This window comes from Eschscholzia californica, unplaced genomic scaffold (genome assembly GCF_041429995.1).
Source record: "Eschscholzia californica isolate CP2 unplaced genomic scaffold, dmEscCali1.0.p SCAF_1, whole genome shotgun sequence".
Classification (NCBI taxonomy): Eukaryota; Viridiplantae; Streptophyta; class Magnoliopsida; order Ranunculales; family Papaveraceae; genus Eschscholzia; species Eschscholzia californica.
The window spans coordinates 8,045,484-8,186,944 of NW_028238198.1; the positions used below are offsets into that span (position 1 = coordinate 8,045,484).

The 141,461-nt window shown below is 35.9% G+C and overlaps 13 protein-coding genes across 18 annotated transcripts; 8 read left to right on the plus strand and 5 right to left on the minus strand.

Moving 5' to 3' along the window:
- The first annotated feature begins 3,801 nt into the window (after window positions 1-3,801).
- On the plus strand, window positions 3,802-5,421 carry LOC147563793 (uncharacterized). Its single transcript, XM_086640649.1, has 2 exons — window positions 3,802-4,194; window positions 4,347-5,421. Exons 1-2 carry the CDS (start codon window positions 3,858-3,860, stop codon window positions 5,135-5,137), a joined length of 1,128 nt encoding a protein of 375 aa, XP_086496775.1. The 5' UTR covers window positions 3,802-3,857; the 3' UTR covers window positions 5,138-5,421.
- A 1,550-nt stretch (window positions 5,422-6,971) lies between these two features.
- Window positions 6,972-11,775, minus strand: LOC147563794 (uncharacterized). Its single transcript, XM_086640670.1, has 3 exons — window positions 10,912-11,775; window positions 8,272-10,866; window positions 6,972-8,071 (listed from the first exon to the last, which is right to left on the minus strand). The coding sequence occupies exons 2-3, from the start codon at window positions 8,621-8,623 to the stop codon at window positions 7,281-7,283; spliced, it is 1,143 nt and encodes a 380-aa protein (XP_086496796.1). The 5' UTR covers window positions 8,624-10,866; window positions 10,912-11,775; the 3' UTR covers window positions 6,972-7,280.
- On the minus strand, window positions 11,038-14,734 carry ANT1 (aromatic and neutral transporter 1). Its single transcript, XM_086640661.1, has 3 exons — window positions 14,281-14,734; window positions 13,536-14,189; window positions 11,038-11,795 (listed from the first exon to the last, which is right to left on the minus strand). Exons 1-3 carry the CDS (start codon window positions 14,515-14,517, stop codon window positions 11,364-11,366), a joined length of 1,323 nt encoding a protein of 440 aa, XP_086496787.1. The 5' UTR covers window positions 14,518-14,734; the 3' UTR covers window positions 11,038-11,363.
- A 2,143-nt stretch (window positions 14,735-16,877) lies between these two features.
- LOC147563796 (amino acid transporter ANT1-like) lies at window positions 16,878-28,390 on the minus strand. Of its 3 annotated transcripts, XM_086640698.1 has the most exons (5): window positions 28,235-28,390; window positions 20,247-20,322; window positions 19,494-20,144; window positions 18,099-18,183; window positions 16,878-17,183 (listed from the first exon to the last, which is right to left on the minus strand). In XM_086640698.1, exons 1-5 carry the CDS (start codon window positions 28,237-28,239, stop codon window positions 17,179-17,181), a joined length of 822 nt encoding a protein of 273 aa, XP_086496824.1. In that variant the 5' UTR covers window positions 28,240-28,390; the 3' UTR covers window positions 16,878-17,178. The 3 variants fall into 3 exon arrangements, with proteins under 3 accessions (XP_086496824.1, XP_086496819.1, XP_086496808.1); XM_086640693.1 differs by lacking the exon at window positions 16,878-17,183 and having other exon boundaries at window positions 17,537-18,183; XM_086640682.1 differs by lacking the exons at window positions 16,878-17,183; window positions 28,235-28,390 and having other exon boundaries at window positions 17,537-18,183; window positions 20,247-22,735.
- Window positions 28,391-32,284: 3,894 nt separating this feature from the next.
- Window positions 32,285-40,901, minus strand: IYO (RPAP1-like, carboxy-terminal protein). The gene is made up of 10 exons (XM_086640699.1): window positions 40,587-40,901; window positions 39,462-40,341; window positions 38,319-38,446; window positions 37,377-37,564; window positions 36,888-36,993; window positions 36,465-36,722; window positions 35,982-36,176; window positions 33,586-35,883; window positions 33,233-33,442; window positions 32,285-32,694 (listed from the first exon to the last, which is right to left on the minus strand). The coding sequence occupies exons 1-10, from the start codon at window positions 40,734-40,736 to the stop codon at window positions 32,500-32,502; spliced, it is 4,608 nt and encodes a 1,535-aa protein (XP_086496825.1). The 5' UTR covers window positions 40,737-40,901; the 3' UTR covers window positions 32,285-32,499.
- A 960-nt stretch (window positions 40,902-41,861) lies between these two features.
- Window positions 41,862-47,203, plus strand: LOC147563798 (Nucleotidylyl transferase superfamily protein). The gene is made up of 12 exons (XM_086640709.1): window positions 41,862-42,917; window positions 42,999-43,118; window positions 43,300-43,485; window positions 43,593-43,644; window positions 43,740-43,805; window positions 44,339-44,425; window positions 44,510-44,602; window positions 45,533-45,613; window positions 45,728-45,799; window positions 45,941-46,009; window positions 46,094-46,204; window positions 46,786-47,203. The coding sequence occupies exons 1-12, from the start codon at window positions 42,682-42,684 to the stop codon at window positions 46,834-46,836; spliced, it is 1,224 nt and encodes a 407-aa protein (XP_086496835.1). The 5' UTR covers window positions 41,862-42,681; the 3' UTR covers window positions 46,837-47,203.
- Window positions 47,204-50,520: 3,317 nt separating this feature from the next.
- Window positions 50,521-64,844, minus strand: LOC147563799 (uncharacterized). The gene is made up of 19 exons (XM_086640721.1): window positions 64,785-64,844; window positions 62,131-62,572; window positions 60,727-60,955; window positions 60,017-60,155; window positions 58,854-59,005; window positions 57,839-57,922; window positions 57,658-57,720; window positions 56,884-57,015; window positions 56,588-56,794; window positions 56,159-56,278; window positions 55,671-55,720; window positions 53,839-54,001; window positions 53,539-53,676; window positions 52,718-52,840; window positions 52,527-52,625; window positions 52,273-52,362; window positions 52,053-52,134; window positions 51,069-51,199; window positions 50,521-50,922 (listed from the first exon to the last, which is right to left on the minus strand). The coding sequence occupies exons 3-19, from the start codon at window positions 60,859-60,861 to the stop codon at window positions 50,773-50,775; spliced, it is 2,058 nt and encodes a 685-aa protein (XP_086496847.1). The 5' UTR covers window positions 60,862-60,955; window positions 62,131-62,572; window positions 64,785-64,844; the 3' UTR covers window positions 50,521-50,772.
- Window positions 64,845-68,223: 3,379 nt separating this feature from the next.
- Window positions 68,224-79,976, plus strand: LOC147563800 (uncharacterized). The gene is made up of 4 exons (XM_086640731.1): window positions 68,224-68,539; window positions 73,091-74,063; window positions 74,138-74,836; window positions 79,445-79,976. Exons 2-4 carry the CDS (start codon window positions 73,113-73,115, stop codon window positions 79,853-79,855), a joined length of 2,061 nt encoding a protein of 686 aa, XP_086496857.1. The 5' UTR covers window positions 68,224-68,539; window positions 73,091-73,112; the 3' UTR covers window positions 79,856-79,976.
- Window positions 79,977-82,798: 2,822 nt separating this feature from the next.
- On the plus strand, window positions 82,799-88,559 carry LOC147563801 (transcription regulator). The gene is made up of 11 exons (XM_086640743.1): window positions 82,799-83,076; window positions 83,555-83,621; window positions 84,424-84,494; window positions 84,598-84,647; window positions 85,274-85,347; window positions 85,433-85,495; window positions 85,858-85,945; window positions 87,452-87,514; window positions 87,589-87,668; window positions 87,752-87,823; window positions 88,183-88,559. Exons 2-11 carry the CDS (start codon window positions 83,590-83,592, stop codon window positions 88,262-88,264), a joined length of 675 nt encoding a protein of 224 aa, XP_086496869.1. The 5' UTR covers window positions 82,799-83,076; window positions 83,555-83,589; the 3' UTR covers window positions 88,265-88,559.
- A 2,726-nt stretch (window positions 88,560-91,285) lies between these two features.
- Window positions 91,286-91,762, plus strand: LOC147563802 (ferredoxin-thioredoxin reductase, variable chain-like). The gene has a single exon (XM_086658994.1). The coding sequence runs from the start codon at window positions 91,286-91,288 to the stop codon at window positions 91,760-91,762; it is 477 nt and encodes a 158-aa protein (XP_086515120.1).
- Window positions 91,763-97,844: 6,082 nt separating this feature from the next.
- Window positions 97,845-100,752, plus strand: LOC147563803 (uncharacterized protein At1g65710-like). The gene is made up of 2 exons (XM_086640757.1): window positions 97,845-99,476; window positions 99,642-100,752. Exons 1-2 carry the CDS (start codon window positions 98,259-98,261, stop codon window positions 100,572-100,574), a joined length of 2,151 nt encoding a protein of 716 aa, XP_086496883.1. The 5' UTR covers window positions 97,845-98,258; the 3' UTR covers window positions 100,575-100,752.
- A 7,867-nt stretch (window positions 100,753-108,619) lies between these two features.
- On the plus strand, window positions 108,620-118,424 carry LOC147563804 (katanin p80 WD40 repeat-containing subunit B1 homolog KTN80.4-like). 3 transcript variants are annotated; one of them, XM_086640797.1, is made up of 19 exons: window positions 108,620-108,982; window positions 109,189-109,357; window positions 109,553-109,683; window positions 109,937-110,054; window positions 110,181-110,407; window positions 110,596-110,698; window positions 113,042-113,112; window positions 113,335-113,409; window positions 113,498-113,641; window positions 113,763-113,997; window positions 114,091-114,573; window positions 115,123-115,182; window positions 115,265-115,386; window positions 116,150-116,275; window positions 116,904-116,978; window positions 117,064-117,176; window positions 117,451-117,567; window positions 117,688-117,756; window positions 117,846-118,424. In XM_086640797.1, the coding sequence occupies exons 2-19, from the start codon at window positions 109,330-109,332 to the stop codon at window positions 117,907-117,909; spliced, it is 2,361 nt and encodes a 786-aa protein (XP_086496923.1). In that variant the 5' UTR covers window positions 108,620-108,982; window positions 109,189-109,329; the 3' UTR covers window positions 117,910-118,424. The 3 variants fall into 3 exon arrangements, with proteins under 3 accessions (XP_086496923.1, XP_086496909.1, XP_086496916.1); XM_086640783.1 differs by having other exon boundaries at window positions 108,643-108,982; window positions 109,158-109,357; XM_086640790.1 differs by having other exon boundaries at window positions 108,653-108,982; window positions 109,161-109,357.
- Window positions 118,425-120,602: 2,178 nt separating this feature from the next.
- LOC147563805 (uncharacterized) lies at window positions 120,603-128,689 on the plus strand. Of its 2 annotated transcripts, none has more exons than XM_086640769.1 (13): window positions 120,603-121,016; window positions 121,120-121,152; window positions 121,262-121,396; window positions 121,537-121,620; window positions 121,829-121,947; window positions 122,161-122,262; window positions 122,868-122,984; window positions 123,078-123,143; window positions 123,751-123,817; window positions 124,575-124,628; window positions 126,151-126,240; window positions 127,188-127,220; window positions 127,325-128,689. In XM_086640769.1, the coding sequence occupies exons 1-13, from the start codon at window positions 120,909-120,911 to the stop codon at window positions 127,439-127,441; spliced, it is 1,125 nt and encodes a 374-aa protein (XP_086496895.1). In that variant the 5' UTR covers window positions 120,603-120,908; the 3' UTR covers window positions 127,442-128,689. The 2 variants fall into 2 exon arrangements, with proteins under 2 accessions (XP_086496895.1, XP_086496903.1); XM_086640777.1 differs by having other exon boundaries at window positions 120,631-121,016; window positions 121,120-121,156.
- The last annotated feature ends 12,772 nt before the right edge of the window (window positions 128,690-141,461 follow it).

Here is a 141,461-nt window from a genome sequence, read left to right on the forward strand (position 1 = left end):
GTTATTTACAGTTGTTTACAGTTATTTTGATCGTTCTTCGTATTAGTTTAGTTTATTCTTAAAATCCGCTGCGTTCTACATCAGGAATTGAACCCAGATAGCCTGAGGATCCGATTTAAGCCTCCAGACCAATTTGGTAAGAAGAGTTGTGTTATCGAGATGCGGGATGTGGATACCAAGGTCTCCCGATTTTTTAGGAAGACAAATATATGACCATGCTTTGGTACATATACCTTGAGACTTTCCCCACCAGAAGGACTTTTGCAAAGTCGCTATACGCTTACTTACACCTTTGGGTAAGGCGAATTGCATCTGGTATCGGGGAACGGCCGCAACTATTGTTGATATAACAACTGTGCGACCAACTTGAGAGAGGAAAGAGTGATGCCATTTAGATAACTTGGCTTGGATCTGCTCTAGGATATCATTGAACACCCTCGTTTTGTTAGCACCAATGAATAGTTGGGCACCCAAGTATTTTTCCGAAGTGGAAGCAAATTTAACTTTGAGGGTGCGCATGATGAGGCGCTTAAACTTGGGGTGGGAATTTTTAGAGTAGAAGATATTGGATTTAGCATAATTAATCATCTGACCCGAAGCGGAGCAAAAGGTACTTAGAATCTCTTTAAGATTTATGCAAAAAGAATCTCTTTAAGATTATGGATATTATCGATTGAGTTTTTGCCAAATACAATGCGATCATCAGCGAAGAGAAGGTGAGATATAGTAAGGTTAGGGTTACAGGTGGGAAATCCCAAGAATTGACCATTACTGGGGTTAGAGGTGAGGAGGCGGGTCAGACCTTCCATGGCAAGCGTAAACAGGAAAGGAGATAGAGGGTCTCCTTGTCTGATTCTTCTTGAGGGATTGAATTTAGGACCAGGACACCCATTCACGAGAACCGACATGGAGGAAGTGGAAATGCAGTTGAATCTTGAGCCAATGTTCAGCGAAACCGAGCTTTCTCATAATTTCAATTAAAAAGTTTCATTCGATTCTATCAAAAGTTTTGGATATGTCAAGTTTTAGGCCGAAGTAGCCAGTACTCCCTTTCATTTTTTTAAAGGAGTGGATAAGTTCTTGACCCATGATGATGTTATCAAAGATTTGTCTGCTTGGGACATAAGCCGCTTGGAAGGGAGAGATGATGGGGTTAAGAGTGAATTTCAAGCGTTCAGCAAGAATCTTTGTGATTATTTTATAAGTGGTATTTAGGAGGCTGATTGGACGATAATCTGCGGGAGTTTGAGGAATGGCCGTTTTAGGAATAAGACAGATATGAGTGTGGTCGGTGTCCCGGGGAAGGGTAGCCGTCTGAAAAAAATTCTGCACTAGATTGTAGATATCCTGGCTGACCGTGTCCCAGTTGGATTGGAAGAAGAACGGAGGATACCCATCCGGTCCCGGAGCTGCGACTTTTTTGAGCCACTGGATCGCGAGATCAATCTCGGCTTTGTCCGGGATGGCAGTCAGTTCCTCATTCTGGGAGGAAGAAATGATGGGGTTGAAGAGGTTAATGATAGTCGGTTCGGAAATAGGGTTAGAAGTGTTGTTGATATTGAAGAGGTGGGAGGTGAAGGTATTGTGAACCATTGTTATCTTTGATCGCTAGGATTTGATTGGTCCTTTGACGCTGAGTAGTCTGCGAGTGAAAGAATTTAGTATTCTTATCTCCCAAAGAGATAAAATTATTACGAGACTTTTCTTTTCATAAGCTTTCTTAAAGTCTATAAAGATCTTCAAGTCTAGCATTGAGGAGGGTGTTATCGTTATTGTTTTTGGATCCTAGGCCCCATCCCAGGCGAATATATTTGACTGGGAAAACTATTTGTCCAAATGAAAGGAATTCTAGATGAGATATCTAATTGTTTTTTGTTTTGTAAGTTACACATAGAAAGAGAGATTTTAGGGGTTCTTTTGTGATTTTTGTGGAGATGGAAACAAAATTAGCAAAAGTTTGTATATTGAACATTGAAACACAGCGGGTTTGAGGATTAAAGAAAACAGGAAATTGCATTTTTTTTTTTTTGTCAAAAAGACAAGTTATCTTTTTGTCCTTTTGGGCCCCATATATTGTTTGGAAATAGGCTTGAAGGACAATTCTAAAAGCACTCCCATTTCTAATGGCGAAATTGCCCTTAGAGTCTTAGCTTGCGAAGCTTTGCAAACTAGTTTGCACTGCTTTGCAATCTGATTTACAGAGCTTTGCAAACTGGTTTGCAGAGCTTTGCAATCCCGTTTGCATTGCTTTACAATCTGGTTTGCCTTGCAATGACTTTGCACACACTTTGCAATCTGGTTTGCAGAGCTTTGCAAACTAGTTTGCACTACTTTGCAATGTGATTTGTCTTGCAAAGCTTTACAAACTGGTTTGCAATCTGGTTTGTAAACTGGTTTGCAATAAGGCCAGTTTCGTCTTTCCCTATATTAGATTATTTACAAAAATGTCATATGGAGCTGAAGCCTATAAAAAGTTGATAAATCTTTTTTAACCAAAACTCAATTTTTTTAGGGAGTTTTGACCAAATTTCCCTAAAGAAAAAGGGCATAACAAATTAGTCAATAAACATTAGGGTGCATTTTTTTCTTTTAATCAAAACATTGACTTGATCAAACATTGTCCCCTAATCTCCATCTTCTCTCTCTCTCTCTCTCTCTCTCTCTCTCTCTCTCTCTCTCTCTCTCTCTCTCTCTCTCTCTCTCTCTCTCTCACTTGCTATCACTATCGTTCTCTCCCACTATCTTACAATATTTCTCTCTCACTGACTATCTCTCCGTCGTTCCCACTCTAGATCTCTCTCACTTTCATTGTAGATCACTCTCATCTCTCTCATTGTAGACACATCTCCTTGAAGATTAGTTTCTCTTTCTCTCTCTGCCGCAGTTTTTATCTCTCTTTCTCACAATTTCTATATCTCTCCCTCTCTCTCTCTCTTGCGGTCTTTCTAGATATCTCTATGAAGTTCACAAGGTTTTGTGCCCACGAAATCTTCGGGGCAAAACCCTCTTCGAGGTCTGGTTCCGGCGAAGGGAACACTTTCCTTCGCCGGGACAATGTATATGCATTTGTATGAGATTATTCTTTATGCCCCAACGCCGCGACTTAAAACAATACCAACCAAATGACGAGTCGAGGACGGCTAAACTAGGCTTATCGGGCAAACAGAGTGACCCAACTTCTTTGTACTGAGTCGGGCCAAAATTGTTACACTGATTAGATTGGGATCTAGCTTGGGTAATTTAGTGCAATCGACACACCACCACATTTTAAAGAGATAAACATATTAAAAAAAAATCAAAGATTTACTGATCGACACTTTTGTCAGTTTTTGGGAATTTATATAGCTTTTACCTTCTCAAAAAAAAATCAATTTCTCATTGACTTGGAAGATGCTCTCTCAATCAACATTAAAATGATCAAAATCAACAAAATATAGTAAAGATTTTTATCATCAACTTGCACTAAGAGAATCCTCATTAAATGGCAAAGTTAAGCTCTCTCACGTGCTCTTTGTACTTGTGAGAGTCGGTGATTAATGATATAACTTTAGAAGATTCCTTCATATCAAAGAAGTTTCCATTTTCAACCTAAAAATGGAAGATAACCCATAAACAAATTGTTAATTAATTATCTATTTAGTTGACTAAATCAATTAATTATGGTCAGAGTTGCTGAAATTTTCACATGAAGATATAATATCCTGACATCTTAATTACACTAATTAGTACACTTGTCATTAATTAATCGTTACTCGATCGATCCATTAAGACTATAAATAGTAGTAGTATAGTGTAGTGAAAATGCAGTTCAGTCTTAGACTCTAATTAGGAATTAGGAGTTGATAGTATTCATTAGCATGGCAACAATGAATATCAACACACTCATTTTCTCTTTGTTGTTCATTTGTTCTTCCATGTTGATGGTCCATGCTGACCCTTATGACACTCCCACCACCGCATCACCACCACCACCTTACATTTACGCATCACCACCACCACCATCTGGGCCACTAGCACCACCACCATCTGAGGTTGCCGGAAAAGAGTTTCCTCCCCAATCCTTCTACTGCAGTGGTAAATGCAGTGGAATGATTACTTGCCCAAAGGAATGTCCAGCTTTCAAGCCAGCCAACCCTACAGCTAAAGCTTGCACAGTTAACTGCAACTCTCCCAAATGTGAAGCTACCTGCACAGGTAAGTCGTGTAAATTATGTTTTTTCTTTTACGATTAGCAAAGATTTGTGCTGACTGGGACAAACGCACTATCAACTGATTTGTAATTATTTTTCATAACGGCCGGGATTATTCTTTTTAGTTACTTATATTTGATTATTATGTCATGGCAGACCGAAAGCCTAACTGTGACGGACCAGGATCTGCTTGTGGTGACCCAAGATTCGTTGGAGGAGACGGCATTGTTTTCTACTTCCATGGTAAGACCAACCAACACTTCACCTTGGTCTCTGACTCCAGCCTTCAAATCAATGCTCGTTTCATTGGTCGCCGACCTGAGGGCCGAACGCGTGACAACACATGGATCCAAGCTTTGGGTCTCATGTTTGCTGGTTCTCACACATTCAGTTTGGAAGCCAAGAAGGTTGCTGACTGGAACAACAATGAAGATCAAATCCTCTTCACTTATGACAACCAACCCATCTCCATTGATGAAGGTCATCTCTCTTCTTGGTCTGCACCAAACAGTCCTCTCCTAGTTGAGAGAACTGCAAGAACCAACAGTGTTACAGTGACATTACCCGGTGTCGTTGAGATCTCTGCGACTGTTGTTCCTATCACCAAAGAAGATGACAAGATCCACAACTACCAAATCCCATATGGGGAAGATTGTTTTGCTCACTTAGAGGTCCAATTCAGGTTTTTGGATCTTTCTGAAAGAGTTGAAGGAGTCTTGGGGCAGACATACCGACCCGAGTTCCAGAGTCCAGTGAAGAGAGGAGTAGCAATGCCAATCATGGGTGGTGAACACAAATACATGACTTCATCTCTGCTTTCAGCTGACTGCAACTACTGTACTTTCTCATCATCAGTAGCAGCCAAACCTCTACGATTGAACCCAAGTAGCACCATGGACTGTACCAGCAAGATGAGCAATGGACGTGGGGTTGTCTGCCGTCGTTAGACCAATCAAAAATGCATAATTGGTTAGTCAATGCTTATAGAGTTAAACTAATTGCTCTATCGGGTAGTCGACTATATGAAGTATTATTAATGGAATAAGAATAGAGTCAAGATTGATCTTTAGGAAAGAAGCAACATCAATTTAGTATTATAGGTGGTTTAATTTTGGAATAGATATAAAAGTATCAAGTTGTTGTTTTTGTTTTGTTTTTTCAGTTTTGCTTGGATTATCAAAACCTTATGTACCAGTTAAGATATGGAAATAAAATTGAACTTTTATTGAAACAGTACTATATTCTTCACATTTCATTATCATCTTCATTATCATAGGAAATGAGATAGAACATGTCTCTTTTACTGCCAAAGTTTGGGAAACTATCTATTCAAACTTTAATCTTCTTAACAATATCACTTCAAGTTCAATCTATCACCTTGTAAAGGAGTGGAAGCAACATAATACGGTCGATATGGTTCGGAGCAATAATAAGGTATTGGAGATAAATTTGGAGAAAGAAAAGTCGTACAATGTCGTTAGTTCTGTTAAGAGTCTCATTTATTAGTGAGCCACTTTTCAACATTGGTCTAAAAGCACAAGAGTCACAATCAACCTTCACAATGTCGTTATTTCTGTTAAGGTAAGGATCGTGCTTTGGTACCATCTGGCCAAAGGTACTTCAGTCCTCGAGCCAGGTATTGTAGGCTACAAACTCTTTAGGATACCACACTTCTTGGTAGGCTCAAGCTGGGAAAAATAAAGAGATTTGCACCTATTCCGTGATGGATTCTCAATTAAGACATTATGGGAAGAGAGTCCAAAAAAAGGAAATTTGGCTAAAACTCCCTAAAATATTCGGACTTCGGTTAAAAAGGATTATCCAATTTTTTTTGTCTTCAGCTCCCCGAATTTTTTTTTTAATTTGCAACACCTTACGACAACTTTGCAACGCCTTTCTACAGCTTTGCATCACCTTGCGACAGCTTTGCAGTGCCTTGCGACAACTTTAAATGCTTTGCAATAGCTTTGGAGCGCCTTGCAACACCTTACAACAGCTTTGCAAAGCCTTGCAACACCTTACAACAGCTTTGCAAAGCCTTGCAACACCTTTGCAATGCCTTGCAACGCCTTGCAACATGAAACACCTTCGTAATGCTTTGCAACGCATTGCAACACCTTTGCAATGCCTTGCAACGCCATACAACACTTTTGCAATGTTTTGCAACCCCTTGCGACACCTTTGTAAAAAGTATTGGATTTTTAACTAAACAAAATAAAAATATTTGGATTTTTAACCAAAAACAATTTAACTTGTCTTTTTAAAATTGGGTCTTCGGGCCAATTTCCTGTTTTGTTAATTATCTTCTCAGGAAGGAAAACTAATTAAATGTTATTTATCCTCAAAAGAGAGACAAAACCATTCATCCCTTTGGTGGTCTATTGGACAAAGATTTGTTATATTCTCTGGCTCTAATACTAGTTTTGGGTGTCTAGGGCCTTTCTCACCCAAAAAATTAGCTCAAGAAGTGAAGCTTTCGTTCACACTTATGAACTGACCGCCTTACCTGTCCCTTCCACAACCAATGTGGGTCTACCCCAACATCATTTGCTCTCGTAGTTAAGTACAAGTATTGCTCTGATTGGTATTTTGGAGTTGTTTTAATTATTTCCCGATCCAACGTTTTGCATTTTTGTTCAGTTTTAAAGTGCAAACATGCCACCAATTTATAGTTAATCTACATAAATTTGGGAAAACTTGTTTTAGTTGTGGGGGTTTGAAATATTGAATCACCCATAGACACATAAGATTTGGGTCAAAGTTTTGTTGAGGAAAAATGTATTTTATGATGATTGAATGGGAATAATTGTATCCATGAAAGTTCACTAATTATTTCCTTAACGGATACACATAATTTAAGCAAAACCAAGGAAGTAAACAAGAAACTTGACTAAATAAATCAAAAGCTAGACTTATTGTAGTACTTTTAACTATTCCAAAACCTACTACAAATTAAGTTCGAATAATACGCTGTTTAGCCGATTCATCGTACACCCTACATATTAACTACTCTTATATTTTAGTCCTTATGGATAATCTCTTCGTATTAGACGATCTTCGTCTATTGGTTTACTTATAAATTTGATTGGTCTAACGACGGCAGACAACTCCACGTCCATTGCTCATCTTGCTGGTACAGTCCATGGTGCTACTTGGGTTCAATCGTAGAGGCTTGGCAGCTACTAATGATGAGAAAGTGCAGTAGTTGCAGTCAGCTGAGAGCAGAGATGAAGTCATGTATTTGTCTTCACCACCCATGATTGGCATTGCTACTCCTCTCTTCACTGGACTCTGGAACTCGGGTCGGTATGTCTGGCCCAAAACTCCTTCAACTCTCTCGGAAAGATCCAAGAACCTGAATTGGACCTCTAAGTGAGCAAAACAATCTTCCCCATATGGGATTTGGTAGTTGTGGATCTTGTCATCTTCTTTGGTAATAGGAACAACAGTTGCAGAGATCTCAACTATACCGGGTAATGTCACTGTGATACTGTTGGTTCTTGCAGTTCTCTCAACTAGGAGAGGGCTGTTTGGTGCAGACCAAGAAGAGAGATGACCTTCATCAATGGAGATGGGTTGGTTGTCATATGTGAAGAGGATTTGGTCTTCATTGTTGTTCCAGTCAGCAACCTTCTTGGCTTCCAAACTGAATGTGTGAGAACCAGCAAACATGAGACCCAAAGCTTGGATCCATGTGTTGTCACGCTTTCGGCCCTCGGGTCGGCGACCAATGAAACGAGCATTGATTTGAAGGCTGGAGTCAGAGACCAAGGTGAAGTGTTGGTTGGTCTTACCATGGAAGTAGAAAACAATGCCGTCTCCTCCAACGAATCTTGGGTCACCACAAGCAGATCCTGGTCCGTCACAGTTAGGCTTTCGGTCTGCCATGACATAATAATCAAATATTAGTAACTAAAAAGAATAATCCCGGCCGTTATGAAAAATAAATACAAATCAGTCGATAGTGCGTTTGTCCCAGTCAGCACAAATAAATACAAATCAGTCGATAGTGCGTTTGTCCCAGTCAGCACAAATCTTTGCTAATCGTGAAAGAAAAAACATACTAATTTACAAGACTTACCTGTGCAGGTAGCTTCACATTTGGGAGAGTTGCAGTTAATTGTGCAAGCTTTAGCTGTAGGGTTGGCTGGCTTGAAAGCTGGACATTCCTTTGGGCAAGTAATCATTCCACTGCATTTACCACTGCAGTAGAAGGATTGGGGAGGAAACTCTTTTCCTGCAACTGCAGAAGGAGGAGGTGCTGCTGGTGTTACCGGTGTCACCGGTGGTGGTGGGGAGGGGGTAGTAGGTGTTACTGGTACAGGGGTGGTGGGAGTGTCATAAGGGTCAGCATGGATACTTGGAACCATCAACATGGAAGAAGAGATGAACAAGATGGATAAAATGATGGTGTTAGTACTCATGGCTCCCATTCTTCTAACACTAGCTAGCTAATACTACAACTATGGGTGGATATGAAACTTACCTAACACTTCCTCTATTTATAACCCTAATCTTACAATTAGATTATCAAGATTAGGAGTTAGGACTTCATGTCATTCTTAATTGATGTATTATAATATGATACATTCATGTAAAAGTGCTTGTCTCCATGAATTTAAAACGGTTTTAGTCAACTAATCAAGTAGTTAATTGTTATATTAGTTTGGAAGTAGTGTAGTATATTTTTAGTGTTAAGTTTCATTGGGAGATGAGATGACTTTTTATTCATAAAAACTCATTTGGGGAAGCTTCCTCCTTCAAGTTCATACAACAACTAGGACTTAATATAATACTAAGAAATTCACTATTTGTCCAAATTCCAAAATATATTAGCAGTCATTTTTACTAATTGAATGTTGGCACATCGTAGAAAAAGTGCCACAAAAATTTTCGTAATGGAGAGGATTTCTCAAATGAGAACGAGAAATTGGTGTTAGTTGACTACAAGATGTAGAATCCAAACTCTCAGTGGTATCTCTTAATGACCCATAGAGGAGGAGGCCAAAAGCAATAACACAAAACAGTAAAGCTTCGTGAAGTCTTCGTTGAAGTCTAGAGACAACGAATATACTTTCTCCTTCTCATAATAGGTTGACAAATTCATTTGATGCTAACTAAGCATGTGTGTAAATAAGTTGGATCCTTGTTTTGTAGAGCCCATTATAAAAAGTTTTTTAGTATCAAAATCTCAAGTAAATGGATCAAAACACAAGCTAATCAAACCTAAAATTACATTTTAAGCTTCAAAAATACTTGTATTCTACTCAATTCCAATATAGATTACAAAATCATCTTTTGGGCAACAATTGGAATTGAAGTTGAGTAGATTTGATTCAAAATATTGTCTTGATTGTGTTTTACATTTTGGTTGTTGATTACACTAATTTTAGAAACCTAAGAAGTCTCACCAATTTTATGTTAATGGGTAGCAATTTTCCTTAGTGGTTTGTGTTATTTTTCTTCTCCATATGGAATTTTTTTACTAATATTTTCAAGGGGAAATCTAGGGAAGTTTTCTTTCTTAGGCAGATGATGAAGTCAAAATCAAAATATAGGTCAAGATACAAATTTATGTTTCAGAGTCCGACTATTTACACAGTAAAGCGACCGTCGTGACAGGTAAAGAATTAAAACAACAAAGTATAATAATATAGTGAAAAGTGGAAAATCTTCGAAATTCGAAGGTGAAATTGATGATTGACCCATAAACAGCGCCACCCATTACGCAAAATCGAAAATTGTTTTATATTTTTATAAGCTCATAAATAGATTATTGGAAAGAGGGTTTGTAGTCTCAACATTGGAAATGGAAACTATGACACTTAAAATTGAATATCAAAGTACAAGTTGAGAAAGAAAAAGAACACATCTCCATATAGTACAGCTGCTCCCTTTTTACTCTCTCATTCACATATTTTTCCATTCATTCAGAGAAACACAAAGCACAAGAATCAGATCTCAAGAAACTTATTTTTTTTCTTTCAGACTAGTACTGTTATCCTCAATTCATCTTAAAAAAAGTTTCTCTAGTAAGACTCACTGAACCTGATCGAATCTCGCTTCCACAGTTTGCACGATTTTGGGTGCAATTCCACATTTACGTGGGCGACAGAGACGCCCATCTGAACAAAAGGTTTGCCTTTGTGTGCAATTCCACATTTACGTGAGCAACGGAGACGCCCATCTAAACAGAAGGTTTGTCTGTGTACAGACTCGATGTGCACTATACATAACAGGAACACATTTCTGATCGAATGAATATACAAAATAAATCTGGTTTATTATTCAATCGAGAGTATTATGTGAAATTTTCGTTTTCTTCCTCTTGCTCTCTTCCTATCCCATAGGTAACAACTGGCCCATTAGCCAAGTTTTACCTAAACCCTATTAGGCTATATGTATCAAGCATTCTAGCTTAGAAAGCTGGAAGGACTTGCCATCTTGATTAAATATTTCAGTAGTAAAAAATTATAGCAATTGCTGTTGACTTAACCGTCTTAGATAAGTATAATATTGTGTACTTTGTTATTGATTTTAAAATGTCGAAAATAGTTTCAGAATCTAGCATACAAAATCCCATGTCAATGCGTTCTTCCGAAACAAAAGTAGCCTCGTTTAATGTCGAAAAACTTTAAGTTGACAAATCAAATATGTAATTGAATTCGACAATGGACTTGCCAAACTTCAAGCAAATATGTGATTGAATTCGACAACGTACTTGCCAAACTATCTTGTAAGTTTACACAGGTTTGCACGAGTAAAGTTCACATATGTTTGCTTAGATTTGCATGAGTTTTCTTAGCGTTTATACAGAAAGCCAAAGCCATGAGAATATTGACATATCTTTTTAACCAAACTTAACATGAAATTAGCAGTTCTCTGAAATAAGGCCTAACCTCTTCCATTTGTGTTTTCACAAAGTATTCCAAATTTTACATCCCGAAGTTACTAAATGATCATCGAGTAACCAGTTCAGAATCATTGAACAACATACCTTTAGTTACATATATGGATTGATCTTGATCCCGTGTATTTCTTTGTCAACATGCTATGCTCCGAGGGTGACTTTGTGATGCAAATCTGCCATCAAACTTGTCAAGCGCTAGCTAGCTTAGTTCGTAAAGTCTGTTGTTAAGAACATTAACCGAATTCATACGTTGTTAATCAAGATTAAACGTTTTCCGGACCACCACCAACTACTGTTGTATAAGTACCATAACCGGCAAAAGCTATTCCAAAGATGAAAATGAAGATATCTAATGCTTTTTGCCAGATAGGTAAAGAAGATCCCATGAATATTAGGTGAAACAGGACTGGCAAGACGAAGGAGAGCAATGCACAGACAGTGCTTCCGACTAGAGAGACAAATACTCCAAAACCAGGAACACATAATGCTAAAATGGCCATTCCAACCACTTCAATGCCCCTAAACAAGTATAGTGCATACCTTTCTCTCTTTAAGGTTCTTTCTCTTTCTTCGTTCGTGGAAGAATGACAGAGTTTCTGAAACCACTCACTTTCTTGCAGCTTTACCTCAGCGATTTCGTGGATGGGGTGTACCATTATTGGAAATGTGAAAGCCAGTCCTAGGCAAAGTCCTATCTGTTAAATCATCACCACAAAAACATATTATAAGTACAATTCTCTATATACTGTTGTATCTAATCCAAATTGTGCTAATCCACATCAATGCAAACAATACAAACTGCATTAATAACTATGGATGATTAAGGTTACTGGCCAAAATGAATATATCATCATTTCCTAAACATCATGCAGCAACCTTTCAACCCAATAATGTACAATGGAAACTGTCACCTCCAAAACAAAAGCATCAAGTGTTACCATTTGACCTGATCGCACTTCACACTGCGGTCTAGTAAGACTCTTTTAGTGGGAAATTAGTTTTCATTAAAAAAAATGAGAAATATGACTTCCACAATCCAGGGTGACAGTATCGCTTGGAAAGTGGCCGTTCATCAGTTATGTTATTCTTCACATATCTTTTGTACTGCAAGTTGCAAGCACAAGCTGGTGGTTAACGAAATCAAGGTAAGAAATCCATGTGTTCCTAAAGTTTGAGATGTTAACAGAGGTCTCTACTGTACACTCATGAGCTGCACCTTATCCTCGTGTGATCATAAAGATGGATGTATGTCAGTCAAAAGATTGTGTTGTTTGGGCACTCAATAAGCTAATATCTTTATTCTCTCTCATCTCCGTTATGCGCATATGTAAGATACAATGTCCGTAGGTCTAACCAAATATATAATACAACAAAGTATTAGAATGAGACTTGGTGGTTGAGACTTAACCATCTAAAAATCTACACAAAAGCATCAGCGATTAAGATGCACACGCATAACAATATATTGTGGTATTATTAAGTCGAATCTAAAAAAGCTTTATATGAGAAGATAGGATGAACTTGCGTGTTGCGTCGAAAGAATTATACTTTGTTGTCAGAATGGTGGATGTGGTCTATGGTCCTACTTGCCCCAAAGTGGTCTTAGGTCTATCTCACCTCGAAATCTAGCCCAAATGTGCCATTTTCCCTCACACTTAAAAAGTGATCACCACCCTCCCACACCCAGCGTGGCAGTAACACCAACATTATTTTCCTTCACACATTAAACATGGAAGACTGTCCTCCCCTCTACAATGGACTTGAAAGACTTCGGAAAACATGGCTCTGATACCGTGTGGGTGTGGTCCATACTCCATACGCCTTACTTGCCCCAAAGTGGCCTTAGGCCTATCTCACCTCGAAAGCTAGCTCAGATGTGAGGCTTTCCCTCACACTTGTAAAGTGAGCACTACCCCTTCCACAACCAATGTGGGACTAACACCAACAAGAATATGATTCTACATTTCTACTCTTTCCAAACTCAACTCACAATCAGAACTAAAAAGAGAAGAACAATAAAGAAATCAATTTTCACATAAAACTCTAAGAACCTCTCAATACTTCAGACATAGTCATGAAGCACAATACTGAGATCATCGCCATAGAGATGCTCAAAAGTGATAAGTTGTACTGTTGAAGCTAAGCTAACACTCAACTATTTTTTATTAACTATAGTCCCACATATGTGCTTGAAGCTCTTCACATTGTCATTTATACATGGGCAGAGACGTAGTTATAAAGGAAGCTGTCATACCCAATAAGATAAACTTATTGAGGAGTTTTTCATCTTTAAATAGGATTAATATGGCAACCTCTTTTCGATATAAAATAATAAATATAGCTTGAGATAATATTATATTATTCTGAGGAGATATATCATAATAGTTATTGAACTCTTCTATAAATTATAATATAAACTTGAGAATAAAGCATACCTTGACAGCAGTGGCAGACCAGTTATTAGGGAGATTAAGAGTAACAATATCTTTAGTTTGATCACCATAAGCCAAGTACCCACACAATCCAAAACAGACATAAACCAAAATTATCCCCATAAAAGCTTGCCCTAATATCCACTTAAACCTTCCTTTATCTCTCATTGATCCTTCTAGAGCCAATGTCATTCCAAATCCTTCAAAACAAAACACAGCTATTCCACCAGCAAATGCTAACCCTCTAATTCCCTCAATCCCCTCTGTTACAGCTTTTCTCTTAGAAAATCCATCAAACAGTTGAAGATCTTCTTTAATAACAATTCCCATTGCCAGAACATTACAAATATCAGCAAATACACTAAATGGTGCTAAAGTTGAGAGAGATTGAATCCATGATAATGATATCTCAATTGGAATTAACAGAATTACGAACCATGATGGATCAATTTCATAGGATTTGAATACAGAAGAAAGATTTTGACCTATGAATATAAGATAAGCAACAGCTCCACCACATTGTGAGATTAGAATTAGGGTTTCAGTGAGATATCTACCTGAATTTCCAAATGCTTGGTAACCTAAATCTCCATATGTTTTAACTGATTCTCTCTCTGATGATTTTTCATCATCTTTTAATCTGTCTCTACATTGAACCTGCAAATACATTCAAGAATTGATAAGTTTGTTGAGAAGAAGAGAGAAAGTTATACAGAGAGAGAGTAAAAAAGTTGGTTAGAGAACTTACGAGGAGGTTCATGCAATAGAAAGTGGAGATTCCGGCAATAATGACACAAATGGAACCAGAAAACCAACCGGAGAATCTAAAAGCGAAAGGAAGACCTAAAACGCCAGTTCCGACGACAGAAACGATTATATTACCGATAGTTTGAATTGAAGAAGAAGTTCCTCTTCCTGTGTGAGAATTATTAGGTTCAAGTAGGGGAACCACCGCCTCTGATGAAGTCAGTAGTTCTTTCGCCATTTCATCAAGTGAAAGAAAGCAAGAGCAGAGGAGATGATTGAACTTTCTCTCTCTAGTTTATCTCTCTAAAAATCTTAGAGAGAGAGAGGAGATGAATGTGGATGAAGAAAAGGGAGAGATTCAGCAGGCAGGCAGGCAGGTATGGGGGAAGGAAGAAAGTGGAAAGAAAGAGAATAAAAGCGCCAACTGAATTTCAGAAAGGAAAATGGTGGTGTACGGTGGAGGTGGAGCCAACGAGGTCTATTTGTACACGTCAGATTTTGTCACCGATTTCGTTAACAAGGGTAAATATGGTACTTTTTTTCCTTACTTTGGATTGGATAGAATTTTCGAGATTCTACAGTTTGGTAAGTTTGCTGATCAAATGATTAAGGTCGCGGCTTTAGGGAATAAAGAAAATTCTCCGGGGAATAAATTCTCGAGGGAACTGGGGAATAAATTTTATGGGGAATACAGAATACATTTTTTTGAAAGTTCTCCTCAATCTCATCCGTTCTCTCTGCCACTTCATCTTCTCGCCACCTCATCATCTTCTCCGGCGAAGATCGCCGGACCGCCAAAAATTAGAAGTCCCTTAGCAATAAAAAGAAACATAAATAAGAAAATTTTCTTATTTATGTTTTAAGAAAAGTCTTAAAACTAGTCCCTTATTTGACTAGTTTTAAGAAAAGTCTTTATTCTCCGGAGAATTTTCTTTATTCCCCAAAGTCGCGGCCATGATTAATTGGCCGTGGTAGATATTACTCCTAATCGGGATAGGAAATTTTATAAGCAATGTCTCCAAATTTGTTATAGGTAATGTATTTTTCACTTATGACTTGGTCAATGTAATATGACCATATTTATTTAAAGGCAAGCCTACAATAATCAAGTTTTGGGGATTATCTTCACCCAAGTTATCTTTTTCCAAAATAAGAAACTAAATCAAGTACTAGATGTCAAACCTGAATCCCTAAATCCTAGCTTCATCTCACCAGAAATATCAAATTCACCGGTTACCAGCGACCTCCGAAACGCACCAAAATGGTTTATGTCTAAAATTCTTTTCTAAAGCGGTATGTGAGCATTCCCTAATACTTCAATTCGTGTTTGAAGGAGTAAGTTTCGGCATTGATGAAAAAAATTGACGTCGACCTCAAAATCGGTCTGGTTCGACCGAGTTCGTGTGTATAGCACGGTGTGACCCGACCGATTTCGACATACTTGCTTTCTGTTATTGAAATCGGTGAGGTTGTACCGATTTGCACTGCCTCCACCGGTGTGGCCACACCGATTATCACTGCCTCTACCGGTACGAGCCCACCGATTCAACAACAGGAACTTAATTTTTGTTAACATCTTTAAATCGACGATTGCCTCAACTCCCGACTAAAATGGCCGATAAAAACGCTTCGATTAAGCTCCAAACAACCCCACGCAGAGAAATTTAGTTTTGGATCAAGATTTTATAGAAATTCGATCTTCCAAATTCTAGGGTTTATGGACCATATAAAATGGGAGAGAGATGGAGAGGAGAGTTGTAGTGAAAGCATGTTAAGTATGGCCGATTTTGAGAGAGAGATTTGAAGAAGAAGAAGAAGAAATCGACGAACAACGTAGAACAATCTTCTCTGAATTTGGGGAGGGGTTAATTCAAAAGACTTTGGCTTAACGATGGACCTAACAACATCGTCTTTAGGTCAAACCCTGGTTGAGGCATTGCCTCCTACTCATAGATTGCCTCTAACCAAATTCCGGCTTGCCTTTAGCGAGATTATCTATAACAAGTTTGGGCATTGCCTATAAAATCTCCCAATCAGGATTGCAATACCAAAGCCAAAGATTTTACTTGGGCTTCTATTTGTTTTAAAAAAAATGTTTTTATTAACGGACTGATATTTGGTCTTTACATTGATTCGCGTGTTGTAGACTAGACATGGTTAAAGTCTAACACTTTTATCCATCAAGAGAAAAATTTATGTGTTTTTTTTAAAGGAAATTAGTGTATTCGAAATGAAGAACTATGTTCGGTTCTACTTTTTTAACCCCTTTTTCTGTGCATATATGATGACCGGGTAAGTTTAAATTATCCTTTCGCTTTAAGCAGATATGGGAGTTAAAAAATAACTTGTGTTGCCAATCTAGCAATAGTGCATCCACTTCGGAAATTTTGAAATCATAGGATCATGGCGATAGAAGCATGTTTCGGTATCCAAACTAGTTTTTTTTTTTTTTGTTGAAGGGGATGTCCAAACTAGTTGATGTATGATTATCTATTTCTTTATTAAAAAGATTACATAAGTATAATTGTAAGAATATAAGAATAAGGTGTAAACTGATTGTAATAAAGAGTTAAGTTTAAATATCATTAGGATTGGTTAATAGTTCCAATTACAATTAATCCCTCATTAACTAACTCTATAAATAGAGAGAAGTCTGTAATTCTTTGACTGACAATTCAGTACATCAAACCTTCTCTCTTTCATTTCTTACATGGTATCAGATTAGGTTTGATCAAAAGACCTAAAACTCCATCTAAAGTCGTCGATTAAAATCATGGAATCTCCATTTTCTTCGTCGTTTCTTTCATCTTCTCGGGCGTTCTCATCTACTTCAACTTCTTTTCTTCTAATTTCAAATATATCGTACTTTGTTGCGAAGAGACTCGATGAATCCAACTTTCTAATCTGAAAAGATCAGATTGATATTGTTCTCATTTAGCACTGATTTATACGGCTATGTTGATGGATCGATATAGACACCGGAAAATGTGTGTTGGTGTTCTTTGTGTACATCCTTAGCGAGTTTTTTTGTGTACACAAAGAGAACCTTTGAACCTCCCACCAAAGTAGAACTAGAAGTGCCATTGCTTAAATAGTTATTGATGACCCTAGTATTTAGTATCTCATAGTATGGTGCATCTTTTTTTTCCTGTTGAAATTGGTATGGTGCATCTTGAAAAGACGAATATAAAAATCCAAAACAAACCAGTTACATATCCCAAGATGACAGAGGAAAAGAATAAAAACAAAAGACAAAATTTTTTTTATTTTTTTTGAATAATTTGATTAAATTGAAATGAGGAAAAGTTACATATGGAGCTCTAGGGCTATGCCAAGAGGATCAAAAAACAACAGAAAAGTAGTCTTTCTGTGGTGAAGAAACTTACGTGTTACCACTTACCACCACCACCCGTCTAAAGTGGGTTTCACGAGTGTTCATTTGTTGTAACTAATGGCTAAGAGTTGATCAAGATTAAACATTTTCCGGACCACCACCGAAGACGGTAGTGTAAGTACCATAACCGGCAAAAGCTATTCCAAAGATGAAAATGAAGATATCTAATGCTTTTTGCCAGAGAGGTAAAGAAGATCCCATGAATATTAGGTGAAACAAGACTGGCAAGACGAAGGAGAGCAATGCACAGACAGTGGTTCCGACTAAGGAGACAAATACTCCAAAACCAGGAACACATAATGCTAAAATGGCCATTCCCACTATCTCAATACCCCTGAACAAGTATAATATGCATCTTTCTCTCCTTATGGCTCTTTCTCTTTCTTCGTCGTTCGACGAATAACAGAGTTTCTGAAACCACTTACTTTCTTGGAGCTTTCCCTCGGTGATTTCGTAGATAGGGTGCACCATTGTTGGAAACGTGAAAGCCATTCCTACGCAAAGTCCGATCTGTTAAGTCATCACCACCAAAGAAAGAATTCTTGTCATTTCCGATATTTACATCATCATGTAACCTTAAAACTCGATAACGTAAATTAGAAAGTTGTACTTCCATAACGTGTTATCATTCAACTAGGTCAAAGTTCCCACTCAAGTTCAGTCTTTTTTTTTTGACAAATCGACTTTGATCTACGTTAGTCGTTACAAGGCCAATCATGAAGATGTGATAAGCACAATAGCTGCCTAAGTTCAACTATTAATGAAAGAGACCTAAAATTCAACAACATGAAAGAAGCCTAAAGCCCGACAAATTTGTTACATTATTTATACCTTTAATAACCCAAGTTCAATAAATTATGGATTCCACCCGCATTGAGAATCGAACCTGGGCTCCAGGATTTTTGGAATTTATGTCAACACTTTCAACCTCTTGGGCAAGCAAGTATTGACCAGGTTCAGTCTTATTCTCTTAGTGGGATTTCTCTTTGTAAGAATTGCTAGAAGAAAAAAATGAATATTGGAGAATAGGGATTTGCTAAAGTTACTCAGAATTTCTTACTTAGAGGATGACATGTTTCCTCATCTCGATAAAAGAGCGGTCCACATTGTAAACAAACTTTGAAAAAAAATTGTACTTTGGTGAAAAATGAGTCATTATGTCATCTTCTAAGTAATTGTAACATCTCCCGTTAGAACAGTAGTAACATAAATTAGAAGTCTAGCTGGCTGCATGAAGGTAATTATGAAAACAAAAAAATAATAGTTAAAGTTAGCTGACGCTTTTAAAAACAAAATCAATTTTGAATTCATAAAAAACAAGAAATCAAAAATGAAATTGGTCACAAACTAGGGAGCCAAAAAAAAAAGTTACCCTAAATGGGCAAAAAATATAAATATAGTTAGACAAAATACGAAGTTTAAAAGGTTATTATGTTTCATACAATGCGTTTATGTGTCACAGCTGATAACTTTTATCAATGCAAAAGTGTATGACCTATGGTCAACAACTGATAACCCAATTAGTCATTGCATCTAGTTCGCAATGCAGAGGTCTCAAATTCGATCTCATAGAAGTGAAAATCTAGAAATATTGAACTTGGGTATAAACAAAGTAGTTTATGTGGGTTTTAAGCCATTTAATTTCGTCGGACTTTAGGCCAGTAGTAATTCTACTTTGACTTTAGAGATGATTGATTCAACAAAAGGCCCCTAAAAATGACCAGCTTCCTTTCGAATATTTTTATCGGCCGATTTTAACCGTTAATTTTTCTTTGTATTTTTTTACCCTTCCTTTAAAAGCATGATAATAAAGCACATACCTTGACAACAGTGGCAGACCAGTTATTAGGGAGATTAAGAGTAACAATATCTTTAGTTTGATCACCATAAGCCAAATACCCACACAATCCAAAACAAACATAAACCAAAATTATCCCCATAAAAGCTTGCCCTAATATCCACTTAAACCTTCCTTTATCTCTCATTGATCCTTCCAAAGCCAATGTCATTCCAAATCCTTCAAAACAAAAAACAGCAATTCCACCAGCAAATGCTAACCCTCTAATTCCCTCAACCCCCTCTGTTATAGCCTTTCTTTTGGAAAATCCATCAAATAATTGAAGATCTTCTTTAATTACAATTCCCATTGCCAAAACATTACAAATATCAGCAAATACACTAAATGGTGATAAAGTTGAGAGAGATTGAATCCATGATAATGATATTTGTATTGGAATTAGTAGAATTATGAACCATGATGGATCAATTTCATAGGATTTGAATACAGAAGAAAGATTTTGACCTATGAATATAAGGAAAGCAACAGCTCCACCACACTGTGAGATTAGAATTAGGGTTTCTGTGAGAAATCTACCTGAATTTCCAAATGCTTGGTAACCTAAATCTCCATATGTTTTAACTGATTCTCTCTCTGTTTTCTCTTCTTCTTTTAATATATTTCTGCATTCTACCTGTAAAAACATTCAAGAATTGATAAATTTGTTGAAAAGAAATCATTTTAGAGAGAGAAAGTAATTAAGAAAGATAGAGAGAGAGAGAGAGAGAGAACTGACGAGGAGGTTCATGCAGTAGAAAGTGGAGATCCCAGCAATGATGACACAAATTGAACCAGAGAACCAACCGGCGAACCTGAAAGCGAAAGGAAGACCTAAGGCCCCGGTTCCCACGAGTGAAACGATTATATTACCAATAGTTTGAATTGAAGAAGAAGTTCCTGTTTCTGTTCCTGTGGGAAAATTATTAGCTTCAAGTAGAGGAACCCTCTCTGATAAACTCTCTTCTTTCCCCATTACAGTACAAACCCTAAAGCAGAGTAGATACTTTCTTTCTCTCTCTCTCTTGTTGATAAATCTTTTAGAGAGAGAGAGAGAGAAGAGAGATGAATGTGGAAGAAGAAAAGGCAGAGAGATTCAGATATGGGAAGAAGGAAAAGAGAAGAAAATTTGGCGCTGCTTTTGGACAGAGGAAATGGTTGTGACTTTATAAGGAGGGAAATGTTTAGGGGCTACTACATATTTTAGAACTCCCTTATATTTCATCCTTTTGCAAAAACAACCCCTTTTTTTTATCTACACTATAATTTGCTCCCCCAAGAGGCCAAGACCATATCTTCTTTAGTCAAACTTATATGCTATATTTTCTTTCTTTTTTTATCCTTTCTACCTAAAGTATTACTCTCACCATGTCCTCTTTTCTATTTCCTTTTACATTAAACCAGTTGTAGGTAACAATCCAACCACAGTTGATCGGTGACTGGTTTAATAAAATAAATAAAACTTTTGTTACTCTTTCTTCCTCACCGACCACATCCTCTCTCTCTCTCTCACACACAATGCAACCAAAGCTTCCACTAGAGCTTTAGTTAGAGACAGTTGAAGATAGCGGTGGCGACGATGGTGGTAGATGTCAGAGGAGAGAGAGAGAGAGGAAAAAAAATGAAAAAGAATCGGATACAAGTTGTGTAGTGTTCGATTTAATAGTCAAGAGTGTATGAGTGGTGTAAAGAAAGTGTATGTGAGGTGTAAATGTAATTTTGGTTGTATTGTGTTTAGGCTTAAGTGAAGTCGGCTACACTATATCATGACTCCATAACTGCCTAACCACCTCTAACAGAATTCCTAACAAACTCTAACAACCTTTATCTCTCTCTCTATATAAGTTGTAACTCTTGTTTAATCAATACAAGCTTTATTAGTTCGAATATGGTATCAGAGCGCTAGAAGCTCCCACGAGCAAAACCGATCCTTCTCTTTCCTCTTTCCTCTTTCTTCTTCTTCTACTTTCTCTCTCTAGGTTTCCGATTACAATCTTCATCCTCTTCTCTCTTCTGCAACTTTCTCTCACTACAAATCAAGCAAACTTAGTTCCAAATCATGGAAAATCCTAAAATCAATTCAGTTCCAGTGAATTCAATGGCAAATGCGATACCTATTAAGCTCCAAGGAGATAATTACATTGCTTGGAAATCTCTATTTCTTCCTATATTTAAAAAGTATAAGGTTCTTGATATAATCGAAGGTACAAGAGCTTGTCCTTCTCAATTCAATGATGATGATGACCAATCATCCACAACAGTGAATCAGGCATATCTTGATTGGATCGAAGAGGATCAATCTCTTCTAATTTGGTTAAATTCAACACTTTCTGATTCTATTATACCATATGTTGTTGGTATAAATTCTTCTCGAGATTTATGGCTAACTCTTGAAGAAAATTTTGCTGCATCTTCTACCACTCATATTCTTCAATTACAAAACAAACTAAGAGATATAACGAAAGGTACTTAATCTGTTCAAGAATATTTTGGTCAAATAAAGAAGATCACTGATAGCTTAGCAGCAGCTGGTTCGCCTTGTTCTAAAAATGAGGTCATTATCACCATGTTAAGAGGTCTTCCATCAGAATATGATGCTTTTTCTGCAGCTATAAGAGTTCGTCATCCTCCAGTAACCATTAATGAACTTCATAACCTTCTGGTTAGTGAAGAGATTACTGTTTCTGATAAGATTAAACAAGTTTCTTCAACTGTTATTCAAGCATTTCTTGCTCCTTCTTATCGAAATACCTCAAATAGGGTTAATTATGATAACAAAAGGTCTTATGGAAGAGGAGGTGGTCGATCTTCATATCAATCATCCTCTACTCAACAATCTCGACCAAATCAACCAAATTCCAATCCAAATCAATACAAAAATCTGCCTAGCTCAGGAAATTCAATGCATTCTTTTTCAGATAGACCACCTACAAGATGCCAAATTTGTAACAAGCTAGGTCACAGTGCCTATGAATATTATCATCGGATGAATTTCTCCATCCAAGGTAAGAATCCTCCTAGAAACCTATCAGTAATGCTTGCTTCTGCTAATATAAATGGGTTTAACCCTTGGTTTGCTGATACTAGGGTTTCTGAGCACATTACTCCTGATTTGTCTAATGTTGCTTCCACTTCATCTTACAATGGCAATGCCACAGTGAACACTGCTAGTGGTCAAGGTATTGTATCTCTCATATTGGTAATTCTTCATTTACAGTCAATAAGCACAATTTCAATTTAAAAGGTATACTTCGTGTTCCACAAGCATCACACAACTTACTTTCCATTTATAAATTCACAAAGGATAACAATGTTTCTGTCACTTTTGATCCTGCTAAATTTCTTGTGAAGGATCTTCATTCACAGAAGATGTTCTTCCAAGGACTAGTTGAGGATGGTCTCTACCCAATACCTATCAAAATTTCACAATCTCCTGTTGTCTCAGCACTTCACACTACTGCTGCTTCATCTACTTTGTGGCACAAGAGACTTGGCCACCCATCCTTCCAATCTATTCAAAGAATAAAACGCATTTTACCTTTTTCTGATGCTTGTAATAAACCCATGTTCTGTGGTGATTGTCAATTAGGAAGGAGCACTAAGCTTCCTTTTTCTATGTTTAGAACTTCTTCTTCTAGAGCTTTTCAATTACTACACATGGATGTATGGGGTCCTACTAATGAACCTTCTATTTCTGGTTTCAAATATTATGTCAATGTGATTGATGATTGGAGTAAGTTTTGTTGGGTTTTTCCTCTTACTGCCAAGTCAGATTTTAGACATGTTTTTCTTCAATTTAAGGCAAGAATTGAAAACCATTTTAAATGTACTATTGATACTATTAGAACAGACAATGGTGGTGAGTTTCTTCATGGTGAATTACAATATCTGTTAGCATCTCATGGCATCCTTCATCAAACCTCCTGTCCTCATACACCAGAACAAAATGGTGTTGCTGAGGTTAAACACAAACATCTTATTGATATTACAAGAACTCTCCTTATTCAGGCTTCTCTTCCATCTTCTTTTTAATGTGAAGCTCTTCTTACTGCCAATTACCTGATAAACAGACTCCCCACCAGGTCTATTTCCTTTCTAAGCCCTCTTGAGAAACTCTATGGTGTTCCTCCTGATTATTCTACTCTCAGGACTTTTGGATGTGCATGCTACCCATGGTTGAAACCTTATGCTCCACATAAGTTGGCTCCAAGGAGTGCTCAATGTGTTTTTTTTGGGTATTGTCCAACTCAGAAAGGTTATAAGTGATGGGATCCTAAAACTAATAGGATGTATACATCTAGACATGTTGTTTTTGATGAATCCCATTATCCTATGGGCAGCTCTACTCCACCCACCTCTAAGACTACTGTCTCATCTATCAATACTATCCCCTTACCCCCAATTCCTATTTTTACACACCCTTCTCCTATTTCTCCAACCCAGCCATCACAAACAATCCTTCCCCCCTTAGAACCTATTTCTCCAACTCAATCATTACCCACACCTAATATCTCAATTCTAAATCTCACAGAACCTGCTTCATCTGTTCCACCCTCACCTACACCTATTATTCCTTCTCCACCTCCTGAGCCAACTCTCAATGCTCATCCCATGGTTAAAAGGTCAAAATCTGGTATATTAAAACCCAAAATGCTTCAAGCCAGCAAACATCATGTTCCTATAGCATTATTATCATCTTCCTTACCAGCAACACCTACTTGTTTTACACAGGCCAATAAGGTTCCTCATTGGAAAGAGGCTATGCAAACTGAGTTTAATGCTCTCCAAAAGGTTGGTACCTGGACTCTTGTTCCTCCTGATGATTCTCAAAATTTGGTAGGTTGTAAGTGGGTTTTCAAGATTAAACAACACTCAGATGGTTCCATTGAGAGATATAAGGCTAGACTAGTTGCCAAAGGTTTTCATCAAAAGGAGGGTGTTGATTTCTCTGAGACATTTAGCCCAGTAGCTAAACCTACAACCATTAGAGTAATCCTTTCTCTAGCAGTTCAATATGATTGGCCAATCAGACAATTGGATGTTAGTAATGCTTTCCTTCATGGTAACCTCAAAGAAGATGTTTACATGGTTCAACCATCTGGTTTTCAAGATCCTATTCATCCTTCTTATGTATGCAAACTTCACAAGTCTTTGTATGGTCTTAAACAAGCTCCTAGAGCTTGGAATGAAGCTCTAATGGATGCTTTATTGGGTCTTGGTTTCATTGCCTCTCAATCAGACTCTTCTTTGTTTGTTAGCTTCTCTCAAGGTATCATCACCATTGTTCTCATCTATGTTGATGATATTCTTGTCACTTGCTCATCTCCTACTGCTTGTAGGGCTCTAATTGATCAACTTGGTACTTCATTTTCCATGAAAGATCTTGGAGACTTACATTACTTTCTGGGGTTAGAAGTTAAGAGAGATACTTCTACTTTAAGTCTTACTCAGACCAAATACACTCTGGACTTATTAAAGAAGAGTAACATGTTAGGTGCTAAGCCTAGTAATTCTCCTGCTACTGTTGGTTCTAGGCTTACTTCTAATGATAGTCCCTTACTTTCAGATCCTACATCTTATAGATCTTTGGTTGGGGCTCTACAATATTTGACATGGACAAGACCTGATATTTGTTATGTTGTGAGCCAAGTCTGTCAGCATATGCGTTCTCCAACTGAGCTCCATCTAACTGCTGTCAAGAGAATCCTAAGATATCTCAAAGGCACTTTACATCATGGCTTAACCTTTAACAAGGGTTCAATCTCTCTAACTGGTTACTCAGATGCTGAGTGGGTTGGTGATCTTTCCACAAGTAAATCAACTGGTGGTTATATTTTGTATCTTGGTCCCAATCCAGTGGCTTGGTCAGCCAAGAAGCAGTCGAGTGTATCCAGGTCTTCTACTGAGGCTGAATATTGCAGCTTAGCTCAATGTGTTGCTTAAAGATCCACCTCCCCTTTGGTGTGATAATATTTCTGCTATCTCTCTTGCTTCCAATCCTATTTTCCACTCCAAAATGAAGCATCTTGCCATTGATTATCATTTCATCCGAGAATTAGTTTCAACTGGTCGTCTCAAGGTTCACTACATCACTTCCATTGATCAACCTGCTGATGTATTCACTAAGTCTTTAGCTTCTCCAAGGTTTCTAGGTCTTAAGAGCAAGCTGAAAGTTCATCAATGTCCCTTTCATCTTGAGGGGGAGTAATAGTCAAGAGTGTATGAGTGGTGTAAAGAAAGTGTATGTGAGGTGTAAATGTAATTTTGGGTGTATTGTGTTTAGGCTTAAGTGAAGTCGGCTACACTATATCATGACTCCATAACTGCCTAACCACCTCTAACAGAATTCCTAACAAACTCTAACAACCTCTATCTCTCTCTATATAAGTTGTAACTCTTGTTTAATCAATACAAGCTTTATTAGTTCGAATACGATTGTCCCATGCACATAGAGAAAGAGAAAAGAAACAAAAAGATAATACTTTAGATAGAAAGAATCTAAAGAGTAGTAAAAGAAAGAAAATATTGACCAATTAGTTTCACTAAATGAGTTACAGTTTGAGGGCCAAACTAAAATTTTAGATAAATGTACAGACAACTTTTTAAATGGTCACAAAATGGTGTCAAATTTTCCGGTTAGTCATAAATTGAGGCCGAATTAATAACGTCCTGTTTGATAGTTGACCACATTTTTTCTATTTTTCTTATTGATCACATGATATTTTCTTTTAACAAAAATAAAATAAAAATCACATGATATTTTTTCCTACTTCATTACTAATTTTTTATCAGATAATAGTTGATCACATGATCTTTTGATAATTAGATAGCCATTATTTGGCTGATTGCAAGATCAAAAGGAAAGATTTTGTTTAGACATTACAGAGCAACTAAAACCTATATACAATAAATCGTGTAGCCTCATCCAATTATTAAAATACCCCATATTGCCCCAAACATCTACAAACAAAATCCTTACCACCTTCATGCACTTTCTTCTGTCAACCAAATTGCACGAATTAACTCACTTTTAACAAGTAACTCATGTCATCTTCGCGAACATGGTTACACAAAAACGTACGTTCATCATTATTCATTAACAAGTGTGATGATGAACGCCAACATATAAAAACAAATAAAAAGATGTAATGTAGTTCAACAAAAAAAAAAAGATGTAATGTGTGGTACACAAGAGAGATGATAGATGTACTCTCAACCATAGTATAAATGAAAAAAAAAAGATAGAGTTGAAAAATATAGAGAGCTCGAGGAAAGGAGTGTGAAGTGTCGTTTTGTAATTTAACCGTCTAAGCTCAAAAGATAGGCCTTAATAGCAGCATAAGTCTAATATTAACACAAAATTCACCAACCAAACCATTTTTTCCATGACAATGTTATGTTACTGCATAAAACAAACATAAATAATCTTACGCCTTTTACTGTTTAATTTCATGTTGTTTAGTTTTGTTGCTTAAAAAACAAACATGTTCTTGTACATATCTATACATTTACTAAACAATTACGATCAAGGGCGGAGCTATACGGAGGCGGCCCCTGGCTGCAGCCAGGGAGTAAACCTGTACTTTAGAATATAGGGAAGGATTATTTAAAACATGCGATACAACTCAGTTGGTCTTGCACTCAGTTCAGCGCCCACGGCCCACCACATCCCGAGTTCGAACCCCGCTCATTCAATTCTTTCTTTTGATTTCGTTTTTTTTAATAATTTCATATTGACCCCTTATATCATATATACTTTGGCTTTTAATCCCCACGTTATGCGCTCTACTATTGGACCGAACTCTATTTTGATCTTATTTTCTTTTTGCTAAGTCGAGTTTTAACCCTTTTGTTAGGTTCCACCCAAGCTAGTTTCTAGCTATTTCTTTGTCTCAAATTATCAATAATTACATATATTATGACTTGTTAATGGTTAGTTTTTCTTAAGTTCTTTCTGTTTGAACTATTAACGAAATTTTACACATATCTCATTTATTCTAATGTGATGTTTTGGAATTACTTATTTTGGATTGAAAAATTAAGATATATGAGAGAATTTTGATAGAAAAATATCATATTCGACAAATATTTCAAAATACTGCTTGTGAGCGAATATGCGCTGGAAATTAAAATTTTGCTCTCTAAACAATTTTAGGTTAGTCCGGGCTAACTTAAAATCTTGGCTCCGCCCTAGTAATACATTTGTGTATTTGCATGAGAGGAAATCAGAAATTCAAAAAAAATAGACTTATTACTTATTTTTTATTAAGTTTGGACTTTGAATTCATTACACATTTATTTATTTGCTTTTATTTTGGGTCTCTCACCGATCGATCCAAATAAAAATCTCACTTCGAAATGACAGGTTAAAAACAGTTGACAATATTTCCTGAATTTCTTTAAACCGGTGACTCATTTTTCGTAATTTAAAACGAAATTTGGTCTTCTATTAACTCCTATCTACAAAATACTAAAGGAATCTTTTTTTTCTATATTGATTTCTTTCAAGTGAACTTCACTTTAATTGGGTGGTAATATTTCTTCCCATTAATAAAACATAAGTTTGAATATTGGCTTTCTTAAGAAAAGAAATTTATCCATTTAATGTAGTTTTATCTTGGTTGTTTGATAATAGTTATAAACTAAATCCTTTCAGTAAAGTATAAGAGTATGAGGGAAAGATGATATTCAAGACTATAGTAGAAAAGTGGTATTTCATTTACTTACTTCATCTCTGGAAAAAGAGTATCGGATGGGTATTTATACCCAAAACCAAAGTCTAATTACATACCCACGTATCATTCTTACATGCAAGCATTAGGTGTTGCTTTTCAATTCATTATCATCCACTTAGGACACCTCTTGCTCAAATGACTTAATAACTAAGTTTTTTTTTTTTTTGTTGAACTGACTTAATAACTAAGTTAGCCTTATCATGTGTGTATCCTTTTTGACCAATCATGGTCCTCCATGTCATATAACAAGGCACCAACTTCACTAAATCTCTGAGCAGCAAAATATATGTAACACCATTGTTTTTTTGTTTTGTTTTTTTTTTTTTTTTGTTAAACTCCCATTGTTTTTTTGTTTCAACAAAAAAAAAAACTCCCATTGGTTTTTTTGTTGATGGCCCTCAGTCGTGGTGTTAGAACATGTATCACACTATATTAATATTATGTGTTAATCCCATTTTGGCCCCCTAAAGTTGACCAACTCACCAAAATGACCTCCTAAAGATGACCAACTTCCAAAATGACCCCCTAAATCACTTTTCCGTCTATTTACCGTTTACTAGTTTTACCCTTCTGACATTACTCTCAATGTTTATGGTCCAAAGATCATTAATAACATTTCACAAATCATGTCATTCATTATTTTTCCATTTTCTCTCAACAATTTGTTTCTTTTTTATTCCTAATTAATTCTTTTCATTTCCTCCATTATCTTCAACATCTTCTCATTTCCACCTTCATCACTTTAGACATTTAGTTTTATCTTCATCATCATCTTCAACATTTTCATTATCATCATCTTCAACATTTCTTGTTATCTTCATCATCATCTTCATCTTCAACATTTTCTTTTATCTTCATCATCATCTCTAGAGATAAACCCACCATTATCTTAAACATTTCTTTTTTATCTTCATCGCCATCACCGTAAACATATCTTTTTTATCTTCAACATCATCTTCTTCAATATTTATTTTATCTTCAACATTCTAATTGTAAAAATCCTTAAAAAAATGTGGATTATAGTGGAGGAAAGAGAAATGAATTTTGAATGCAGAGCTGAGTTTTCACAATTCTCACCATTTGCTTCCATATACTTTCTCTAGATTAGTTGGGTTTTTTTCCTTCTTCATACTTTCTCTCTCTAGATTAGGGTTTTTGAAGCAACAAAACTTTACCTTTTCTTCACCAAAATCTAATCCATCTTCAACTTGCTAGAGTGGTGATTTATGAGAAAAAATAAACTTAGAAAAAGTGATTTTGAGAAAAATCTAAAAGAAAATATTGAAGATTGTGATGACAAAGATAGTGTAAATAATGAAGATGAAGATGTGGGTAAGAAATTTTGAAGATATAAAGAGAGAATAAACACTAATTAAACATAAAAAAAAAATTGTTTAAGAGAAAGAAGAAAATTAGTAATGAATTGACAAGACTTGTTAGTTATTGTTTTTAGGACCATAAATAGTAGACAATTAAAGTCAGAAGGGTAAAACGGATAGCACAAAAAAGAGATATTAATATTTGACGGAAAAATGATTTAAGGGACTATTCTGGAAGCTGGTCATCTTTAGGGGGCTATTTTAGTCATTTAGTCATCTTTAAGCGGTCAAAATAGAATTAACCCTAATATTAAATCATGTGTGGTGTGAGAACATGTATCACACTATCAATATTAAATCATATGAACTGTTTGGAGAAAAGAAGTTAGAAATAATAGACTAGTCTTCAACAAATAAAATATTTCTCTTAAAAAAAAGAACAAATAAAATATTTGTCAAATGGGGATAAAAGAAAGTAATTTTGTATTGGTGGGAAACATAAATTAATGGACGGTAAGAGTGGAGAACATGGAGGAAGTAATAATAGTATGATCGGGATTATTATGGGGTTATTTCTCAAATGACTCCCTAATTTATGATCAGTTTTACGCGTGATCCTTTAGTTTATCGAAAATACTCAGATGATCTTCTTTTTGTCGTTATTGTCCATTGACCGTGAAGTTAAATTTTGAATTTCCAAATTAACCTTCCTTTATGTTAGATCACTTGATCGTAGACACCAGACTCTACTTTCCTCTGAAGTCCGATCAAACTTTCATGTAGCTACACGAGGTCTGATATTTGGAAGAATGATAACTATGACCTAAACCCTTAACCAATTGAGTGAAGCATTTTTACAAACACATGAGTAACAATTAACTTATTTAAAACTGAAAAATGATTACACTACTACTACGTGATTGGAAATTTAGAGCCGAGAAATATGAACTACCTGGATGAAGGTAGAGCAATAAAATTCACTCAAGCAATAAAAACTGAAGAAGAAATTGATGGTTGAAAACACAAATTAAGCTCACAAGAACTCACGAACCCTAAAACTAGATGAATCTAGAGAAGAAGCATACACTCGCCAGGTTTAAACTTAGTGAAGAAATTGGATGAAGTTAGAGATAGATATCGATTGTTGCCTTCGCGCCTAAAAAAAGCCCTAGTTTTTCTTGCAATGGTTAGAGAGAGAAAGACGGGGTACAGAAAAAGGAGAAATTACGAATTAAACGATTTTTTTTAGTTTCTCTGATTAATAAGGGGTCGCGGCTTTGGGGAATAAAAAAAATTCTCTAGGGAATAAATTCTCGAAGGAATCCAGATTTTTTTTTAAGTTTTCCGGAGAATAAATTTTTATAGGGAATGCAGAATACATTTTTTTGAAAGTTCTCCTCCATCTCATCACCTCTCTTTGCCACCTAACCTTCTCGCCACCTCATCATCTTCTCCGGCGAAGGTTGCCCGACAACCTTCAAACATAAAAAAAAAAAAAAAAAATATTATCTTTTTCCTCTCTCCTCTTTCTCTCTCTAAATTTTTTTTTTTTAAATCCCTCTTCTCTCTCTCTAGATCTGGTGAACCATATATGTCTAGATGGTCTGTGAACAGACCTTGCTGAAGGTCTGTTCGCAGACCATTAAAGGTCTGCAATCAAACCTTTGAAGGTTTGTTTGCAGACCATTGAAAGGTCTGATTGTAGACCTTCAACAAGGTATGTTCACAGACCATCTAGATCTGGTGAACCAGATCTGGTACAGAGAGAGAAGAGGGATTTAAAAAATAATAAAATAAATTAGAGAGAGAAAGAGGAAAAAGATAATTTTCTTTTTTTATGTTTGAAGGTCGCCGGCCGAAAAACTAGTCGGCCGGCGACTTTCGCCGGAGAAGATGATGAGGTGTCGAGAAGATGAAGTGGCAGAGAGAAGTGATGAGATGGAGGAGCCTTTTTTATAGCATCTTCTAAAATTAGAAGCCCCTTAGCAATAAAAAGAAACATAAAAAGTCAGTCTTATTTGAATAGTTTTAAGAAAATTCTTTATTCTCCGGAGAATTTTCTTTATTCCCCAAAGTCGCGGCCTTAATAAGGTTATTTTAGTCTTTTCCATGTATTTGATTATTTACAACAATTCCCTAGGGAGCTGAAGCCTACAAAAAGTTGATAGATCTTTTTTAACCAAAGTCCCAATTTTTTAGAATTTTGACCAAATTTCCTGTGTTTGTTTTTTCTCACAATCAGATTGGAAATCTCAAGGTTTGAATTGTTCCAAATTTAGTTTAAATTGTTTACTATTTGTTATTGACTCCTGATTGTAGGTCAATTTCGCTTTTTTTTTTGTTGCAAGAGGTCAATTTGGTTGCCCAAGTCAAATTAAACAATGAGGAAAAAACATTTAGAGTTGATAATCTAGTCTGTGATTAAAAGAGAACACATAAAACTTCACTACAATATCCAAAGTTAAGAAACAAGAGCAACAACGGATAGCTCAATAGGTAGTACGTGTACTCCAAACCCTAGGGTCCCAGGGTTCGATTTTCAACCGAAGTGAAATTCATGATTTATTAAACTTGGGTTATAAAAAAGTATAAATAAAGTAAATTTAAACTTAGTTGGCTTTATGCCCGCTCCTATAAAGATTTAAAGTTTATTTTTCTTATCACATCTTATGACTATCGTAGTCAATTTCCAAAAAAAAAAGTACAAGAATAAAGACAATCTGTTTTCTTGATTTTAAATGCATTTTTTCCGGAAATGTTGACATCGTACTGTAACCTATAACTACGTTTGTGTCAAAAATCCTGATATATATATATACCATTGCCAGTTTACCTTGTTATAATAACAAATCCCACCAGGCGACATCAGCCTATAGAGAAACCAGTTAGAGATCATAACTTACTTGGTGACTAACCATATGATTATTTATCTGTACTTCTAAGAACAGTCTCTGAGAACCTGCATATTACAGGAAGCCTTCAGTTTCTCGGCATGTGAAAGAAGAGACGAGTTTCCTTCACACGCGCCTCTTAACAACGTGAATCTTCTCTCCATTTCGCATGTGTCTAGCTTTCCATTTTGTTGCTGAGGTGTTCCTGGCTTGGTATATTGTATCAAGTCCAAAAGCATCGTCTGCAATGGCATTTTTACAAGATGATTATTATACAAGTGGCATAACATTTCAACGAATCGAAGAATAATATAACCTGTAACAAACTTATGCCGCCAAATTGCACTGAAAGTGCAAAACCCAAATTTCCACCTCTGCCTCCTAATTTTGCAAATGGTATAAACCGAAGTTCATTCGAGATGACCAATCAGAAACTTGTTTGATTTGCTACTTAGATATAAAGTGGGTGCGAGTTTAATGTTATCTTTCCAAGGCAACAGGTACAAATTTGGGTTGTCTAGATGCTCAAATCCCAACTCGCCACTAATAATCGCATATAAAAAATAATTTCGAGCTTTGGTTGGGTAAACATCTTGTCCTTAATTTAATGATTTTTACTACTATTATGATATTATCTGCTTTCTTCACAGAATCACAATTAAGTATCCATAATGCATGAAATCATGTACGTAAAATATGTTGCTTCTTCTAAACCCAATATGTAAACATCTAGCAAATTGTATGATTTCTATAATTAACTTATAATTGGTAAGTTGGTACCTCATGATGCGGCTTGCGTAAGGAATCACGAAGAAGAGATTTTGCCAGTTTGTTCCTCAGCGATAACTTATCATCAGAGTAATTGTGGAAAATGAAAGATGAGAGGTGGTGTAATGCCACTGTAAATGTGACGGATCTTCGAACTGCAGCTTTATCAAGGTTCCCCAACATCCATGATTTCAAATATGCCTCCAAAATTCCTTCATCATCCTGCACAATTTACACGAAACAGGAAAATTCCCTTCTAAACTTATATAAGGTTATAATTATCAACAAGGGATATTTTCCCCAAAGGTTACAAGTTCGAGAGAACTTTCAGATAAGAGGACAATAAAGAATATGTATAGGATTACCTCAGTTTCTAAGTATCCTTCAGCCTTGGCAAAACATTTCTCCAACGGAGGTAAGAGTTCAAGGATGTGAGCATTAGAAAGTGCATTCCAGGTAGCTAACCGCACAGGGACCTCGACAGAATGGTGTAAATATATAGCAATTTGCCTTCCAAACATCAAATCACCATAAGATATAGCGCCGAATTGGTCGATAAGATTCTCAATAAATGTGGAGTAACTCCCATGAATCTCTGACTGAAACTTCAGAAACGCTACACCTTTTGTTTCTTGTGAAGTGGGTTTAAGGCTGGAACTACGTCTTGATTCCTCAAGAAGTTGTCCGTATAGATCTTGCAAAGCTTCATACATGTCCCTGCTTTTCTCATCTTGCAGTACGCTCATTTCAGCAAGTAATAGAACAGATAAAGAATGTAATTTCCATACCAATGGTACATGATGAATCGGTGATGACTGCTTGTCAATGTCTGACAAAGTGGACATCGCTTCAAGACCACAAAGAAGGAAAAGTCCACTTTTGGCTAAGTCAAGAGCTTCATGGTTAGACAAGTGCATTTGATCTTGTATATTAAAAGTATTTGGAGGATCAAGAGCAGAAATATCGCCAATGGTTGAGATTGGGCTGAGAAACCAGTGTATAGGCAGAGGCAACCTTTGGTGCGCCCACTCAATTACCAAAGAAGTGCATTTAAGATCACTATCTATTACATCTGAAATATCTGAATCCTCGTGAATGGTATCAAGAGCATTTCCCTGCTTCTTCCTTTTCTTATGGCTGAGATCAACATTTTCTTCTACTACTTTAGTCTTCCTTTTCGAACACAACCATCTATTTCTGAAGTGAGAATTCAATATTTTCGCAAACTGCAAGTAGTCTTCTTCATTATATTCGAAACTAAATGGTTCGCTTCCCTTTTTACTGCGAATAAGTTGGTGAATGAAGAGATCGAAGTATTTCAGGACAGGGGTTTGGAGAAAGAAATCCAGTGCCTTTTCGATGATAACAGTATCCTTTGGTCCCAAACTTAGACATGCTCCAAGCACAGAATAAATCCTCTGAGTAGTACACGTTATGTCCTCAACTGTAGGACTGCTCTCCCCAAAGTCTATCTGAAAAGTATCAAGTAAGCCCATGAGCAACTTGGCCTCTGTTTGTTCCAATAAAACAACCAGGGACCAAAACCCTCCTCCAGAGGCACCCCAGCCAAACCCAACTCCTGGGGCAGTCCCTCCTCTGCCAAACATCTCAATAGCATGCAGTTTTTGCCAACCAGACGAAACTAATTTCATGATAGCAACTAGTAAATCTTGCAATTCGTCAGAAGACCATCTAACAATTCCGTTCTCTAGTATTTTACCCTCAATCGAAGAGAGATTTCCTAGGGAGGATGAATCGCAACTTCCTCTCTTAGCCATCTTGATTGATTTGTCAAGAGAAACTATAAGCTGGAATAGCCTATGAAGGCAACAAACAGAAGATAACGATATTTCGCTATCAGTATGAAGTCTCAAATGAGTTAGGTCCTTAAGTAAAGACCCTTCTTGACATTGACTATCATTGGAGCCTGAAATACTCAGATATCTGTTCTTTAAGATTTCTAGTCCAATCTTAGGAACGAACTCTGGCAACCATGGTATGCAACCTCCACCGTCACCTGAGACATTAGAACCTCGAGGAATCACTTTTGCAAGTATACTGGTGAGCAAGTGCATAACAGATGAAACCAACCACAGTAAACAGCTTATAGAAGAATCTTTAACGAGGAAGCTAATACTAGTCCTTTTGTGGCATCCAAAGATTTTTGAAAGATATGGATTGCTCTCCATGGATATCCACTTCAGTGCAAAATCAACCATTGGACTCACATGGCTCCAAGACCAACTTTCTGTATCGGAAACCGCAGATTCTGGGGTTAGCTTTTTGAGTTGTTCTACCGAATGAAGATTTGGAAGTCTATTAGTCAAAGCCTCAAGAACGACGTATACTTCCCTAGTGACGGAAGTGAATTCATCAAGGACACGGTTTTCGCTAAGTTTCTCAAATGAAGGTGGACTCAGCCACATGCATAGGGAGGGGAAAAATCCTTCGAAGTGCATAACGCAATACCCATACTTAATGCAGACACACCACAGTCGTAGTTGTTCAATCATCAAGGCAGACATGAGTGTGCAGTACTCCCTTCCTGATTGTATCCACTGGTCAATGGGAACAGGAGATTTATACAAATGCCACATCATATTCTGGAATATCCCCTTTTCAATGAAATGCCTGCAGTTTTTTTTGTCTGATTGAGCCAATACCTATTTATACACACATGAAACATGAGTCATCTTATTCATAATGCTGAAACAGTAAACCAAAAATAGCAAGTCAAATGGAGCACTGGTAACATGCTTACCTTTATAAGGGTAACTGATTTGATCTTAGAGGCAGAAGGATGGATGCTCAGTGTGCCTTTCCCAGTGAACCTGCTTACAATAATTTCAACAACCCTTGGGCATTTAATGATAGCATCAGCACAGGTTGGGGAGTGCCTGGCTAATCCGATCAGTATTGACAGAAGATATTCTTCTAAACCTGCAGCAGGATCAGTCTGAAGCCACAAGAATCCATAAAAATAACTTGTATTAGAATTTTTAAACCCAAACAAGACTGTATATAAGTTTATAAGAAAGATGATTAATGGCCCGTATACATTAGCGTTATAAACAACTTATTCTAAGTTTCTAACTGTTGCGGATAAGCAATGTCAAATCATGTATCTCCATTGGATTCCATCATCTGCAAGCTTCTCTATTATTATGGAGGAGACGCCTATAGAGGCTATAGTTATGAAAAAATGTAAAAATATATAGATAGATAAATTTATAGGTTATCGTACCTCCAAGAGATAGTATATTTTTGGAATGACTCCCATCCTAACCAGTCCTGCAGCAATATCTTGTCCAGCAACGACAATATCATCTTGAATAGTACGCTCTCCTTCGCTTTGGACATCAACTGTTTCATCTTCTAAAAGGAGAATATTGGAAGGTTTTGCGTTGTATTTCCAAAATCCTCCATGGAGAAATCCAACGTCAATCTTTGGCTTACTTCGAAATATAGGAGAAGTATACATTGCCTTCTCGCTGCCAAATTTCTGGGAAAAGAACAAAAGAAAGGAAGAAACAAATGATATAAGGTCTCCTGAGTCCTAATAAGAGGTATCTTGCGTAGAAAATGTTCATTTCATTAAAAAGAGAAGAATTCAGACGAAATAATAGCTACATGGTAGCAAAACCAGATCCCAAGAATGTAATTTCACCTCTGAAATATCGAAGAAGTGTTCATTCATATCACAACTCAGTACGCAATGGATAACTTTTACGCTAGCCAAAACTACAGAATCATGGGTATCGTCCAATGCCATCCTGCATGTAGTGACGAGTTATTACAATTGTCATTTACACAACAGCACCAAACAGTAATGTTTAAATAGCTGACTTAAGTGTGCGCACAACGAATACAAGTTTGGAATAAAACTAGCATTTGAGATTTGTACAAAATGAGTTTTTCATTCTATTACCGAACATATTGATGCCAGTGACACTACAGTTCCTGTATAGATTGTTGAAGTGCAGCATTATCATGAGCAAAATGATTATTTCTAATATTCAAAACTCTATTACAATTCATATAAAAAGCAGTACTAGCATTCAAGGTGTGCTTTAAGTTGTTTTTCCAAAAAAAAAAATTGTATCCAAGTGAGCTGCTTCAAAACTATAACTAAGGAAAAAAAAAAGCTTAAATTCACCTTAATGACAAAGCAAGGTCAGGTTCTGGTCCAAGAGCAAAAGCCCAGACAGCCTGCCAGTCAACAGACTTGTCTATCTGACTAGAATTTGTCATATCAACGCCAACTTCACTTAGTTGCATGTTACGTAAAGCCTTGTCAAAAACAGATGCAAGGAGCCGCAATGCAATGGCTCGTTGTCCCGCAATCTGAAACACACATTCAAACCAAAAAAATTGAATGTTACAACTTTCTATTGTCACGACTCACGAAGATTGCAGAAAAACGGAAACATCCACATCAAATAAATTTTTGATATGAAAATGCAAATTTCATAAAATTGGGTAGGTACAGAATGAACACAAGATAAGAACGCAAGCTCCTATACAAATTCATCCAACTGACTTGAAATGGATTAAGAAGAAATACGTGAAAAGGAGACCTCCTGTGAAGTTAATTTTAATAAGATAAATGGTCTTTTATCTCCTAAAAAAATAGCATAGCCATTCCAAAAGATGAGCGCTCTTCAAGCATGACGAGGGAACATCACATAATCTGTATGTCCCCTTACAAAGGAGCAATAGCAGTCTTTCCTTCCATTGACTCTAGGCATTGGGTACACGATAAATTAACTGTTTGATGGTTAACACCTAACTAATGAAGGCCTGCAGTTCTAATAAAGTTTGAACAAATTTCAGTAGAAATCCTCATGTTGGGTATTATGATAGAAAGCTTCATGAAGCGTACAATTGAGAGGGCAGAAAGACTGCAATTTGAATTTCCACAAGAAAGACAAATGAAAAAAAAAAAACTTTAGTTTCTTCTTGTTATTTCCAAGCACCAAAATGCCGGCGAATTCCAATTACTTTAGACATGAGAGTAGGCGAATGGTCCTTCTCAAAATAAATGCTAGTCAAAGGGAGTACAGTTATCAACATATGCAAAAGGAACTTGTAAACTAACCATGCTTCTACCGAGTGCCACTGCCTCTTTAATAGTGTACCCCACAGCACCAGGATCCCCTTCAGTTCGTAAGTAGTCACGTTCACCAACATTATCTGCGTTATGTTCACCACGTTCGGGAGCAATACCTATATTATGGATGGAGAAAAATCCAGTCATCTTCACAACAAGGGATGCATATTGTGCAATTAGCAGACTAACACATAAATACTCCCTACAAGCAACAAGAAAACTTGTAGAACCTCTGACTTTAAGCACAAGCCATCATAATCCTGATGCCTATTACCTTCAACCATTACTGTCGTATACCAAAGGTAATCTTAAAACACAATTGGTGATTTGTCACCACCCAAAGTGCAAAACAACAACAAATGGTGATTCGAACTGTCACATATAGCTCAGGTGTAGACTATGTAGTTGGTCTCGGCCGAGACGGCGGAGAATCTCGGGTCTCGTCTCGGTCTCGGCCCTCTCCCGAGACGAGACTCGGCCGAGATTCCGAGTTAGGGTTTGGCCGAGTTTCTCGGTTATCTCGGCCGAGACAGACCGAGACCCGAGACAACGACTTCTAATTTATTTTGGAAATTTTAAATCCTAATATTATACTACTTATTTTATTGAACTACTAGTCATTATGGAAGTTGAAGATGATGACTATAGTACTACTAGTCATTTAACTTATTAGTTTTGAATACTTGTGAAGTATGAACTTCGTTACTAATTTTATTGAACTATTGAAGTGAACTATATAATAGGATTTCGTTTCTGATGAATGATTGGAGTAATTTTATGTTTATAGTCCAGAAAATTATGAAGTAATGAAGAGCCAGGGAGTTAAACTTATTACTTAGTACATATTACTTATGATTAACTATACATGTTGTCTCGACCGAGAATCTCGGTCCGTCTCAGCCTCGTCTCGGTCTCGGCCTTCGGCCGGACCGAGACCGAGATCAACTACATAGGGTGTAGAACCTAGTTTCGGAAACTAAATACAAGATGATAAGAAACATAATTGAACAGGTATTTGTCTTTGACTGGGCATTTGGGCAACTGAAAGGTAAGGAGCAACAAATAAGATTTGAAAAAAAAATGAACTAATAACAATAGAAACAAAAGAAGTTGTGAGAACATAACAAGTACCCAAAACATCCCCATCCAAAGAAAACCTTAACATCCGTGCAGCCTCAACTCTCTCACTCCATTGATTCCATGCTTTGTTGTTCGACGTGCTTGATATTTTGATTCTGCTAGTATTGGACGCACTTTTTACATCTTTGGCAGATAATACTGGTGAAACATGGGAGGTTTTACCCTCTTCTGTCGATGAACTTTTGCTCTTCTCAACTTTATTGAATTGATTCTCATCGTGAAGTGTACCCGGCTGATGACCAGCATCCACATTAGATTTTAAATCTTTACGCATGCCTAATTTGCTTTCTCCTCGCCTCTTCAACTTCAATAACAATTCAGGATTCATCTTCTCCATTATCTCAGCCCTTGCTTCTTCAATCTCACCCGGTGACATTTGTTGTAACCGAGCACGATTATCCTCATCAATTTGATCCCGAAGAGGATCAGAAAGTTGCTCTGGTACAGGAAAAGAATCCAACCTAACTTGTCCTGCATTCCTCACTGATGATTCTAAAACCCTAAAATCTGAACCATTTTTTACTCTTTCATCATTACTTGTCCTATAATTACTTGAACTCATACTTTCTTCATACATATCACCCTCATCCATTATATCAACTTCTTTCTCTACTTCTACCTTCACCTTTTCTGTAATCTTCGCTCTAGTTCCAGTATTTCCTTTAGTAATAGAAGATTCTTTCTCCTTCTCTTGTTGAATTAGGTTTCTCCAGTTGCTAAAATTCAAACTTTTCTTTTCTTTCTTCTTTACAGGAACAGCAAAATCAGATGAAACAGGTTTAAAATCCATCTCATTAGCTCGTTCATCATCATCTTCAATGTTATTTCTATCGTCAATATCCGTTGATCCACCTCCCAGAGGAACCCAATGCTGTAAATAAGAAAAAAAAAATTAACTAATAAAAATCTCAGAAACCCTAATAAGAACTAACTTGAATAACCTGTACAAAGAATATTGAAGAGTAATACATACCCTAGGTATGAATACTTTTGAAATTAAGTTTTATGAAGTTTGATGTTGAAAGTGAGTGCTAAAGAAGCAGATGAAAGGAAAACTGTTTATAGAGACTAGAGAGAGAAAGTATAATACTGTTTGTAGAGAGAGTGAGAGCTTACAGGGCCATGGGAGCGATGACGAGCGACGGGGAAAGGAATAACGGAAGGAATGGGGTGAGATAGAGAGGATTTCTTGGTTTTTGATTCCGATGATGAGAAACCCTTCTCCACTATACTTCCCACAAGATGAAACGGCGATGAGTCATCCATTTTCTCCGGGATCAATTTCCAGTTCCTTCTCAAAAGGTTTCAGTTGGTTCTGGGTTTTGGTGTGTTTTTTCTAGACTTTTTATTTATTGGAGGAGAAGGACACCCGCTAAGTGGACGCTTTCATCGGTTAAGGGGAAAGTGCTTACACATTGGATTGAGTGGGACGGTTATCTCAAGGAGTTCAAAATTAAGAGCATATGTCCACCACCCTCTTAAGCCCATGAGAACGTGCGATTGAGTTTCGGTGGAAAACCTAAACCCTAGATCTGGTTTAGGTCCCCAAACCAGATCTAGGGCTTAGTGTGACGCCCTAAGCCTTAGCAGTTGCCGGTATTGTCTCCGCTTTAACCACCCAGGCCCAAGCCCACACGGGTACGGGGTTTTGTTCTTGGCGAAGGCACCACAAGCCCACCCAAAAGGCCTCGGTACTTACTAAGCTTGAGCTTACACATATAGCCCAGTCTCTGGACACTCTTGTGAGCAATGTGGGACTATTACAATCCCCCACCCTCAGCGAAGAGTCGTCCTCGGCTCTGATACCACTTGTGACGCCCCAAGCCTTAGCAGTTGCCGATATTGTCCCCGCTTTAACCACCCAGGCCCAAGCCCACACGGGTACGGGGTTTTGTTCTTGGCGAAGGCACCACAAGTCCACCCAAAAGGCCTCGGTACTTACTAAGCTTGAGCTTACACATATAGCCCAGTCTCTGGACACTCTTGTGAGCAATGTGGGACTATTACAATCCCCCACCCTCAGGGAAGAGTCGTCATCGGCTCTGATACCACTTTGTAACGCCCCAAGCCTTAGTAGTTGCCGGTATTGTCCCCGCTTTAACCACCCAGGCCCAAGCCCACACGGGTACGGGGTTTTGTTCTTGGCGAAGGCACCACAAGCCCACCCAAAAGGCCTCGGTACTTACTAAGCTTGAGCTTACACATATAGCCCAGTCTCTGGACACTCTTGTGAGCAATGTGGGACTATTACAATCCCCCACCCTCAACGAAGAGTCGTCCTCGGCTCTGATACCACTTGTGACGCCCCAAGCCTTCAGTTGTGGGACTATTACAATGTGAGAAACCCTTCTCCATTTTCTCCGGGATCAATTTCCAGTTCCTTCTCAAAAGGTTTCAGTTGGTTCTGGGTTTTGGTGTGTTTTTTCTAGACTTTTTATTTATTGGAGGAGAAGGACACCCGCTAAGTGGACGCTTTCATCGGTTAAGGGGAAAGTGCTTACACATTGGATTGAGTGGGACGGTTATCTCAAGGAGTTCAAAATTAAGAGCATATGTCCACCACCCTCTTAAGCCCATGAGAACGTGCGATTGAGTTTCGGTGGAAAACCTAAACCCTAGATCTGGTTTAGGTCCCCAAACCAGATCTAGGGCTTAGGGAAGGCTTCCCTAAACCTTAGTGGAGAGATAGATATTTATTTTTAAAGTTGAAGGTCGCTGACCGGTCGCCCGAATTTTTGGTCGGTCGACGATCTATCGGAGAAGGTAATGATGTGGCGTGATGGATGATGTGACAGAGAGAGGTGATGAGATGGAGGAGAGAGAGTAACGGACATTTAACGGTAACAGGAAAAAGGAGGTCATCTGAGTTTTTTTGATAAAGTAGGGGACTTCGCGGGAAGTTGATCACAAAGTAGGGCCCTTTCGGAAAATAACCTATTTTCTTTTTATGTTTAGGTCGCGAGGAAAAACTCCGTCCTTCCATATAAAGAAGGTTGGTCTTTGTATAACATCCGCTTATTAGTCGCGGGTCAAGTTAAAGTCCTGCTTGTCAACCCGCAAGACCAGGTCCGGCTTAACCGACTCACTCAAAAAATGGGTCCAAACCCAAACTACAAATTGGATCGAAATTCTAGGGTTTTTACTCACAATTCTGCTGCAGCTTCTACTCCGTCTCGTTCTCCAGTTGAAGAACAAACAATCTCCGTCATCCATGGATTCAAAAACAGACAATTCGAATACAAATGTTAATAAAGATGAAGTTGAAGAAGAGCAGGTAGTGAATCCATGGGAAGTAGCAGGTAAAGATGGAGGCAAAATCGATTATGATAAACTTATAGATAAGTTTGGTTGTCAAAGACTTAATTCAAACTTAATTAAACGAGTTGAAGATCTAACTGGTCGTTCTCCTCATGTTTTTCTTCGTCGTGGAGTTTTCTTTGCTCATCGGTAACTTAATTTTCCTCTTAATCTGTTGTTTTATCTAACAAATTTACTGTAATGTTAACCATTTTTTTCTTAAATTTGTAGGGATTTTAATGAGATTTTGGATGCGTATGAGAAAAAAGAGAAATTTTATTTGTATACAGGGAGAGGACCTTCATCTGAATCTCTGCATTTAGGGCATCTTATCCCTTTCATGTTCACAAAGTAATATTCTTATTCTCAGATTTATTTTCTTTGGTTTGAAACATAATCTTGAAATCTTAGGTTAAATTTTGCATCTAAATTGGCTCATATCTCATTTTTATGGAATTCGTTATTATCTATTTTGAACGAAAAATTATTCGCATTCATTTTTACCTTGTGGGTTTTCGCTTTTCCTCTGTAGATATTTGCAGGACGCTTTTAGAGTCCCCCTTGTCATACAACTAACTGACGACGAAAAGTTTTTGTGGAAGGACCTTCCTTTGGAAGAAACCAGAAGGCTTGCTCGTGAAAATGCAAAAGATATTATTGCATGTGGCTTTGACATTACTAGAACATTTATTTTCTCAGATTTTGATTATGTTGGCGGGTAAGTATAGTTTATGTAAAATGGTTGTTTTTCAATTGTAGAGAGAAAGAGCCAAGAATAGTTCAATAGTCCTATATCCTCTTATATTTTGTAGCTTTCCTTTTCAGTGCCTTCTACCGAAACATGATGAGAGTTGCGAACCGTGTCACAGTCAACCAGGTGATTGTTAACTACGAATTTTTTAAATCGAAGGCTTGAATATCCCTCTTTTGTAAAAGCGCGTTTTACTGAATTTCTTGAGTTACCAAACCCAGGTTGTTGGAATATTTGGTTTCACTCCTGAAGATCATATTGGCAAGATTGGTTTTCCACCTGTCCAGGTATAATCATGGTGTCAGATACACCTTCATTCTTTTCTTGAACTTTTCCCATAATTATGCATCATCCTTTTGACCAGTGGTCTCCAGTAATTACTTGAAGTTTATCTAATTTTGTTTTGTTTTTAAATATGTAAATATAATCAAGATTATAGTTTCTATAATTGTACCTCAGGGTTCTATAGTTATGTTGGGTGTTTTATGATTTTTATCTAGTTCTTGAGACATTGAGACAAGTTCTTAAGTATTCTAGAGAAACCATAATCGGCATTCTGGAGACTCTGTAAGCTAAACAGCTTGTTTAACGTTTGAACCTTCGAAACATAAACTTCATAATACAATCGAACATCTGTGTGGTGCATTTGTAGCATTAGTAAATTTGGAAAAAGGGGCGTGTAAGAGGTTTTTATCTAGGAATTATAACGTTCAATTTCGTAATTTCCTTATTTTCCTTTACCCGTTAGCCGTTGGGTTTCCTATGCTATCATTGTTACCCTTTGAAGCCTAAATCCTAGTTTACATCTTTTTCTTTGCAGGCAGCTCCATCCTTCCCCAGTTCATTTCCCCACCTGTTCCCTGACGAAAGTAATTTGCGGTGCTTGATACCCTGTGCAATTGACCAGGTTATCATTCTTTGTAACTTAACTTTAAATTTCTTTGACTAATTCTATTGGTTGCCCCTGATAACTTTTCTACTGTTGATTCAGGATCCTTATTTCAGAATGACACGAGATGTTGCTCCGAAGATAGGATATCAGAAGCCTGCACTGATCGAGTCTTCCTTCTTCCCTGCTCTTCAGGTATTCTATTGTAAATGCTTCAACAATGGCGGGGCTGTAGTAAGGCGCCGATAATGGTGGTCTATGCATATGATTCCTAAAGTTTCAACCACTGATTAGTTTTCTAGTGCTCTTGTAGATGACTATTGCCCTGTTGATCTTTTCCTCCTATTTTCTTTATAATCATTTTTGTCATACACTCATACTATGATGCTCAGTTCTTGCAATAACGGATTTCAAGCTTTTGTTTGTAAAATAATTCGTTATGTTTCTCACACCATAGTATCTTGCGGGAAACCAGACCACAGAAGTTGTTTATCGTGCGTAAAGTGTTCTTATCTACATTCACTGTGGGTGGGACCTGTGATTCAAGTTGTTTTTGTATTAATTTCGATTTAGTGCGAACTTTGGATAAGACACTAAGATTGCACAATGGGTAGAGCATCATCGAAATATAATAAAGCATCAGTTGTATTCGAAAGGACTGAGATCTATTCGCTGTTTAGTTTTTAGGCTTTAGCGAGATTGAACTTAAAAAGGCGTTTTGTTGTCTGTTAGCCGTGGTTTACGGAAGATATAGCTGCTTGGCTTGGTTAATTGGGATTCTATGAAATTCATTGATGGAGCTTATGTGTATTTTTCTATCTTAGTGCTTTCCCATTAAAAATGTCATGCTTTTGTTTAAAGATGTTTTCTTTCTAGTCTACCTTTTTCTAATGTTTCTTTCTTCGACTTGTTTTTTGTTCAAAAAGATTTTGCAGATACAAGGTTTTGTTGAAGTAGATGTAGTTGTACAAAATAATAATATGCACATAGATGTAGCTGCTTACTTTATTCGCTTAGCATAACTGAAGTACTTATTGAATATCACTTTTCACATACAGCATAATTTTGAACTCCTATTTCATAGCTTTCTCTTTCTTTCTTCTTAGTTCTTTTTATTATTGGCAGGGCGAGACTGGAAAAATGTCTGCTAGTGATCCTAACTCTGCGATATATGTAACAGATTCTGGGAAAGACATTAAAAACAAGGTCTGTTACCAAAATTCATACGCAGATACACAATTTCCCATTTGGGTATATAGTATATATATGTATATGTCGTGATATAAGACTACTCATAGTGAGGTATGCCACATTTTGCAGGTAAATAGGTTTGCCTTCTCTGGTGGACAGGATTCTATTGAGAATCATAGGAAATATGGAGCAAATTTAGAGGTATCTATGCTCCGACTATCATTTTCGCTCAAATAGGAAAAAAGTTCTTTTCTTCTGCTTTTATTGTTGAGAAACGAGTAATGTCCGGGCTCTAAATTGGGACTTTGTGATTAATATTTTCCTTCTTCCTATGTGTTTCAGGTAGATATACCGATAAAATACCTTGGGTTTTTCCTAGAAGACGATGCAGAGCTAGAACATATAAGAACGGTGAGATGGGCACTGTACTATTACCATAAGTCTCATCCACTGACATTTATATATTTTGCTCATGCTTAAACCTGAAATTTTCAGGAATATGGATCTGGAAGAATGCTGACAGGTGAGGTCAAAAAGCGACTTATTGAAGTTTTAACAGAAGTGGTTGAAAGGCATCGTACTGCCCGTGCAGCTGTGACTGATGAGGTAAGCACCTTTTTAATCTTGATTATATGGGTTAATACATCTAATATAAAAATTAATCCTCTACTATTCTGAATCTTCATTGTTTGACTGGACCAATTTTAACTCCAGTATTTCAGAACAAATGTGTCTATCTTGGTCATTAAACACGACTAGTGTTTATTTTTTTTTTCTGAAAATTGCGCTAGAAAACTACATTTCTTAGTTAGAGAACTTGAGCAGAGACATTTTAGACCTTGTATGTCCACATGACAGTAACTTGAAAAATCTGAACCCATGCCTAAGAGGTAAGAATAGATGGAGCAAAACTAAGGTTTTGTTGTTTGAGTAATCGGATTAGGGCTGGTCTGACTGATGTTTCGTTCAATTCGTAAAATCAGAGTTTTTTTTCAAATATGACTTGCTTTGGTAGTTTCTAGTGTTCTAAATATATTGTAGACCTAAAATATCGACACCCTATTAACTGTTCCATTTCTGACCTAACATGCCAGTAGAAGTATTGTACTCCAACCATTTTCGATGATATCTGGTTGTAGAACTCAGAGATGATTGCACTCATACCCATCTTTTCATCTTTTTTTCAGATGGTCGACGCTTTCATGGCTGTAAGACCCTTGCCCAATATGTTCGACTAAACCAAAAACAAAGTGGGGACTCTTTTTTGTTGACAAAGATATGGACATGGAGCTGAACTTCTATCTCTCAAGTGTTTTTTGTTCTGCTCAGAGCAGTCGTGAACCCGCATGAAAGAAATTGAGGAAAACGGGAAGATTTCAGTTGACAAATATAATAGTTGCTAAATATAATAGTTGTTAGTGTAATGGATCTTGCACTGTTAGAAATAGGTTTGTTATTTATATTTTTCTAAACGATATGCGATCTTTTGGTGACAACAAGATTTCATAGAAATAGCTAAACGTTGGTCTTCTGTCTAGGTTTTCCAAACCTTTTTGCATTCAAACTATGAAGCTGGGGTCTAAAATATCTTTTTTGACAAAGAAATTTGGAGTAGAGAATCTTTTTACTTTAGTTCCAGGAAAAGGAATAATGATCAATCAACTCCGATGATCTCAGAGATATTGAACAGTCATCGACTTCATATATTTAATGGCCAAATACTTCGCTTTATTTTTGTTGTTCAGGATACATACAGCAATACATCATACGTGGGCCACCTCTAGGTGCTACATTGGTTGGATCGTAACGTGTGTATCTCACAACAGAGATCAAGCTTGAATCTTATTGTGTCCGAATTTAATTAAAGAATGAGGGTCAAGAAAAAAAAACCTTACATCTTCCACCAACTGTAACAGTCTACAGCATAAAAGATCTCTTTTTCATGGACATGGTATGCCAAATATGGAACCCACAATGTAAGGAAAGAGTACCAGCGACCGAGTAAAACATAAGACAAAGCATGTCACCACAGTTAGCGCATTTCCGAGCTCAACAAGCCTCGGAAGAAGCTTGTCGAGGAACCAGAGTCCTACACGGCTTCTCATCTGAAACAATATAACAAGGCCAACAGCTTTGGGGAAGGATTTTTGAGCCAGGGGTCCAAAAAGTGGGGGGTAAACCCAAAAAAAATCCACTCTTGCCCAAAAATTAGTTGCAGGTCCAAATGTCAGATTTTTTTTTTTATTCCCCTCTTGCCCTTGGACGGGACATGCTGACGTTTCCCTGAAAAAAAAAAATGTCTGGTAAATAAAATAATTTACCAGTATACGAAAAATTCAAAGTTTCAAAATTTTTTGAAAATTTGAAAACGAAATTTCAAATTCCCGCCCAGCAAACCATCTCTTCCCGGTAAATAAAATAATTTCCCTTACACAAAAAATTCCAATTTTCAAACGAAATCTTTTTTTCGAAATTTTCAAATTTTTAAACGAAATTTCAAATTCCCGGCCAAAATATCAAATTTTTTTGAAAATTTTAAATTCCCGGGCAAATTTTGAAATTTTTAAATTCCCGCCCAGCAAAAGTGTCTAGTACAGAAAAAAATTTCCAGTAAATAAAATAATTTCCCAATCTCAAATTTTTTTTTCGAAGTTTTTAAATTTTCAAACGAAATTTCAAATTCCCGCCCAAATTTTTTTTACGAAATTTCAAATTCCCGCCCAAAATTTCAAAATTTTTTGAAAATTTTAAATTTCCGGGCAAATTTTGAAAATTTTAAATTCCCGCCCAGCAAAAGTGTCTAGTGCAGAAAAAAATTTCCAGTAAATAAAATAATTTCCCGGTCACAAATTTTTTTTTTCGAAGTTTTGAAATTTTCAAACGAAATTTCAAATTCCCGCCCAAATTTTTTTACCAGTAAATAAAATAATTTTCAGAAAAAAAAATCGTTTTCCGAGAATTTTCGATGGCATGAACGGTAAATACTTTATTTTCTAAGGGCCCTTTACGTAATTTTGACCCCCAAACTGACACATTGGACCTCCCTTTCATTTTTAGGCAACTTTGGGTGAAATTTTCATTTTGGCCCCCTTTTTGGACCAATGGCTCAATCCCCCTTTGGGGAAACTAAAAAGTTTTTCGGAGCAAAAAGTTTTTCGGAGCACAAAATTTTAAATGAACGTAAAGACTGTTGTCAAATTTTCTGGAGATTTCATTTTTCTTCATCTCCAATTTTTTTTTCATCTCCAATTTTTCGACTAAAAATTCCGGCCACCACCTCCACTCTTTGCTCTCTCTCTAGTATGTCTTTGGGGAAATTTCTTCTTCCCCATCCCCGTTTTCCACCATCAATTTCGATCACCACCTCCATTTTCTTAATCTTGGATCTCTCTCATCTCTCTAGAATCTCTTCCTCGGTCTTGTAATTGATTCCCAGCTGAACCCCATGTTTTAGCCGTCCTGGAACACCCTTCCCTGGTTTTAGTCGAACTGGAACCCTATTTTTCACTCATGGATCCTGGCTGAAACCACATGGATCTTTGTCCGAGAAAGATCCTAGAGAGGAAATCCGAGAGACAGAGACCCAACAAAGAGAGAAAGATCTAACAGAAAGAAAGAGATGCAAGAGAAAGGGGTGGTCACCGGTGGGCAGAGAGGAGAGAGGTGGAAAAAAATATTCAAGGGAAACAAAAAGGAAACAAGAAATTTAGGTTGTGTTTGATATCAGAGAAATAATTTTAAGGAAATAAAAGTCTTCCACGGAGTTTATTCCACGGAATTTATTCCGTGGAAATAAGAGTTCTTTCGCGTGTTAGTCATTTATTATTTCGTAGAATTACAAACTTAATTTGTTATTTGGCTGACAACTAACTTCTACGAATATAATATTCAACTAAGAGTTTTTATTTACTCTTTATGTAGTCAAAATACATTTTTTAATTTTATGTTGCCAAAATTACATTTTCATCCTTATGTTGCCTAAATAACATTTTTATCCTTATGTTTTCAAAATTATATTTTTATCCCTATGTTGTAAAATTATTTAACTTTGTGTCACTTTGCTAATATAAGTGTAAGAATGTCAAGCTGTGAATAAAACAAGATAAAAAAATGTAAATTTGACAACGTCTGGATAAAAAAGAGATTTTACTAATATAAAAGGGTAAAATTGTCATTTTAATGTAAAAACGTAGACATGCTATTTTTACAAGATAAAGGTAAGAATGTCATTCGGACCAGATTAGGGTAAAAATGTCATTTTGATATATATGAGGGTAAAAATGTCATTTTGACAACAATGTAATTTGATATTATAAAAGGGTAAAAATATAATTTTGGCTATATAAAGCCAAAATGCCATCTTGACAACTTTGTAAACATATCATTTTCTAAGAATGATAAAAATGTCATTTGCCCAATGTATAAGTAAAAATTTATTTTGCTAAGTTTTACGGGCAAAAATGTCACTTTGAACATATATGGAGATAAATATTAAGTTTTAAGTATCCGAATATATAAAAATATTTTTATTTTGATTTTCCACGGAAACTAATTCTTAGAGGGGGGCAAGGAATTAAAAGTGGACTATTTCATGGAAATAGATTCTCTAAGGAATTAAAGCCATGAAATTATACTTCGTATCAAACGGTGGAAATACCTATTTTCTTAGAAATTCTTTTGTTTCCATGGAAATAGGAGATATCAAACACACCCTTAAGGGAAACAAAAAGCAATCAAGAAATTTAAGGGAAACAAAAAGGAAACAAGAAATTTTGTCTAAAATTTTTGAACCAAAATTTTGTACACAGAGAAGATTTTCTTGTTTCCCCAAAACGGTGGCCTAGAAATAAGATACCTAAATGATAACAATATTAGAAATCTGCAAGAAACATTCAACTCAATGATGCGCCAGAGAGAGCTTATACCTAATTCTGTAGTCAACTTATTAAACCAAGTATACTCTGTATACATGATAATCCTATCAATTCTCCAATCTTTCACCACTAGATAAAAGTAATTAATCTAATTCTACATAAGCCAATAATATCACAATCTAATTCTACAATGTGTCTGTGCCTCTTAGCCGTTCCGGGCATAAACCCCTGATTCTGACTTTATCTGATGGGGAGAGAGCTTTAAGTAAGGGAATTTCCTTTGAATTATGAAACAATGTATCACCGTCTACGGACCAAATTTTGTTTGTGACCATGATGGGGTTTGCTGTCGCTCTTAATCCTATCAGCATACATGGGTAGGCGAACAATCTCCCCTATATCATCTAAAACCACATCCTCCGTGATATTGTCCTTTATGCTCCTCATCACCTGTTCTTGACCAAGTAAAGATGAAATGTAAGGCCAGTTCCTCTTCGAACATTCTTAAAAATGTACTTCAGGATATATATATATATATATATATATATATATATATAGAGAGAGAGAGAGAGAGAGAGAGAGAGAGAGAGGACGACCTTCCTGTAGGTATTGATATCATTTGGAGTTGACTTGTCTGCCCTGATCCGCATGCATACCCAGACATGTTCTTCGGAATCCCAGGAACACTCAACGATCTTTCCCGAGTACTCTGATGGATCTTCGATATCTGTGAATTGGGTTACTTGGCTATAAGATGAGATTTTGGTGCCCAAATGGACAAAAAGCATTCTTCAAAGAAAACACTAAAAAAAATTGAGTTGCCTTGGACATAAATGTTCTAAATGATGTTACACAAACAGAATCCAACTCTTTGGTTAATGTCCTTGTGTACAACTCCAAAAGGTCGAACCAAAGAACTTCATCATTAAAGATGATGAACCTAATAATTACGACAAGAAGATGTCTGTGTACTGCAAGTCCACATAGCGGGATTTTTGGTTAGTCATATCCGAGACTTTGTACCAGTATGGATTACGAGTACCCGTACGGCAAATGACCTAGTACTTATAATGACTTATTATGCTTATCCGAGACTTCACTGGTGTATGGCGACAAACCGAAAGTCTGTCTTTTACTGTGGTCGTAAAAGTGCATCATTAACACAAAAAGTGCTTTGGGCAATGACCGAAACTCGTGACAATTTGCACCAAATGTTCATCCAAAATAGGTTCATGAAAAGAATCAGATCACTTCTAATAGATACTATTTGCATCTTAGCCTCTTAAGGTGAGATAGAGTTCCAATGCAGAAAAGGCGTAAAAAGAAGTCGGATGAAATTTCATGCTCAGGAACATCTCTTTAAGGAATTTTACCTCTTTGGTAAAACTTTTAAATTCCACGACAAAAAGATCTTAAAGATGTCTCACCTAAGGTGGACGGAACTATATGAATGCATATGCTGATGAAAAAAATATGTAGTTATAACTTATAAGAGGGAAGTTGCAAGCTAATTTCCTATTGTGTTCCAATAATAGAAGGTATAAATTATAAATGAGAGAGGGATGAAATATGTATTCTACCATTAAACACGACACGATTCCCATCCATCAGTTTCTTCTTCCCACGCTCATAAAGAAACAACAATTGACGATCATCAATCACCTACGGCAACATGCACCACTTACATTTAGCAAGTACAAGTCTACAAGAGGGGTGAAATGTAAAACTATAGAAACATGGAATAGAAGTTCCTAAAACTTATAAAGATGGGCAATTTTAATGAGCGATTAATGGTATAACCTCAAACAGAAAATCAACTGAGTTCATTTCAGGATATTTCCACTTCAGAAGACCTTCATGGGTGCGAGGCACATAAGGATCGTCCCAACCCTGAAAACAGGCATCAGTACTAATTATATATTGTCATAACACTGTATCTGTACCAAAAGGAGGAAGGACTGAACTTTTCGGATACAAATAATCAGTCGCTTATAAAATTGATGTAACGTATTTTTCAGAAAACCTCATGACACACTTTATCTCATATCGAGTACCTGAAATATAAGACCATCTGCTGCATGTGAAAGCCTCGGAATGAATTCCTTTAACAGCTTGGTAATTGTAGATAGCAACCAGAAGTCCTTTCTTCTCACCTGATCAACTCAAAGTACATCAAAAGACCAATTGACTGGAAAAGTCTAAAACACATCAACAATTTAAATCAGTAATATTCTTTCTTGCATACTCTGAATGGCTCCATGTCATATCTGTAATAAGGATTTCTGCTTTGATAGATATACTGGCGTTCATGATTTCGAGGTTCAATCACTTCTTTTTCCAGCATCTTCCACCTTTCACAGAAAGGCCTCTGCATCAATTATAATTAGTTCTGTTAATTGCATAGCCTATATAATGCAAGTCATATACTACACACGAAAAAGTAATTACATGATATCCGCCAGAGCAAAAAAGAAGTGCAAAAAATATACCAAACATAAACAAGCATCGAAGTAAATTTCTCGAGACGTGCCGTCAAGGGGCATGGGAATCCCCAGCTACTTCCAGGTTCATACTTTAACACCAAAGTACCAAACAGAGTATACATATACACAGTTAACATGGTCAATGAACAAAGGAGAAGGATTGTCAAGGTATTCAAGATTTTGTGTAATGTTTGAGAATTTGGTGTGTGAAAATATGATACCAAGCTTTCCATGTCGACCATCGAGTGGAAATGCAATCCACGTTAGACAGTTTTCACATCATCACATGTTGCACAGAACAGTCAGATGGGGGCTCGTCCTTGGCTAAACGGTGTTCATTACTACTGAACCCTCTGGCACATTGTTAGAAACTCAAATAATGCAATGCTATTGTTTATGAAGTCTTACGTTCAAAACACTGCCAAATTGCACTATCAAGTACACTTAATGCAAGTGAAGCCTCACAAACAATACAATAAACACCCATTCTGCTCCTGTTTACTTCAGCATCACAAATTAATAAAACTGAGAAGACAGATAACCATTATGAAAGACACTTTTTAAACAGAGTTACGTATCCAACCTCTCTAATAGATACACCATTGATTGCCATTAGATCGTAAATCAGGTATCTTCTCTCTTGCTTATTGGAATCTGGTAAGGTGTCGATCACCATCTCACCATCAAGCAGCGTTAAGTTGTGAGTATCTTTAGCCAGACCCTTACGAGTGAAAGAAAATCACTGATCAGAATAAAGATGGAGCACTTGGAACTTGGAAACCATAAAAGTTAAAAATAAATAAATAAATAAATAATAATAATAATAATAAAGTAAATTAGTAATAATCTGAAAGACTGAAAGCAGAAATACATGCATACAGACCTCGGTGGGTTGTTTTAATGGGAACCTCATCTGGACTCTTCGGAAACAAAAATTTCTATCTATCAAGTAACACCCATCACCAGTTATAAGCATCATATATCGTGTACCATCAGCTTTCCATGTAGCATAGTAGTAGCGCTGCCTCAGCAGTTGTAAGTTTTCTCTGCATTGTACATGATTAAGGCCATTATTAGTTGAAAGTTATATGAAGTCAAAGCTTTTGAAGTACCAAGCAGAGAAGATATTATGTAATTCAAGCAATATATATGCTTCTAGCAATGGGAATTTAGGGCCGTGTGGTGGGGGTGCGGGCTGTGAGCCCGCACAGAGCCCCTCACCACAAGGGGTCTATTTTTTATTTTCTTTTGTTACAATCTCGGGTCTGCTACACATGACTAATAATAAACGCTTGAGAAGTAGACAATAGAGTATTAAGAGCTTAGTTGGTAGGTATTACTTTTTTGTTAAACATCCATGCATTTTAGGTCAATTTTTGTTAAACATCCATGCATGTTAGGTCAAGTTTTTAAATGTCCACTCTACCCATATTTTTTTTGTTTAATTTTACTACTCTCATTTGCATAACAATTAATACATTAAGATCTCCTAAATCACATATCTTCTCTATTTGCAAACCCATCTTTTTCACACAAATCTCTATCTTTGTTGAGAAATACCTCTATCTCCCTCTTTTTCTTTTTCCTCTTTCCGTTTTTCAATCTCTCTTTTTTGCAGTCCCCTCTCTTCTCTTACAAATCTCGCTATCTAATTCATGGTTCTTTATCAAATCTATTTTTATAGACCTTAATTTGGATCGTGTGAGAAGATATTGTTGAAATCCTAATTCCAAATAAAAGCCTATACAGCACAGGGAAGTATTATTTGAGATAATAATAAGTCGGTGATAAAAAAAACGTCATTCGTTTGAACTTAGATTCATCAATGATTAAATATAATTTTTAACTCACAAATCATTTCAAATGTGTTTTCATTAATTCGCATGTAAATTTTGTTTTACTTAGCATATTTCAGTACAGAAGGGCCTCAGTTGGAATTTGGCACTGGGTCCCGAAATTGTCAGCCACGACCCTAAATGGGCATCATGATGTTCACATTTCATCTAATAAAGCTATGAACCCGGTATTCACGTCTGATTCTTGCATTTGATTTGATATATTTATATCATGAACTTATCTTCTCAATTTTACGTCATACGTAAGTAAACTTCCTTGTTAGTTTCTAACAAATGTCTTAAGTTGATAATTTTTCTCAATTTATTATACTTTGTTTCGTTCAAAACTCAAATGCAGGCGTGTACGATAACCTTCGTTTTTAATGGGTCAATAAATGCTCCTCAAATACTAACTCTATAAGACATCGAACAGATAAAAAGAAAACATTAAGAACTGGTAAATAGTGTTGCCTTCAGCCGAGGAATCCTTAAGCCACCTTTGGGGCCAGGAAAATTGGTGTTGGGGCAATTTCCCTTTTTCAGTACTAGTTGCTGTGATTAGTGTGACATAGCAGAAGAGCTCTTTTTTATGCACTTCTGGAACAGGTTTGTACTTTATTTGATTCTTAAAGTTTTCTTCAAAGCTCAAATTTATCAATGAAGTTAGTATACTTTGTCTGCTGGGTACCTCTTGTCTTCTGACTTAAAACTACATAAAGACATATACTTCTCCTTAAAGATATCGATGCACGAGAAAAGCATATATATAAACATTTCGTGGAGAATCATGAATGAAGAACTAGCAACAACGTTAATGAGTTTGTTGGTATAGCAATCACATCTTAGATTTTTATGTCTTAAATAAGAGAGGGAATTAAACCTGTTGAGGGAAACGGGGTGCGATCCTGGAAACTGAGAAGTTCCTCTTGCCTGTTCAGCAAGAACGTAAAACATAATTAAAATTTGAATTAGAAATAGTTGAAGCATATAAGAGATCCAGAGATCCGACTAATAATCATATCAGTATCTGATAACTAAGACAAAGCACATAGTATCTCCTCTAAAGCCAAAAAAAACGAACAACGTCAGAAGTTCCAAAATTAAATAAAATGTGCATGTACATAATGAAATTAAAACCAGCATAGAACGACTAGTAGTTAATTCTATGATGTTCAAAAGAAAAAAAAAAATGTTATCCGTTTATTCATTCAATACAATTATAAAAAACTGTTGAATATACACAAAAGGGCAAGACAGATAGAAATATACAATTGAAAGCAGTTAAGAGTGTAAGTTCTATGTAATCTATAGTGACAAAATGAACTATATCGAATAGGTAAAAGACAGAAGAGAAAGATCAGTGCGTACCCCTATTCCTAACTTTAGTGTATGATAGCAGAAGTTTCGCATTACATCTTGTTGTTCAGGAGGTATCGCATCCCCCAAAACGTCATCATTTGTCATTACTTCGTTTTGCACATGGTTGTCCTGCAAACAAGGTAACAGAATCACTAATATTAGAACTTCAGTACTTCAGAGCTCAAAAGGCATGTCAAACACTGGGCTGAAGCTGCCAGCTTCCGCCCCACTTTTTTCAGATACCCAGGAAAAAAGAAAGCCCAATCCTCCTAACTGCAGACATCATCTAGTTGAATCATATCATGTGATTTGAGCAAAAAGAGACCAAGATCATAATCATATATGCTACCAATAGTATAGTTGACATGGTGTTTTGTACTATATGTTCAAAGCACAATGGCATAACTAACAAAGATATATTTGGATTAGAGTGCATACTTCCAAAGGAGCTTGCTTAATACCATCATCATCCTCATCCGGCACAGCTTCACCATTGAGATCAAGATCAGAAGATCTTTTCCACTCTGGTGTGGAAGGGCAAACCACATTCTCATGCTTCCTTTCATGATAAAATGTGTATAATGCATCAATATAATCTTGTTTATAGATCCCTGGAGGCCGCGCATCAGAGAACATTTGTATTGCCTGCCCAAACACAACCGCCACAAAAATTTATGAATATATGGCACAAGAAGAGAATCATAGAGTAACCACAGAAAAATACACATGCTCACCTCGGAAACAGAAAGAGACTGTGATCGCATAAGGAAATGAACAATCATAAAACCTGTTCGATTATGCCCATGAGTGCAATGCACAAGAATATACTTCTTTGACTGCTTCTGGCGAGAATAGAACTGCAAAACCTGAAACCAACCTCAAATATCAGTACTCATAATCAATCAGGAACGCATGCTTGACAAACTGATTCACATAAATCTAAAAAATTTGAGCAGACCTTGTCAGTAAATTAATAGATCATTGGAACAATAAAGGTTCTAAAAGTCCTATTTTTTCAACACATGGGCAGAGTCATACAGAACGAATTTCATACATCAGCAGCGCCAAGTCTCAAAAGCACTTAGCATTAGCTCCAATTTTAAGTTTCATCATGAATTATAGCCCCCATAGTTGCTTAGTTGGAGGATTCAATAAGCAACCAACTACTTGTTCCTAAAACAGCAGCACATGCGAGACTCGTGACTCTGCAAGGTTTGCCATGTTACCTACGCTTGCTACGAAGTAAGCCGACAACAATGCACAATACTACACTCATTATCCACAGCAAGACGACTGCTCCATTTATGCTCTTTATTTTGAATCACATATCTAAATCCAGTTACCGAACTCTAGTAAATCACAAATATCAATAAACATTCCAGCCAAGATAATATACTTTCAAGTTAAAAAATGTCCATCTAGACAAATCAACAGTGCCACCACAAGGAAGTATAAGATGTCCTGTAAAGAAAATGCATGTGGAGCAAACAATATCAGCGGGAGCATACCTCGTAGAAGAAGGTATTGACAGACTCGTTATCAGGTACGGAATCCCTTCCCTTGCACGCAATCTAAGTTTTTGGAAGAAAAAAAAAAAGAAACTATGTAGATTAGAAGATCATTACAGTCCAACCACAATATTAGATAGCAAATCAGAAATGAATATTACAAAAGCAATCTAATTCTCACCTTAACATGCTTAATACCCTGTTTCTTCAAATCTGATGGTTGATAATAGCGGGTTGTGTTTGTCAGGTCAATAACTAAACCAAGCTGAGGAAAGAAGGTGAACGGGTACTATTAACAGACAATAGGATATTGAGTTTGTCAGGTTAATGACTAACCCAAGCTAGGGAAAGAAGACGAACAGGTACTATTAACAGACAATAGGATAATTACTTTCACAGCATTCTTATCAAGTGATATTATTCATAAATTAGAAAAAAAAAAAAACATGTGCAATTTGTCAACTCATACACCAACGTTTCCAATACATGGTTAAGCGTTGAGGCAGTTTGCTTGGTAAGACCTCGTTTAAGACTCAAAACCTAAGCACTAGTTTTCACACCTCAAAAAGTCCTTCATTTAGACCAACATGTAGAAAAACAACCAAGAATCAACAACCAAATTAAGAAAAGCAAGTAGAAGAACAATCTACCAATGCAATATTGAGTCATTAACATTATTATTTGAAGTGCCAAAATAATATTGAGGTCCGCATCAAGCAAAATTCATCTTATTAAACATAGCATGTGACTACATGAGTAGCTAACTATACTATGAATGGAGTTAGATAGCGTAGAAATGAAAACTAGAAAGTTTTAACAAATGGAAAAATGAACAGAAGGAGTGGATACGAAGTTGACAGATGAAGATAAGAACAGGGAGGTTTCCAACTTTCCATGTCATAAAAAGTTCATAACATTAGAAAATAACACCTCCTTTCCAGATTTAAGTATTTTTTTACACTTGTACGCATAGCACTATGACAAAGTTACATCCCTAAATAGTCAACAGTTTCTTGTCTCATATCTCACTCAAGAATTAGACATGCATATCATAACTACCAAAAAAGGGAATCAATCTGCTTTAATTACTTCTCCACCAATCAATCTGTGATTGATATGTTAACTTTCTGAATCAATAGAAATCAAGAAAAACGGAAATAACACTTTGATGAACAGTTTCAAGGTGGTAGACGTACTTCCCTTCCTATAACCCTTTGCTGATGAATAACCTGTTTCCAAGAGTATCTTTTACCAGGAAGTACACATTCATTAAAAGTTTCACCCAGAGGAACTTTAGACGGGATTAAGTACCCAATCGCTTGACCTGCTGCAGGGCAATCTAACCAACCTGAAATACGAATACTGATATGAGTAAATTCAAAGAAAGATGACGAAATGACATCATGATGTGACACAAAAATGTCACAGGGAGTTCTTTTAATGCCAAATAACAATGAAGCTCTTCAAGGGGCTCTTTAAGTAATCAGTAAACCCCAACCACTATTTAAGAACATAAGACACTGAAGGATCAGAAACACGTGAAACTCATTAAGAATGTCGAATTTAGAACGTAGGCAAGCTGCAGTCCTCTTAAAGGGTGTAATCAATTAGAGTAGATACACTCTAGATATAAAACAAGATGTCCTCGAGCCAAGGTAATCAAACAAATATTCCAAAATTGAAAATGTTGAAATGATTCAAATGAATAATAATAATAATAATAATAATAATAATAATAACAGCAAAAACAGCATCAATCATAGTAGCAGAAGTAATAATAATTTGATAATGAGGAGTAGGAGTGTAAACATTTGACAAGAAATATCATATGATTTAGTTAAACTATCAAAAAATGTAGTTTCGTTTTCTATGTTGTATTACCTATTTGGAAGAAGCAATTGCGATAACCTGGAAACGTATCCCATGTTTCCATCCATATCACGTGATTTTTTTCAAAAAGAAACTTACAACAACTCATAAATCCACACAAAATGTAAGTGTATTAATTAGCTGACCCCGGGGTTCTTGAGAACATTAATTATGGAAGCAAGTAGGAAGAAATTCTTTAACAACCATCAGCTTTAGCCATATCTAGCTACTAAAGATCCTTCTTTTAACAATGGATGCATTTAATTGTTGATTTAGACATATTCAATGCAATAATTGGTCCTAGAAGGCTAGAAGAAACTAAACATGATAAAGTAACGACATATCTAGATTTCAGATTCTATGACAGATAGCTGTCTCCACTGAATTGAACTATTAGCTGCAAGAAGTATCCTGCCTACCCCAAGTCAAAGATTAGATTCTGCATCTAAAATATAAAACATAGTTATACATTGTATAGGGCTACACGTACCGGCGGGTAGCTTGCTTTTGTCATAAAATCTTGTATTCCTAATCTGAACCACTGGATCTGCCCTTCGTGGTTGTACACTCCGCACGGGTCCCTCGTCTTGGTTTTCTCTTTTCAAACGCTGGCGCCTTTCTTCCCGCTCCTAAGAGATTGAAATCAACAGTCAACAAAAAACATATAACCATCAGCAATATAAACTATCCGCTCGTAAAATAAATAATATATATATCCTAACTTTTTGTCGCTTATCATCAATACAGGTCAATACCCACAACAGAACTTCAGAAAGTACAAAACAGTCAATCAGAGTGGTTGTTTTCTCGTGATGCAAATATATACCATTAGAAACAGGTAAGATGACAATTTGGTCACTGCCAAATGTGATTTTGTAATTTTTCATTTTGTCGTGAAAGTACGAAACGAAGCTGCTCCATTTCCCAGTATATCAAGAATCCCTTACACATTCGTGTACTTGTAGAATGTAAACATAATACATCGAATATTGTATTGGAATCTATAATATATTATAAATTGTTACACAATTGCATGAGATTTACAACAATAAAGGTAAAGAAAAAAATGAACTTTGCATAAATTTTCCAGTGAGACCATTTAAATGCTTGCAAGAGTGATAAGCAACAAAGAGGATGTAAAAATCTCTAAGAAACCAATTCAAATGTAAATATAAAAAGAGTTGTATGAATAAGTAGTACTCTGCGTAACAATTGAACTGAAGTCTCCGGTTCATCATGAATGGTTTCTTCTTCTTCTTCAACATGTGATCCGAAAATCTCTTCGTCGTCTTCTTCAGGCAATGGGGGGGCATTCAAATCCATCGAGATAATCATCCAACATCAACCAAACATTCACTGATCTAGACCCCCTCAACCACTAATACCCTAAAACGAATAACAACTTCAACAAGTATATCCAACTCATTACCTGATCAAGATTGATAAGATACTGTTAATTAACAAACTGGAAGCATAAAGCCCATCGAAATCCCAACAGACTATCAAAGCAATGTCTTTGTAGATAAGCGAAAAGTTCTGTGACATTCTGACACCCCTCTAGAACGTATGTCAAAACCAATGTTTAAAAAGTCGCATAAGATGTGCATCAAGGCGTAGGCCTCGAGGTAAAATATAGGTGTACCACATCAGAACTTACGCCTCGGTGTTGAAGTAACTTTCTTTGTTTCTCTTTAACTTCTAGAGGAAGTCAAAAGGGTAGAAAGTGACCGAAAGTATTCATATCCTTTAACTTTACTGTAAAAGAATATGTAGTACTACAGACAAATTCAATAAAATATACTATTAATAGAATAAGTTACTATATATTAAAATATATGAGATTGAAGCTACGCCTCTTTACCGCCTGGCGTTGTCAAAGAAAACTGCATTGAGGCGCCGCGTAAAAACGTTTTTTTAACATTACTCAAAAGCCCTACTTCAATACTTATAGAGGAGAAAGAAGAGATGTAGAGAGATAGACATATCAAGAAATAAATATATCGCAACACCTGAGGGGCTTACTTGGAAGGATGTTAATTGAACAGAAATTGACTAGTAACCTTGATTTTGGTTTCGCCTACTGCTAAACTTCGACTATGAAGTAAGGCTCTGTCTGTTCACCTAAAACTAAGCAGAATTGGGCATAAGCAATAAAACGATTTTGACATAGCACTTTATTCCTATGACAGGCAAAGATATTGATCAGAAAAAGAGGAAGACGAATACAAATTCCCACCCACTACAGAAAAAAACCTTTTCCCTTTACCAAACCAAAGAAAACTGCACAACCAAGACTAAATTACATAAATTTTGGTCTAGGAGAGACCAAAACAAATGCACAGAGTCTATAGTCATGTATAATTCATTGTAATTGCAAAAGGTTGTGACTTTATTGGGATACTAATACTAATAGACAGAGAAAAGAACGAAAACATAAAACCAGAACAAGAATCACTTATTTTCTGTAGAGAGCGGCATAAAAACCTACGTATCCAACTTTTACCCTAGAAATTGAATAGCAAATAAGTTCCAAATTACACAAAATTGAACTAATCAAACCTAACAAAATCGAATTTATCAACAGAGTCACTTATAGGTATGTACCTTCACCAACTTGAGACGAGCTACGGATTAAGTTCGAACGAGGGTTTTGCTGCTGCTCAACGGTATAGAGATTAGAGAGAGAGAAAGAAACCGAAAAAGAAGCTTACCAAGACCTGTAAACTGAATCTAATTCATAGGGTTTAACTTACTTTAGCATCAAAAGTGAAAGAGAAGAAAACCCCAAAATCAACTTTCTCTCTCTAAACCCAGTAGTGATTTTTTTTTTTTTGCTTTTCTGTGAAGTAAGGAAGGAGGAGCTATTTCGGTCTCGAGGGTTTCAACAGAATCTATATGGAGTATTAGGTTTTCTCTTTCTTCTTCTTGTTCTTTTTTTGAGTTTTCCGAAAAAACGTACTTACCTGTGCAATGTAACGTGAATTTCAGATGGCGTTTTGAACTTGTGCACGTGAATTTATTGGTTTGTCACGGACTCACGGAGTGGCTAAGAACTAGGGGTGGGAATCGGACGGGCGCGGACAGACTCGGGCTACAAAGTTCCGGGCTCGGGCGGATCGGGTTCGGATAAGCCGAGCCCGAAGTAGGGAGTCGGGCGGATCGGGCCGGACGAAATACGCCATCTAAGTGCCCGTAGCCCGTCCGAGCCCGGCTGCCCGAGCGGGTTCCAACGGGCTCGGGCCGGACGGGCTCGAGTTTTTTAGAATTAAAAATATTTAAAAAATAATTATTTAATAAAAGAACAATTATTAATTAAAATGCCAACCATTTTATACATGATTATCAGCAAAAGAGAAAACAAATTTGTTTTTAGAAAAGAAAACAGAGAAAGAAAATAGATTTGTTTTAAAAAAAAAAACAAAGATTTTGTTTTTGAAACAAATAGAAAAAAAAGGACAACAGCATTGAGGAATCTAGGGGTGTTCATTTACTATCCGAACCGACCAAACCAATCCGATCCAAACAGATTTGGCCGGTTTGGACACCGATCCAATGGTTATCCGGATTGGTTTGGATACTAAAATATGAAAACCGATTGGTTTGGTTCGGTCTATGGATTTGTTTGACGGATAACCGAAGAAACCGAACCAAACCATTTATTATTACTTTCTATATATTATATATGTGAGAATATATGATTCAATTGTTTATCATTTTTTTTCTCTTCCTCGAATGTTGATAAACTATGTCGAATTAATCACGTAAATGTAGACTTAAGGGTTTGTGAGATAATACTATTTTTTAGACGTTCTAAGTATAATTGTAGCTAGTTTTAAAGTTGAAAATTCGAAAGTTTGTTGTTGAAATTTTTTTCACTTTGGTTTGGTTATTTAACCGAACCAAACCGTTCATGCATAGTTTGGTTCGGTAACCGAACCAAATCATGAACGGATTGGTTCGGATTGAAATTTAGAATAACCGAACCCTTTGGATTGGACTATGGATAGGCTCAAAAAGTCGGTTATCCAACCGATGTTCACCCCTAGAGGAATCTAGGATCAATTTTAAGTGAGTTTTTGTATACCAAATTAAGATAATTCTTTTAGAAACATAATATATTTAAAATTGGTAAGTATTGGTTTAGTAACTAAGTTAATCACCAAAAATCATATTCAATACCCAAAATAAGAAATCTGTTTCTTATTAACATTCAACACAAAAAAACAAAAATCATTTTGAATTGAATCCTCATTTCTCCTTTTCAAAATCATTCATTGATCTTCAAATAGAGATAGAGAGGGAGAGAGTTGATGTTACACAAACAAAATACACAAAACCCATTTCGAAATCGAACTTCATTTCCCTTTTATACCTATCAAAAGCCTGTGAAAAAAATATTCACAGATCTCAAATCAGGGAAGAGAGAGAGAGAGAGAGTTGATCTTAGACCAAGACTTGTATAACCTCTTTCTCTAGTATGGGAAGAAGAATACCATCAAACTACTATTTCTTCGATAAATCCAACCACATTTAGATCAACCACATAAAAAATTTTTACAGCATTTAGATCAGATCTTTCTCCGATCTATTTGATCAGACAGATCAAAGATTTACATCTGTGATCTGTCTGATCAAACAGATCTGACTCGTTAGAGTCGAGATCTTTACAAACAACAACCATTAATGGATTATACAACCTTTAACATGAAAACAAAATACAAATGATTACATATAAACACAAATAATAACAACTAAAAATAATGGAGTACTATAAAGAAGATAATGGATATTTAGGTTTAGGGTTAGTATTTTTGTGGAAAAGGGAGAGAGAGAGGCGGAAAGAGAGAGAGGTGGAGACGGAAAGAGAGAGAGAGAGAGAGAGAGTGGCGGTAGTGTTTAGGTTTAGGGTTTACTCTGGAAAAAAAAGGGGTATTTATAGCTTGGTTGGATTTAATCCAACGGCTGAGATATTATTTAATCTCAGCCGTTGGATTAAATAGAAACACGCGGATCTGTTCGGGCTTGATGTCGGGCTACCTATCGGGCTCTTCTATCGGGCTCATCTATCGGGCTCTTATCGGGCTCGGGTGTCGGGCGGGATTATCGGGCCGGGACTCGGAATTGAGTCCCTGTCCGAGTCCCGGCCCAATAAGCCCGAGCCATCGGGCCGGGTATGCCCGGCTCGGGTAAGACTCGGACTGCGGGTCAAAACGGTCCGGGCCGGACCCCGGGTTCCCGGACCGTTTTCCCAGCCCTACTAAGAACCGTACATTTTTTTGAGGCATTTTTCGTATCGCTTTTACTTTTTTATATGTTTTTTTCTTGGACTAAAATGGCCACAAGGATGTTAATTTGTTAGATTGAAGTCCTTCAAACAAAAAAAAAGTTTAATAGATTGAAGTCTTTATGACATTCTCGATTCATCGACATTACTTTACAAAAAATCATCCAAGATCGAAATTTGAAACTAGGCAGTCGAAGAGTAAAAGGGAAAAATACTCAAAAAAACTACAAAATATAACGCATATTTCGGCTCAAAGTCCATTGTGCTCAACCTCAAATGTTCTGGAGTTGAAAATCGGGAGGCTTAAGCTAAATGTATAACAAAAATCATCCTAGGTACAGCAGTTTGAGTTGCATTCAGTAGTGACGGTAGGGTTCCACTACAAGTTCAACTCGAGTCCACTGAGTCGAACAAAAATGAATGCATGTGTTTGAGAGTGAACACTTTTTACTATTTATAGAATATATGGGGTGCTAATAACGAAGATACAGTAATAGTACTGTTGGAAGCGTCTTTAAAACTTCCCTTGACTCTACACTTAAGACAGTTGGTTTTGTTTTGTATTGTATTGTTACGTGTGAAAACATTTGGATGTGAAAATCATTTTTTGCTCCAGGAAAAAAAACTACAATTTTTCAACGAAAGTCTTTTTCTTTTGTTTGACACAACGTAAGAAAATTTGAGGGGAATTTCTAAGGGCGCCCAACATTATTGTTAGCATTTTTTTACACAAGATGGGGACGCCTAAGACAGTAACATTGGATGCCTTTATAAATTTTAAAAATTAATTCCTTAAACGTAGATGCACGGCAAAAACCCACTCTCGCTCATCTTCATCATCATCACTACAAACCATCAATCCTCCTAACAATCTAGGTACGATGGCTATCCAACTTTAGCTTCACCATTGAACTCTCAACCATTCAAACAATTCCCCTATTCTTATTTTGAAACTCTAACTACTATTAATTCTTTTGAACTCTTATAATACCGAAGGACGAAAGACATACTTCTCCATTATAAAAAAAAAGACTATGTGATCAAGCTTCAACAAATTCTCAGTTTCAACATCTTTTGATTTCCGGAAGAAACTGACGATTGGTATGAACTATCTTGAAAAAGGATCCAATCCGCCATTGGTCATGGATCAAATGACAAGTTTTCAGGAAGAAAAAATTAACGATGGTTACGAAATTGATGATTTCAAGAAGAACAGATTTTTGGTTCAAATGAATCGTGGGTTGTGACTTCATCGTTTTCTTCCTCGCATGAGAATTCTGTAATGAAGAAAAGGATAATCAAAGTCAACAAAAACAACTTTTAGGGAATATGGAAGCAATTCGAACCGGGACAGAAGATCGATTTTTAATTTGGGGTTAGAGTTTTCAAGATCATCAACCTTGAATCATCATTATCAACATTTGAATCATCATCATCAATCTTAACTCGCAAGTTTCAGTGAGAGACAAAGAGAAAGCAAAGAGATGAGTTTAGGAGCTTAGAGATATAAAGACAGTGTGTGTGTGTGAGAGAGAGAGAGAGAGAGAGAAAAAAAAAAAGACGGGAAGAGAGAGAGAAAGAAAAATGAGAGGATAAAGAGCTCGTAAATTGAAAGGGTGTGAAAATCGTTTTCAAATTTTTTTTGTGGGTAAACATTCCAGACACTTTCCTGCTTTGAGATCGTTTTCAAACTTTATGAAGACCAATCAAACGGTAGAAAATCGATTTTCACAGAAAAACGATTCTCTTAACCAATTTTCTTACATAACAAACATACCCTTATTATTTTTAGGATTTACAATTTGTCTTTCAACAAAAAAAATGAAAAATAAACCTGGTATAATTAATCACCACCGCAATCGCCATGCCACTATTACTACTACTGTCAAATAGTAAAACCATCACCAACGCCACAAATAAAGTTGTTTGAAGTTTTGGTATCTATGTATCTATATAACAAAACAGGGTTTCTTAGTGATGTCTGGGACAAAATAAATGCTCCCTTTCGCTGACTAGGATTTCACATGTGGTCCACTTGCTAACTAGATAAAATGTGTCCTTAGCAACATAAATTGGGGGAATAATAAAGGAAATAATGAAAATGTCATTTTGTTTTACTTACATGGAAATGGAATTTATTATCTTTAAGTGGGAAATGTGAATACATATTCATTCCTATGTCAGTGTTACAACTTCTTTTAATTGTAAACCAACAAACAACAGACTCTGACACAATTAAATTTAAATTACAAAATTAATATTGAAATGATGAAGAAAATAATAAACATCACTCATTCACATAGTTCGAATCAATCCACCTAAATGCAATACATTAGATGGAAAAAATATTTTGTTCACTCGTTTATAAATAAACACATTTTTTTACTTGATCCAGTTTCAAGATTGAACGAGGCATATATTCGTGATGATCAATTCTAAATTTAACATAAATGTCGAAGCTTCTAAACATTTGGATAGAAAATACCAGTTATTCGAAATAACATATGATTCACAATCTTAAAATTGATTTAATTAAATTCTATAGGTTAAGTAAAATTTACAACAATTTTAGTACGAAGATTACTTGAAAAATACAACAGGCACCTTTAACTATATTTTTAAAGAGATGGGATTACTTGGGGGTAATATTAATTACAATTAATGACTACTCTTAAGAGTAATATCAAATGGATGCTTTAAGAGCATCTGTTTCTTCTTCTTCTTCTTCTTCTTTTTTCTTTTTTTTTTTCTCTTTATTTAACAAAGAAGATAAGACTTCATTAGTTTGTATCACTAAGGAGAAAAATTACAAATTGTTCGGGAATAACCGAAGAATCCCCAAAACCTGAAATGTTATGCTTAAGAATATAAGAAGGAAAGATATGAGGAGGAGAGTTATATTCCCCAAAGCAGTGGCTAAACAATACCGATAGAAGAAAATTACATTTATGATTAATTACATTTAACATTCTATTCTAGCATCCGTTTCACTTCTATTACCATTCTCATTTCCATTTGTTCTTTCTCCTTCCTTCATGTTCCCTTAATCTTCTAACTCTAGGTATATGTAATTTAAAAAAAAAAACTGGCACTATTCCATGACATTCACTTACCACTAAAGTCTTTTAACATTCTATTCTAGCTGTTTTCTTCTTCTTTAACTAATTTATCTTCTTTAGCGAGATGTTTTTCTCTCTTAAAAACATTAACATCTCTTTAATATGAAATTCAATTACTATTTTGAAATCTATAATTGCCCATCATTTACCGCAGTAATGGCTGAAAATGATCATCTATCCATCATCCTCATCTACGCCTATATAAATGGGTGTCTAACTTCAAAGCTCTTCACTTTTTCTTTCAATAGTTTTGAAGTTTTAAATGGAATCTCTCAATATCTTTTTTATGCTGCTCTATGTTTTTAAAAGCGGCGCCTAGCCGGCGACTAGGCGCCGCTTACACGCTACTCGGGTAGCAGCCGATCGACTAGGACTCCGGGTCCTAGTCGATTTAAGAAGCCGAGTTAGCCGGCGCCTGGAAGCCGACTAACTCGGCCAGCAACAGCAGGTCGTTTTTTCCTTCTTTTTTTTTTAAAACCCAAGTTAGAACTTAGGGTTTTTAGTTTATTTCCATACTTGGCCGCCCCCCCTCTCTCTCTACTACTTCTTCCTCAATCTTTGATCTTCCACAAAGGTTTGAAGCTCCACAACCTCCATTCAATCCATCTAAGTAAGTTTCTCTCTCTAGAAGTTGTTTTTTTCTTTTTCTCTCTCTAAACAACTTAATACTTGTTCTTCATCTTTATTTCTCTATTTTTTTTGCTCTCTAACATATATAATTAGTTGTGTTGTGTATGTAATGGTTGAATCATGTTTATAAATGATATAATATAGGTTTATAGGTTGATTTTGCTCTCTAACTTTTATGGTTAGTTGATATTCTTCATAGGGTTTAGGGTTTATGGACTCACTACAAAAAAAAGGTCCAATAGGGACATACGTTTTTACGTCTATCCCTAATATTTTCAAAATAGGGACAGTTTTATAATATTTGTCCCTAACAAAATTACAGTAGGGACGATTGATATATTTAGGGACTATTTTTTAGAGTAGCGGGATGTAAAAAATTGGCGGCCAATTTTGGCGGAAATATAAATATTTCCGCGACTTCATTTTGGCCCAAATTTAAACGTAATTTAATCAGATTTTAAAATCTTTTTCTGCTTCTTTTTTCTCTACTCGTCTTCCCTCTCTTCCAAGTTTCATCTGCCGAGTTCTTCTCCGAGGTGCGGGACCTGTGAATCTTCACACAACCGGTCAGTTTTCTATATTTCTTCTTCTTTTTTCATCTTATCATCATCTTCTTCTACTATTGCCACAAACAATTTTCCAGATTTTTGATTGAGTGATTCCAGTGAAATCGACTTGAACAAATCAGAGGAATCAACTGCTTCTGTAGGTATTACTATGATTAAATTTGTTCTCCGTCTTCTTTTTTTGTTCACAACCATAGTTATAAACAGAAAAATCCATTAAAACTATCTAGGGTTTACAAATCATAAACTTAATTTCTTATATAAGAATGAATTTATTTAGGGTTTTTACAGTGATTATTATATGTGATTTTTTGTTTCACATTTAAGTAGAGATCTTCTTTAGTTCTTAGATTTAGGGTATCTGATCAATCAGATAGAAAGAGATAAAGATGACATCTTTTAAGAGTTCAGGAATTGGGTCAAGTTTGCTTTTTTAGTTGTCCATTATTGACTTTAATATTGGCTTTAATTGTAGACTTATATTACTAATTATGGTGGAAGAAAAGAGGAAGATTAAACAGTAGAGGAATTCAAGATGGTAACAGTTTGAAGTAGTAGTAGTCCATGATGCGAGTTATTTTCTTTCTTCTCTTGGAAAGAAATCATCTTCATTAAACTCAACAAGTTCAAATGCTTAAGATTTGATGTTTAATAGCAATTCTTAAGATTTGATGTTTAATCAAAAGACTTGTTAAATCAATCGAATAGGTCAATTGAGAAGATGCAGAATGCAAATGATCTAAATTACTTTTCATTTGGTTTAACATCCTTTGCTTAGTGTTAATATTCAGAGATTTGATTTTACTGAAATCGAAGAAATCGGCTAGAAGATCTCAGAGCAATGAGTTGCTCCTACAGGTAATACTTTGATTAAATTTCTTTCTTCATCTTATTTTTATACGCTAGTAACAGTTCTTTTTCCCGAACTTCAAATTCATTTCAAGAAGAAATTGATCGATTTTCGAGAAGTGGTTGAATTGTGGTCTTGATCTTATTGGTACTTCAGGAAGCAGTTGAATTGTGGTCAATTGATCTTGTTACAGGTCTTCTCATTTAAAGCTTGGTCTCCTTTTCATTTCTATCTTATTTGAGCTTTGTGTGTTTATGTCTAATAATGGTTTATTAGCTTGAATTAAGCTGACAGGTTTTTACTGAATAGCTTATCATTTTAGATTTTTTGTCCTAAATTTACATTTATCAGTTGATTTTAAAGGATCCAACTGCTGAAGTTTGAGTCTTTTTCTTAGTTTGGTTTTAACGGTTACTCAAATTTCGAGAACTCGTTAGGATATTTTCTCTCTGTTTAATCAGTTCTCTTTATGTAATTTTTTCTAATTATCTATTAAATAAGACATCTGTGTGGTGCTTTTGAGTCCTTGCTACTCTAATTCTTTCATCATCTCATTTATATATGTTGGATCAAAAAGAGCATTCTGAAGCCGGAGCTTACAGTTGAACTTGGAGATTTTATATTGGATATCTGCTGCAGTTTGGAATAGCAAACCATAATACCAGGCTAACCTTTAGTGGTTCGTGAAACAATGTATGTTCCTCACCTTAATGATTTTTTTAGAGTTCCTTACTTGCACTACTTGTTTGTTCTATATCTAGGTTTTTGTACTCAATTCGGCTTATATAAGCATTATGTTTTATTTTCTGTTTCATGCAAATATACATTTGATATGTGTTGGTATGATCCTTCTGTTAGAATGTAGTTTCTTGTTCAGCTTTAGTGACTTGGCTGGATCATGTAGTGAAGTACCAAAATTTTCGTATATAGACAAAGATCTATAGCTGTTTCTTGGAAGCGTTCATGAATGAAGTTTGACTTTCCAATTTGGAAACTAATTCGTTGTGCTATTTATTTAGCTATATAGTGTGCTGCTGCAGTGAAGTCCTTTTCAAACTTCTACACCTATTCCTTGTAATGTTGAAGTCCCCTTCGCCTCACAGATCCAAGTAACTATGGCAACACAGTGAATGAGTGGTCAAAGTGCACCAGCACTGCTTGTCGACTAGTCTTGCAAAATACATCAATATTCTTCATATGCAGTCAATCTTTAAAGGTTTTGGTGGTTGTTGATTAAAATTTACATCTTTCAATCTTTTGTTTATTTAGTGATTTTATCTTAATTAGATTTTTGTTGCTATCTTCTCATGCTGAAAGTTAGTTGGTAAGTGTACTTCTAATTTGATATTTAAGGTTCTAAAAGAAGGTTAACCGAAAGTTTTGTTGCTATCTTCTTAATTAGTATTTAGTGATTTTTTTTTGAAACATTTTCTACGTAAGGTTACTGAAAGTTGACTGGTTTTTTGCTTTATAAGGTTTTAAAAGGTCTGTGCTGGGACATGCACTATTACTATGAAGTGGTTTTGCTCAAAGCAATGGTAAGTGCCCGTCAAATCTGAGAACTAAATTTTCAGTTAACTATTTCTGATGTCGTCATTCCCCTGGGAATGATAGTCAATATTAACTTTCTTTGTACACCATGTTTCCTTATGTGAAGGCCTTCCATTTTGCATTTGATATTGTCTTAATACAACCTTTTCATATGGTTCACAAGCTCGAAGCTTCATTTTTCTTTTACTTAGGGAGAAGCCGAAAGACAGAGAATAAGAATGAACAACGATCTACCACGCGTATGCAGTGAACACGATCATAGGTTTTTTCCTAATAGATCTCCCATCTTTTCGTTTTTTACTTCCAGAAAGCATGGGCACTAGACTATTTTTAATATTTGTTTGACTTATGCTTGCATATTCTTTACTACAGGCTTTTATCCCTCTCATTATGCACCATTTACCTCCGATCTCAAGGATCTTGATCGGTTGAATATTAGCTTTGAACTAGGTTCACCATTCAAGCCATTCAGTCACTAATGGAGGTGTGTCCAGCTGCAAGGTTGCAATAGTTGTTTTCATTTATTTCTCTACAATTTCACGGAGATGATGGGTTTCAACAATGTCAAACAATGGTTTTAGTGAGGTCAATAGACATACAAAAATGAGAGTGTGTGCAAGCTTCTTGTTTGTAACAAATTCGTTTTGGTCTGTCCGACCAGTTCGGTAACATAAATGTGAATGTTTTGTTAGGTCGATATTTGTTAAATACTCTAATTGGTAAATATTGATAAAACGAAATACATTATATTTTTGTTTGAGTAAGAAGATTTTGATTATCTATGTTTGAACTCATTTTAGGTGGAATCACCAAATTTATTTGATTTTCGCCAATTTTATAGTGACAGTATTAACTGCCCCCAATACTCTCGCCAAACTTCTAGGGACAGATGTTGATTGTCCCAAATCGGAATGGGAGAAAATTTTGTCAAACTTATAGGGACAGTTCAAGAATGTCCCTAATAACCTTTTATATAGGGACAGTTGAAAAACCGTCCCTAACAGAATATTGGGGACAAAAGCCAACCGTCGCTGTAACTGTCCCAAATAACATTTGGGACGCCACTTGCTGGGACGGATCACAACCGTCCCCAATACTCTATTGGGGACGGTTTTTACTTTTTTGGGACAATTTTTTACCGTCCCTAATAGCTATATTTTTTGTAGTGACTAATTTTGTTCTCTAACTTCTATATTTGATATAATTTATGTTTATGAGTTGATTTTGCTCTCTAACTTCTATAGTGAGTTGATATTCTTTATAAGGTTTATGTTTTATGAACTAATTTTGCTCTCTAACTTCTATAATTATGATTTTTTTTGTTCTCTAAGACTCTAACTTCTATAATTAGTTGATTTCCTTTGTAGGTTTGTATTTCTAATATATAAATCATGTCTATAATTGATATAATATAAGTTTATGGACTAATTTTGTTCTCTAACTTCTATAATTGGTTGATATTCTTTATTGTTTTGTATTTCTAATGTATAAACAATGTTTATAGTTGATATAAAATAGGTTATATGGATTGATTTTGCTCTCTTTGTTTCTTTTTGTTATTTAGGTATTTTTCCTAGTTTCCATCGATGGATTCTATTGGTTCTGGTGCTTCGAGTGCTCCTGCTTTGGTAAGGAAATCGGGAGATATGGCATGGGAATGGGGAGAATGTCGGGATGCTAATAATTTGAATTTAGTTTGGTGCAAACTATGTAACAAGAAGATGTCCGGAGGCATTTATAGATTGAAAGAGCATCTTGCTCATAGAAAAGGGAATGTGAAGGGATGTGGCAAGGTTACTGAAGAGATAAAGAAAGCAGTTCAAAATGCCATGACTGAGGTAACGAAGAAAAGGTTGGAGAAGGCTAGAGTTAGTAGTATAATTCAAGATCATGATCTTTTGGTAAGTGGCAATATTGAAGAAGAAGAAGACATTGAGTGTCAAGAGATTGAAGATGAAAGAACTAAATCTAAGCAACCTGAGGTAGTTGGTGGATCTAGTGGAAGAAGTCTGAAACGATCAAGTAATGTTAGAGGTCCTTGGGATACTGTTTTTAGTCCGGACTACAAAAAAATGAAGCAAAGTACATTGGAGCAGAATAATCCGATTAAAATTGGATTAAAGCACCGAGCTTGGAAGGATTATGCTCGTTGGGCAATCGAGAAAGGATTACCTTTCAATGCTTGTGAAGGTGAAAGTTTCCAAAGATTTTTAAATTCTGTAGGTGAGTATGGAAGAGGGTTGCCAGCACCATCTCCCTACCATGTGAGAACAACCTTGTTTAAGGAGATTTTGAAGGAAACAGATGACTTCATTGAATCCTTTCGACCACATTGGAAGTCTTATGGATGTTCTATAATGTCTGATTTTTGGACTGATGGAAAAGGAAGATGTTTGATTAACTTCTTAGTTAGTTGTGAGCAAGGAACAGTTTTTCTAAAGTCTATCGATGCATCTGAATACATTAAGGATGCAAATCTCATTGTAGGCATGATCAATGAAGTTATTAAAGATGTAGGCGAGGAGAATGTTGTTCAGGTACATATGTTAATTTTCATTTGCATTCTCCTTACATTAATTACTAAACTAATTACTTTTTTTTTGTTATGTAGTTTATTACCGACAACGGTTCAAATTTTAAGGCTGCAGGCAAGATCTTAATGGAACAACATCCTAATATGTTTTGGACTCCTTGTGCGGCACATTGTGTCAACTTAATGTTGCAAGATATTGGTGATAAATTGCCGAAGATCAAGAGTGCTTTAAGTGAGTCTAAAGCCGTTACAACGTACATCTATAATCATGGTAGAGTTTTAAACTTGATGAGGAGGTTTACTGGTGGGAAAGAGTTGCACCGATCTTGCGTGACTAGATTTGCTACTGCTTTCTACACAATCAAAAGTATTCATAAGAACAGGGGTCATTTACAAATGTTGTTTGTGTCAGATCAATGGACACAATCCGATTTTGCTAAAAAGGCTGATGGTAATAGATGTGCAAGGATAGTGGCTAAAAATAGCTTTTGGGATAATGTCCAATTCGCGTGTCAAGTGTTGGCACCACTAGTTGATGTGGTAAGATTGGTGGACACTAAAGAGAAACCAAGTATGGGATACATATATGAAGCGATGGTTATAGCAAAGGACCAAATTAAGAAGAACCTTGGCAGTGACAACATGACACGAGCCAAAGTTTGGGAAATTATTGATAACCGATGGACGGATCAATTTCATCATCCTTTACATGCAGCTGGTTATTATTTGAATCCCTCGATTTACTACGGAAAGGGATGGGAAGTGGTTGAGACTGATGCGGTTACGAATCAAGTTTTTCTTGCAATGAGTAAATTGGTGTCTGATGAGCATGCTTTGGAGGAAATGAATAATGAGATGTTTCACTATAGGAGTGCAACTGGATCGTTGAGACATGAGTTTGCGAGGAAAGGAATCAACAAATATTTATCGCGTAAGTTTTTTTAAAATGTTACATTTATTCACTTTTGTGGCGAGCTTATGGTTGTTTTATTTTGTGACGAAATGTAGATAAATGGTGGACACAATATGGAAAGGGACTACCACTACAAAAAAAAGGTCCAATAGGGACACAAATTTTCCGTCTGTCCCCAACACATTTAGAATGGGGACAATTAATTAATGTTTGTCCCTAATAAACTTACTATATGGACAAATAAATGTGAATCGTGCCTAACAAAAAGCTTTCCGAAAAATAAAAGAAAAGAAAACAAAAAACACCAAAACTTTTAATCCCGCGAAAAGCTAAGGACGTGTAGGTCAGTAACTAAAAATACCCTAAAAGAACTCCCATTTTTTCTCTCTTTCGTTTCTTTCTTCTCCATCTAGCCGAATCTTTTCTCTTTTCGGTTTCACCACTACGGTTTGCTTCTTCTTCTTCTTCTACTGGATCAATCAGAGAGTAGGGTTGACTTCTTCTACTACTACAAAACCAAAGGGGCCACTACTACCGGCTGCAAGAAACCGTTTTTTTTTCATCCAAATTGAAGCTCCATCAATTACATTTCAGATTTTTTCTATTCAATCGAATGGTAACAAGTTAGTTTCAATCAATTCCATTATTACTTTTCTATTTTGCACTTTCTTAATCCTCTACCATGAAGAAACAGATGCTTTTGTTACATTATCTCTAGTTATGATTTTTAAATTCTTGACATGTTCGTTAATTTGTCTGAAAGATTTTTTTTTTCTGTGTGTTGTATCTGTTGATGTCTACTTATATTTAACGATTTGTTGTTGTCCTAAATCTGGTGTAGTACCTTTGCAAGCCCCGTAGAGATGAGGATGGTAAGAAATTATAGAAATTATAAGAGGGTTAAGACTATCATCAATATATTAGTTTATGTCATATAGCTTCTCATAGTTCTTATCTATGTATTGGTTTATGTCCCAGAGCTGCTATTTAACTCTTTGACAAGTTCATCTTTGCATAGGTCTTGCTGCCTCCATGCCTTCTTAACAACATGCCTTCCACAACCTGAACTTTTAAGCTTCAAAAAAGGCTTTGAAAAGAATTCCTTTACAATCCTTAAACTTCAACTTATATTTTTAATGATCTTATCCTACAATACTTGCATAACTGAAACATAATAGTTAGCCTATCTTGTTAAAAACGTTAAAATGCAGCCGAACATCTAAAACGACCCGAGCTGGAGATTTAGTCAGAGAGATGGAAGAAGAAGAAGAGATTGATGCTCCCATTGAGATATATCATACTTTGATGGATAGTTACACAAACGTTGGCGAAAAGGATAAGTGTCTTATAGTATTTAACAGACTTTAGGTACTCTTACCATCACTGATAAACTGATTTCATGAGTTTGTTGGGGTTCTTCTCCATATATACATGGTGGTTTCTGGAACAAAATTCATTTCATTTGGGCCTTTATGGATCCCCTCAGATAACTTTAGAGTGAAGAAGAATCGAATTGTAGGATTTTGGCATTTAAATATGCACACTTTCAATGCTCCAGTTCTCGGTCTTGTTCAAAAGCGCCAAATGATTTATCTTAAGAGGTTAATGAAGGAGTTGAAGGAGATGTCCTTCGACCAAGGTGACAATACGAACAATTTGTCGGATAGGACAATTGATGTGGAAGATCATCAAGTCCGATTGATTTAGGGATCGTAGAGTTGTAGCTAGAGACCAACTACGATCGTCGAATTACGAAGTAATTCGCGGCTAACTTCGATCGGATCCTACAACGGGTTACACATAAGAGTGACAAATTGATCTAGGATATGACTAGTGTGAGTGAGATATAATCATGGGAGTGTCCCATAAACATATCTCATAGGCCTAAAAAGGAATTAGGCAAAGATAGTACAAAAAGGCCAAAAACAGGGTTTTTGGGCCTAGACCGGTTCGGGTACTTCTAGGACTCGGATTGGGCTGATTTTTGGAGGGTTAGTTGCTGATATAATAAACATTATATCTGCCAATTTTCGTGGTGTTTGGACACCTCCTCCTTAGGGAATTGAGAAAATACCAATAGTTGCTATTTTCGACTATTTCCCTAAATCTTATTCTAAAGGGTGTTTTAGGAAACCTAAAAGGAGGTGGATTCTTATTAGGGTTCTATATAAACACTCTTAGGGCAGAGAATAAGGTGTGGAATTTCTCTCTAAGCTTTCTTACTCTACCACATCAAGTAGAGAGGAGAAAGTGAGCTAATTCCCATTACTATCAATCTAGTCAAAGAAGGTGTTCTTCTTTCCAACCACCATTGGTGTGCTAGCTATACAACAAGGTGGGAGATCAAATTGATTGCTCGTGTCCCAAGTAGAGGAGCTACACTTGAAGCTCTTGGTCTTCTTCAATCAATTCAACTAGTTCGAGGGAAAAGCGATTAAGGTAATCTACTATCTCCATTAGATTAATTACTAGTTTTGCATGTGATACTGGGAATACTAGTGTAGACATTAGATGTCATATTTCCGCTATAAACACTAGTAGAAGGGTGTAAATCCCTACAGTTAATTCAACGTAGTAGTTAAGAGAAGGTCCCGAAAAGGAATGATTGGCAATATAGGTACTCATTTTGTACATTTTTACTTATAGCCGGTAAAATTAAATCGTTTCTCTTTTATAAGTTCAAACTAAATTGTATTCATTCTATAATGATACCCATTTCTGATTAATTATGTAGTATTTGGAGAAAAGAAAATGTGAGTATGACATGAAGACATTAGTAGACTTTTACAAGGGTAAGATTGTGTTTATTTATTCTCTTGGAGAGTATTTTGTTGTTGGAATCATATATTTACTCTATCTTTGTTCCTTGACTAGTTCAAATTTAGATTCAGGAGGAAGATGATCTTGAGCTGACTTCAACTGGTGTATTTGTGTAAGTACCTCACTTTGTTATGTTTTTATGAGTTCATAAAACCACTACGATGCTGGAAATTTGCAGGTTTACGTCTATTCCAGAAAATTGTTGAACAAGTATTATTTAGGGACTGTTCTTTTGGAGAAAATGGCAAGGTGAAGTTTATTTCCTGAAAAAAAAAAACTATTTTTCTTGTGTGTTTTGCTTATTGCCTTTTCCAGCTTTTATGGTATTTTTGCAAAACAAAAATATGAAATGTAAATATTCTTCACTGATTCTTTTCTAACTCTAACCAGGAATTCTTCAAATGACCTTCCCATTCATATACTGATTGTTCAACTTGGTCTCTTTCACTTCTTTTGACAACAATAAAGACAAGCACCAACGGTAAGCATAATTAGACTTGTTTAGTAGCAAGATATTTTGTCACAATCTTGTTACACGATGGTGAAAAATTTACCATTCATAATGTGTGCAGGCAGTAACAATTGATTCGAGTTCGATAACCAAAGTCAGTGGTCTGACCATCCAAAATGCCCAATAAATGCACTTTGTAATCTCTTCATGTGATTCTGTTAGTCTTTTCCTGTTTTTATTTGAGATCCAAATTTTAATCTTTTCTTTAAATCATCACAACTTTGTTTGTTCATTAATGTTTTTTGTGTAAAGTTGTTTAGTAGCGGTCACAGATGAGGACTCGTGATACTTTTTGTTAAAACAACTATCGTATGGTGAGGTCATTTTCTTGTTTCCATTTGAATTACACCTACATATTGTTAAGTTTTTTAAGTCCCTTTATTTTTGAAATTCATCTAGATGAATTCATTTTATATATATTTGTGATATGATGAGGTTCATTTTATTTTTTCAGTGAGTGAAGAACCTTGCTATGCTAAAATTATGGATGATGTTTGCAAGAGATGTTGAAGAAATTTACATGATTGTTAATATTTTTTTCTTGTGTTATAACTATATTCAGCTAACATTGTTCAATGTACAAAAAGAATCTCGACTTGAAACTTAATTGGTTATATTATTATGTAATAAAATTCTACTATTGATAATCCATGTGCATTGGGAATGTGAAATTTGTATGATTGCAGATAAACTCGAAAATAGAATTTAGTAATTTTTTTTTGACAAAAAATAACAAATTGGGACGGTTACAAAATGTCCCAAGAAATTATTAGGGACGAATAATAGTTGTCGCCAAAAACAACTTGTGACAGGCTCCATCCGTCGCTATATCTGTCCCAAATAGTATTTGGAACGCCAGTAACAGGGACGGATATGAAACTGTCCCAAATTACTATTGGGGACAGATTATTGTTCATAGGGGACGGTTTTGGGCTGTCCCAAATAGACATATTTTTTGTAGTGTACCTTACCTTCAAACATTTGCTAAAAGAGTTTTAAGTCAAACATGTAGTGCTTCACCATGTGAGCGCAATTGGAATGCATTTGATCATGTAAGTTACACTTTAATCCATCTTATTTTTACCAATTAAGTAATAAGTTAAATACTTCTTTTATACTTGTTTCTTTTATTTTTTTTCAGGTGCATTCAAAGAAGAAGAATTGCTTGATGCAAAGTAAATTGAATGATGTTGTCTACATCCAATACAATATGAAGTTGAAGATTCGAAATATAGCTAGAAACAATGTGTGTGGACCGACAAGAGATGATTCAATTGATCCAATTATTTTGAGGGAGGTAGAAGAAAATGATGAATGGATTATTCCAACTGATGAAGAACTACAAGATTTCGTCAATAAGGGTGATGATCTTAGATGGGAAGATGTTCGGGAGGCGCAAGGAGTTACGAGTGTTGAGCGACGAAGAACGAGAAGTCAAATGGCTTCTAGTTCTTCAACTACTCCTACATCACGTCCTCCGATGGAACTTGTTGATGAAGATAGCGATGCTGATATTGAAGTGGATGGGTCGCACTTTGCAACTTTAGATTGAGTTATTTAGCGTCGTTTTCTTTTGTTTTCATTTTCATTCGGCATTATGATGAATTTTGACTATAGATTGTATGAATATGAATATGAACTACTTTTATTAGGTTTATTTGAAATTTGATTTCTTTCTATCATATTAGTATTTCGCTTTAAATTACTTTCGTCGAGAATTATGTTTATATATGTTTGAGTTTTTCATGAACAAACATTTCTACCGGTTGGGAATTTTGCGGGAATTTCAAACTATAGTGAAGGTAAACAAATACTCTCTTTATTTTCTGTATTTACATTACAATATTACACATGTAGAAGTCTCTTTATGTATGTATAATATCATATAATTTATATATATATATATATATATATATATATATATTAAGTTAACCGATTAAATCTGACTGGTCCCGTTGTAGTCCCGACTAGTCGCTAGGCCCGGGTCTGCCGACTAGTCCCGATTTCCGATTTTTCGAGCTTAGATGCTGATCAATATCTTCTTTCAATAATTGTAATCCTTCTTTGTATTTCCCTTCTACAAGCTAAGTTATATACACCCTCTATATAGTTTTATGTTATGGCGGAGACAATGGAATCATCAAATGTCTCTTCGTTCTCTGTTAATTGCCCATTTTCACCAGCATCTTCAACATCTTCTTCACCAACAATCATTCGTCAATCTTCACCTACACCATCATACTCATCTTTATCATCCGTCAACCAATGTTCATCACCAATGTTAGCGACAATCTTGGTTTCATCTGATGCACCTGTACCACCACTCCCCAACAACACCCAGACACGAATCTCTGTTTATAAACGCCACGTGTGCCCCCGTTGCAAAAAAAGTTCGGATGTCGGAACTGTGAAAGGTGTTAACATGTCATACGTGAAGGTGTATTGCACACCATGCAACCAAAATTTCATTATCATAGGTGTCAATGTCATGACAAAAAACTATTTATTGCTCAAACACATTGTCAAGTTCGAATACATCAAAACGGCGTTGTGTATAACGCACTAAATCGACCTGTTTTATTTAATGTTCAATTATATAAAAAGTTTATTTATTTCTTTCTTACTTATATTGTCGAAGTTTCGTTTTCTTAAATTTAATATTTTTGCATCATTCATACCCTACTTCTTGAAGTTTTTTTTCGACTAATTTGTTATCCAGAATAAAAGTCAATTATATATATATTTTTCTTCCAACCATTTCGTTGAGTTAAACTAAATAGGTTAAGCCTTCACATATCCAATTAAAACGGGTTTCATTCGAAGTCTGTTATTAATCAAAAATGTATTCTATTGGCCTCAGGGATAAGACTGAACATGGCGTTGTTTAGTTCATTAGTTATCTTCATGCACACATGATGTCCCTAGACATTGTTTTCTTTTCAAATAAGTCAATAGGATTGAAATTGGTTGGACGAGTTACATTTACAATAGATTATCCCAATTCTCAACTGATACAAAGGGCGTAAAATATAGTACCTTCAATAAATTGTTATCATGAGAATTGACCAATATTGAAATTAAAATATGATGTAGTTAGATAAGCAAATAAAATAACTTCAAAATATGATGCAGATATATAAACAAATAGAATAAACTAACAATGGGCATTTTGGCAGTTCGAAAAAGTGGGAAATATAATAGGACAACTTGTAAGGAATCCTTCCGCATGGGCTTTGATTTCTTCATTTTCCATTACACAATAGTTTAAAGATAAGTTAAATTCTTGGTCACATAAAGTGCTATAAATATGGTCGTCAACTTTTCTAAATTTTTATTTCATTAAAAAAAATCTAAATTTTTTCCCTTCATCCTTTCTATTAACTAAAAAACTAAAACAACGTTTACTTCACAACAATAAACACGACAATTCAACAATTGACCATTCCAACTTTCAAAAAGATTACAAACCTCATCACAATAACAATAACAATAATAATAACAATAACTAAAATAGTTAAATCTCATTATTTTTTTCAATACTTGAAAATAATGTGCCAAATACGAATTTGTTCCTGCCGAAACCACGGGTGATGTCTAGAGAGGAATGAAAAACCTTTTTGATTTGCAAGCAGCTAAACAAATCTTTTTCACAACATATTTAGGAAGATAAAAAAATATCTGATTCAAAACCTATTAGTGATGAATAATGAAGGAAAAAACTAACATGTGAACAATTCATATTTCTTTAATTTCAGTGAAATCTCATTGTTTTATGTTAAATCTGCTAACATTTGAGCTTACTTTGATCCTTCTATCATCCATTTCAGTCTTCTGGTGGCAATAATAATAATAATAATAATAATTCCATAAAAGTGAGCTCTTTATAGTGGTAACACCTTAGAGGTCTAGGGTTCGAGACACACTGACAATTAAAAACAACTCCATAAAAGTGACCCTTTCAAGACCTTTACGATATTAGAATTAACAATAACATATCAATTAAGTATGTCAAGTCACTCATCTACATCTAAATCTAACATTTATTTTATAATTACAGAGGGTATTCTTGCATGCTTAGTTAAAAAGTTTAAGGTATTTAAAGAAAAAGACCATGCCGGAGGCACGTGTCATACCTAGTATATAAATAAACCCAAGTTTGGAGAAAAAAAAAACAACAATTTTTTTTTTGCTCAGTTTGATCCCCTTGATGTGTAAAAAACCCTAAAATAAATTTCCAAAAAAGAAAGCCCTAGAAAGAAACCCGCAAACCGATTGCCCGAGTCTGCCAAAGGCCGATCAGGCTCGCAGTCTCTAACGGGCCGCAAACACAGAAATTTGGAAAAGTGACCGCTCCGTAAGTCCGATGGTCACTAGTGGGTTTTTGATTTTTCGAGACTGATCCGTCAGAGTCCGAAAAAAAAAACAGCCCGCGAACATTCAGAGCCCGACCAATTCCCACACGTGCCCTACCTAGAGACTCCTTACCCTAACACACGTGCTAAAATAAAGTTGGTGCGGATGAAAACCTAACCCGTCAGCGTGTTAAATTTGTGATTCACACTTCTCGCACAAAGGAATATCTCAAAGGATCTTAAACTCAAAACTTCTTTTCTCTCTCTACTTTATCCTCAGATCTCATCTCCTTCCTGCTCCATATAAGATCTTTTCCGGCGTTACGATCTTGTTTCAATTTCAGAAGAATCCTTTGCCGTTCCTTTCAAATTTTCTAATCCGTGGCCGTAGTTTCGATCTGATCCGAGTTTCTGCAATCTGGTAAAACCTGCGCTTATTTTGAAATTTATAAACTTGTATCAATGATTTTGAAGATGTTGATTTCATCTATATTAGGTTTTGAATGTTTTTTTGTATTTGTATCTTATCTAGATCTAACAATTATTTCAGATCTTGTTTGTGGCTTTCTAGTTTTTCCTATCAGAGAGCAATCGTATTCTTCATAATCATATTATATATCTTTCCATGTTTCCGGTGTGAAATTAGTGCATCTAGAATCGAAATGTTGATTTAGAATAATTTTAGGGTTTTTTTTTTTTTTTTTTTACGGACGGAGATGCTTACTGGAATACTTTTTTTCATACTGTTGAATTTTAGGTTTTTGTTGCCGACTTAAGGGTTTGTCATCCATTATCGCTTTGTGTATTTGTTAGATTCTTCGAACAGTTTGTCATCTCGATGACTACTACTTCTCAACTTGGTCACAATTAATGAATCAATACAAATTTTCGTGTTACAGGACTTACAATTTGAGATTTGTTTGAAGTGCACGAAATGAAGTTCTTGGAATACACTCCCCTGGAAAGGTATTCACTGAAACTAGCTTGATATCGTTCTCCCTTTTGAAAAGAAGTCAAGTTTCTCCTGCGAAGCTATGCAGTACGACTCGGCCGAGTCAGCCGAGTGACTCGGGACTCGGCTCGGACATACACCGAGCCGAGTCCTGACTCGGATCTGACTCGGGTCGTTACTAGTATATGCCAAATTTTTTTCCTTTATTTGTCACATATTAATTCTGTTTTTATAAATATTCTCAAAATTTTCCGTTTCTTTCAAAAGATTATTAGTAGTAAGTTTCAATTACAAAGTTTATTAGTAGTAAGTATTTAAACCTTTGGAATAGCAAAAGATTTTCTAGAAATATACCAAAACATAGTTATAGAAAGTTGCAATTTAGTAGTAAGTATTTAAAATCTTTAGAATACCAAAAGATTTTTTAGACATAAAAAGAAAAATTTATTAGTAGTAAGTATTCAAAATATACCAAAGGATTTTCTGAATAAAATATTTAAACTACCAAAACATAGTTTTAGAAAGTTGCGGATTGGTTGTTAATTTTCAGTTTTGAAGTTTGAACATGATTACATTTTGAATTGCCGTATTAATCATATTATATGGAGTACATACATTAGTAACTACTTAAGGGAAGCAATCAGATCGACTCTGGCTGACTCGGCCGAGTGACTCGGCTGACTCGCCCCCTGACTCGGACTCGGATCTTGGCCGAGCCGAGTCCGAGCCCGAGTCGTACTACTTAGCTGCGAAGTGTTTTCTAGTGCTTTATAATTTGTTACTAAGGATTTTGTTTTTATTTTGAACTTTTCTCAGAATAAATGATTTCTTAAATCATGTTAGCCTTGGCGAATGTGCCATCAAAGGAAGCCTTGAAGCTTACTCATGTAAGTAAAAAACATTTAAAAAGGTTTGCAATTTTACGTGTAACACTTCAGAATTGATGACCCAAGTCATTCTATATGCTTATATATTGGTGTGCTTTTGCAGGCAAACATACAGGAAGTGATAAGAAGTTATCTCTTAGTTTGGAACACGAGGTACTCAATATTTACTATTTGTTTGTCATGTTGCTTCTCTTCATGATATTTTTGGGTTCTCTGTAAGAGGAATAGTGTAGGTAGGTAGGTAGAATTATGGTCCTATACTAGAGAAGTAGAATGTCTACTAATCTGTGTAGTCAGACTCCCGAGTTCCTCTGGATTTGGTAGCAGCACAAACCCATGCCAAATGCCAAAATCACAATCTTGGCTCGAGTCCACCCTTTTCTCTTTATTTCTTATTGACGTTTTCATTTTCTACATCTTTTTTTTAATTCTTTTTAAATGAGTCTTCAGACAGGTAGTACGATTCCTTTTTTGATATAAAATAAGTGTTCTATTTTGTATATATAAAATATATATTGTAAAATTTTCTAACTACAGTCATAGATGATAATAGAACTAATGATCTTATGCATCTGAGATATCATCCTTCATTTGGGTTTTCAGATGATGTGTCTTTGTTATTGCTAATCAACAAACCATAGACTTTCTTCACTACTTCCTTGGAATATACTCTTTTTTATATGGCTACTAGCACAGATAAATTTTCAAGTTCTGTTCCATTATTGTCAATTTAAGATGTGGATGTTGGTTATTAAATTTTTATTTCTTTTCTCATTCAGATTCTAGATTATCTCGGACAATCTTCAGACAGTGATCCACCCTTTCCAGCTGATTTCTTGTCTAGTAAATCCAGGTGCTGGATGGTTCCAGAATAGGTTTGGAAACAATTAATTTACTTCATGTATCATTAATTCTCTTTTTATCTCTGTTTATACCAGCCGAAAGACCTTGATTTACCTGGTGCTTACTCTCAGTCATATGTATCCAGATTATGATATCAGGTATTTCCATCTATGAGTTTATATTCTGTCTCTGGGAAGGAGGATTATGGGTAATGCCATTGTCAGCTTTTACGGCGACATGACAACCCGCTATTTGATCCTTTCTTACCAGTTATGGGAGTGTTGTCAAAAGGTTTGACAGACGGTTCAGAGAATCGTTGCTCTAGGCGGAGCTGAGAGTTCAAATCTCTCCACTCCCAGTTTTAAATCTTATTTGATTATCTGCTCTCGTTGGCTTTCTTATTATCCTCATGTTTCTAGAATCTTAAATGAACCGCTATGCCAGTAATACATGTATGGGCTTGTGCGGTAATTCGTTATTTGCGTAACAATATCTGTCCACATTTTTTCGGGTTTACCAGTGCGGTGCAAGCTCACCATTTTTTCAGAGAGGAAGATTGGGACAGTGTCAAGGAGATATATGACACCTATATGCTTGAAGCAGCAAAGGTACGACACATTTTGGTTACACCAATTCTGTTAAGTCGTGAATGCACTGTTGTATTTTTCCATGAACTGTTTCTGGCGGTACCTACTACTTCGATACGAGTCCTTATGGCTCGTTATAGACTTCCATTTTCTTCTAAATTCCTAAGAATTGCAACGAACAATTTTCCAGCAAATTTTTAAACTATGACCTGCTACTTTGATAGTGGAGTGTACATGTGTTTGTGCCATCTCTTTCCTTGGTAACTTAGTCATGAGTTGTGACTTGTGATATTAGCTTGAGAGGTGAGATGAGAAAATGCAATTCAGATGGATGGGACACAGCCTAAGCAGTTGGGTTCGGTATTAGCCAAGGACAGACATAAGCTCTCAATCTAACATCAAATAAAGAAATAGGAAGAAAGAACGGAAGGAGAAGAGAAAGGAGAGAAGTTAGAAGTTACAGAATACAGAAGGAAATAACAGAAAAAAAAGGAAGAAAATTAGTAGTTGAGAAGGAAACAATAGGTTTTCACTCTTGCTATTATAGAATAAGCAGTCTGCCAAAAGAAACTCGGCTCGGCCGAGTCCCGCCGATGGGGGCTCGCCTAGGGATCAGCTTGGGCTACCACCAAGCCCTAGCCCATCCCCGAGTCTTACTCGGCCGAGTTCAACCCTAAAACACAGTTAACATCTTATATTTTTTTCGGATCTCTTGCATCATGTAGCAGTAACGGTGGTTAAATTCAATTGGAACAAATCTAATATTGTATCTGGTGGAACATATCTAACACTAATAATGAAGTCTTGATCTACTACACATTTCGTGAACCAAACTGAAAACTAGTGCTGTTAGCTATCAACAGTTCAACTGAAGTGGTTGACTAATAACAAAGCTAACTAATAATGGAGATGAGGTGGACATAGATAGGTTGGATTATCGGACAATCGTTGCTTAGTAGCTCCCACCCTTAAGAGTCTCGAGTCCTTCAGAAGCAACCAGGAATTGAAATGATGCGTACAGATACAGAGTCAAAGTTGGAGGAAGCACGCTGGTTCGCTTAAGTTTAAAATCTTACAGATTGGAGGTCATTTGATTTAGATAACTAAATCTGAAGTTGAGTGACTAAAAGAGGTTGTGGAGTGGACAGGTAAAGGTTATTTCGGCTTTGCCTTGTCTAGTCTATTTATAGTGCCACTACTACTGCCCTTAGCGCTACTGCCCTTAGTGTAAATCCTTGTCACATACAAATAGGTTGACGGAATGACGGGTAATAAATGAACTATTACAGTGGTAATGGCTACTTGGCGAGGCCATCGTTAGGGAGGGTCTGGGGCAAAACTCTGACGTCTGAACCTTTAATCCGTCCGGCCTAAGGACTCGGGCTGTGTCAGTACACCTATCTCGGGCACTGGTGCACTGTCATTCTCATAATCAGAAATTTAGGTTTCAGCATCTTGGGTCGTTCTCCTACCACTGCCTACTTTACTTGGATAAAACAATTTGATTTTGATAATTCCTGAAAGCAGGAATGGGCCGAAGCTAATGGTGGCAGTTCCTTACTGGAGAGCTTATACAAAGCTTTGGATGAGGTGAGCTTATATTGCAAACATCGAGGGAGGTTATTTTGAGCAACACAGAAACTATAACATATCTGATAATGCAGGTTGTAAAACTATCAGAATGTGAAATCTATAGTTATAATCCAGATCCCGATGGCGACCCTTTTTTGGAGAGAGGAGCCATGTAAGATGATTTATCTCTTTTCAAACTGAATCCTCCCCATTTCGTTTCAACAATTTCCGATTTGGTTATTTATGTTCTTGCAGATGGTCGTTCAATTTATTTTTTTACAATAGAAAGTTGAAGCGGGTCGTCAGTTTCCGTTGCTGTTGCTTAAGGTAGGTACATTATTATTGCGAGAAAATGATTGAGAGTGAACTAAACAGTTGGGACGGGATTGGCTAGGGATAGGACATGGGCCTAACTTCAATCCCCATTGATCCATGCTGAGTTTCATTGGAGTTTTCACCAACTCCTGTGTATATATCGATGTGTATAGACACCCCCTCTCTCACACACAAAGCAGTTGTGGGTGGGATCGGCTAGGGGCAGGACATGGACCTGTTGCTGGTCCCTATCGATCCGAGACTCACGGTCGATCTGCTGATACCAACCACTTAAGATTGTGAAGCTGATAACTTATATGCTTTCTTAGTTCTTGCATTTCAGCCTTATCTGATTGTGTTTTTCTTTTCAGTAACTTGGCAGCCGAGGGTTTCTTAACAAGTGAGCTTAGGGGTGAAGAAGATGATTATATGTTCGACGACATGGACATGTAAAAGGTGGTAAATACCTGACTCCTCCATCTGTAATATACATAAATGTCATAATGACTCAAACTCCAAACTTTTCGACCGTTCTTGTATAGTAAGTTGTTAGACTTTACTCATCTCGAGAACGTTAAACAAATGTAAGGAAGACATCGAATCACATTGTTGTTAATGTGATATTACTGACTGATGTTTCTGCATAAATAATACTGGTGCAATGGCTGAAACCATACTTACAACTGTGTTTGTAGGTAGATGGACACCATATATTTGGAAATGCTAGTAGATTTTCTGTTCTTATTAACATCCCTAGACTGTTTCTGTCATTTCTCACCCTCACCTCTCATCCACAAATTCCTTTTGTTATATTTCTTTTTTTAGTGTTTACCGTATTTTTAACATTAGAAATGTTCATTTTGTTAGTGAAGCCAGATTTTAGGTAGTGTTTTTCTTATTTTCTTGTGAAGTCGGATATGAAATATGACTCGAGCAGAGATCTGAGTTGACTCGATCCTTATTTCAGTGTGTTTGGAGTTCTCACTCGTGATGTATGATTCGTCCGTATGTCCGGTTTGGGTTGGTTTCGGACGTAATTGAGTAAGGCAATTCTTTAGACAAGTGGGTGTGTTTGTGTTGGACAATTGGATTTCAGACAAGTTAAAAGAGTTACTTAGACTGGACAAAAATGGGTGGAGAATGTGGTGGATTTAGCATTTCATTCTGTTAATAATGTTGTTCGTTTGGTACCTGTCTAACCAAACAATTTTCACTTGCAAAAATACTGGTGTATTCGAATTAAGCAAGGGACCTCCTATATACACCTTTTCCTATTGACATGATCCATCTTTTTTTTTTTTTTTTTTTTTTGTGGAAATGGGTTTTTAATAGTTTGGGCGCCTATATGCATTGGATATTTTAGATTTACATATCAAAGCATTCTCGTTGGTTCAACAAAAAAAAAAAAAAAAAAAAAAAGCATTCTCGTTGAGATCTTGAGTTTAGAGTTAAAACTAAAAATCGATTTCGTTCAAACTTCAAATCTGAACTCATGGGCTATAACTGATATGTGGCGCAAAAAGGGATTACGGGAAATAAGAGTTGCATTATAATAGTTATTGCCCTTGCAATACTTAACTATATTGTTTAGCTTGGAGTCTGAGAATATGATTGAGAGAAATAGATTTTGCGTAAAAGTGAATGAATGAAAACCGGTCCCTCAATTTGTGATACCCTTTGGAGCCGTGGTCTTTGATATATACCATTTTGGAATTTGACTTGTCCAAGAGATAGGCAGGTTCTCCTTAGATTTTACCGACACAAAACAAGCAGTGGCTGGAAAGTGAACACCGAACACTGCCCAATTTAAATTGTAGTGATACTCCCTGCGGGTGCTGTCCTTAGAGTGTTTCTAACTCAAAAAAATTCCTATCCGTCGTATATGTTAAGGTGGAGAAATTAGAGATCTTCAATTCTTAGATAAGTTGGACAATTATAGATAATTTAAGAGACCACTTTAGAAATAATGTGTCCTCTAAGATACCTCTGTCCAAATACTTCCGCATAATCGCAGAAATTTAAGTTATCCCCTGGAGAGCTTCTGCCCAAGAATTCTAAAAATCTTATGTGACTTATAAGATTGATGTTATGTGTCAAGCAAGTTTCAATTGAGATTCTCATTTCCTAGAGCATCTCCTACATTACTAAAAGAAGCTCTATTCGTTCTATATGTCGAGTTTTGGTTGAGATTTTCTTTCCTAAGTGACACTACTGGTTTCAATGTAAATCTCTGAAATTGTTTTGTGAAAAAATATTTAGTTATTTTGAAGATATAAAAGACCCGGTTTCTATTAGTCTAAAATTTGAAATTGATGTGTTGCACAATTAGAGATACCTTACAGGGTTAGAGTATCCTCTTGAGATATCTCTATTTAACTACCGATTACGCACCGTCCTAGATATTTAAATTGAGTTTTGCATTGCTGATACACTAATGTGGAAAGATAGAAATCCTCGAATTTTTCTTTGTCTTCGTTGTAGGACTCTAGAGTTATTTTGTTTACTTATATGGCATAATGTTTGTAAAAATATACAGTATTTAGTTATTTTAAATATCCGAAGACTTGATTTCTTTTGGTCTAAATGTTAAAAATGATGAATTTGAAAATTTGGATAAGTGTGGTCTAATTCATCAACCTAAAATTATGGACCTTCAGTGGCCCCTAACAGTTATTCTGACTTTACGGATTGACCGTTTTAGATTGATTTGTGATATCTTAGAATCATATGATTGAGTCTCAGACAAGGGTTATCTTCCAAATAACCGTAACTTTCTCTGCCACCGATAATTGAAAAAAAGGTCATCTGGAAATTTTTGATAAAGTTAGGGGCTACGCAGGAAGTTGGTCACAAAGTTAGGAGTTATTTGGAAAATAACTCTTTTCTTTTTCAGTATTGGAGTCGGCATTACTTTAGTCATATGATGCAAAGAGTTTGAGGTCACGTGAGCTATATTCGATACACATATCTTATCTGAATGTACAGTTTTATGGTAATCTTCTCGCTTTGGTCATGTCATTTTAAGACACGTGTATTAGCTGCAGTTCATTCGAGATGAAGCTGTTAAATCATTTCCGGAACAACATCAACTCTTCAAGTTTGCCTTTTTTGTACACCTAATCAAAAATATATTTCCCTAGATAATTCACACACAAAATGTCAAATGTGTATGCACCAATAACCAAATACCACTCCATAAAAATTTCACTTCTTATATCCATTCTCACCTCTCATTTCTCATCCATTACTAATCTAATTTCCCTCATTTTGTTTTTATCCTTTTTTTTCAATATCCATTACTAGTAAATATCTTATTTTTATTTATTTATTTATTTATTTAAGTATTATCTATTTATCTTGCATTTAATGTGAGGCAAATCCATTAACAAATCTAGAGAGAGAAACATACACCAAGTTATAGGAGTAAAGTTGAAGAAATTCTAGAGAGAGAGAGAAAAAAAAAAACATACCCAAATGACGATTACAGCTTCTCTATCCGTATCATCTTCATCTTTCTCATCTACACCGATCAAAAATTACTGTCAACGATCGTCGTCGATCATCTCACCGAACTCCGTTACCTTTGATTTAACTCACCGTCGGCCACGACGACTGACGAAAATTTATTGTGAAATCGCCATAGAATCTGATTTAACTACTTCTTCATCGTCGGTACCGCCAATTGAATCTGAAGATGAATCAAATCTTGAAAAAGTAGGAGCTAGGGTTAGGGTTAAAGTTCCACTTAAAGTATATCATGTTCCTAAAGTTCCGGAAATTGATATAAGTGGAATGGAAGGGAAAATCAAACAGTATGTTGGTGTTTGGAAAGGTAAACGAATTTCTGCTAATCTTCCTTTCAAGATTGAATTTTTTACTGAAATTGAAGGTCGTGGTCTTGTTAAATTTGTTTCTCATCTTAAGGAAGATGAATTTGAGTATATTGAATGATGATGATGATGGTGAGTGAGAAACTAGGGTTTTTTAGATCTTTAAAATGGGGGAAATTGTTTCTTTACTGCTTCATGATTGTAAGATAAAACCTAATTTCTCTTATTATAGCTTCTTGTTATTTTTAATATGAAATTGTAATACTATTACTTGTTGAATTTATCATTCAGTTTCATGAAAGTTTCTTTACTATTTCCCCTTAATTAGAATTCGGTATATCGAGTAGTTTTCGAATGATTGATTTGAGATCATATAAAACACGATTTTCGTGTTTTTTCTTTGTTAGATTCTTAATGTGCATATTTGTTTCTAACCCAAACAATTTGTGACTTGCATAATTCTGTATTTTTCTTGGTTATAGTAACTCTTGTGTTCTTAACTTCAATAGTTTCTTTCATGTTATTCTTGATGATTACTTTATGCTTGAGAAACCTCCTATTGATCAGTGTGATGTACTTCAGTATATAACATAGCTTGTTCGGTTCTTATACGGTTAAAAGAGAGTATCTTGTGTTTCAACAGGACAGTGGCATTGTTGGTGTTTTCGTTTATAGACTTCTTAGGTGCTTGAAATAAATTGATATTTCTAGTAACTTTTCGAACACTTCCATCCGTTTTTCTTTATGTTCAAATGGAGCGACATTTCTCTTCTGCAAGGTCCTGTTTGATGCTTTATGACCTATATTCGAAGGCCAAGTTCTTAGGTGCTCTACTTTAGGTATTGTTTGTGGCTTTGTGCATAAGTTTTTGTAGTCTTGAAATGTTACTAACTCATCATATTGGTTTACTTTTGCTTGTGCAATCATGTCCTAGTTCTATTATGTGATGTTTGTCATTTTTGATGAAGAACTCGAATATGATCCGAGTCATATTTGAGTGAGAATTTTTTTTTTATCATAAATGACATGTTTGAGTTGGATGGGGAACCTCTGGGGTTCAATGGCCAGGGAGATACGAAGATTTAATCACATGACCCGTTGCTTTTGTATATGTCCATGGAATCACTGAATATATTCTAGTTTCCTCGGAAATGTGAATTTTGGATTTTGGTGTTCAATTGATCTAGTACAGACTACAGAGGTGACACGGTAGGTACATATGCAAACCCCATTTGGTCTGTCCGTGTGCGTTGGTCCTTGAAATCAAATCATTTTATGATCTTGATGTGCATCCAAAAGCAAAAACGAACACGGTTCTAACCTTTCCGTTAAGGGCTATAACAGGTTGTACAGACCTTCATACCTAGAACTTTTGTTTGACATATAGGAAGAGATCTTTATCTTCTGGTATTAGATGTGATTTTTGTGATGATTATCAGCAAAATACTTGTTACTCTCAGTGGCAGAAGAAATATTCTGAACCTTAGAATTCTATTTGTTTGGGAGGGAGAATACAAGGTTCTTTTCTGTGAATTAGGGCATGTTTCAGGAACCCAAACTCAATAGTCATTTTTGTTGCAGATAGAGATTTATGTGGCCAATGACTAGTGCAGTGGTTCCATTTCATCTCTTTTTATGTAAATCCATTCTTTTTTTGAAAATGCTAAATGTACAGCCAGGTCCGGAGATCTACGATCTTCGGTAATCTGGGAATGCTTGCCCGAAGTTCTCTTTCCTTTTTTTGCAGAAATTCAACATATACAAGCTATGAAGTTTCAAAAATTTTAATACAAACCCAATGAGTGTCAATAAGAGCCTTGCATTTTAGATAAGATATGGTCAAGGTGATCCACATTTTCCATTACAGGGGGATGTGAAATGGTCTTGAAATTTATGGCTCAACTCTCTTCACGTGAGTCAGTGTAGTCTATTGTGATTAAACCCAATCAGATCCATGAGCAGAGTCTCAGCGTGCAATCTGGGTGCCACAAAGTCCAAAGGCTTTTGGGGACGCTCTTTAATTAGGGAACACTTGGGACCTCTTTCAAGACTCCAAACCTTCACCTATAGTATAGAGAGCACTTCGAACTTTCTCTCAGAAGTTCAAAACTTCACATTTCTTTTGTGATTAGGGTTCAAGCAGAATGGCACCATCCTCTTTGTAGTATTCTCCTCTTTTCATCCAACCACCCCAGATTTAAGACGTGGACGACAAGAGTCATGACAAGGCATTGATAAGTCATGGGGTAAAGATACATGAAGATTCATAAATTGTATAAGCAATATAACAATCTGATTATTAGACATCATGGGCCTTTAAAGGCTATATATCAACCTCTTAAGGTCATCTTAAGGGATCTGTAGTACATCTTATATACTTTTATCTGATTTGTACCAAAGTTCGTTAAATTATGGATTTGCACTTCCATGGAATTAAACCTGAGACCTCTGGGTTATGGACTGAGTGTCTTACCACTATATCAAGAGATGGTGAACTCTCTCGATTAATTGTCTGGTTTTGAGTAGAATGACCACAAGCTTAACATGATATCAGAAGTAGACGCTCCCATGATAGATTTAAAAGTCACCTACATCATTCGAAAAAAAAACATGTATTAGGCTTAAAAAACGCTAAACTTGAGATAATGTGTGAGAATAGTCCCGCGTGAAAATTGTGATGCAATAACCATTATACGATATTTTATGTCATCTTTGCCCATTGTGAATTAACATTATGCTGAACAACCAAAAATTCAAACGATAAAAGAAAGTGTCCGTGAAGAGGTCGTAGCAATGGTATTTCTATATTTCAATAACAAAAAAAGAATACAATCATGTAGCAAGTGTTCTGAAACCTCGTGATTAAGGCATGTTACTTGCTCTATTGTTCAACTTAAGTCTGATTATGGAAGAGTAAAAAAGAAGATAATGTTTGGTTCTTATTTATAACACGAATTATATCTAATCTCTAACCCAAGGAACAAAAAGATAGAATGCTTTGAAGTTTTCCTTACCCTTGCTCATTTCATCATTTAGCACATTGTTAATAGACCAACAATTATGGTAAAAAAACATCTGTTTTTTGCATAAATCTTTTACAACTAAGGTTGTGTTTGTTTTTTTAGGTGTGTCTGAATCTGAACTGGCTGAATCTGAATTAGCTGAACTGAAATTGACTGAATCTGAAATATCTGAATTGTTTACAAGTTAGAGGTTTGTTTTTCAAATCTGAATAACTAAATCTGAAATAAATATTTGACATTTATACCCTCATCATATATTTAACCCACAAAAACCCTAATCTCTATTTTTCGAGCGGAGACCAGATTATATGGTTAACCAGGAAGATGTGAAGAAGATTCAGAACTTCAACTTGAGAGGATTAACGTCTATTATAATGAAGCTAGTTATGAGAGAAATTCCTTGTGTCGTTCTTATGGATCTTGAACGCGATAGTCTTTGTTTTTGTCATTTAGATCTTCAGATCTTTCGTCCTAAATATTTTGTTCTGGGTAAGAAAAATAACCCCTTCTTCTAGGGTTATGTTCTTTTAGGGTTTTTCTTTGTCATTCTCGTTCATCATTATGTATGTAAATACTACATCTGACCTAATCTTGGTTACTTCCTATCTTAATTTTTTTTTCTGTTAATTTGTTTTGCGATGAAAGTTTAGAGTTTTTTGGTGGTGTATTTGATCTGAGGTGGTGTTGGTATCTTTGTGATTTGAGGTGGTGGTGGTGGTGGTACGTGGTGGTGGTGATGGTATGTGGTGGTGGTAATGGTATCTGACGGTGGTCTGTGAACTGTGGTGGTGGTACGTGGTGGTGGTAATGGTATGTGGTGGTGGTAACGGTATCTGACGGTGGTTTGTGAACTGTGGTGGTGATTGAAAGTTAAGAAAAGTTTACTGAAATAAGAGGGCAAAAATGTCATTTCAACCTTTTCAGAACTTAGACCTTCATTTCAGACTTGTTTTGAAGTCTGAAATAAGTGGGGTTCGTTTTCAGCCAATTCTGACAAGAAGCCAATTCAGACAAATATTCAGATTTTTGTAAATTAAAACTCAAACAACTGAAATCTGAACTGTTTCCAATTCAGATTTCAGATCTGAAAAAATAGAAAAACAAACAGCACCTAAGTATTCCTTCTTGTTGTATTTTGTGTGGTATTTATGATTTTCCCTCTTATGCCTTTTAGATTACTAAGCCACTACCTCATCAACATTTTCCATTTTAACAATCCCACAACCATATACTACCATTGAAGTGTTTAACTCCAATTTAAAGCATCAATTTATTCTACCGAGAACATAAGATTTCAAATAAGACCCACATAAATAGAAACGTCACACTTTGTCTTGGCCCAAACAAAATGACATAGACCACAAAGGAAAAAGGAGAGAGAATACCAATATGGATGAGCATAATTTTTTTTTTTGTTGCAACGGATGAGCATAAAACTCAGCCCATGAAATTCAACGGTCGAATTCCATTCCATGTGAAATAGATTGGGTTTTGCATCTGCTCAGTCTTATTTGCTCAGGAGGAATATTCCCCATTAAACTATACTTAAATGTAACAGTTAAAAAAGAATGTAACAGAGTTGGTGACCGTTACAAATTCAAATTTCTCAAAAAAGAGATAAAACAATTTCAAATGTGATAGTGAAAAGATGAATTATATAGGGACCCCCTGTTTGGTATAAAGGGGCAACTCAAAAATTTTGACTATTTGAATTTGGTCCTATACCAAATTGGTAATGGAACATGTAGAATATTGCCCCTTCACTTTTGTTCTCTTTCGAAAACCACCTCCTGACCACTGTTTGAAAAGTATTTATTTATTCTGTGGGTGAAGTGGTGATCAGACCCAAGTTATAGATAATCACAACCCAACAGAGATGCGCCCTCTCGTATTACAGTAACTCTACATATACTCAATTTGGTTTCTTTTTAGTATAAACTTTTTGAACAATTTTCTAGTAAACTTTGAAGACAAAATTAGAGTCGCCTTTGAGAGTAAAATAACTAGAAAGTCCGTAGAAACGTATAGAATTGCAATGCTTCTTTTTACACGATGGAGATCGTTGTATTTTGGGAGGCAATTGTGTCTATAGAATCATTAATACCATTGCGGGAACATGATTATCTTAAGTAAAGAGCGATTACTCGCGACTCGCCTGGATCAAATAAGATAAAATTTCTAGTTCATAATTATAAAATTTCTCTACAGTGTAGTATTACTTAATTGTCAAGAACCGAACACATAATTCAAAAACCACAACAACAACCCGAACCACCATCATCACCACCACCGTACCATTGTTGGCACGAATGTCACTGTGACCATCTTCTTCCTCTCCAACCTCTTTCTCTCTCATCTCCCTCCAATTTGTGCCAACGACATAAAAGTAACTCTAATGTTGACAACCTCTTCGTCTGGGATGAAGTAAACTAGACGAAAGAGATAACATTTCGAATAGTGTGTTATATGAATTATGAAACTCTATGCAAAGACTTTTCTTTCATCGTCGAAGACGGGGAAATCCCTTCCTTCGTCACTAGCAAACGAGATAACTCCTTTGTCCAAGTGATTTGAGGGGTGAGACTTGATCTCCTTCAGGTTGCACATATAATTTTTTTTTATAAAGCTAACTCCACCCCACTGAGAAGAGGCCCAAAATTCTTCCACCCCTACATCCAACCCTAGCCTCTTGGAGCTGAGCCTATGGTCGGGCCTTGAGTCCACTGAAGGCTGGTCACAAGACCGTTGACTCCCAATGGTCATGTGACTAGTCCAACCTGGTCACATCTAACAACCAAAATTAGTTTTTAAAAAAATCTAATTAGTTTATTTGAAAATTGGTTGGGTAAAAAAGTAGGAATTCAAAATTTGAAAAATTTGAAAAAATGAATTATTTAGGGAATAGTTCACACACGTGTTTCGCACATACACAAGATCATACACATTTCAAACACCCAGAAAAAAATCCACACACGTGTTTCTCACATTCATAAATTTTAGACTTACGTCTCTCTTGGGTTGTAACTGATTTTTGAGGCTGAGCTCCTTAATTTGTTTTTGAATCGAAAAAAGTAATTTTTTTAAGCCTAAGCCCCTGTTGGGACGGAGTTCCTCTAATAATAATTCATCTTTAAAAGTTGTAGAAAGTTTTATAGATTAGTATAGAGTCAGTGCACCTATAGACAGCCAGGGGTGTCCCTATACAAGCCACCTTTAAAAATTGAGAAAAAACAACGGAGTTTTTTTAAACCGTAGGGAGTACTTCAACAGTTAAACGACGATCCAACGGCTATCTTCTCTTTCTAACGGATATGAGATCATCAACTTGCACGCCAATTTATGAAAAAATTTGAATTCATAATCCTCTCTCTCTCTCTCTTCTGTTTGAATCATCTTCTCTCTCTCTCTCTATATTTGACCCTAATAAAAAGTTGAAACAAAAGTGCTTCTTGGTCACCGTACCCCCTTCCCTCTCTATCTCTCTCTCTCTAAACTGATCTTCCTTTTATTCTTCTTACCCTTTCTTCATCCCATTTGTTCAATTTCTTCATCTACCCTTTGTTCCCTTCTTTGAGGAATTTTCACAAACACATCATGGGTAGTTGTGTTAGTAAGAAAGATAGCACTTCTAATTCAACTACTGTAACTAAAACAAACCCACTTCCACTTCCAGATCCATCTTCTAAATCTGCTAATACTAAACTTGAAGAAGAAAAGAAGAAACCCATTACTCTAGATTCAGAAAAAACCCAGAAAAAAGAAGTTTTTATTGTTAAGCAAAGGAGAAGCCATGAAAGAAGACCATCAACATCAGAAGATAAATCTAAAAATAGTAATGTTAGTGGGTCTAAGGTAGAAGAACTATTAGTATCTTCTCCTACCTCCGGCAATGTTCCGGTGGTTCTCAATGGTGGTGGTGTTGGGAATAGTGGTATTTTACTAGGAAGTGGTGGTGCACCGGTGAGAACTTCAAGTTGTACTAAAGAAGAAGTTGAATCTATTTTGATTCAATGTGGAAGACTTAGTAGGAGTTCTTCTGGTAATCGAAAATACTCTGGTTCAAAGAGAAGTTATGATTTCGATCACGAAATCAACGATAAGGGTGAAGATGTTGTAGCTAATGAAAATGGAGAAACCGAGCACCGCCACCGTCACCACCAACGCCACCACTCAAGATCTTCTCATAGGAGAACACCTAGTAGAGAAAAGGATGTTGATTCGTCGAAGCGTTCCGGTAGTAGAGAGAGGTATTCTTCTTCTAGAGAAGAAGAAAGGGGAGGAAGAAGTAATGGTGGTGGTAGTCGGAGAGTTAGTCGATCTCCCGGAAGAAGATCGGAAACTCCTTCCGGCACCAATGCTGGTGCTGGTGGGTTATCCACTGCTGATAAATCTAGACCAGGGAAGATGGTTTCAGTTCCTGCTTCTGTCTCCACAAGGGGAGATAAGAACGTCACCGCCGCCTCTGCCACCGCTAATGGCGGTGATTCAGGAACTGGAGCTGGTTTGAAAAGGGTTTCAGTGAAGAGAAATGGAGAGGTGGGTCATCGGACAACAGCAGCTTCACCTCGATCTCAATCACCTGCAAATATTCGAGCTTCTTCGAATAATGAAAACCACCATCAACCTTCTCTCAGTAGGAATGGTTCTAGAAAAGCAGAGCATTCTCCTTATAGAAGGAACCCATTGAATGAGATTGATGAAAACTGTATCAAATCTTCTGAAATCTTGAAAACCCATGATCAGAAAGTTCAGAAGAGTAAAGAAACAGATCAAGGATTGACCAAAAAAGCTTCCCATTTGCAAAATCAGCAGGTTTGTCCTCTTCTTTTAGTAGTCCCCTTCTTTTAAAAAGTTCATCTTTTTATATTTGTGGATTGATTTTACTTGACTTTTTATAACTTGTTTTCTGATCTTGAGTTCTATAATTTCAAATTGTTCTTTGATTATTTGAATCTGAAAGAGAAGTTCATATTGCAGAAATCTGATGGGAGAAATAACTCAAAGGTTACTGAGCTTGCACAAGTGACTACTAACATTGTTGAAGATCATCCTCATCAACCCATTGAGGAAGTTAAAGGAGGGGTGTCTCTAAAACCGAACAGGATGGCTACAGGAGGAGCTACTGAAACCCTAAAACCCCAAGGCATTACTAGGACTAGATCTGCTAGGAAGTCAAGAGACTTTGATATCAAACTGGGTACTGAACCTGATACTCTTCTTAATCCCACATCTTATGCTTCCTTGTTACTTGAAGACATTCAAAACTTCCACCAACAGAAAAACACCAACACCTCTGGGGCGGCTGCCGCTACCAACACCACCGCCACGGCTCCTGCTTTTACTCTTCCAGCATGTGTGACTAAGGCCTGTTCTATCCTTGATGCTGTAGCTGATCTCAATTCTTGTGCTGGTTCTAATCTATCTTCTACATATTCTAATGAGGATAGAATCTGCTTTGAAGCAACTGAGAAACCTAAAACCAACAAGAACTTCAAACAAAGTGGTAATGGTGTTCCATTCAATCCCCTTGGGAAGAAGAGATTAGAAGTGAATGATCCTTTCATTGAATCTGAATTAGTAGTGGGTGATGATGATTTAATGGAACCAAGTCTCCACAAATATATAACAGTAAGAAGAGGTGTAAATGTTATCAGCGAAGGAGAGATGGAACAACAAGAATCATCAGGAAGTAACAGTTTTGTTGGTGGTCAAAATTGGGTTTCTTCTTCATCCTCTCAATGGGAGCCAAATTCGGCCGACTCAAACGATCGATGGAGTTCTCGATCGAATACTAGTGGAGGAGGAGAGAAGGACGAGCCAAGAATGGCGGTGGGCTCTGAGAAGCAAACTTCTTCTGCAGCACCAATCAGGAGAAAGAGAGAGATACCCATTGTAGCTGCTTCAATGTGAAAAGTTGCAAACTTGCAACTTAGTAGAATTGGATTAGATAGATTGTTTTTCAGTGTTGAACCATTTCTTCTTGTTTGTAATCTCAACAAATGTGGTAGGTTGGTGGGGGTTTTGTTGTTAGTTGAAGAACTCAATTTGTTCTTGTTTTGAATCAATTTTATATCCTCTTTTTGCTCCATCTTTTGTTTTTGTTTGGTAAGTGCTCAACTGTTTTGGGCCTGATCTCACTTGAGTCATTTTTCGTCTCTCTAAGAAAAATCCGACATATGAGAAGAGTGATCTTGTATCCGAGAATATAATAGTTGTTTTGAGTTGGATGACCTTAAACTTAACATAAGAGTCCCGAGGCAATACATATTTGTTTGACAGGTTGATTGTTGGGCGCATAAATAGCTGAAAGTGAACACAGAAAGTATGGAAATCATCTCGTTCTAAGAGTCCTGAGGCAATACATATTTGTTTGACAGATTGATTGTTGGGCTCATAAATAGCTGAAAGTGAACACAGAAAGTATGGAAATCATCTCGTTCTAAGAGTCCTGAGGCAATACATATTTGTTTGACAGGTTGATTGTTGGGCGCATAAATAGCTGAAAGTGAACACAGAAAGTATGGAAATCATCTCGTTCTAAGAACAATTTATAGACCCTAAAATTTGAACCGTATTTAGGGCAAACGATTGGTAGAAGAAATGAAGAGAGATTGGAGTTGAAGTGAAGCTCGCTTGAGTTGGGTGGTAATATGTATTTCCATCCCCAATGAAACCAATGTTCAAAATCTTACAAGCATAGATAAATGAACTAATGCGGAAGGTGAGAGAGACAGCTCACTAAACCCAATGGTTGGCCAATGGGGTTGGCCTTGAAATGAATGCTTGGGGTAGGTGTAAACACCCGAGCCTGACCTATTAAACCCAATGGGCTAGACGGGCAACACCCACATCTGGGTTTCACGCGCCCACATGTTCGTTTGGAATCTGGTGAAACAATTTCATCCATTTCAATATCCAATCTATATTGTATAATAAGATGGAGCCACAATTTCATCCATTCCTAAGGTGGAGTAAGAAACAAATGTGAGCAAGGGAGTGAGGTGAGGGAGATTGAAGAGAAGAAAGAAATATCTTTGTGTTTTTTTCAACAAAAAAGCGAAGTAACTATGTGTATATGGGAGCACATGATGGGCACAGATCCTTGAAATGTAGGGCACAACTCCCCCAACCATCTTTCCAAATTTGGGGTATGGATCCACTAGAAACATTAGTACCCCAACAATGAACGTAAACAAAGCTATTCTCATAATACAGCCATTGGAAATATGAATTTGTATGGTCCATTCGAAGCATTATTTTATTAATATAGTAACCAAGTTTACTGCTTAATTGTTAAGAATTTATTTTAATGACACGTCTTCGTTGATGGGTGGAGCACTAGGTGGTCCTCAACGTTTTCAAATACTAATATAATTTAATTCAGGTGATTACTTTTACACCAAGTGAGTTGAGGACCACAAACATTTTCCATTATGGAAAATAGATGCTCTTTCAACAAACAAAAGAAAAAAAGAAAAATGGAAAATGGGTGCTAGTCAAGTCCATTCCAAAACCTAGTTATGTGTTATTTTTGCTTTTCTCATTCAAGTTAGTAGCAAGTATTGGATATAGTGGTCCATCTATAAACCAAGTATTTTGGGGCTAAAGCCTAAGATTATAGGGTGGACTCCTAACCTTAATGAGTTTCCCCACGAACCTTGCCATGGTTAATGATTTTCACAAGCAGGTCGAGACCCGTGCTAGTCTTTGGTCGCTCCAATTCAATGTAGTAAGTCCAGTACACTCACAAAATCCTTTTTACCAGCCAACAACCCTTGGCTCAAGTGGTAAGAGGTAAGTCTTCCAACTTAAAGGTCAAGGGTTCGAGGCACGCGCTTACCAATTCAAAAAAAAATTCCTTTTTACCAAAACAAAAACTCACTATGTATGGTATATATATAATATTCCCAAGATCTAATGAGACATCGTTTTTCACTTCTAATGAGAATTGAACTTGGGACTTTCGGTTACAGAGTGTGTGGGCCGATGTACTAGACCAAGTAATTTTAACCTTTTATCGATTTTTCGAGATATCCCACTTTTATGTTATTACTGTTTTTTGATCACTTGGAAAGCTTATTGGATGACCAAAATCGCATGACCCGTTGATTTGGACGCGAGGGTTAGAAGTAAGGAAAACGTTGATTGGATGTCCGAAGTCTAAGTCGCTATAGATGGTGTAAGAGCCAAAAATGATTTATTTTCGAAGATAGGAAGATCTGATGTCCAGAACTAGGGCAAAAAAGAGTAAAGAAACATTGCCCTCACATATATGAGTACTAAAATTTGATGCTCAATATATAGAAACATTTTAATTCTGGTTTTTTGACACTGGACAAGAGTTCTTAAGTTCAATTTGGCATGGATATATCATAAATAAGTACATGAATTGAGTATTTATAAGTATCATTAAAGGCTATTCAAAGGCCCTTAAAGATATCGTAAGAGCATCTCCAATGCAAAACAAAAAAGAAAAAATTGTAATTGTTCGATATGTTATGTCTCAATTAAAAGTTTTTTTCCTAGACGACAGTATTGAGATCTTTCATTCAAAAGACAATTCTAACGCAACATTCGAAAATTTTAAAACTTCCTTGGGTGACATTTCACATATAGGCAATTTTCTTTTTATTGAGAAATCAACTACGATCTATGTTAGTCGACATAAAGCATTGATACATCATGAAGATGTGATAAACACGATAACCGCCTAGTTAAACCATTGATCAAAGAGACCTAAAACCCAACAATAACATGAAAAAGGCCTAAAATCCAACACATTTATTACATTATTTATACCTTTAATAACTCAAGTTCAGTAAATCACGGACAACTGAGTTCTTCAAGAGGAATCTCAAATATTTTGTTTCTTCTTGGGACGTCTTAGAGTTTAACGTTGCCACGCCATCTTAAGATCCAAATTGAGTTTTCCATTAGAGAAAGTTTCAAGAAAAAACTTTAAAACTCATAAGTAATACTTCGAGTTTTTCAGATTGAATCTTGCATTAGAGATGTTCTTAGGGCATGAAAACACATTCCTATTTACTTTATTATAGTCTTTGACACAAGTCAATATATGATAGATTCCACCTCCACCTTGAATCGAACATGTAACTTTCGATTATTCATATTACGTGCACAACTAATATAACTCTTTTAATCTTTTTAATTATGCTCTTTAAAAAGGCATTCCAACTCGTTATAGATGAATTATTTGTTGGTCTCAGTGTTTTAAGACTTCTTGGTTATGCAAGTTTTTTTTGATGAAAGGATCATTGGTTATGCTAGTAACATTGTTATGCTTTCATCAAAAAAAAAAATAACATTGTTAGGACAAATCAATCAAATGATAAGCATTTCATAAAAAAAATCACATGATAAGAAAAAAAAACTAATATCATTAGGAAATTTAATCTATCTAAAACATCATTAGGAAATTTATTCTGTCTAAAACGGGCTAACGATTACGTGTATGAATCAACAGAAAGCAGAAACCATGAAATTGAGCATATCATTTGGTCACTCCCGCGACCTTCCACCTGACGTGGCGACATATCACTTGAGCATATATTTCACCTTTCTCTCTCCATTTGCTCCACGATCAAGTGATATGTCGCCACATCAAGTGGCTGGGGGAGGACGAAATGGAATCATGAATAAAATTTATCTTTCACAAAATATATGCTCAAGTGATATGTCGTCACGTCAGGCGAACGGCTGGGGGAGGGACAAAGTGGAGAGATGAATATAATTTCTCATTTCACAAAAACTATTTTTTTTACGATCAAGTGATATGTCGCCACATCAAGTGGCTGGGGGAGGACGAAATGGAATCATGAATAAAATTTATCTTTCACAAAATATATGCTCAAGTGATATGTCGTCACGTCAGGCGAACGGCTGGGGGAGGGACAAAGTGGAGAGATGAATATAATTTCTCATTTCACAAAAACTATATTTTTTTTTTTGTTGAACTTTCACAAAAACTGTATGTTATTTTATTTGAAAATCTAAATGGAATATATCTCAACAGGAGGCACACCCAAATTTGATAAAAATAAAATAAAATTGGTACTTTATTTGAAAAAAGTAGTTCCAAGATTGTTTGAAAACTTTCTTTTGGGATGTATAAAGTTTGAAAACGTCTTTGAGAACAGTATATATATATATGATGAATGAACCACTTTGGGTCGTGAAAGCATTATCTGGTGGCGCCCACAGTAAAAGCATGGTAATGGTAGAAATCTTACTTAATTATGCAATTAGATTAATTAGTAGAGAGAGAGAATGTGGTGGGCTACACTGTTCATTAAAGGGTTATTTCTCAAATGACCCCAACTTTGTGACCAGTTTCCTGTCTGACCCTATACTTTAACAAAAATATCCATATGGCTCCCTTTTTCCGTTATCTTTAACTTTCTGTTACTCTCTCTATTCCATCTCATTTTCTCTCTGCCACATCATTTGAGCACGCTACATCATCATCTTCTCCAGCAGGGGCCGCCGGCCGACCAAATTTTCGACCGGCAACCATCAATTTTTTTTTTTAATTCTCTCTCTCTAAAAATAATTTTTTTTAAAACTCTCTACAGATCTAGAGAGAGAGAGACTTAAAAAAATAATATTTTTTAGAGAGAGAGAGAATAAAAAGAAAAAAAATTTGAAGGTCGCCGGCCGGAAATTTAGGCGGTCGGCGATCCCTGCCGGAGAAGATGATGATGTGGCGTGCTCAAATGATGTGGCAGAGAGAGAAAATGAGATGGAGGAGAGAGAGTAACGGAAAGTTAAAGATAACGGAAAAAGGGGACCATATGGATATTTTTGCTAAAGTAGGGGGCCATTTGGGAAATAACCCTTCATTAAAATATACTTTCATTTTTCTTTTTTGTTTACATTTTGATTTTGAGAAGAGGGAAGGAGGAATGCAACTCCAGCGCAGATAAATTAGCGAAATGGGCGAGAAAGAAGGAAGCTAGTAAAATATGGAGGAATGTACCTTGTATGTTAGTCAATAAGTATTGTAATAACTTTGTTATTTAATATATGAATATCTAGTTCAACAAAAAAAAAAAGAGGGAAGGAGGATGGATGAGAGATAATGATTTATTGATAAAGAATGCTACAACTAATGGAAAGATGTCACGTTAACTTCTGAGTTAAATTAATACCGAAAGAAGAACACTTTTCTCTACTTCTTCACATTTTTTGCTAGGTCGATGCACGTAACATGGTCTATACCTTTAAATGTTTAACATTTTTGTGAGGATAAAATTTCTGGAGCAACTGGATGGACAAAAAGATAATTGACTTCTCCGGCTAGTTCAATGAAAGTTTGAACCAACCATAACGAATCACTGATGACATTGACACGTTGAGTAGACAAGTTGTGTTTTGAAACGGGATTAACATAGAGTATGCAAATTTTGTATTATGTTCCAGCCTATCGTATTTCAAAATAAACTACAAAACAATTATCTAAAGGACAATGGCAATGCCAATTATTAGATCCGTTATTTAACTAACATAGATAACTATTTCATCTTAAAAAAACTGATATAGATAACAAAGTTCATCCATCATCAAAAAAAAAAAAAAACGAAGTTCATAACAAACATCTTTTTACATGAGCATTTAGTTTAGTGGTTTTGCCTATCTTATATAATTTAAGAGATCATGGGTTGATGTCAGGAGACTACTCTGGTAAACAATCTCATCTTATTCGTAAGTATAGGTTGAAAGTGTGTGGAGTTTTGTTTTGATTTTTTTTTTGAGAAACCGACTACGATCTAAGTTAGTCGTTGCAAGACATTGATACATCGTGAAAATGTGAAAAACACAATAACTCCCTAAGTTAAACCAATAAAGAAAGTGGCCTAAAACCCTATAACATGAAAGAGGCTTGAAGACTGACAAATTTATTACATTATTTATACCTTTAATAAATCAAGTTCAATAAATCATAGATTCCACCTCCTCTGGGAATTAAACCTGTGACCTCCAGGATTTTGGAGTTTTGTTCCTAGGATAATAGGGTTATTTCTGGTAATCTTTAGTTAGGAAGTGATCACTTTTCATAAAAGTTGTATTTATTCTACCCTTAATGTGTACATTTTTTTTTTTTTGTTGAAAGCCCTTAATGTGTACATACCCCACAATGTTAATAATTTCAAATTTTACAATATTAAATGTATCAATAAGTCTAGGCAGACTGTCGGTCTAGACTTCCACTTGAACAGTCTTGTCCACATGGACAATACGACAAAGTGGAAATTCCCTACCTAGTCCCCTCAAAGCCAAGTAGGGAAAGAAAGTATTGCATTTTAACCGTTGATAACATCAACAGTTAAGATTAATTTCCAATAAAATAACGTCACCCAATAAAATTAATCATCACTACTCATACTTTATCATTTTCTCATCCTGGGATACAAGAGTTTTCTCTCTCAAATTTCTAATTTCTCTCATTCATCCTGGGATTCAAGAGCTTCTGTCTCAAATTTCTTATTTCTCTCACTATAGCATACCTCTTTTTTGAGCGATGAACAAAAACCATGAAGTTATTGGTGATGATCCTCTACAATAAAGTTCATGATTGTAGAGAGAGAAAGAAGATCCATTAGAAACAATTCTACTACATGAGAGTTGCACATAAGAGGTAGAAAAAGACATGGGGGGATGATAATGTGGAGATGAATTCTCGAGATTTGAACTTATGAAGTTATTGGTGATCATCTCAAAACTTTGGGTAGATTTGAGTGTTGTATTTATCTGAGTAAGTTTTCCTTGTTTTCTTCCATATAATTCTAAGGGGGGAAGTGGGGGAGTAGAGAGAGAGAGAGAGAAGATTATTAACGGTTGAGATGCTAAACTTTCTCTCTCCTACTATGTTTTGAGCAGTGGGGACTTCCACTTTGTTGTGTGGAGGTCTAGGCAGACGGTCTGCCTAGACTTACAACATCTCCAATGCAAAACTCAAAAGAAACTCTATAAATCCTATGTGTCGAGCTTCAAATGTCAATCTCTAATTTTTCTCTTTCTTATTTGTCAAGATTGAAATCCTCTATTCGAAGGATTTCTCCAATGCAACACTCTAAAACTCCAAAAATTGCTTATGTGGCATTTTTTTGATTAAAATATATGAAAATGTTGAGTTGGCATTTAGAGATATCTCAAGAGGACACTCTAGAAATGGAGTGTCCTCTTAAAACATCTCCATTCCACCCTCTACACGTCATCTTGGAGATTTGAATTGAGTTTTGCATTGGAGATGAATTTTAAGATAAAACTTTAAAAGTCCTACGTGACACTCCGAATTTCAAAGATTGAGATTTGCATTGGAGATGCTCTTATTGTAAATGTATTATAGTTAATCACAATGTTTTACACGACCAGATGGCTATCTACACAAAATTTAGATTAATTACAGTTGAAATGAATATTAATTGACTTTTTTTTTTAAAGGGCACACTGAGAAGAGACTTAAACCAAAAAGAAAACAATAAATAGTGCTCCTTTTGAATAAGGTAAGCAGGGCACCCTATATAAAATAAATATCATACCCTAATGTGGGTTAGCCCTTTGTCCTACACGACTACAAAAATTAAATTTTGGTGTTAAAAACAAACTTTTTTTTTTGTTAAGATTGTTAAAATACAAACTTGCCAACATATATAAATTCAGAAATGAGGAAACAAAATAGTTAGTCGAGATTAGGAGTAGATATTATTTACTTTATTATTGTGGATCCAAACAAAGTTGGACTAACCTAAATTAAATGGAGTAAAATCGAGTACGTTGAAAATCACTCAATCAACTGTCTATAGATTAAAGAAAGTTCCACCTAATTCGATGTAGACAATTCTAAAACCATCGACACGATAAATCAAATTCATCAGATTAAACTAAAATGTTAATCCATCTTTAGTGACCCCCTTAGAAAAACCCAAATATTTAACGTTAAAAGATCTAAAACCAAAATAAACAAACTTGGGTTTTATTTTGAAAATAATTTTATTTTTGGATTTTATAAAAAAATCTCATTTTTCTTAAGAAAACCTCTTCCCCCCCTCTCTCTCTCTCTCTCTCTCTCAAGTTTGAGGGTTCTTCCTGAGTAGAAACTACAAAGGGCATTACATCACAATCTCGGGTCCCACTCACCTACTATTTTACCCTTTCAATTTCTTCTACATTTTTTGATCTATTTTACTTATTCAATCTAACCCCTCTCTCTTTCTCTGTTTTTTTTTCAATTTCAAAATCAAGAACTACCCAAACACCACTAATCTCTAACTTTTACCCAGAATGTGATTCATGACATGGTTAGTCACTCCACTACTCTCTCTCTCTCTCTCTAGTTTTTTCCATTAGTAAATTAGGTTTAAGTTAACCCATTCAGTAGTAGATAATATCTTTGTGTTTTTAGCTGGTAAAAAAGAAATCATTATTAGTAATGGTAGATGTAATGTGTATTTTTTTATTTTTTTCTCTCTCTAGAAGATCTGAACCCATTTGAAACGAAGAACAGAGAATCATAGAGATAGAAAGATGTTAAAGATTGTAAGGGAGATCTGGGTTTTTCATAACTTAGCATGGAAAACAATCAACTGAAGACGGAGATATTAGGGTTTCATTTTCGACTTCATTTCTCTTTGACATTATCGTTTTAATGACTACCAAGCGTGCTTATAAGCTACGTATCCTTTTGTTCTTCTTGGGTTTTCTAGGGTTTGTGTTTTTTTTTTAATGTTCCAGCTCTATTGTAGAAAATGATGATTTTTTCCCCAAATTTGTTAATTTTTGGTTGATGGGTTATTATTTAATTTTGAATATGGAATAGTTTGATTTGGTTATTTTTTTGCCTTAACCATTGCTTGATGATGGCGATCTAGAGGAGTTTGTAGCACATGCTTCTAATGTGAATTGCCTTAAGATTGGAAGAAAGACATCTAGGGTTCTTGTTACTGGAGGAGAAGATCACAAGGTTAACCTATGGGCTATTGGCAAACCCAATGCCATTTTGGTGAGTTTTTCACTTTATTTATCTCTGCTTTGAATTATTAGCCTCTTATCTCTACTTTCCTTTACTGTATTTTCCTAATTCATGCAACTATAGCAGTAGAATCGACAAATTTGTAGACTTGCCAAACAATTACACGATACCGTTTGGTTCTTAGCAAGAGTGGACTTGTAGATTTATCACGTGCTTACTGCATATACTATTATAGTCAGTCACAGAATATGGTTGATCTAACCTGCAAGTGTCGTGTTATCAGAGTCTATCTGGTCATACAAGTGCTATTGAGTCGGTTAGTTTTGATTCTTCTGAAGTGGTGGTGGCTGCTGGAGCAGCAAGTGGTACAATTAAGCTATGGGATCTAGAGGAAGCGAAGAGTATGCATACTCATTACTACCCTCATTTGATTTTTCATTCTGTTAAACAATATGGAATCAAACAGGTTAAGGTGTTCTGAGAATGTTCTGTTGCAATTGTTTGTTTCCCTATTCTGGGGTCTGCAGTTGTTCGCACGCTTACAGGTCACAGATCGAACTGCATTTCGGTAGACTTCCATCCATTTGGGGAGTTTTTTGCTTCTGGGTCTTTGGATACAAATCTCAAGATATGGGATATTAGAAGAAAGGGGTGTATTCACACCTACAAGGGCCACACACGTGGTGTCACTGCCATTAGATTTACCCCAGATGGCCGTTGGGTTGTTTCTGGTGGAGAAGACAACACAGTCAAGGTGTGGGAACATGAACTCACTATTTAATATTCATTGATCGAATACTTCGGTTACATTTTAAAATATTTAGAAACAATAATTTTGACAATGAGACACGAAAAGAGTACAAGTGTACTTTTTTAGGCTCATCGTGTTTACCTGTTTTAATTGTTCTCTCATGGTTATGGAATTATCTCACTCTTTTACAGCTGTGGGATCTTACTGCTGGAAAGCTATTACACGATTTCAAGTGTCACGAGGGTCAGATTCAGTGTATAGATATTCATCCCCATGAATTGCTTCTGGCAACAGGTTAGAAATCCTTCTATTTCTTCACTGAGTTGCAGCGCTTGATTTTGTGCAAGTGTACACAAGATGTACATACAATATTCTGCATAGGCACATAAATATAATCATGTTGGCTGAATCTTCTATAGAGACTTCACTAACATGTCATCACTTGATTATCAAAACTTAGTATCAAAGTATCAACTCAAAACTACTAAATTTAGTTCTAGGAGCTGAGGACTGTTTTTAGAGGTAAGATTCTTGAAGATTGCAAGTTATGACCTCTTTAGATACGTTCTAATAACTTTAACAAAAATAATCCTCATCTGTGAGAAGCGGAACTCCATGATATCATAGATATGAGTTGTTTTAGTTTCTCCCCGTGTTTTTATCTTAGTTTTGTTTGTTGAATTGGCTTCTTCAACTTACATAGAGCTTGATGTATTCTTGGCATTTGCAATATATCCAGTCACAGTTTCAAAGAGAAAAATGTAGAACAAATAAATTTAGCAGCCAAAGTCACTCGAATAACCAATGCAAACACACATACGCCAGTGACCAGAGTAAAAAAAAAATGTCCTCTCTGTGTTGAATTGGCTTCTTCAACTTACATAGAGCTTGATGTATTCTTGGCATTTGCAATATATTCAGTCACAGTTTCAAAGAGAAAAATGTAGAACAAATAAATTTAGCAGCCAAAGTCACTCGAATAACCAATGCAAACACACATACGCCAGTGACCAGAGTAAAAAAAAAATGTCCTCTCTGTGTACATATTCCCGGAGCTGTTAAACTTGCCCTCTCTGTGTTGAATTGGCTTCTTCAACTTACATAGAGCTTGATGTATTCTTGGCATTTGCAATATATTCAGTCACAGTTTCAAAGAGAAAAATGTTGAACAAATAAATTTAGCAGCCAAAGTCACTCGAATAACCAATGCAAACACACATACACCAGTGACCAGAGTAAAAAAAAAATGTCCTCTCTGTGTACATATTCCCGGAGCTGTTAAACTTGCCCCCCCCCTCTCTCTCTCTTATGCGACCTTACAGGTACAACAATGACATAGCAAATGGTGCTAGAGAATTTAACTGCATACAACAAAACTTTGTGATTTAGGGCTTCATCGTTTTCCCATCTTTCTTTATCTCTATTTTTTTTAAAGTCTCTCTAATCTTTAAAAGAATGAGAAAAGGTAGCAAAAAGTTTCAGCCAATTAACTCGCCGAGTCAACTGAGTTGGACTTGGTTGTTGACTAGTCCGAGTTCCCGGAGTTATTCGCTGAAACCCACTCGGTGGATCGTTCATGGGTCGCCTAGGGCCACCCCTAGCCGATACCAGAGTAACTTGGCCGACCAACCAAGTTTAACTGCTGAGCATATTCTCTTATATGTAATTAAACTGAATCCTTTTCCTGGTGGTCCTTTTCTGAAAGTTTGAATATATTGAGAATTTGAGAAAAGGGGATGTCCTGTAATAACCAGATGATATAAACAATGGACTATCTGAAATAGAAAGAAAAGAGGTACAACAATTCGATTTACATATTATAAATTAAAGTTTCCCAATTCAGAATGAAATCTTTTATAAAATAAGACCTTTTTTTATATAATATAAAACTTTAGGGTACTCTTTCTCGTGAGTCCAGTAAAACGATATCCCTTGAATTTCCATTTTCAATCTGTCAAAGTCCATTTTTTTTTATATTATGGATCGCCTCATTTCTTGCTTCCAAAGCAGTCCAAAGTAGTAATGAGGTGGGTCTGTCATATATCTTGGCCTCTTTTGGGAATGTAAAATGATCAAGCGATAAGAAAGTTGACTCAGTAGAACCTGGAATCCCCCCAGATGAAGCTGAAAGAAGCTGCCAAGAAATCTCAATTCCCATACCGAGGGGCAATGGGTGAAGATCTAGTGGCTGCTTCCAACAGGTTGACAATCTAAGACTTTCATATGCATCCCAAAGTCACTAGAGCCTAAAAGGCTAAAACATCAATGAAAGTAGATCCAACTGTGAGGTCTTCTTGGTCAGTGTAAAGTAAAAAAGAATGGTTTGGTAACAAGTAAGAAGTCTGACCCTAAGATCCTATTTATCATTATTACAGGATTTTTCCACTGGTTGGGAATGCAAGATTTACTTATGCTGCTATTTCGTTAAGGCGTGAACGACCAAACCTACTGGACCTAATTGTAGGGTTTCTTTAGTCAAGTGAAGGCAAATAGATGGATCAGCTTTCAGTAGTTTTTCCCGGATGACCTAAGAGGCCCCTTAGACCCCTACTAACAGAAAATCCTGACATAATATATAATTTTTTAAACTCCTAATATACTCAAACTGCATTACTTATGTATATCTGACTTGTACAGGTTCAGCTGATAGAACTGTTAAATACTGGGATCTTGAAACTTTTGAGCTGATTGGTTCAGCTGGACCTGAGGTATCTACAAACTTATGGCTTTTTAATCTAGCTTGTAGCATTCGAAGTCTTAAACTTTACAAATAAATTTCATACCCTCTTCTGTAGGGTACAAAGAACTGATGTCTCTTACGAACTTCCACAGTAGTTGCGTTTAGTATAAGCTTATCTATAGAGAAAGGCTCTAAACTCTCTTCTGTAGAAACTGAACTAGTTCTATTGACTTCTTCATTTATTGCTTAGGCCACTGGAGTGCGTTCTATCACATTTAATCCTGATGGGAGGACCCTGCTTTGTGGATTGCAAGAAAATCTGAAGGTATGATTGAGTTTGATTCTTAGAATGTGCAGGATAAAGACATGGTTCTTTTTTCTCACTAATCATCTAATGTTTTTCTTTATCTTAGGTGTTTTCTTGGGAACCAATGAGATGTCATGATTCTGTAGATGTCGGTTGGTCTAGATTGTCAGATTTAAACATTCATGAGGGGAAACTTCTCGGCTGCTCATACAATCAAAGTTGCGTTGGAGTGTGGGTCGTTGACATCTCGGTATCTGTCATCTTCCTCATATGCAAGCATCTTTTTGTGTTGTCTTGGCCTTTTACTATATTGGTGTTTTTTAATTTCCTTATGAACTTTGGGATGTAAAATTTGAGCTCTTGCACTGCAGAGAATAGAGCCATATTCAGTTCCCACTGTTACTCGGTCAGATGGTCTTCAAGAATCCAAATCTACTTCAAGTGGGAATTTATCTGTACTAACAGAGAACAGTGTGAAGAGTAGCATTGGTAGACTGTCAATTTCACAAAAGTCTGATCCCATAGTCAAGGAGACCAAAACATTGGGAAGGCTGTCGGTGTCGCAAACTTCAGATTCTATAGCAAAAGAGTCTAAACCTCTGACATGTATGCTTGCTCTCTAGTTAGATCTTGTTTGTTCTTGACCTCCTGATCATTGCAGATTTTGAATACATTCTTTTCTCTCTTTACTGGTTAAAGCATCAGGAAGTGTCCCTGGTACTCCTCAAAGAGTGGCACCGAGTACTGGTCCAAGGTCAATGACAGGCATTTCGAAGAGGAGCACAGCGAGAGCCCATTCACCCAGTATTCAGATTTTCACCAAGGATGTAATGCCTGTTGTTGTTCCCAGAAACAGTTCAAGACCGGAGCAAGGAGCTGATTCCAGAAAAGAAACTAGTGCAAGTGGAAGAACAGTTCCACTCTCCATGCAGGGGAAAGTTAATGATTTTCCGAAGCTGACAAATAGCAGAGAGGACTCTGAAAGGCCAAATTCTTCTGCTGAGTCTGGAACAGTTCCACCAAGTGAATCTACAGATCAGAATTTTACTTCTGCAGCTGATGGTTTGAATTCAGCCAATCCAATGGCTGAAAGAAATATGATGGACTCGAGATACGTTGGGCCGGGGAGGCTCAGAATGAATTCCACGATGGACCCACCTTCAAGTTACTCGCATGAGAATTGTACGTTTTAACTTTTCACAAGTTTAATCTTTCGCGCAATTTATGATTGCTTGTGTTGGCTAGGATTACGTCGGCTTGTCTCACTAGTGTTTCATGTTGAGATTTTTAGCCTATCTTATTTGCTGATTTTCATTGAAGATTTCAAATTATTGAAATCTTAACTTATTTGCACATTCTTATCTTTTTTCCAAGAAATATAGACCCACTTTTGGGTTGAATTTTGGATTGTACTATTATAGGGTGACTGAAGTGTTTCCTTGCATGTGGGTTGTCCGAATGTATTTTTATTAGAGGAAATTCATGTATCTGTGTGAACTACTAATTACTTGGAGATTGTTTACTTAATACTTGCGTCACACGAAAATTAGTCATGTTATCCTTAGGTTCATTCTTTCATAAGACTTGATAGACTTTGTTGAAAATTCTTTACTGATATTTACATAAGAAATCTACAGTCTACGATAATCGACTTCCCCCTAATAGGTATGTGTTGGTGGGGTATTTATGTTATCACAGTACAAAATTAAGTGCATATAATCTATGTTTCAGATGACGTTCGGATGCAAAAATCAAGCAGGGACATTTGTTCTGTAGAAGTCCCAAAAGGAGGTAAGTTCTTTCTTCCTCTTTTGTTGATGATAATGGGATATTTTTTAGAATATGAATCAGGCATTATTATTGAATAAAATAGGAAGGACACGGTCACTCGTGTCAAACTGGGAAAGGAAAGAAAGGTCACCTAGCTACGAGGCATCTACATCTAGTAATTCTTCTGAGACAGGACCTGCTGCAAACACACCCTCATTTAATCAGGTACTGTATTCTTCATTCTGTTATCTGATACAATGTTTATGTAGCTGTTTCTGTTTTTTGACTTCAGTTCCAATTTATTACTCCGCTCTCTAAGAGATGAGATGAATGACAAATAGTAGCTAGTAATATCTGATGCCAATTGCATTGTTATTTAACGGGCATGCTGCAAATGCGAGTTAATTTTTTTGTACAACATTCCCCCTTTTGTTTCCTAACTTTTCTTTCAAAAACCAGAATAGGTAAGCCACCTTACTGTCCCTGTTTAGACATGAGAAAATAACAGTCTTCAGATTATATAGTAAGAGACCACGTTCTTGTATATGTGAACTCCCTATAGATTGGTTCAGGTGCTTGATGAGAAAATGTTACGATCAAAGTTACAGGTGCATCAAAGGAATCCCGATGCCTTCCAAAAATCACTTTGGCCGTTATTGAAGAAAATCGTCTTGAAACTTGAGAGTAGGGGTTATGCTCTATCACTTCATTGAGGCTTTCTGTTGCCTTTGAACACAGTCGGTCACCTACTCACCTCTGTACCCACACTAGCCCGGGAAATGCATATCTGCTAAATTCAAATGTTAAAGGTTTACAAAGTATAAAGATTTACTAATTCTTTTGCGTTCAGACTCAGAAATGATAAATCCTTCTGTTTGCCTTGATATCTCTCTATGTTCTTCAATCTCTTTATTTTTAAAATTTTTACTTTTGTGATGATTTTTAGTAACCACACAAATCATAACATTTGCTTCATTGCATTGATCAGAGAGGGCGTCCTTCATTCTCTGAAAAGGAAACTGTGTCTGCTAGTGATGAGGATGCTATTGCAGATCTGATGGAACAACATGATCAATTCTCAAGTTTGATGCAATCTCGCTTAACCAAAATACAGGTATTTCCCTATCAAAACCTTGGTGATATTCTAAATGTCAACGAGGCTACTCCAAGTCTCCAACTAGAACTAAGGTTCCGTATTTGCCGAATTTGTATTTTGCTCTTGGTAAAAAAATTCCTTTCTAAGCTGATGACTTAACAATGAAATGGCAAAAAGAAACAAAAAGTAACTTTGTTAGTTGGTGATTATGATGGATATAATTTGAAGGATCAACTTTCAAAATGTAGAAATCCTTATAACACTCGGTCAATACACTATTTGTGTCCAAATTTCAAAAAAATACACTACTTGTGTCCAACTTCTAAAAAAAATACTCTATTTGTGTCCGGCCACAGAAAATTTATAAACAACGAAAGGGAAAACAGATGTTATAAAACTGTTGCTGTCTAGAGGGGATTTAAAGGTTCTCTTCTCTAAATGTTAGATTTTGGAAATTCGATTGTGTACTATTTAACTTTTGTAGTATTAAACTTCTGAAATCAGTTTAATACTTCTCATATTGAAGGCAAGATCCTTCTCTCCCAAAACTAGATATTACAGACGTTGCAGCTCCTGTAGGCAGGGGTTTGTGGTTGGGAACTTGAGATATCTGCTTAAGGCTAACTATCTTATATAACGTTTGCAGATAATTCGCAGATATTTGGATAGAAGTGATCTTAAAGGAGCTATAAGTGCAATGGAAAAGATGGGTGATCATGCGGTAAGTCTTGCATCAAGGAAGTTAATTACACAATTTCATCGGAACCTTTATGTGTATTTTTTTTTTCGGTTTTCTCCAATTGCAGGTTCTTGCTGATGTCATCAGCATTTTGGAACAGAAAGTTGATGCTATCACACTGGAAACATGCACATGCCTTTTACCTGTCTTAACAAGCCTTCTGGAAAGCAAGATGGATAGGTAAACATAGAGTTGTTTTACTACTTTTTTGAAGCTTATATAATATCCTATCCCACCTGCAAAATTTGGGATTGCACTTTAGTATAAAAAAAGGTGACGAGGAATGGATTGTGATCTTTAGACGCCCAATGTTCCTTATAAGTACAAAGCTCTTACTACCCATTGATTACCATCTAAGGGTTTAGATTTTGATAACAAATTTTGAGTTGTTTGTAGTTAAGTGACTGTTGAAATTGCGACTATGTGAGTGATAATTTCTTTTTTCTTCATTCAGGCATTTAAGCATATCTCTGGGAATGTTGGTGAAGTTAATTAGAATATTTGGTTCAGTGATTCATTCAACAGTGTCTGCATCTTCACCTGTCGGTGTAGACCTTCAAGCAGAAGAAAGGTTGCTAGTCTTTGCTCTCTCTCTCTCTCTCTCTCTCTCTCTCTCTCTCTCTCTCTCTCTCTCTCTCTCTCTCTACAATCTGATTATTGATTGCGGGGGGTGTACTTCTTGCTGTTACAGGTTGGAGCGTTGCAATCTATGTTTTATCGAGCTTCAAAAAGTCAAGCGTTTCCTTCCTTCCCTTACGAGGTTGGACATTGTCGACTTCCCAGGTTTACCTTTGTCAATGTTACTCAGTTTTCAATAGACTTACACAACTATGGTTTATTTTTCAACAGAAAGGGAGGGACAGTATCGAAGTCAGCTCAGGAGCTAAACTTAGCTCTTCAGGAGATCTTATGAGCTAACTAAATGACTAATATACATACTGAAACCAAATTCTTTTGGCCTTCTTCCTCCACTCTAATGATGGAACTGGTCTTGTTGCTTCCGACGAGCAAGTTCCTCGTGAATACTTTTGCCATCGACTCTCTCTCTCTCTCTATACATCCGAAGCGAGTCAACTAATTACTTTACCGAGTGAGAAAGAAGGCTACTATCCACGGCGATGTACCTCTAATGTTGCAGTCCGAACCGTCCACCTTGATATGGAGCTGAGTCAAAATTCGTGACAGTGCCATACCTCTAACCAACATTTCCTTTTTTTTTCTTTCATTTCTCTTTCATTATATCAGTTTGTACCTTCTGGTTGTATCAAGTTTAATGGTTATATATTTGTGATTTTTTTTTGGCTGAGTTTAATGTATTTTTTGTGTCAAATTGATTAGAGAGATTTGTAAGAATTGGGCTTTTGATTGGTTTATATTTGGTGGAATATGGGAAGTTTCTTGGATTGGTAACTGAGTTTACCTTTTTAATGCTGGGCGATTGAGCTTTTTTTTTTTTTCTTTTGAGAAGTCGTTACAAGGCAATTGATACATCGAAACAATGTGATAAGTATGATAACTGCTGAAAATACTACAAGGTAATTGATACATCGAAACGATCTGAAAAATTGTATTGCAGTGTATATGCATTGACCAGCGGTTGGCATTGAGCTTATTTTTTAGATTTACTGATTTTGACAAAAACACATGAGTTGTGTTTTTTTGAAGAATCGTGACTATCAAAAATAATTATTATACAATATAATTCCTAGTAGTCATTCCATCTTGCTTTATTATTGGATTTAGTCGGATAATATGATCAGTAAAGATTGATATCTTGTCAATTACTAATTAGGGTTGAGGGGGGTGAGTTCAAAAAGTTTTTTTGTAATATTTATCCCAAGTATCTATAATCTATGGGAGGCAGTTTTCTTTTGAAAGCTTTTAAAATAACATAAACCCGATAAATCTAGGGTAGATTTGACTTGTCGTTATTAGTGTTTGTCATGATACGCTAAAAGAACATTTTTTTATTCTTACACTTTTTCATTCTTTAGCAAATTCATCTGTGACACTTCAAAAAACAAATATCTTGTGTAACAAATTCAAGCACATGACTGAATAATATTGATGGAGGCCAAATTTGTTGTACCAACTCATGGTGGATCTTCAACAAAAAAAAAAACTCATGGTGGATCATTTTCGGTGTTCAAGTTTGTATTACCATCTCACGATGGATCAAGTTGGATTTGAACCAACATTGACATATTGCCAACGAATTTACAGTGTGTCCCCATTAACCACTCGGACATTGAATCAGAGAGAATCCATTTGAGACTTATGGATAATCCAAGATCAAGGATTAGACCAGTCAGAAATGATTCAAGAAATTTTATCGGATTCGTTTCAGTCCATTACTATTAGCATATGGCTCTAAAGATCATTCTAAAATCTTTTGAAGTCAAACCAAACATATGCTAAAATTATAAAAAAATTCCACTTAAAAAACGTGAAAAAGTATAGAGTTTGGTTAGATGGTTGTGGTTATGCAGTTCGTGTTTCTTTTTTTTTTTTTTGAACTAATGCAGTTCGTGTTTCTTGATAAAAGGAATTTTATAGAGGCATGCAATTTTTCAGATTTCATGATAACTGAAAGGGAAGTTTTATAGGGCCTCCCCAATTTTGTTAAAAGGCCTCCCCATGAACCATTTTACTTGGTAAATTATCATTGAGGGGGTCCTTTTAAGAAAAATGAGGGGACCCTATAAAATCTCCTTAACTGAAATATCTAAGAGGCTTTCATTTTGAAACTATTTGATCATTCTTTTTGTAGAAAACACTCTCGTCTTGTCTTATTTTGTATTTTCATCCTCACCACCTCTAACCGCTATCGTTGTAGAAAATATTAGTTGCTAGCAATAAGAGATGAGTATGATGAAGCAAAGAGAAAGAAACAGTTAGATTATAAAATAATTTATACTCCCTAAAATTAGATTACTTTTTGGGAGCATAAAATTGACTAAGGTCAACCTCCTTTGACCCAAAGCAAGGCTTCGACAAAGATTGACCCGTCCTTAATCCAAAATAAGGCTTCGGAGTCAGATCAGTCTGAGAAGCTTCGGACTGATCCCGCCCGAGGTTTCGAGCCCTTAGCCGCTCCAAATAAGTTAGATAACTTTTGTTTTGCGTTGAAATAAGGGTTATTTCTCTAATGGCACCCTACTTTGTGACCAGCTTCCCGCGTAGCCCCCACTTTACGAGAAATACTCATATGGTCCCCTTCTGTTATAACACAGTTACTCTCTCTTTCTTCCATTTCTTTTCTCTCACCTCCAACATGTTTTCTCTCTGCCACCTCGTTAAAATCAGCCACCTCATCCACTCCTTCAGTGAAGAACAGACCGGAGGTCATATGGAAGAGAGAGAGTAACGGTGTTATAACGGAAGGGGGTCATATGGGTATTTTTCGTAAAGTGGGAGGTCAGGCGGGAAGCTGGTCACAAAGTAGGGGGCCATTAGGGAAATAACCCTTGAAATAATTAGATCAAATTAGATTGATTAGCCGTTAGAAGGAAGAAACCTAAGTAAGTTGCGGGCCTGCGCGGTGTAACGTTAGAATCGGGAACTCGACCCCATTAGCTCAAGAGGTCCCACATAAATTAGACATTTGTCAAAAATAGGTTTCACAAAAAAAAACACAGATTACCCGGTCGTTTCTCTCTTTTCCCCTTGTCCTTCTCTCTCTCTCTCTTCTCTTCTCTTCTCTTTCTCTCTCTACTTTCAGCACTCACCAGCTTCTCCTCTTTCTCTCTCTACTTTCCAAACTTTCTTGATGGAACTGGAAGAAAACCTAAGAAAAGAAATGATATGTACTTGATGACTGTTTGATTTTTAGGTCTAAGAAGATGGAGTAGAAATTTCTATATTTCTTGAAACTTTTCTTTTTTTGTCTGTCTCTTTGTCTGGGAGCTAGAAATGGAACCAAGAAAAGTAATGAAAGCTAGGGCTTCATTTATACTCTTCATTTTCCTCATCTTTGTTGTCATTTTAGTCACTACAAAACTTCACTTTGAAAGCATCAAGGTATACAGTATTTGCTTTTCTAATTCAAGAAAGAATCTCATCATTTACTCGTTTTCTTGTAAAATTAATGACCTAATTTCATCTTCTTCTTGTTCTTCTTCAGATGGATAGCGGATGGTACTCTGATTCAACTATGGTGGGTAAGCTGACTGTTATCTTTTTGTATGATCATTATTGGATTTGATTAGGTTATGTTTAAATAGCAATAGGAAATGGAAAATGTGAGTTCTTTATGTTTGTTTCAGGGGCAAATGGAAATAGGTTTAGAAGATAACCATGGACATGCTTCGTCCAATTATGGTTATTTACCTAGGGGGATTGTTTCATCCACTTCTGATTTGGAAATGAAACCACTCTGGCAAAGGGATCCCAAGTTCCAAGTAATCTACATTCTTATCTTTTTAATTAACTGCATTACTAGATAATTTCCAAATCGAGGCGAAGATTTCGGGTTAATTTTAGGAGTTTTGTTACTTACTAACTGTTTTATTGTATTATGTTTACATCTATCTGTTTATAGAGTAGCACTTCAAGGTACATTGCTCTCTTGGCAGTCCCTGTTGGTCTTAAGCAAAAGAAAAATGTCGACCTCTTAGTCCAAAAGGTACTTGTGTATCCTGTCTAAAGTTAACCTAATTCAATTTTTTGTCTTCTAGGAATACGAATAACACTAATAACTAACAAAACCCCAACTTTATGTATTCCAATTAGCAGAACTTACTAGCATAACAAACTTGCATCTTCAAACAGTTGTATGTTGGAAATTTTCTTATGTGGCTCGCTAATTTTAGCTTTTCCATTTTCTAGTTCAGTTTCTCTTGGTGAATTGCTCCATTATGCTTTTTCATTATGATGGAAATGTTGACGCGTGGGATGATCTCGAGTGGAGTAAGAAGGCGGTACATGTACTTGCTCATAACCAAACAAAGTGGTAATGCTCTAAATATGTATAGTAGTTATAAAGATTAAAAAGCATCATATATTTCCGAGGAGATAAGATATCTTAGTAGGCTTTAGCCGTTAGTAGACTGGAAGGGAGAACACAAGTAGGGTACTGACAATATTGTGGTGTTTTTCTTACAATACTTGAAAGTCATCTTGTGGCAAATATACTTTTTTATGGAGATGTTTTTTGTGATTTCAGGTGGTTCGCTAAACGCTTTTTACATCCATCTATTGTGTCTAGTTATGATTATATCTTTTTGTGGGATGAAGACTTGGGAGTGGAAAACTTTCACCCTGGAAGGTATGTTTTCGTGTCAGAGGTATTGCTGGAGAAAATGGAATTGATAGTTTTATGAGGCACTACTCAAGCTGTGGCAATGGTCCTCGGACCTCGCCTAGGCAAGCACCTTCACTGATAGCCTAGGGAGTCAGATGAAATTTCTCCTTTACATCCCTTCACGTATTCCATAATCCATAATAATCTTGTATTTACTTCCAAATCTCTATCTATGCCTATTGTAATCACCATCAACATAACATCCAAATATTTATAACAAAACTCAAGGTTAGACAGAAAAAAAAATGTTGTGGACCTCGTGGTCGCCTATCTAACATATTCTGACCAACTTTGAACACATCACCTTGGTAGAATAGGCGGCCGATGCACCTACATAGGATCACAATCAAAGGTGACCAACATTCACTTATTGTATGACAGAGCCACTCCCTTTCATAATCCAACAAGGACAAACTCCTCTGGGGCCTTGATTATTTATGAGTTTCTTGCTTTCTCCCCCACTCCTTGTTCCTCCTTGGTTTTTGTCTCTTTGGTTGGAGCAGCTCTTGCGCTGCTTCGAGTATAACATGTGCTTCCATTTTTGTAGTTCTTTATTTGTGGCTGTTCAGGTTCTTGCAGATAATAATCTCTGAAGGTTTAGAGATTTCTCAGCCTGCTTTGGATCCTGATCAATCAGAAGTACATCACCGTATTACAATGCGCAAGAAGAACAAGAAGCTCCATAGGTAAACATTATAATATGTTTGGTTCCTCTGTTTCCGTGTTTACAATCTTTTCCGGCTGTTCGGATATAGTAACGGTCTCATATTGTTACTTAGGCGAATCTATATGTCTGGAGGAAGTACAAATTGCACCGATGAAAGTACAGGACCTCCATGTACAGGGTAAACTTTTACACTGAATCAAACTATCATAGTTGAAACTTTGTATTTATCAGTCCGTTTTTCTCTCTGCTAGTTATATCTTATGTTCACTAGGGAAGTCTCCACTATCTTTTCTGTTAGTTGTTGATTGAAAATGGTTGATCCTTTTTTTGCTTGACACAATTGGAGATTAACTGCCACATATTTTTTCTAAATCTGCAACTAGCCGCTATAGTAATAGAAATCAAGAACCCTTTGTATCACAAAATACCAAAGAATCCAATTTTCCAACTTACCAAATTGGATCTGGATGTTTAAGGACTCACATTAGAATGCAAAGGTTCATACAATGTCAAGTGCTATTTGAGCCCCTTAATTCAACTGCCTTGACACATTAGAACCTTTTTAATAGGCTCAACAAGTAGAAGAGTTAATTCACTTGTAGCCTTCACCTTTGACCACAGAAAAGTTTGCCAGTCGTTATGGCCTAATTTGGTTTGCTTGAGGTATTGACCGTATCTTGTCGACTGCATTGATGGTGCTAGTGTGCTATGATTCTATATAGGATTAAGTTTATTTCTTTACTTGTTTTAACACCGATAAGATTTACAAGTAATTTGTTCTACAGATGGGTTGAAGGGATGGCACCTGTCTTTTCACGTGCAGCCTGGAATTGTGTGTGGCATCTCATCCAGGTCCGATTTTGAGATTTGAGGTTTTAGTGGATCTTTCACCTTCATAAAAAAAAGTCTGATTGGTACACTATTGATTATTGAAGTTTGGATGTTCTTATTTGTATTCTAGGGACCAGTCTTCTAGTTGTTAGCGGGTGAATATTTTCATTCACCTTACATGGTTTTCACTACCTCATCTATATTTTTGAGCAAGATAAAGAGTTTATATTAAAAAATTTAGAATGTAAAAGTATAAGGATGTGGCCTGAAGGATCATACAGAACAGTGAAATATGAGGAGTGTGGCCTGTTTTGACAGCCTCTCTTTGAATAAGTAGGGTGGGTTATGGTGACGATGAACAGATTCTAAACTCTTTTCTTATTGAACTATATAATATAATAACTTTCTGTTTATATTTCACGTTATTCATCAAGTGATTCAAAGTCATCTTAGTCCTATCTAAACAATAACATGACTTTATTGTAGACTTAGATTATACAATTGGAACCAGTTAAATGAAGTAGGGAAAAAATATGGTAAGATATAAGAGGGAATGACTGAAATTTTTAGTAACATCCGTATTGAGAAATAATAAACTTGTTGGGATGTACTTATTCATTGTAATCTTATAGTTTATTTGATTTTTTATTTTCTCGAAACACTTTCTTCTTCTTGATTCTGTTAACTGTGAGGTGCTTTTACTAAAGAGTTGGGGAGTTCTGGTCATTTCAATCAATTTGAAACTAGTTTGAGTTTTCATGAACTTATTTCTGCGCAGAACGATCTAGTTCATGGTTGGGGTCTGGACATGAAGCTCGGATATTGTGCTCAGGTGAGAGAAAATTTCACTCAAGTTTTTTCCGTAAAAATATGCATAGACACATACGTCAAGGAATGAAACGTCCCGAAATTTCACCGAAATTTCGCGAAACGTTTCCTAAAATGAGATTAGGTGCACGAAATAACACTTACAACTATTTCCTGCATAGTTTCCACCGACATGATCGAATTTTCCACCGAAGTTGTTGGAAATATCGAAATTTCCACAGAAATGATGGAAATTTCGACTGACAGTAGAAATCTAGCAAAAAAACCGGAGAGACTAATACTAGAAACATATCCCTTCCTTCGTCTTTTTTATCTTCATTTCTCTTAGATCTCTCTTGATTTTTATGTTATGTTTTCCATGGTTCTTAAATCTATTTGAATGATTTACGCCTTGACTTAACTGCCTAAATTGATTTTGTCTTAGTAACACCCTGATATAACTGTGTAATTGACGATACATTCTCAAACTAACATAGTTTGTTAACTATTAACTATTATCAGTAAGAATGTTATTGTTTGGGTGTTATAGCCAAGAAGTTATTCAATTTACTCACGGAAGTAATTGTGTAATTGTTAATACTCCTTTAAACTAATAGATAATGTTAAACATCGTTTTTATGCTTCATTATGATTTAATAATCTTGTTATACATAATTGCATCATATTTCTATCGTTTCTGTAGATTTGTAAGATTTCCACACTGACCGAAACATTTCTACGAAACGTTTCCACTTTGGACGGACCGAAATTTCCACCGAAGCCGAAATTTCATTCCTTGACATACGTTAGAAGGTCACACACCCATGCCTGATGTTACTAAAGTAGTTAATGTTTGTGGACCAGTTGCTGTCCTTAAGAATTAACAAGAGAAAGGAAAATGGTATGACATCCGGGAAGTTGAATTTTTGTGCAATTTCCAGAACCCATGCTGTTCCAAAGGATGTGCAGAACAAAATACCCACAGATGAAAGGCTTCTTTCAATGCATTATGCATGGCTAACAAATAGCTGATATTAGTTATGAAAGGCATTATCTTAAGGTTCCTAATTTTACATTTATCTCTAAACAGTGATTGAGACACTTATAGTGGCAAAAAGTGAGACAAATCGCATAAGGGTCCTGATTTTGTTATTTAACTGTTTGAGTATTCTACGTTGGTATCCGAGAGTTAACTTGTTGCAAACATTTTTTTTCCTCTGATGAAACGTCATCAACCCTGATAAACACTCCCTGTTTCCAGTCAAGATGTACATATGTTCTTCCAACTTTCAATACTCTAAATCATTTCTTCCTATGTGCAAGACGCAACACTTCTTGTGCCTTGGTTGGTGAATGTAAATAAACACAGACAATGACCAATGGAAAGACTACCTCTGAATTTCTTTTCTTCTTTTTTCGAATGAATAGAGTATACATCCCTGTATGATTGCCGAGTTGTTAAAAAATTGTTTAGTCTATTGTTCATTCCCGTTTTTATTTCAAGACTTCACAGTCATTCAACTTAGTCAATTAGCTTCTGATTTTAGGGGGACCGGTCAGAGAAAGTTGGTGTGGTTGATAGTGAATACATTGTTCATCAGGGAATACAAACCTTGGGTGCATCACCTCCAAATAAGGTTTGCATATATTTACATTTCTTTAATTATTGATTTATTTCACATTCCCTTGCACAATAACCTTGATTCAGAAGTATACATATTTTTGGAGAGGGAGCCAAATAGGATTCCATCCTTTGCCAGACAATTTCATTTCTTCATTGTTATTGAACAATGTAGTTCTTATTTTCTTATTTCTGGTGAAACATCGTGAAATATATACCGATTATGGAGTAGGAAATAATTCTCTAATGGATTACAACTTCTTATATACACTAGCATCAGTAACTGAAAACTATATAGATGGACGAGGCCTTGTTCAGTAAAAATATAAGATGAGGTAATCTGAAGACAATGGTGGTTGGCTAGCGCACACTAACACATAAGCGAAGGGATCATGAAGAATTATACATATCTCTGGACCCCCAAGGTAAATGTAGATATAGTATATCTATACCCGGACTTGTCTAAACTGTTGGCATACACTTAGTGGCCTATCTATTCAACAGTGATGTACTTTCGTAATTAAGAATGTAATATCCAGTTTCCCTCCACTCATTGCCAATTTGATCTGAGTTGCTGGTCTGATCATAATGGTATCAAAGCGAGAGCTACAAGTGCACGGTGCACCGCGTTACAAACAAAAGAAGACATGCTTTAGGTTCAAAACAGCACAACGACCGAGGGGGTGTGTGAGAATTACTCCACACGACAAAGGATATTCCCATGACCAGGAATACGATATCTAGGTCCTCCCACTCATTGCCAATTGGTTTGAGTTGGATCACCACGAACTTAACAAAATATGCGTGATAAAATTTCTGTTTCAAATTTCCGCCATTGCTTGACAAGTTAAAAAGTTATATATTCTTACCAAATTTCTTATAATAGGTTTTTAAATCCTGAATAAAATTGCATGTTCAGGAACTACTGAAGATGTAAATTGACTTTTTTCTGTCTTTAAACAGGGACCAAGCAGATTCCTCGACTTAAGAACCCATGTAAGCTTCCACTTACCATAACAAATTTCTTATCTTTCCTGGTCACCTATTAACTGATTTTGTGATTCCTTTTCTTTGTGTATCGTTGAACTTTTGAGCTGCAGATCAGAAGACAATCAACATTAGAGCATGTAGAATTTGCGAAGCGATGGAAGCAAGCTGTGAGGGAAGATAAAGACTGGACTGATCCTTTTGAGACTTCACAAGACGAGATATCATAAAGAAAAGGAATACGCCCAATCTATGGTCCGAAAAAGAGCATTCTCATAGTTCCTCGGTTCTTTTCCAATATCTCCAATTGATAGTAATAGGGACTGCTTCTCGAATTCCACGAAAGAATTTCAAGATCCTTGTGAAAAAGCTCACCACATTCTCAACTCGAATCAGTTCAATTGTAACACGATGATGAAGAATTCTCGATGTAAGAATACCCACAGTGGAAAGAAATGAAGTCGATGATTTAGCTGCCAATTTTGTAATTTGCTTTTGGTCTTTGTTCATAATCTAGATATTGATTACCTTTATATCAGTTTCCTCAGAGATGTAGTTGTCTTGTATTCCATTCATATTATCAAGGTAAAAGAAGGTATTGTTTTTATGCTCCTCTTGTGGGCATCATTGTTAAATCTGTTTTAACAGGAAAGTTCTTTTTTCTGCTTATAAAGTAACTTAATGATTTTGGAGATACATTTTTCGTGTTGGTCAACATCCGGAAAGACGAAATCAGTTACAGAAACTTCAGAAGGTCGAATTCACATTTCTGCAATATCAAGAGCAGGTACATGATACATACTCGGTTATGTTATTCGATCTTTGTTTATTGAAATGATATTACCTAACTACTTAAAAGTCAAACAAATGCTAATTGGGTCTAAACTGTTTCATGAGTTTGTGAATTAGCAGTAAGCAATGCACTTCTTGCAGTCAAAGATACATTGGCCTGGGAAATGGTAGATTCCGAAACGATCAGGTGAATTGATGCTCCAGCATTTCTTCGGGCATACCAACTTCTTGAAGCAGCGTGGGCAAATCTTGAAAATCCTCCGCGTTCCATCGAATCTACGGAACTTTGTCTTAGCATCACCAACCAGTAAAGTTGAAGTGGTGGGGTTATTCTTGCTATGGACATTGTTGGTGCTGATCATTCCCCTTTCGATCCCAACTGGAGTTCGAAACCTGTCATTCTTGCCTGTTAGAATTTCGTCGGTTGATGAAGGCGTTGATGGCATCGGAGTGTTAGCATCGGCTACGACAGTTACCAGCAGAACCATGAGTAAGAAATAAGAGGTAATTCTCATCCTTACTGTACTAAGAGTTATCTTCGTCTCTTTCTCTCTCTTTTTTGTCTCTCCCTTTGGTGTGTTTGGAGATGGGAGTGAGAATATGGTTATATAGATAGCGACGAAGTTTAAGGTGAAATACTTGTGGTTTAACTGCAACTCAAAAATGGAATGAATGTGGTTAGTGCATGACATTAACCTCCATTTTTTGCTTCAAGCTAAAACATTTGAAATTAGAGTTGGGCTTGGGCCATAGTAAGCTTTCAGGAAAGGTAAGTTCTACAGGCACCAGTTTCGCTGTAGGCAAGCAAGTTTGGCACCTCCACTAATACTTAAATGTCTATAAGCACTTCCAATTCTAATCCACCAAAAGGAGAAATAGAGAAAAATGTTTTAATAGAAAATGAATGATGTTCTTTTTTTTTTTTTGTTAAACTAAATGATATGAATGATATTCTGATAGAAAGTTAAAATCAGATAAAAAAGAGAAGCTGTTCCAAGAAGTTAATATGAAGACTGATAAAGTAAAGCGAAGAAAAAAAAAAGTACCACTTTTGGTGCATTCAACCAAAATGGTTCTACGTCTTCATTTTCTAAAAAAGTTAATTCGAAAGAAGGCAAACATAAGTACCAGTAACGATGGGTATTTAATAAAAGTAATACTAATATATAATTAGGGTTCGAATTGTAGTTCAATGCATATCTACAAGTTTGTGGGAGATGCAAACATCATCCCTTAAGGTGGGTAGTAGAAAGAAAAGTGGGATCTCCATTGGTATAGGCATAGCCATCAAAATTTGTCTTTCTTCCAAGAGATCTCTTTCCCTCTCTCTTGGTTTTATTATACATATGCATTATCTACCTATATAGAGAGTCAAACTAGATAATTTAATTATGGATATGTTTATATTTTATGTAGTAGTAGTGAAGGCTAAAGTCATAACCTAACTTTGATCACCTAAGAATGGATTATGTAAATAAATTAAAACGTGAGAAGCTAAGTTTATGATCTATCTACATCCTACACATGTAAAGTATAAGTGGGTTGGTAATATCTGTCTATCACTACCTCTTTTGGTGACCTTATGTATTCATCACTTTTGGGAAATATAGAAGCTAACCTTTTTTTCTTTAATCATTTTTTGTTTCCTTCAATTTTTGGATTTTTCAAGTTGAGAAATATTATGTTTTTGGCTTCAACAAGTCACCGAGAAATTTGATTTGCAAAAGAAGAAATTAGCTAAAACCAACTCGTGAGTCTACCTCTTCAGGTCGATATTGTGATCTTACTACAGACATTACTAGACCCTCACTTTAACCTCTATACAATTTATTGGTTTGTAAATGACAGTAATGGCTCGTTGTCTCGTAAATCATTTAAGGGAAGTTTTATAAGGCCTCTCCAATTTTGTTAAAAGGCCTCCTCGTGAATCATTTTACTTGCTAAATTATCACTGAGGGGAGTCCTTTTAACAAAAATGAGGGGGCCCTATAAAATCTCTCATCATTTAATTAGTGGGCAGAATTTTTCTTATGCGAACTTAGCAATTTTCTTGCATATATATATGGAAAATGCATCTAAAGACATGGAAAAAGAAGGTTAAAGGCACCATCTTAAGCAATTAGTCAACCCAATTTTGACTTTAACCACTCCAAACAGGAAAGGGTAGTTGTCTTTCTCAACGCCCAATCAACGGATCCCCAAATTCCACAAAATATTTAGTGGGGTACCCACCTGGCTAGATGGGCAAATGCTCTTTAAAGTCGGTCACATCAGTGGGTCTATGGGTGTAAACCCTAAATTATCCTTTCAATTATGAGTATAATTGTACTAGTGAAATAAGATTATCTTACGGATATTCTATAAGATATATTTTTTTTTTTTTTTTGAAAAAGAAACTTTAATTTCATTAATCAATATCATTCAATACATATGTCTGAATACATAATGGAAGATTTAAACTATTCCATTCTCCTTCAAATCCTTGGTTTACCACCAGTGCCGCGAGTTCATGAGCCACTTTATTGCAACATCGTGGACAATGGACAAATTGAATTGACTCAAATGTTGATTCTAAAGATCTGATATCAAGTAAATAAGGAGTAAGACGCCAAGGAGGGGTTGTGGTTGTAGTAGGGATATTGTCAATGAGTTCTTTTGCATCACTTTCTAGAATAATTTTACCATAACCTCTTGTTGTCGCCAAATGAAGTCCTAAAAGAATTGCATTAGCCTCCGCCAAATCTTGTAGTCTTGCACGCTAACAACGACATTTGTCAAATACTAAGGTAATTGATAGCTTGTTTCCGTCGGCAAAATTCAATTAGAGCAAGATTGACAAGATCAAAATATACTGTCCACCACCTTTTGGTGTAATGGTTGTACACTCTTCTTTAGTCTATGAGGTTGTGCGGTCGTGCAGGGCCGGCCCTGAGGGGCAAGCGAGCAAAGCCTCGCTTCGGGCCCCCAGGGCCAAAGGGCCTCACGAAAGGAAAAAAGTTAAGAATCGAAGGGGCCCCGAGTTTTTGTATCTTTATACAAACAATGATCAAACTGGACAAGAAATTAACATCAGCTCAATTGGTAGATAATATTTTAAGCAGTTCAAACAACCCATGTTCGATCTCAAGCATAAGCAATTTTTTTCTTATTAATTTTTCTTTTCTACTTTAGTTGATTTCTACCACCACCACAACTACTAAACCTCCAAATTGTACCTCCACTACTACACCCACGGTTATTAAACCTCTACCACTATCTCTATCATCACCACCACCATTAAACTGTAGATTTAGAAAAAAATTACTTCGGTTGACACTTCTACTACCACAACGATTACTAAACCTCCACTACCACCTCCACAATCACTAAACCTCTACCATTGTAGCTCCACTACCACCACCATCACAACCACGACTACTACCATTACTAAACTCCAACACCACAACTACCACCATTATAAAACCTCCAGGGCCGCAATCACAATCAAACCACAATCAACACTATCCCCTTAAACACAAAAAAAAGAAGGTTGAAACTTATTGATTTTTTTTTTGGAGAATCATTATCTAATATATATTTTTTCGGTTTAAGAAAATAATAAACAATATACTGATTCACCGAATTCTGAATTCGCTGAACCACTTAATTGTGAGGGCGTTCATAGACCGACAAGGGCTCTCCACGTACCCATGCCGATTTACGAGTAACTCAACCAAATCATTCAATTCATAGTGCAAATTAATTGTGAACAGAAGTTTCATGTTTAAATCTCACAATATGTGCAAAGAAAACACAAAAAGTTCTGATGTACAAATTTTTTTTCTTGTGAAACGCGTATAGGCCCCATTTTTAAAACTCGCTTCGGGCCACCAAAATCTCAGGACCGGCCCTGCGGTCGTGTCTCGGTGGAAGCAGTTGTCATCAAGATTTATCTTATATAATTTAAGTTATAAATAATGTAATAATTTGTCGGACTTTAAGCCTCTTTGTTGTCGGACTTTAGACTTCTTCCATTCCTAGTTTAAATTAAGTGGTTATCGTGCTTATTACATCTTCACGATGCATCAATATCTTGTATCGACTAATGTAGATCGTAGTCGAATTCTCAGAAAAAGATCAAAATATACCATGAATGATTTTCGACTTAGATATTTTGTATGAGAAAAAAGTAGGGTTATTTCCCAAATGGCCCCCAAATTTGTGACCAGCTTCCTGCCTAGCCCCCTACTTTAGCAATAATTCCCGTATGACCCCCTTTTTCCGTTATCTTTAACATTTCGTTACTCTCTCTCCTCCATCTCATTTTCTCTCTCTGCCAAGTCACCTATCACGCCACATCATCATCTTCACCGGTGAAGGTCGCCGGCCGTCCAATTTTCTGGCCGGCGACCTTCAAACAAAAAGAAAAATTGAACTCTTCTCTCTTTCTTAAAAAAAATTTTTTTTTTTTTTTTTGAAAAACCTTGATCTTCTCTCTAGATCTGGTGAACCAGATCTGGTGAATCAGATCTGGTTCACCAGATCAATGGCCTGCGAACAGACCTTCAGATCTGGATCACCAGATCTAGAAAGAGAAGAAAGTTTTAAAAAAAAAAAAAAAAAAAAATTTTTAAGAGAGAAAGAGTGAAGAGTGTAATTTTTTTTATGTTTGAAGGTCGCCGGCCGGAAAATTGACCGGCCGGCGACTTTCACCGGTGAAGATGATGATGTGGCGTGATAGGTGACTTGGTAGAGAGAGAAAATGAGATGGAGGAGAGAGAGTAACGGAATGTTAAAGGTAACGGAAAAAGGGAGCCATACGAGAATTATTGCTAAAGTAGGGGGCTACGCAGGAAGCTGGTCACAAAGTTGGGGGTCATTTGGAAAATAACCCAAAAAAGTATAATTAATATAATTTAATATAAATGGTTTTGAAAGTCAAAATATAAGATTAGGTACATACTCAATTGATGAGTCACTCATTCCCGACCGAATCATGTGTTAGATTTCCCCAAACCAAGTAAAATCATTTATTAAATGGAAAATTAATTAAAATTAATGTTGAGTAGGGGAGAGTTTGGACAGGATAAGGTTTGTTTGAATTAAGCTCATTTTTTTCATCTTATCTCATCTTTCATTTATTATTAGGCCACTTTGCATATCTATGTGTAAATTAAACATGGCCTTGTTTTTTTTTTCTTTCTATTTTACATTAGACTTCAATAGCCATTACATTTACATATTTTGGTACATATCAAATAAAACGTTTATGTGAGTTAATACATTATAATAAATATTAAATGAAACCGATCATGAATTAAACTAGATTAGGAAGGATATACAATTATTCTTAATATGAAATAAATGGTAGGTCAGGGTGGGAGATTTTATTTCTAGAAATTAAGTATCATGACTTGTTCAACAAAAAAAAAAAAAAAAGTATCATGACAAAGACACAATTTTGGTCTACAAAATATATAGGCCAAAAAAGGGCATGAGGTACAAGGGTAAAATAGTAAATTTGAGAATGAATGTAGAGAACGGACAACGTCGTTTATTGTCAGAGGGGTGGAAATAAAATAGTTACTTGGGCCCTGAACGAATACCAGGCGGTCTATAAAATAGGTGGGTGGGGCCAACTTTCTGTGCGAGGGGAATAAATGGAAACCAAACTTTGTCCTTGAGTTCACGTGCTATCTTCCACGTGTCTATGGAATTGTGGGTCTGTCCCATATGTGTACATGGTGGCTAAACCATGAAAGAAAGAAGATGACTCATCATGTCACCATTCCCTTTTCAAGTCGAGTGACACAATACAAATCAAAGTCCTACCCTACAAAAAAAAAAAAAAAAATTGACTTTTTCTATGTTGTAGCAAACGTTTTTTTCTATTTCTTGATTATTTATTTTTTAGCTTTAAATAGGCGGCTAATTGCATAAATTAAAGTGTAAGTTTAGTTTGGTAATTTTTCTTTCATTTTTTTCACGGCAAGAAATAATATTTGGTTCAAATGACACGACATATTACAGATGAGTACTTTTGTGATCGTTTATTACTTAACAGAGTTGTTATTCTTTACAGGGATAGTCAAATAGAAATTAGTTACACGAGCACTAGTTTATTTTTAGACCTAATTATAATTTTTATTTTGTATATTTATTACTTTATTATTTTTTGGGGCAATTTCATTTTAGTATAGAAGGTGTAATATAATATGACAAATAACTTTATTTTTTTATTTGTCCAACATCATCGTCTTCACTGGCAGGGATCGACAACCGGTCAAATTTCCGGCCGGCGACCTTCAAAACCTTTTTTTTCTCTCTCTTCTCTCTCTCTAAATTTTTTTTTATTCTCTCATCTCTCTCTCTAAACACTCCGGTGAAGGGAAACCCTTCGCCGGAGTTCGAGTCTGTTCAAGAACAGATCGAACTCCCGCGAAGGGAAACCCCTTTGTCGGAGTTTAGAGAGAGGGAGAGGAGAGAATTTAAAAAAAAAAATTATAGAGAGAGAGAGAGAAGAGAGAAAAAGAAAAAATATTTGAAGGTCGCCGGCCGGAAATTTGACCGGCCGGCGACCCTTGCCGGTGAAGACAATGATGTGGCGTGCTGAAATGATGTGGCAGAGATAGAAAATGAGATGGAGGAGATAGAGTAACGGAAAGTTAAAGAAAACGGAAAAAGGGGGCCATACGGGAGTTATTACTAAATTAGGGGGTCAGGCAGGAAGCTGGTCACAAAGTTGGGGGCCATTTGGGAAATAATCCTTACTTTATATGTTAAAGTTGGTTTCCGCCTTAATCTTAGAGATTTTTTGTCTCAAAGAAGTTGGTTTCCGCCTTAATCAAAGTTGGTTTCTTAGTCAAAGTTGGTTTCCGCCTTAATCTCAAAGAAGGAACATCTTCATGCCCCAAACTCATCAGTCAGTACTTATGTAAGCCCCTTTCACAAAATAATTCTAAATATTAGTAGTGATTTTTTACTTGGTAAAAGATGGCGCCTGATTTAATCTGAGTATTCCTCCCTAAATTATGATGCTTGTGTGATATTGTAGTTGGTGTCTGGTCCACCTTGATTTAGACCTAAATAACTTTAAAAGCAAGTAAAAGTTTTCCTTTATTCAACTAGTAATTTTCATAGCGGAAATTTTACAGACTAAGAAACTTATTTTTGTCTTACTGTGAGTCTGAAAAATGTGCGGCCTTATTTTTCCTACATAAATCTAAAAAGAAAATGCACAAATCTCCATTTGTATATATGTTATTTTTTTGTGTCGAAATTATAGGCTAGTTGGTATGATTTACTTTTCCTTTTTGGGCGCTGATTCAATGAGCTCGAGCTCATACCTTGTGGTGTGAGCTCGAGCTCCTGACCCTAGATCTTTCAAGATCACGTCAAATCTCACGGTGCCGGCAGATTGGAGAATGTGACCATTAAAGCAATACAAATGAGCCATTAAATCCCTCTAATTTACACAATTGCCATGACTTGCGTCCACAATGGGGAACTTCGAAATTAAACCATGGAATTGAGTCATTCAATTCTTCTGGTTTACCAAAACTACTTTGTCATTGAATTAAAACTCACCCTTTGAAATTAAATGATTTACAAAATTACCACATACCAATTTCATGCTCACTACTTTGTCATTGAATTGGTCTGGCTAATGGAGAGAAGATATATAAACTTCTATCAGACAGTTTCTCTGGGTAAAAATGTCATTTTAAACATGTATGAAATAAATATTTCAAGTATCTGAATATATTAAATTATTTTTACATTGATTTTTGACTTTCCACGTAAAGCTAATACTTAGAGGAGAAAGTAATTAAAGGTGGATTATCTCGTGGAAATGGATTCTTTAAGAATTAAAGCTATGGAAGTATACTTCGTATCAAACTAGTTTGGGGAATCCTTCCACCACCATTTCCCCATTTTTTTTCTTCTTCTCTCTTTCCATCTCCACCTTCATTTATACTTCTTCTCTCTCTTCAATCTTCTCTCTCTTCCATCATCTCTTTATTTAATTCCCCGAAGAGAACGATCCTCTTCACTGGAAAACCGATCTAGTGTGGGAAAAATTCTCAAACCAGTTCATACTAGTTTGGGAAATCCCCAACCACTAACTGATTTGGGATTTTCCCAAACCAGTATCATTTCCGATTAAAGAACACCGCTAGAGTACAGATAGGAACAGAGATAAAGAGATAAAAGGAGAGGAACGAAAAAAGCAAAGCAATGACATTGATAGTGGTAGAAGGCGGAAAAAAAAGATTTTGAAAAATATTAAAGGTTGGCGGCAATCGTTTGCCAGTGACAATTGTCGGAGTGGATAAAAAATAGCAGCGGAGTTGCGGAGAACAAAAAAAATAAACAAATATTTGACTCAAAACTATTTCCATCTCGCAACTTTGGTCTTATTTATCGGATGGGTTACCTTGTTTTAATTTTACAATTGGAGAATGTGCAGGATATTGAAATCAGTCATTAATGTCCATGGGAGTTTTGTAAATTAAAGGAATTAGGCTCATTTCCATGGGGTTGAGTTCCACGTTCCGACAGAAGACAACTAAAGTCATGGCAATGTTGTAAATTTGAAGGATTTAATGGCTCATTTGTATTGCTTTTAATGGTCCCATTCTCCAATTTGCAAGCACCGTGAGATTTCACGTGATCTGGAAAGATCTAGGGTCAAGAGCTCGAGCTCACACCACCCGGTATGAGCTCAAGCTCAATAAAAAATAGCAGCGGAGTTGCGGAGAACAAAAAAAATAAACAAATATTTGACTCAAAACTATTTCCATCAGTCAACTTTGGTCTTATTTATCGGATGGGTTACCTTGTTTTAATTTTACAATTGGAGAATGTGCAGGATATTGAAATCAGTCATTAATGTCCATGGGAGTTTTGTAAATTAAAGGAATTAGGCTCATTTCCATGGGGTTGAGTTCCACGTTCGACAGAAGACAACTAAAGTCATGGCAATGTTGTAAATTTGAAGGATTTAATGGCTCATTTGTATTGCTTTTAATGGTCCCATTCTCCAATTTGCAAGCACCGTGAGATTTCACGTGATCTGGAAAGATCTAGGGTCAAGAGTTCGAGCTCACACCACCCGGTATGAGCTCAAGCTCAATGAATCAACCCTCTTCCTTTTTTTCTTTGAAGGTGTATGATTTACATTGATTTTCCAAATCTAAAACTTCTTGTTTAGGATCATAATAATCATTTCAGATTGCTTTCAAACTCTTAATTCATATTGTTTTGAATCTAATTTAAAGTAGACTTAAAATCAAACGGAATCAACAATTTAGATAACTCATAGAAACTAATTATTTGAGATCTGACTAAAATCAATTAGATTTAAGATAAGTCTAGTCAATTTAGATGAAAAATCTTAGTTAATTAACCAAATGATTTTGACTGATCCTTAACAAAAATTACTGTTGACTTTGACCAATAAGAGGACCAAATATTAGTCATCTTTTTAGAAATCTTTCACCACAATACAAAACCATCAATTCCTCTAATGGTTTTATGACTAGTATGGAACTCATGTAACTATCAAGAGATGGGTACATATCAAAAAATCGTACAACTTCTTTAATTGTTGCCAAACTACTTTAAGATTTGTGGCTATTTATATAGCAACAAAATTTGGATCTTGTATTTGCTTCATTCAAGTAATTTTCCTATAAACTTTTTGCCCTTGATTAATGTGCAACTTTTGACAAAAAAGGAATTAAATTCATCAACATGTAATATAAAATAAATTTATGTTTTCATTTTTAATTACTTACATATTTTATAGTAACAACAAATTGAGATTAGTCTACTAAAGTAAATTAAGTGGACCATAATGAAAAGGAAATCGAACTACTAACAAAGTTGATTTGAGAGAGTGTCTTATCTTGTTGAAATCTTTGAAAATTTATATTTGTATATGTATCACGACATTAATTACTCACTGCATAATATTTAGCCCCGATAAATCACTCCAACTGCGTTGTTTTTTTTTGAAGCCACCAAATGCGTTGTTAACACAACACTTTGATTTTTAAAGTTATATAGAGGTCGTTCTAAAGGGTCCTAAACTCAATCCTGACACTTTTACTAGGTTAGTGATCTATAATTACATCTTCTACCCACAATTGAACTTGTGATTTCTAAGAATTAAGAGGGGATGCAAAAAAAGTTTTTAAATTACGGATCACATATATAATCTTATTTTGGATTAAAAAGTTACGATGCTTTAATACGATGCTTTAATCATTAATGAACCTCAAATCTTAAATATTTTTATATATACAGTTTTGAAAATCACTTATTTTAGATTAAAAAAGTATGATTTATTTGGAAATAATAATAAAAAATATATCATATTCTTTCAAAAATTTGCTTGTATACTACAGTTTGTAAACTTTGTAAATAAGGAAATTTGGTCAAAACTCCCTATAAATTGTTTGTTTTGGTTGAAAAGGATCAGCTAAGTTTTTTAGTCTTCATCTTCCTAGGTAATTTTTGATTTGCAACAACTTGCGACAGCTTTGCAACACTTTGCGATAACTTTGTCACATCTTGCGGCAGCTTTGCAACACTTTGCGGCAATTTTACAACACCCTGTGAAAACTTTGCAGCAACATTGCAACGCTTTGCAACACCTTGCAATAGCTTTGAAAAAAATATTGGGCTTTTAACCAACAAAATAAAATGTTTGTATTTTTAACAAAACAAAATTGAACTTTTAACAAAAAAAATACCTATATAACTTGTCTTTTTAACTTATTTTTGTTTAGTCCACCACCCTTTGGTGTAACGGTTGGACACCCCTCTTAAGACCATGAGGTCGTGGGATCGAGTCTCGGTGGAAGTTGTTGCCATCAAGATTTATCCTATGTAATGTAGGCTATAAATAATGTAATAATTTGTCGGGCTTTAGGCCTCTTTGTTGTCGGGCTTTAGGCCTCTTTCATTCTCGGTTTAAATTAGGCGGTTGTCGTGCTTATTACATCTCCAAGATTCAATTAGAAATTTAGTCTCTAGTAAATTTAGTCCGATTTATAAACCTTTCTACGCTCTTGCCTGCATATTAAGAGGATGAAATTAATTTCTTTTAAATCCCGTGTCTCAAGTAAATAATGAGAGAGCAAAATCTTATTGGATATCCTGTAATATGGTATCTGAGTCCAAATTTTATAACAATCATATCAGATAAAAATATTCGAATTGAATTCTAGAATCTTAATCAGTACTTAACCAATGACAATTTCCAAATACTATAAGTAACTTAAAATATTATATTTTCTCCCCTTCGTGCTTAATCCAATTAGTAAAATTCATTGGACTTTCTAATTTTAATCTCTGCATTTTAAATTCTGTGTGAATAGAAACTATTTCTTTTCACTAGACTCTAAACACAATAAGAACAACTTCTATACTCTGATTCATTATAAGAAATGATTAAGACATCCTTATGTTGAAAAGTATCCGTAGACGATTTTATCATTTTGTCTGATGTCTTTAATTATTCAGTTATCTGACAAGATATCTAACAAGATATCGTTTACTAGACTTGTATTTTATTCTTTTTTTTTATGGGAGAAAGATTGGGAGTCAGGAATGATCTGAAAAATCTCCGTTCACAAGGAGAAAATCATTGTATCGATAAAACCTTTTGTCGCACGAGTTTCGTACCCGAGAAGATAGCTTTAGAGAAAAATATTTGACAAAATGTCACGTGTTCTTCGTCATGTTAATTAGATACACTCAACAAACGATGGCAAGAAGTCTACCTTCGACAGATCAATATCCTTCATTGTTCGTTTGTCAACCCTTACCAAACTTAGCATGTGAGAACCAATTTGGTCATTAAATGTGAAAATTTAGTCATGACCTCAGTCTATGCACCCATATGAAACGATTCATTTGCTTTTAAATGATATAACTATTGAAAAATATATAGTTATAAAGATGTCACATTAGCATCTGAATCCAATTTCATATGAGAGTGAGGACAACAGTAAGATGAAGCCCCTACGTGAGGCCAAGGGAGAACCAATTGAGGTTTTTCTTTTTGTTGACAACGAAACAATTGAGGTTAAGAAGGAGAAAGGTGGGTAAAAAATCTTTTCTTTTTTGAGAAATCGACTACGCTCTACGTTAGTCGCTACAATACATTGATACATCGTGAAGATGTGATAAGCACAACAACATGAAACTATGAAAGAAGCCTAAAACCCGATAAACATTTTACATTATTTATACCTTTAATTCTCAAGTTCAATAAACCATAGATTTCACCTCCTCTTGGACTCAAGCCTAGACGTCCAGGGATTTAGAGTTCACGTCTCCACTTTGTAGGGCCAAAAATCATACTGAAGTATGGAATTGGACAAAGGCTTGTCTAAATGTTTTCCGGGTTTAATAGTAGATAAATAAGATCCAAACCGGAAATAGGGCGTGAGGTAAATTATTGATTCTAGTTTTTTTTCTTTTTTGATGAGAAAATTATTGAATCTAGTTTTTTTTTTTTGATGAGAGTTATTTTATTGTTGAATCTAGTTTTTTTTTTTTTTTTTGTTGAACTAGATATTCATATATTAAATAACAAAGTTATTACAATACTTATTGACTAACATACAAGGTACATTCCTCCATATTTTACTAGCTTCCTTCTTTCTCGCCCATTTCGCTAATTTATCTGTGTTGGAGTTGCATTCTCTTTTTGTGTACTCGAATTTCACCGCTTCAAATTCGTGTTTACTATCTCGAATTTTCCGTATATGCATCAGGGATTGCCAGTGAAGAGAGTGATATTTATTGTGAAGATGTTTGATGAGATTGATATTGTCGCTTTCTATAATGATATTCTTGTGATGGTTCTCTTTTGCCCATTCAATTCCGAATAAAATCGCCATAGCCTCTCCTTCTTCACTATTTCTGGCTCTGGTAGATTTTACTTGAGCTGCTATAAATTTAGATTCTGCATTATGAACAATCAAGCTAATTCCAATATTGGATGTTAGGTTTATAAAAGATGCATCAACGTTAATTTTTATGAAATTTTGAGTCGGAGGTTGCCATTTCTCGTTAGTTTTTTGTTTGATTTTCTCTTGTTTTTTCATGATTTTAGGGAAGTTTTCAATCATTCTGATAATTTTATTGAGATCATTGATTTCGTGTTGAAAGCAATGATCGCATCTCACTTTCCAAAGGATCCATAATATGTGCGCAAAGTGTATATTCTCTTTGGTATAGCACCCGTTATCATCTGCTTCCCAAGAGAATATCCATTCAGAGATAGAAGTGATGTTTTCAGAGATGATATTGTAGTGAAACCATATGTTTTTAGCTAAAGCACAATGTAATAGAGCATGCTCAATTGATTCTGTATATGTGCAATTAGGACAAGTAATGTTGTTGTCAATGTATTTTCCTATTCTTTCTCTAACAGGCAGAGCTTTGGTACAGATTTTCCAT

Excerpts from the sequence above, each read along its gene's own strand:
- LOC147563793 (XM_086640649.1), top strand. The coding sequence starts at position 3,858 with ATGGCAACAATGAATATCAACACACTCATTTTCTCTTTGTTGTTCATT. Across the intron at positions 4,195-4,346 it reads ATGTGAAGCTACCTGCACAG|ACCGAAAGCCTAACTGTGAC; the intron begins GTAAGTCGTGTA and ends ATGTCATGGCAG.
- LOC147563794 (XM_086640670.1), bottom strand. The coding sequence starts at position 8,623 with ATGGGAGCCATGAGTACTAACACCATCATTTTATCCATCTTGTTCATC. Across the intron at positions 8,072-8,271 it reads ATGTGAAGCTACCTGCACAG|ACCGAAAGCCTAACTGTGAC; the intron begins GTAAGTCTTGTA and ends ATGTCATGGCAG.
- ANT1 (XM_086640661.1), bottom strand. The coding sequence starts at position 14,517 with ATGGCGAAAGAACTACTGACTTCATCAGAGGCGGTGGTTCCCCTACTT. Across the intron at positions 14,190-14,280 it reads TCTATTGCATGAACCTCCTC|GTTCAATGTAGAGACAGATT; the intron begins GTAAGTTCTCTA and ends ATGTATTTGCAG. Across the intron at positions 11,796-13,535 it reads GGTCTGCCACTGCTGTCAAG|ATAGGACTTTGCCTAGGACT; the intron begins GTATGCTTTATT and ends ATGATTTAACAG.
- LOC147563796 (XM_086640682.1), bottom strand. The coding sequence starts at position 20,483 with ATGGGGAAAGAAGAGAGTTTATCAGAGAGGGTTCCTCTACTTGAAGCT. Across the intron at positions 20,145-20,246 it reads TCTACTGCATGAACCTCCTC|GTAGAATGCAGAAATATATT; the intron begins GTCAGTTCTCTC and ends ATGTTTTTACAG. Across the intron at positions 18,184-19,493 it reads GGTCTGCCACTGTTGTCAAG|ATCGGACTTTGCGTAGGAAT; the intron begins GTATGTGCTTTA and ends ATGACTTAACAG.
- IYO (XM_086640699.1), bottom strand. The coding sequence starts at position 40,736 with ATGGATGACTCATCGCCGTTTCATCTTGTGGGAAGTATAGTGGAGAAG. Across the intron at positions 36,723-36,887 it reads ACTTCTTCGATATTTCAGAG|AAATTTGGCAGCGAGAAGGC; the intron begins GTGAAATTACAT and ends TTCTTTTCCCAG. Across the intron at positions 36,177-36,464 it reads AAATATACTATCTCTTGGAG|ACTGATCCTGCTGCAGGTTT; the intron begins GTACGATAACCT and ends TTGTGGCTTCAG.
- LOC147563798 (XM_086640709.1), top strand. The coding sequence starts at position 42,682 with ATGGATTCAAAAACAGACAATTCGAATACAAATGTTAATAAAGATGAA. Across the intron at positions 46,010-46,093 it reads AGCTAGAACATATAAGAACG|GAATATGGATCTGGAAGAAT; the intron begins GTGAGATGGGCA and ends TGAAATTTTCAG. Across the intron at positions 46,205-46,785 it reads GTGCAGCTGTGACTGATGAG|ATGGTCGACGCTTTCATGGC; the intron begins GTAAGCACCTTT and ends TCTTTTTTTCAG.
- LOC147563799 (XM_086640721.1), bottom strand. The coding sequence starts at position 60,861 with ATGATTATCTCGATGGATTTGAATGCCCCCCCATTGCCTGAAGAAGAC. Across the intron at positions 57,016-57,657 it reads TCAATACCTTCTTCTACGAG|GTTTTGCAGTTCTATTCTCG; the intron begins GTATGCTCCCGC and ends GGTTGGTTTCAG. Across the intron at positions 53,677-53,838 it reads CATTAAAACAACCCACCGAG|GGTCTGGCTAAAGATACTCA; the intron begins GTCTGTATGCAT and ends TTCACTCGTAAG.
- LOC147563800 (XM_086640731.1), top strand. The coding sequence starts at position 73,113 with ATGGATTCTATTGGTTCTGGTGCTTCGAGTGCTCCTGCTTTGGTAAGG. Across the intron at positions 74,064-74,137 it reads GCGAGGAGAATGTTGTTCAG|TTTATTACCGACAACGGTTC; the intron begins GTACATATGTTA and ends TTTGTTATGTAG. Across the intron at positions 74,837-79,444 it reads GGGAAGTGGTTGAGACTGAT|GTGCATTCAAAGAAGAAGAA; the intron begins GCGGTTACGAAT and ends ATTTTTTTTCAG.
- LOC147563801 (XM_086640743.1), top strand. The coding sequence starts at position 83,590 with ATGAAGTTCTTGGAATACACTCCCCTGGAAAG. Across the intron at positions 85,348-85,432 it reads TTCTTGTCTAGTAAATCCAG|CCGAAAGACCTTGATTTACC; the intron begins GTGCTGGATGGT and ends TGTTTATACCAG. Across the intron at positions 87,824-88,182 it reads TTCCGTTGCTGTTGCTTAAG|TAACTTGGCAGCCGAGGGTT; the intron begins GTAGGTACATTA and ends TTTTCTTTTCAG.
- LOC147563802 (XM_086658994.1), top strand. The coding sequence starts at position 91,286 with ATGACGATTACAGCTTCTCTATCCGTATCATCTTCATCTTTCTCATCT.
- LOC147563803 (XM_086640757.1), top strand. The coding sequence starts at position 98,259 with ATGGGTAGTTGTGTTAGTAAGAAAGATAGCACTTCTAATTCAACTACT. Across the intron at positions 99,477-99,641 it reads CCCATTTGCAAAATCAGCAG|AAATCTGATGGGAGAAATAA; the intron begins GTTTGTCCTCTT and ends TTCATATTGCAG.
- LOC147563804 (XM_086640797.1), top strand. The coding sequence starts at position 109,330 with ATGACTACCAAGCGTGCTTATAAGCTAC. Across the intron at positions 110,055-110,180 it reads GGATCTAGAGGAAGCGAAGA|TTGTTCGCACGCTTACAGGT; the intron begins GTATGCATACTC and ends TGGGGTCTGCAG. Across the intron at positions 110,408-110,595 it reads GAGAAGACAACACAGTCAAG|CTGTGGGATCTTACTGCTGG; the intron begins GTGTGGGAACAT and ends ACTCTTTTACAG.
- LOC147563805 (XM_086640769.1), top strand. The coding sequence starts at position 120,909 with ATGGAACCAAGAAAAGTAATGAAAGCTAGGGCTTCATTTATACTCTTC. Across the intron at positions 121,017-121,119 it reads TTCACTTTGAAAGCATCAAG|ATGGATAGCGGATGGTACTC; the intron begins GTATACAGTATT and ends GTTCTTCTTCAG. Across the intron at positions 123,144-123,750 it reads ACAGGACCTCCATGTACAGG|ATGGGTTGAAGGGATGGCAC; the intron begins GTAAACTTTTAC and ends TTTGTTCTACAG.